The 133,943-nt window shown below is 37.6% G+C and overlaps 1 protein-coding gene across 4 annotated transcripts; it reads right to left on the reverse strand.

Annotated features, from left to right (window-relative positions):
• Window positions 1-15,479: 15,479 nt before the first annotated feature.
• LOC113092831 (glutamate receptor ionotropic, NMDA 2A) lies at window positions 15,480-101,895 on the reverse strand. Of its 4 annotated transcripts, XM_026258764.1 has the most exons (17): window positions 101,136-101,895; window positions 100,407-100,588; window positions 99,429-99,580; window positions 96,061-96,098; window positions 95,469-95,535; window positions 94,956-95,351; window positions 46,127-46,722; window positions 31,318-31,432; window positions 29,398-29,600; window positions 28,978-29,143; window positions 28,433-28,586; window positions 28,206-28,331; window positions 27,807-28,036; window positions 26,045-26,205; window positions 25,746-25,933; window positions 22,972-23,210; window positions 15,480-22,551 (listed from the first exon to the last, which is right to left on the reverse strand). In XM_026258764.1, exons 6-17 carry the CDS (start codon window positions 95,334-95,336, stop codon window positions 20,770-20,772), a joined length of 4,341 nt encoding a protein of 1,446 aa, XP_026114549.1. In that variant the 5' UTR covers window positions 95,337-95,351; window positions 95,469-95,535; window positions 96,061-96,098; window positions 99,429-99,580; window positions 100,407-100,588; window positions 101,136-101,895; the 3' UTR covers window positions 15,480-20,769. The 4 variants fall into 4 exon arrangements, with proteins under 4 accessions (XP_026114549.1, XP_026114471.1, XP_026114418.1 ...); XM_026258686.1 differs by lacking the exon at window positions 95,469-95,535; XM_026258633.1 differs by lacking the exons at window positions 95,469-95,535; window positions 99,429-99,580.
• Between the last annotated feature and the right edge of the window lie 32,048 nt (window positions 101,896-133,943).

A 133,943-nucleotide genomic window follows, 5' to 3' on the forward strand; every position in this document is an offset into this window, starting at 1 on the left:
CGGAGCCGTGACGCAGCAGGTTTTGCACGTCCTCACCGGGACACTGGTTGAAGTTTACCTTGTGCCGTGTCCTTATCGAAATCCCACCGGCTCTCCCTCCATGCTCATGTCTGCTCATTTTGGTTCCTGCACATTAAAGAAAATTATGGATCAGTAGCCTATGGGATTGTGATGATAAGGATTTAATGACAGAAACACACAAATCTCTAAAAGTCTCATTTAAAACATAGATGCTCAGAAATCTAAAAATAAAAAAATGCAATCTCAATCTTTATATAATTTGTTCTGTTTTCATGTTTTTAAAAAACCTGAGTAAATGCTATTTTCAAGACGTTTTGCTTTAATGACTGTGAAATTGCAAGCAGCGCACCTGCTAACAGCTAAACAGAAAATGAATAATATTTTACATTTCATAAACTAACCTCGCAAAAGGTCAAATGATTTGTCATTTCTTGTCACTTGACAACAAAATGTACATTCAATGTTTGTTTGATAGGTTTTGTCTTAAATTTTTTGTATAATACTTTAAAAAAAATCTATGCAGCAGTAAAACTATGCAACTAATGGCTAGTAAATGAACCAGAGTTAGTATGTAGGCTAATGGACAAGACACAAATGTTCATAACACTGCATATTGTCTGAAATCAGTGTATGAGAACTTACGTGTGTACCTTTCATAAATATATTCACGAAGCCTTAGATGGAAGCATGCATGTGTAGGAATTTTTGTGTCCTCCATAAATATATAATTATGTGTCAGAGCGTGCGTGTTCATGTATGTGCATCGGGAGCAGAGAGTCCATCATAAATATGTGAATATATGTCTAAAATGAGTGTGCTTGGCATGATAAATTATGTACTTAGTGCGTGTCAAATTGAATAAATTTCACTTTGTTAACAGTTCATGACCTGTGTATCAGTTTTATATGTGTGTGCGTGAGTTTGTTAATGGGATGTAAAATTAGACTGCAAGAAGTCAAAAGAGAATCTCACAAGATGTTTTATTGTAGTCCGTTAAGTAAATGTGTGTGAACATTTGGCAGCTAGCATGAGACCGAAAATGACATGAGCTGGTGCTCATTACAGAGAAAGAAAAGAGAGAGAGAGAAGAGAGAATGTTTTTTTTTTAATCAAATTTAATCAGCCACTATTCCCATTAAATTATTTTAACTTGTTGGAGATGTGGCCTGCCGGGTAGTAAATGCCTTATAATGTGTGGGTGATGTGACACTGAATCAATCTTAGTTCACGTCTTGACCCTCTGCAGTGTACAATCAAATTTACTGCAAATGTATATATATTTCACAGTTGTTCTGGCTTGTATCATAATGCCATAGCTTGGAGTCTAAGTGCTGTCACAACTGCAGCAAAGGCTCATTTTATTTATATATACTAACTAGGTGCACAGATGCTGATTTCTCAGAGTGGTAGGGATCCAAGCATGCACTGGAGCATGAATAAATAATACAGTTGCATTGTTTGACCATTTGCCAGTTTTATTTGCATAGTTGTTGTGTTCAGTAACTTGTTCTCTGTTGATGCCGTGCTGAGTTTGTTCCTCTATTAAACAGATCAGCCGATTGTTTACCATTTCATGTTACATCTACAGGTCTGTGTGTGGCAAGGGTTTCATGAGTGTTGTTTTGTTTCATGAATGCTCATGTGACATTGGCATTAAGTGCTTTCCTTTTATGGAAATGTAATGTTAAGTGAATATGTTTAATAAAAATTAGATTAACTTCCAGTAAAAAACAAAAAACAAATGACTGAAAGTCCAATTCTACAATGGTGGGTTGTTTTGAATTGGCAGTGTTCATTCTTCTGGTTAGCGACAGAAGAAGCCTGCTGGTCTCTACACCCTCTTCCAACTGCCATCAAGTTGCATATTACTCCCACAGATTCTCAGGCTCTTTGTTTTTTTCCATCTGAATGTCTCCAAAAAAGCCCAAAGTAATCCCAAACCCCTTAATATATGTTTAATGAGTTAGCAAGACAGAAAAATCTCTAACTATAGTACAGTAATTGCCCACTGCCAATTAAAGGAGGACAGGCTCCCCTCGGGTTTGAATCCTCACCAGGTTTCTGCTCGTTGCGCTTCTCTGTGGGAATCATTCCTCCCACAGGTCGCTTAAAGGTACCCTATGGCGTTCTCTGAGGGTTTCAGACCCAGCATTCTGTGAAGTTGCTCTCTGACAAGATCCATTTGATGATGCATCGCAGTAGGACGAAATTTAATAATGCATGCAGCTGAATTGTTTGAAACTGTCAGTGTAAGTTGTTGTATAGGACTAGACATCCAGCTGACAGGGTGAAAGATCTATGATGGAGATGGGAAGCTACTCATCAGCAAAATAGTACTGGAGAATAACTAACTTAAGGCGGCGTCCAACTGGCTGTCTTGGAACAACTCGATTTATGCAAGGGAATGTCAGACATCCAAAATGTTTTCCCTGAAATCTCACCCTGTTCTGTGGGAGATAACTAAACGAGTGCCTCTGACATTTATGTCCATTCCCCTGTCGTACAGAGCTTACCAAAATGTGAATGGGAGCATGGCATGAGCATAAACAACTGTAATTCATGCAGTAACTTTTCCCAGTAAATGTGTGTGATTATGTATTTCTCCCTTTGGGGCTGTTAAGTGTTTATGCACAGCTTCAGCGAGAATATGATTAACATTTAATCAACAGACTGTCCTGCCTCAACTTTCCTATTTTATTGGTAATTTAAATAAAGAAAATATCCCAGAAAAACACTCTGTGGATAACAAATTGGTGGTTGCGATTTTTGACTTTTTGTTCACTGAGGAAAATGTTTAAATGAGATTAGAGCGTGACACAGTAACACTGACTCATAGCAACCGTGGCTCAACCAATAATGTGAATTTGGGGCGGAGCCATCTGTTTTCTGACCAATAGCAGACAGGGAGAGTGTTCAAGAAACCTTTTGGAAACAATCATTATTTTTCCAATTTCATGTTGATGATTTGAAGTGAGGTCAACAATGTTTTTGTGCCCGATAAATATACATTTATAACATGATTTATATATAATTTATAAATAATTAAATATATATATACTTTAAAATGCATTTTATTCCTGTGATGGCAAAGCTGATTTTTTTTTTTAGCTGGCAATATGCTGATAACTACCAAAAACATAAAGCATTAAAATCCCAAGAGTATTCAGAAATGTCAGCAGGACACTTGTAAATATTCTGTTCCCATGTTTGCAGTTTCTACAACTGTACCACTGACATGTAAACTGTACAGTATGAGAACACATTTTCATTAGTTTATTAGTCTTGGGTCAATAATAAGTCAACGTATGATTGTATGATTTCCTCCTCTCCTACAACGAAACATTCACTCTGGCTGGATATACTTAAATATGCAATAAGGGCGTTTTTCTGTTACATAACACATGTGTACTTCAGTGTGCCAAATGAATGTAAGCTAAGGTGTTTATATGCGGGGTGAAATCGGGGTAATAGGCAAAAATCTATAGCTATGGTCATAAATAGCTTAAGATTAACCTTAAATTTTTGCCCACTACACTGTTTTGTGGTGTTGAAAACAGTTGTGCTGCTTATTAAAAAAAATGTGAACCATGATACATTTTTTTTTTTTTGGATTCTACTAGTTACAGAATTATTTTATTATTAATTGCACATGTGTTTATTTATTTATTTAGCCACTGACCTCTATTGGGGATCTGTCATTCAGATATCAACTATTCAGTTCTGGCTAGTATGTATTGCAATAGTAATTCTTATCTTTTTACATATTACTGGTAATTATTTAGTAGAGTACACATTTATTAGATACTAGGACTTATTCCAAATGTTACTAAGATTTTAACTGAAGACCACAGTGGCCATTCTGACTAGTCATAACATAAGACCAGTAAAAGATACTATAGTCTCTAAAAAAAAAAAGTACTAGTGCCTTGTCAATAAACTACTAGTATCTATTAAATAGGTACTAGTATCTAATAAATGTAATATTATTTAAAAAAATAAGTACTAATATCTGTTTAATAGGTACTACTGTAGTATTTGATGAATAAGTACAAGTAAATAAGAAGTAGTGTCTAATGAATAAGTACTAGTATGTTTAAAATGTTACTAGTAACTAAAGAATAAGGACTAGCAGCTAACGAATAAACACTTGTTTTTAATGGAAAGGATATTAGCAGCAAAGAGATAAAAACTTTATATTATGTTAATATGGCTTGCCATAAAGTACTACACTAAAGTAACAAATGCAGTCCTTAGAAGACAAAGCCATCATGAAACTGCTATTGAAAGCAAATTCTTGAAATTAGAGACCTGTGCCTGTTCAAATACACACAAACACACACAGACACAGACACACACACACACACACACACACACACACTCTCTCACTATAAGGTCAATACCTGCCAAACATACAATAAATGTGCTGCAAAACTAACAGAGGTTGGCCGCTTTTTGAGTTGCTAGTGTGTGTGTGTGTGTGTGTGTGTGTGTGTGTGTGTGTGTGTGTTCTCATTTTTTTGTTTCTGTTGTCAGGTTGGCCTACTTAAGTGTGTGTGTGTGAGTATGAGCATGTGTTTATGGGCTAATATTACAGACCAACTGGAAACTTGGTCCATCTGTTACTAAAATGTGTTCTAGTCACAATTAGGTCTAATGGAGACTCACGAGAAGTAGAGAAGTTCTAAGTGCTGACCTCGTCTCGAGCCAATTAAAGTCTGCTATAACACACACACACACACACACACACACACCAACAGAGGTTATTAACTGTGATCAGTGCATCACACTCTTCAAATTACTGATAGACCTTTATTCCATCCTCTGCCTAAGAAATGGATCCACTCGCAGTAGGTAAGTATAATACCGTAAGTGAATTAAAAGTAAAAATGATAAAAGGGTTAGATATCCACCCCCCTTGAGAGCAATTAGTGAGACTTATAGGGTATTTTAAGAAGAAATCACAGGGTGGGTGTTTAAGAAGGTTATAATCTGGATCAAAAATGAATTACTTGACTGGATATTTCCAATTTACAGTGACATTTGAGTTAGAAAGTTAGAAAGACTTTTCTGCTTCCCACACATGCAGTGCTTTGCAGCAGGGATGCATGTTCAACTTTGGCCTGTTTTTATGGGAATATAATCCAGTCTGTAATTTTTTTTTAAAGAAACATTAAAATAAATTTAACATAACATCTAACTTTAAAATAGAATGATAAAATAACCTACATTTATTATTTTTGCTAATAATAAGAAATGTTTATTGAGCACCAAAATAGCATATTAGACTATACTGAGATATTAAACAGTAGTAATATTAAAGAGTTAAACAGTTACAATATTACTTAAATAGCAGGGATATAAATTCCAAACTTCATGACAAGAATGAGAGATTAAATAATGCAATAAAAATAAATAATAATTGGTACTTTCCTGCAATCACTTATTTCATATTGTAGATAATGAAGGTTGCGTCATCATTTATTTAAGCCTTTATGACTTTATTTCTTCTGTGGAACATAAAAAAATATATATAAATGTTAAAATTGGACCCCACTGATTTTTTTTCGTGACTTAGAATCAATGGGGAAATCACGTGGCGGGCGGACATGCTTCTACACCAATGAAAGGTGGTGTATAGATGTAACAACAATGAAGAAGATCCTGTCCTGATCTAGTACTCTCTGTGGGAGTTTTTCCTCGTTCATTCTACTAAGTGTTTACATTCCACTGCAAACATGGTGCTACAACAGCAGGCTGTTCAGATCTCAGACACAGAGCAACAACACCCGGACTCTGTCATAATAAAGCAAACCACACTACATGTCCCACCAGAGACAGTAATTTGCTGGACCACTGTTACACCATGATAAAGGATGCATATCACTCTGTCCCACGGGCAGCTTTGGGGATCTCTGATCGCTGTCTGGTTCATCTTATTCTGACCTACAGGCAGAAACTGAAATTAGCTAAACCTCTAATAAGGACTGTTTAAAAATGGACTAATGAAGCAGAGTGGGATTTCCAAGCCTGTTTTGACAGCACTGGTTGAAGTGTTTTTTTGAAGCTGCTTCCACCGAGCTGGACCAATTTTTAAACTTACAATGACAAACCATGGTTTCGCAAAACTCAGACAGCTCCATCAGGCAAAAAAAGATGCCTGTAGGACAGTGGCGGCTCCTGCCAATTCTTTTGGGGGAGAGGAAATGTTTGCTCGATTAATGAGGATATGTTTTTACTTCGATTTCAGTTTAATAAGAAATAATTGAAGTCACATAAATCAGTGTTTACACAACTCATTTATATTACACTGCTCATTTATATCATATTCCTCACTTACATTACACTGCTTATTTAATTTACTCACTTATATTATACTGCTCCCTCATATCCATATGCATCTTTGCTCTTTCGTGTCTTTTCACCTTCTCCGAGAGATGATGCATTTCGGTGACACCTGTAGTTGTCCATGCGATGTCTGTCATTCTCTCGCGATGGAACAGCTACTTCGCAGCCTATTAGCCATTTTCTCCGCTCATACCACGTCCTCGAAAATCCTTGTTTATACAACTTCCCGACCTTTGTAGATACTTGTTTGATGTTTAAATTTGGTCTTGGTTGTCCTAATTCTTTAATTGCCAATTTATCGTCATTGCTACAATGAATGAATGGTATTTCATTCAATGACACCATAGAATTAATCTGCGCTGAGGTAACGTTCACCGTGATGACGATCAAGTTCAGCTGACAAAAGCATAATGTTAGCTGATCCCATCTCTCTGTTTTTTTTTTCACATTTGATAAAGATACTAAAGTAGTTTTTCATTTTTTCTTGTTGTTGAAATTCAAAATAGTTTTTACTGTTCCCACCAGTCGTTGACGAAATGCACGATGACGAAAGCACGTTAGGGCTAGCCCTCCCGGAACTCATTGAGTTTGCATTGCAGTGCCTGCAGTTCGAAAAAAATTAACTTTGAATGGAAGTCTATGAGAGCACTCGGGGCGATTCTCAGTCTGACAGAAATCGCCCAAAAAGGGGCGTTACTACACAAAACGCGACTCAACGCTGATTGGACAATTTAGAGGCAGCACAAACAGTCTAGAATGGTGAAAGCTAGCATAACACTGTGGTTGAATGTAAAAGAAGGAAAAAAATCCCTCCCTTTCCTTTGGTGGTGCATCACCCAATCGTCCTAATGGAGAAACCGCGACTGCTACAGGAATGGGGAAAGTCTTTTATAAACAGGCCAAAAAAGCACCAGACCCAGAATGTGTTACACAAGCCTGTCTGAAATCCTGTGCTGACCAGCTGGCCCCCGTCTTCACAGAGAATTTTAACAGATCACTGGAGCTATGCGAAGTCCCTTCCTACTTCAAATGCTCCACCATCATACCCATTCCAAAGAAACCCAAAATTACAGGAATAAAAGATTACAGACCTCTTCTCCCTCTACACTAAGAACTGCACCTCTTAATACCCCTCGGTCAAGGTCCTGAAGTTCGCAGATGACACCACACTTATCGACCTCATCCAGGATGAAGAGCTGGCTGTCTGGTGCAGTTATAACAACCTGGAGCTGAACGCGCTCGAAACAGTGAAGATAATAGTGGACTTCAGGAGAATCTCCCCCGCACTCCCCCACATCTCACCATCATGGACAGCACTTTTACAACAGTAGAGTCCTTCAAGATCCTGGGCACCACCATCTCTCAGGACCTGAAGTGGGAGTTCCACATAGACTCTATCATCAAGAAGGCCCAGCAGAGGCTGAACTTCCTTTGTCAGCTCAGGAAGTTCAAGCTGCCGATACAGTTCTACTAGAGGCTGACATTTTTCAGGAATCCCGCGGGCTTCAAATTCACTATTAATCACGTGATTAGGACAGGACAGGAAAAAACGTCAGAGGGAGCGGGCAGGGCCGGAAATCCGATTCATGAGTTATGCTCACTAACATTTCTGGGTGGTTTGAAGTAACCAAAACTTTTTTTACAATAAATTTTTATAATGTGTGTGCATACAAGTGTGTTTTTGCAGGGATGATTTATATGACATTTAATGTGTGTCAGCTCAAAATAGCATAAAAACTTCATTTTGGATTTTTATTCAGCTAAGGTGGGCATGCTGTGATCTGTACTGTATTTTTTTTACTGTAACATAATTCCTGCCAAAAAACAACAACACGGGAGTGGGAGGCATTCTTCTGGGATTGGGACTGGATGGGATTTTCCCCCAGTTTTTTCATGGGATCAGGATGAGATTTTTTTTATCTAATTTAATTTTTTGTGGGAGTGGGATGGGAGAGATTTGAAAATCCTGTCACCCTCTACTCTGCAGTCATCAAATCTGTCCTCTGCACTTCTATAACTGTCTGGTTCAACTCAGCTACTTAGAGTGAAGATTAAAAGATAGTCCAGACTGCTGAGCAACTCTCTCCCCTCTCCTAGAACTACACTCATTCAGAGGGAGTAAAAGAGCTGGCAAAATCATTTTGGACCCCTCACACCCAGGCCACTTCCTCTTTGAACTGTTGCCGTCTGGTTGGTGCCACAAAGCACTGAGCAGCAGGATGGTCAGACATAAGAACAGTTTCTTTCCTCATGCAATCCATCTCCTGAACAGTTAACTTGGCAATAAACACTATTTATTTATTTAACACACATACCTCTTTTTACATTTCCTTGTATTTGTACATAACACACATGTGCAGACACATACCATCAACTGTCTACTTTGTATGTTGTGTATATTGTTATTTCCTATCTACTTTTTTATTATTATTATTTATATCTCTCTTGTCTTGTCACGGTCATTCTGCTTGTGATGTGGAAGCTTCTGTCACTAAAACAGTTAAATAAAACAGTAAAACAGTTATTTCTTGTATGTGTAAACATACCAGTCAATTAAGCTCTCTCTGATTCCCCCAGTGTCTATGTATCAGTACTGGTGCTGGTACTTCAGGCTTGTGGTGCAAAAATACGATTTCTTGCAAATTCAGCAGTAACCTTTTCAAATGAAACTGAACTTCAGGCACAGAAGGCACAGTTTCCTGAGAACGACCCATTTTACAGTCTTGTGACTGATAGGTACTGTGCATGAAGTTGTCAGGACGTCATGTTTTGTTAGGTATGATTTTGAACCTGGAGGGTTAGAAGCAATCAAACAAAAGTTGTCATCCATCAAGCAGCAGCTTTTGTTCCAATGACCCAATATATATATGTATTTTTAATTTATAGATGTTCTTTTTATGTGTTGCTTTTGAAATTTGCTCCACGGGTAGTCAGGATGTCGGGATGACATCATCGCTGCAGCCCACACTCTGACAAGTCAACACTCAAGAGATGCATATTAAATGTTGAGATATCACATTAAAAAATAAATGTATAACACTTTTCATGAATTAAACATGTAGGGGGCCACCTGCGTAATGTTCCAGACTTTCCACTGTCTTGTCATCCCCATACACATTCTTCTCCCTCTCCCTCTTTCTCTCATATAAGATGGGAAACTAGGTCTTTGCATCTACAGGCAGCTACATGAAATGCCCAGCAAAACAGGAAATGATGTTTTTTATTCCCAAAATGCACAAGAGAGAAGCCAGAACAAGCAAGAGTAATGAAGTGTAAAAATTAATTATTTATATTTTAACAACTCTGCTCCTTATCCAATACACTCTAAAAACATAAACAGAGATTTGTGTGTTTCACAATTAAATTAATAGTTTAAACTAAAAATTTACCCTCAGACTATCCAAGATGTGGACTGAATTTGTTTCTTCTTTGGAGAAATTTGTCATTACATCACTTGTTCACCAGTGGATCCTCTGCAGTGTATGGGTGCCGTCAGAATGAGAGTCCAAAAAGCTGATAAAAACAACACAAAAATCCACAAGTAGTCCACATGACTCCAGTCCATCAACTAATGTCTTATAAAGTGAAAAATTGCATTTTTATACAAAACAAACCCATTAAGAAGTTGAACTTCAAACCAAGTCCTCTCCATGATATTGGCATCTCCAGTGAAAAGGTTGTCTCATCTGAATCAGGAGAGAAATATGCACAGAACAAACAGTTCTAAACAAATATGTTGTTCTGATTTGATGTAAAAAGGAAAACATGGTATATGGACTTTGAGCAAGTGTTATCATGGACTATTCTGGACTCGTGTTTTGGCCAGAAGGTATGGTTTAAAATGACTGTAAGTTCTTGTTAAAGAATATTGTTATGGAATAAGTAATAACATTCGTTTTAGTAGCTGATCAGTAGTTCTCCATTCTAAAATATTTTGACTGAAATTTTACAAAAATACATCTCATCTTAAAAAAATATCTCAAATATAATGTGTAAGTCAAAGATTAATCTTTATAAATAACTTATGCAAATGTTAGACAAAATTAACTGTTGGATTTTTTTGCCATTTATTTTGGTATTTCCAACACAATCATTCAAGTTATATTCAGATATATTTTTTAAGGTAGTTATTTATTTTTGTGATATATACAAAGCCATTGAATTATTTCTTAAAGTGCATGCCCTTCATGGCCAAAAATCTGTGAACATCTGAACACCTCAACCATATGCGCTTGCTGAACATTTAACAGGTTCAATTCTTCTGGGAAGACTTTCCACAAGATGTTGGAACATTGCTGCAGGGATTTGCTTCCATTCAGAGCATCAGAGAGGTCAGATACTGATGCTGGGAGATGGGGCCTGGCACACTGCCAAACTCATCCCAAAAGTGTTCAGCAGGATTCTGGTCTAGGTATTGTTCAAGTTCTTCCACACCAGACTCAGTAAAACGCTTAGTGCATTGTCATGCTGAAACAGAAAAGGGTTCCTTACTGCCGAAATGCAGACTGCTTGGCTGCACGCTTGATTTTATGCACCTGTTATGGTATTAATATGTGCATCTGAAATATCTAAACCTGTTAAACAAACAATAAGTGTCATCATATTCTAATGGCCATATATTTAATCCAAACATTTTGACTTCTGGCTCCAACTGGGAACTCACCTAAAATAACACTCATTTGCATTTGCATAAACAGTTCCCATTTGGAGTGTTTTTGAAAGCATAATTAGAGTCATAATTTTGCTATATGTGCGGCCTCTTTCCCAAGTGACTTTATGAATGAACATAGTCACACTGATTGGGTGTATAAGACCATTTGTAAGCCTACACACACACAAACTCATATTCATACACATTATTGGGGTCACATGCAATATACTGGATTTAATATTTTTCACTTGATTAGTTTTAAAATACTTCCAAATTTGAAATAACTAACACTGCACATGAAGACTATATGCAGGACACATTATGATGGGCTTTTTAATGCACTATAATTCACTCCTTATGCTTTAGTACACCTTATAATGATCTGCATGTTAAATAAATTTGCAATCATCTTTTGAATAATTGGGATCAGTCATATCAGTTATGGTAAATGCCTTCTTATTCACATGATATATTGTGCATCCCTAATTAATAAAATAATTATGCAAATATTATGTGTTTTTTACGTAGACCTGGTCTTAATTTTAAGATTGTAAAAATGAGTGATACATATCAAAATGACGCAAAAAAAAATGTTTGCTAAAACAGTGTCTATTTACAAAAACAAACATTACAAAGTTGAAAAGATGGAAATTTGATACCGACTAGAAAGACAAAATAACAATATGAATAACATGCACTGAAAAAAAATCACCCACAGTACAGCACAAAACGTAAATAGGGACAATTTTAATTTCATGTTGACTTCAAACATCCATCGGCTCCAATATCCTGTACTTTGATTTCCCACATAATGTGTGACCTGCGGCATTTTGGTCACACCACACATGGAGGCCTGGAAGGAAAGTCTCACACATCTATCTGAAACACGCACACACGATCATAAAAGATTGACTCTGAGAGTGTAATTTGAAAAGAGAAACCCTTGCATGGTGTGCCACGTGTACAACGCTCTCCTGCTCACCGAACGTCATCCTCTTCCTCCTATCTCTCTCTCACTCTCTCTCTTCCTCCCTCCCTCTCTTGCCTCCAACTATCTTCCTCTGTATTTTTAGTAATGGAGAGTAGGCGTCGCGCCCTTATGAATTTTCATGGGTTCTTCGATGTGTAGGCAGAGCGCGCTCTTCTGGCAAAAGCTCAGAAATACTCGCTCACAAACGCATGCACACAAACATACACTCATTCTTTCAAAACTGCAACCCAGAAGAAAACTCATCAACATCATCATCTCTGTTCCTCCTGTTTGGCACAAACACACACGTACACACCCACATGAGTGAAATACAGTACACACCTAACACTACATGAACATTCAATGTCTCACAGTAAATTAAGCCAATGAGAAAGGACTTATATATAAAAATGGATAGATCTGGGTCTCTTGCTTTCCTCGTGATCCCCCACACAGACCTTCAGAGGAAAAAAATCCCTCGACTTCTTCACAAGCTCATGTTAGTGACTTGATAATACAATGTTAATCGGGTTTTACTGCAGGCGCATTTCTGAGATTTATCTGGGGTCACTGACCTCTCCATTTAAGCTCACACTGTACTGTATGTGCACTCACACACACACACACACACACTCACACGCAGCAGGAACTTCTGCAGCACTGACTGACAGCAATCCAGCATGTGAAAGCCATGTGTGAGTGTAAATGCTAATCTGTGAGCACATTATAGGCATTATTTTGCTCAAGGGGACCGCGCATATGTCCACATTAGGGCCTTAGTTAAGCAAATTCTTCAAATTTGATTCATTTAGCAGCATTCTTTTATTTTTTTGACATGTGCTTGTATGTGTGTTAGTAATTAGTATCTCCAGCTCCTCTCTCTCTCTGTGATAGGAATCAATGTAAACATGTCAGGGCATGTTTGCAGTTTTACTGCAGGCTGTGAAGCGGTGAATATGGATTATGTCATGATTCATTAGATTAAGATGGTCTGACTGCAGATTATCGCCTGTGTATTTGAAGCTGTTTGTTTAAAGCTGTATAAATTATGGAAACTTGTTTGATAGGTTCTCATCTGCCCTTCACACTGACTCCTTTCAGCCTCATCGCAATACATCTGGACCTTTTACAGCCCATTGATGAGTAAAAGTAATGCTTTCACCCGTGTGCATCGCTAAACACACTATGACACATGCATACTACACGCTGTTAGAGACACAGACACCAGATTTCCGGAGTGGGAATGTATGGAGGCGTTTGGTCCTTGATATGCTTGAAACATAACAGATATTATAAATATAACTGTCATAAGTAATAAAAAAAAGAAAAGAAAGAGAGGAAGAAAGATTGAAAACAAGAAAATTACTGGACAAACAAAGAGAGAGAGAAAGGGAGAGAGTAAAACAAAAGAAAATAAAAAAAGGTTTATTTAAAATTTAAAAGTAAATTAAAATAGAAAAGGGTTTTAAGTATCCAGAAAGAAATGCTACAGTGTATCATTAACCAGCACTATTAAAAATCATTGTTGGTAATTAAAATAAGGCTGAAATTAAACAAAATATAAATATGGGATGAAAAAATAAGGATGGAAAATAAAACCTTAAATGTTCCTAATTGCAGCAACCTAAAATTACTTTAAACTGAAAAAATTAAATGAATTATTAAATGAATTAATTCAAATGTAATCAGAAATATTTCCAACAAAAACTAATCAAAACAAATAGCAAATAAACTAAATTGAAAACTATTTCAAAAAATTAATATATATTATAACAGTATATAAACAATACTAAAATAACACTGAATGGCTTTGATGAAAACAATCCAACTGTCACTATCACACGCTAAAAAAATCATAGTTTATAATTAGAAGATAATAATTCATTTTTGATTAATATAACTGTCTAAAGTAAAATACATAAAAACAAATCAAAATAAAATAGTACTTTTAAATGAAATTATATGAATATAATTTTTGCCCATTCCATTCACACAATAACTTGTTTTGTGTCATTAGTTATATGGACTGGAACCATTATGCTGCAGTATGGCCTAAAGTGTGTTAAATGACAACCCAAGTCATTATAAAATCATCTAAATTATAGTATTGAAAATCTAAAAGTTCTATAGTGCACTTACATCCTCCCATTGAGGATCTCTCATGAAGTGCATTCCCTGCCATTAAAGTGCTCTCAAGAAATAGTAGGTCACATCTGGTTGAAATCTGTAAAGCACACAAAGCAGTCTATTAAGGCTTCATGAAAAAACTGTGATGGAGAAATAAAAGTAGAAATTGTTGCTAATATTTATTTCAGACCAAAGGGTCTTAATGGATACATAAAACCATAATTAAACATGCATGAACATTATAAATAACCATTGTGTTTAAAATAATTAATAAATATGTCCGAGGATGTATTATCTTTCTTTATATGGTACAATTCAGCAAGTGAATGCTTGTTAAGACAAGTCTGATTGCCTTTTTACATTTTTTTTTTACAAGAAGCCAAGTATGGTGTACTGTCCTCTGTATTTGGGCTCTGTATTTAACCCATCCAAGTGCACACAAACAACAGATTATATATATATATATATATATATATATATATATATATATATATATATATATATATATATATATATATATATATATATATATATATATACATAAATTATTCATATTTAAATCCCCAAAAATATAAAACTGAAGTGTGTCATTGCTGTGCCACCAAAAGATTATTATAAAATGATTGTTGTCAAACATGTTTTCCGAACACTCCCACCATTTTACAGCCACTCGTTGGGCCAATGTTGTGGTGTTGGGCTGGTTGTGTGTTATTCAACCCAACAAAGCAAGGTTTTTACAGCAGTTTCTAACAACTAATAAACGTATACACTTCACCTATAACCAGGAGAATTGGATTGTTTTGTGACATTAACCTGAATGATTAATCAGATACATTGTCTTACTAAGAAGGACACAACACTTAGTACATAATACATACAAAAGTCATACACATACCAGTCTTGGACATCTGAAGTTTAGACACATACACAGTGAACATAAACCGCATTTGTATATTGCCAGTGTACACACACCCACACACACACACAAGTGTATTCTGTAGTGCATCAGCCTACTTGTACTAGACTGAAGACTGAAGAGGAAATGACTGAAAATGTAGCTTAGCCCTTATTTTAAACTACAAAATGTTCTTTATATTGTAATAATATTTAAAAGTATTACAGTTTTAATCAAAAGAATCAAAAGAATAAAACAATTAAAAAAATTAATTGTCCATACAGATAAAAAATGTCTCTAGACTTTTGTTCAAAAATCCAATGACTTCCACAGTATGGAGAGAAAAAAAAACTATGGAAGTCAATGGCTACCATAAACTGTTTGGTTGCCAACATTATTGGGTGAACTGTTCAGAGCATTTGAATTCAGAGCATTTCTTCCTTTTCTGAGCCAACTGCTGTGCCTCGAGATGCCAGGTTTGTCAGGGTCTTTTGGCAACTGTAAATTACAGGGGGAAAAAGAAAACCAATGCAAAGTTGTTTTGAAAGATCTGCCAGAAGCCCGTCATGTAGCTGTTATCAACATCATTATGTTTCATTTTTTTTTTAAATGGGATACTTCATATGTTTCTCTGTAGCAACATGACCAGTCTTACAACAGAGGCAAACAGTGTTGATACAGAAAAGAAAAAAAAAATGCTGCAGGTTGTCAGCTTTAAATTTAAATTATATACCTTACCGATACTACCTATACATTAGTCTTTGTTATACAGAATCACTGTCAGAGGTTCCCTACAATTGCACTATGGGCATGAATTATATACCACAGACAGTTTGACTGCTTGTTAAGAAGAGCTGGATTTTTTTTTCTTTCAAACTGGTCAGACTTTTCATCTGCTAGAAGTTAAATTTGGTAAAAGCATCCCTTTGACTTTTATTCAATCAGGGACCTGAGTTATATTTACGAACAAGAATAATATAGAGACTTTGGTCAGCAATTAACTAATCTGAACACCCAAGCAACCACACAGCAATGAACTTACCATTAACCAGAACACCTTTGAAACTGCATAGCAACACCCTGGCAACCATTTTAGAATAGCATAACATTGTGTTTTTTGTTTTTTTTTTGCTTTGATATGCACAACACAAGATTTCATGTGTTTACTAGAAGACTTTCAGTTGTTATTTGACAACTGGTTATGTAATTAGCAAGCAGTTCTGCCGGAAGAAAACCCATGGACCTCTCATTGCTCTAACCACAAATGTTCTCCAGTAAGTGTTTCTAGGTGAGTTTGAGTACAAGCCTTCATGTGGGTCGGACCTCTCATTCTGGGCTCGTGATGAGGATAAGTTGTCTATCGCAGAATTGACACTGAGATGGCAGCCGTGCTTACCTGGGCAACAGGGAGCATCAGAAACTCACCTGAGCTGTTCCCTTTCTTCCCAGAAGTCCATGAGGAGCTGATAAAATCATTGAACGCACCTTTCTGTCATAACACGATTCACATTTCCACCATTCTCACCACCCTTGACAGCGGTCCAGTGAGGGAATATATGGAGGTTCCCCTGGTGGTCCAAGACTCCCATATAGGACATGTTAGTTTCTTCCTTTATGGCGAAAGCTTATAATGCTTCTGGACAAGCTGTGTCTGCTCTGCACACCATGGCTGTACTGCAGGTATTTAGGCCAGGGTCTGCACAAGGGTGATCCCAACACGGAGCATACAGGAACTGCATTCAGCAACTGACTATGCCGTCTGGGTAATGAAGGTCACAATGCAGGATGTGGGGAGGGCAATGTCCACATTAGTGGTCCAGGAGCACCACCTGTGGCTATGTCTGGAGATTGTAGGATGCTGAGAAAGTGCACTTTCTCGCCGGCCCCATTTTTTTTGGCAAAACCTTTGAAGAATCTGCGCTGCAATTCTCCATGGTTAAAAACAAATGCAATCCATTAAACACTTCCAGGAGGAAATCAGAGGTCTTTCATCCACAGTGGTGAATACTATCATGTAAGCTAAGGCCCCCTCTATGAGGCAGCTATATGCCTGAAATTGTGCATTTTTGTGAATTGGAGTTTTTCCCATGGGAAGGATCCTCGGAGATGTGGCAACGAATCTGTGCTATCTTTCCTCCAAGAGTGACTGGAGAGGCACCTGTCTCTGTCTACACTCAAGATATACATGGCCACTATTCCACAACATAACCACAATCTGGTTATCAGGTTCCTAGGAGGTGCCCTGAGGGTTGAATCCTCCAAGGCAGTGCCTCATCCCCTCTTGGAATATCTCAGTTGTCCTTCAGGTCTTAAAGAGAGATCTGTGGAGCCCTGTCAGTCAGTTGGCCTCTCTATAAAGACACAGGGTGGGGGATCTCCAAGCCCTCTCCATTAAAGAATCATGCCTACAATTCAGACCAGCAGAATCTAAAAAATTTTCTGAGACCCTGGCCTGGATATGTGCCCAAATTCCCACCACTCCTTTTAGAGATCAGGTGGTAACATTGCAAGCTATTCCACCATAGTAGGGGGACCCTGACCTGTCTCTGTTTTGCCCGGTGCAAGCCCTACACATCTACAGTATTTGGAATACACACAGAGTTTCAGACAACAGCTCTGTCTGCTTTGAAGGTCAGCAGAAGGGGAATACTGTCTCCAAACAAAGGATCTCCCACTGTATTGTGGATGCGATCCTTACTGCCTATCAGGCCAGAGGCTTACCATGGCCGCTTGAAGTAAGAGCACACTCAACAGGGACATTTCTGCTTCATCAGCTTTAGCAAATGGTGCCTCATTAGCGGATGTTTCTAGAGCTGTGGGTCGTGCTTCATCTAATACAATTGCCAGATTCTACGTTATGCGAATGGAACCAGTTTCACCCAGAGGTTTGAGCACTACCTCTTGAACTCAGGTGGCTGGTAGGGTGTAGAGCTTGCATTTCGCACCTTCTCCTCTCTGAGCTGATAATGTGGGCTTACTGAGTCCAGTTCAGTTCCTTCTTATGAACCCTAGACTACCCATCCATCACTCAAGCACTCCCTTACATAACATAGTCTAGTGGAAGAACTTGCTGTAAGAATCCATTACGAGCAAGTATCCCTCGAGTGAATCATAATGGATTAGTGCTCCATATGTTGTGACTCCCTTTGACTCCCCCTGCTTTTTTCCGAATTGGATTCAGTGTTTCTCATAGACAGAGAGTCCATATGTCAGTTTAGCAGCTGTGACGTTTGGTATAGGGACCCCTAGAATCTGAACTTTGACGCAACGTTGAAGTGACCGACTGAAAGTGATTGTTCGGTTACATATCGTAACCCTCATTTCCTGATGGAGGGAACAGAGACATTGTGTCCCTTACGCCACGACTCTGAACTGCTTCTGAGTGGGATGAGATGCTTCTCAACTCCTCAGAACAAAACAAGTGAGTAAATGCCATTGATGTCAATGTCAAATGATGCATTATTACAGTATTTTATTACACTATTTTAATATAATGAATTCTAGCAGTGGATCAAGCAAGTGTAAATTGGTCTAAATTTGCATAATGGACGGGATCTGAATGATGTAAAACATATCAATGTGCAAATAGATTTATTCAAAATCTACCTGTAAATACAAATGCATACTGGTTGTGTAAACCACTACAACATAATCACAACCCATCTACTCTTGACATTAAAATCCTACGTTGTCTGGATGTTGTTGTCTACATTCAAGTGAGATGTTTATGCACATAGACGTGGACTTTTCCATAGAGGCTTATATGAAATATGAATATGCTAGTATTCCGTAGACATTAATGAGGTTAAAAACAAACAGCTGATTTGAATATTCTTGAGAGTGTAAACACAAGAACGCCTATCCAGATGCAGAATGGAAATGGTTAGAGGCAGACGTGTAGCATATGTCAGACTGACCTTATGAAAAATGCTTCTCTTCACAATATATTCTTTATTATTGTCAAACCATGTTCGTGTGGTGAGCCTAAAACCTGGTATATACCCTGAAATGTTAATGTCACTTCGTTTCAGACACAGCACTGAAATCACAGTAAAGAACGGTGATCCAGTTAACATTTGGTCATACAACAGTTTTATGTTTGTATTCAAATGAGAATCAAAATCACATCTGAGATGAATCCATATTTTCACCTTCACTGTAAACATATACTCCCATTCACATCAAAATCAAAAAGAACAATTCTAAATGTTTGACCATAGAGAAGATTAACATGCTGTTATCTTTTAAATATATACGCAATTAAATCACATTAATAAATTAATTCCACATGTATAACAATTCATAAAATGAAAGGAACTAATAATTAAACATATTAAAACTAGGAAATTTCATACATAAATATAATATTGCAACCTGATATTGTGCATATCGCTGGAACGACCATTATATTCAAAACAACCAAACACTTTTGTGAAGTATGAGTGTGTGGTTGGATTCTACAGGAAGTGATGTGTTTGTGTGTTCGAGGCAATCAGGAATATTTTGTATTTCGGTGGTTCTGTATCGACATCATTAGTTGTTGTGGGCTTTTACATTTTCTCTGCCTTCTCTGAGTCCCTTATGACCACGAAAAATACAGTATACCTATTTTTCTATCACTTCCCTTCATTTCTTTTCCTGCTGTCTTCTTTTCTATAACACAATAAACATATTTGCACACCTTTTCCAAATATTTGGTAGTGTATAAAACTGTGTATAAATTGACTATCACTTTTTTCAATATTCTAGACAACTATAGAAATATGCTCAAGAATTTAGATTAATAATGAATGAACACTGACACTTACTACACTGTTGTGCTGTTAGCAGAGGAGTGTCTTCCTGCATTTGACACATTCAAGGGTGGGAGGGTCAAAGACTTTTTCCACTTGGTGTCGTCAGAGACATGAATGAGTCGTGGGTCTTGTGAGCATCGAGTTCACCTTCTCTGAAATTCCCCAACATACTTGATTTCAGAGATTCCACCCGAGACTAATCATACAGGTAGTGCATTTTGTCACAGTTCAGACTGGAATGGAAATCTTATCTTTGAACTCTGAACAGTCTTTGAGGACCATGCCTCATTGCAGCTTTTACATCGAAAATGCATTCATACATGCATTTATAAGCCGTTTAAACAGTGTAACAGATGTTCTGCTGCCTTTCCAAAAACTCAAATCAGGTTTGGATCTGCTAAACAATTATTTATTTCAGAGCATGAGATTCATAGCCTGTCATTTATGCTATTACATTGTATATGGTTTTCCTTTTTTTTGGTCAAGTCATACCTAACGTCGTCCTTTCAGTAGTTTGAGATCATGTTTTGTTTGTGCCTCTTGCATGTGCATGTGTATTTTTGTGTGTAAAAGTGCAGAATGTGGTTCTTCACGTATGTTTACATATATTCAATTTTTTGGTTGCTTGTGTTGTGTTAAAAAGGAAACTCTTTGGAGCTGCCCCTGTACTTCCTTCGTTCAAAGGCGCAAGAGCGTCCTGCCCACTATTTTTTATGTTTTCTGGAAGACACAGAGCTGCCGCTCGACTAGAGGGGGGGACCTGATGTAAAGTTGAACTCTGATTTCTGTTCAGACAGATAAGTCCAAGAAGGGAAACAAAATATATTCCAGACTTGCTTGCCTTATATTTAAAAAGCTTTACAATCCATCCAAGAGTTCCACGATTAAGCCATATCCTGGTGGAAATATCCATGCATGTCTTTTTATAGTCTTCTTGATCTCTCTATCAGACCTCCGATCTCTATCAGACATCAGATTCAATGCTTGGCATCCTCTTGTAGACACGCCGAGCTCCCCCAGCGCTCAATGCCCTGGGAGCGGCGTATGTGGCGACAGGGGGAGGGGCTACATAAGGCATGACATGCTCGGTATAATAGAGTTCAGGGGTCGGCATCCTCACTCCGAGCACATTGCCATCAGCCTGCCCTAATGTGAGTGGCACAAGCTGCTTATAAATGTCTGTGGAGCTGCGCCCGTGAGCTAGACGCTGGTCGTCACGAAGCGTCTGGAGAAATGGGTTGTCCGTTGGACGTGCCGGATACATTGACTTGCTGCGACGACCAATTCCGAGTCCGCTGACACCCACCCCCGCAAGCGTGTTGTTTAGGTGGACAGACTGATTTTTGGGGGGCTTGTCCGGGATCAGAGTCGCCGAGGGAACATTGGCGTATGGTGTGTTGTCCTGCAGACTGACCCGCCGTGACGAACTCTTCTGGGGCAGATTCTCATATGAGTGCTGACGGATGATTACACCCTCATTCTGGTAGTGACTAATAAGACCATCGCCTTCTTGGTCACTCTGGGGAAGATAGGCTGTGAAGGAAGCATCAGGCTGAGGGAGAAAAGGAGAGAAGGCCCTGTCAACACTTCCGCCTCCAGTGCCCCGTCCATTTGGATGAAGGAATTGATCTTCGCTTATGTCATACAGGTTTCCAGAGTGCAGGCAGGCATCACAGCGATACTGAGGAGACCGTACAGTGTAAAGCCCAGAGTAACTGGACAATTTCGACAGGCAGCTACGGCAGTGTGTCTGTCGTGGATCCTGAGTAGAACCTGACCCACCGGTGATGCTCCCTGCCCCGCCGGGCTTTCCGCATGTGTTGTATTTCTTATCCTTTGCAATGGTGGTTTGCATCACTTCTGGTTCATGGGCCTGGGACAGCAGACTGCTGTTGAGCTGCAGGATTGGCTGCTGCTCGGAGGAAGAGGATGGCCGGTGCTTATTGTCATTGTGATCATTGAAAATATCTGGGTAGTGCAGCCCATAATCCTGATCAATGGAATCAATGGTATAAATCTGACTTCCCTGGCTGCTCTGAGAGTAGATCTGAGCACTGTGGTTACTTTGCTGACTGGGCTGGCTCCGGAGAGTTGAAATCTCCACATCGCTCAGATCCCGCGGTAGGCGGTTCCGTTTCCGAAGTGTTTCTTTTAACTTGTGCTGCTTTTGCAACTCCACCCGACTGGAACAATCTGATATATCTGAGCGGGCAGGTGCATCTTCAGGCAGGTAGCGCTGGCTCTTCATAGGTAGGGTCTCGGTAGGCTGCTGGACAGATGGTGGGGAATTATCCCCAGGTCCTTGGTTCTTCTGTAGAGTTTCCACAGACTTCTTCCAGAGAGCACGTGGCTTGGAGGCTGGTGGTCGAGTGGTCTCACCTCCACCTACTGAGCCACCATTTCCAGCAACACCTGGCTGAGCATCCGTCAAGCTTAGGGCACGTTGCCCTGGCAACAGAGTGTTGTTAAGTGGCTCTTTGTGACGGTTGCTGAGCATTGTGCTGGTATTGCTGTACGGTGTGTTTTTCTGGGCAAGGTTGTTGCCTTTTGCTCCATCCATAAGTTCCATCAAGCCCGTGGTAGGACGCAGAATGCTACTCACGGGACGTTTGGGAGAGGTAACTCCAAGGGTGGTGATCTCTTTAGCTGTTTTCAGAAGGTGTAACATGTTGGCCTGAGGACTGAAGCCCAACTCTGGGGCTTTCTTCATCTCAATATGGACACCGTGAATACAGCTCCAAATCCCCTATAGGTGAAATGGAGACAGAAATGTTAATGGAGAGAAGTTCTTAAGTGGAGGCTAACACCAAAAAGTATATATTAACAACATTTTTCTCTGTATAGTCCAGCTATATGTTTTTGGGGTCTCTATAAACCAATGAAATTAAGTAATATATCCTGCTGTGACAAACAACTGCACCCTGCAACTTTATTCTAGAGATGGTGGCTGGTGCTATTACATTCTGTTATATAAGCTCTTTCTTATTTTGCAGCAAAAAATGTGTTTGTCAGCACATAAGCAGCAATTCCAACACTGATGAAGCTTTAAGTTGACTGTGGTAAACAGCCACCATAACATGTTAATATATCAAGACTGAACAGATAATGGTTGCCTTCAGCAACGGAACCTCTCTAGTTAATTTACCATGGTGTTTCTGTGACATACCCTGCTGATAGTGAAGAGCATTCCTGGCCGACCAGAACAGAGACCAGTGAAACAGTAACGTAGCCTCCAGTAGAAGAGGTGCTCCCAGACAAAAGTAATTAGCGACAGAGTCATGGCAGCCGCAAGCATATAGAACACACCAGCCATATTATCCACATCCAGCTGACTGCTCATCACTTCATTCTTCTCATTATGACAGATACCAGTCAGCCACTGGGCCTCCAGCTCTTCCATCTCACCTAATACACAACACAACATCACAGTTTTAATGCTTATGCACAGACTCAAAACAGGCTCACATTCTGGCTCTGTTCCAAACACAAGCGAGCTGTTTACTGGGGAGCATTTACAAACGATACAAAGGCTGTTAAATAGTCGGCAAAATAATTTTGCTTTGTGAGATATCTTGTTAAATAAACCAAATAGAAAATAATTTTTGTAATATATTTTTTTAATCTAAAATAGTATAGTTAAATCAAAAAAATTACACTGAAAAAAAAAAAAATACCCCAAAAAATATATACTCAGAATTTACTAGTGAATTTCACAATTAATAAGAAATAGCAAGTAACATTTTGTAAAAAGTATAAACACTGAAATAAAATTTTCTTGAATTGAAAACATTCCAATAATCTTTATTTATAATTTTGAAATTATAAATATAAATATAAATATAATTTATTTACCCATGATTTCACTCCCTGGAATATCTCATTCTGATTGTTTGCTTGCAGCATTCTGCAGTCAATTTGTTAAATAATTAACGTTAAATTGCATATTTATCCTCTGTCCCTGGCTATCAATCACCTACAATGCTGTAGTTTTGCTCACTTCCTTCTACCATTCAAACGTTTGGGGTCAATAAGATTTTTCAGAATGTTTTGAAAGAAGTCTCATGTTCATCGAGGCTGCATTTACTTTATCAAAAATACAGATTTGTTTTATTTTTTATTTTGAAATATCATTTTAAAATGAGTATCAGTATTTCATGTTCAATGTCAAATCTATTCTAATCAAGTGAGTCACTTGCAATTCATGATATTTATGCTGCACATCTGGGTGAGTGTTTAACAGGTTTTATCCTGTATTAAAACAACCATTTATTAAAGGGATAGTTCACCCCAAAATCTAAATTATGTCATTAATGACTCACCCTCATGTCGTTTCCAAACCCGTGAGACCTCAGTTTATCTTCGAAACACAGTTTAAGAGATTTTAGATTCAGTCTGAGAGCTGTCTGTCCCTCCATTGAAAGTGTGTGTACGGTATACTATCCATGTCTAGAAAGGTAAGAAAAACATAATCAAAGTAGTCCATGTGACATCAGAGGGTAGGTAGAATTTGTTGAAGCATCGAAAATACATTTTGGTCCAAAATTAGCAAAAGCTACGACTTTATTCAGCATTCTCTTCTCTTCCGGTTCTGTTGTTAGACCGTTCAAAACACTGCAGTTTAGTGACAACCAGTTTGCGAATGAATTTGATGTAATCGGATATTCTTGAACCAGTTCTCAGAATCGAACTGAATCGTTTGAATCGGTTCGCGTCTCCAATAAGCATTAATCCACAAATTACTTAAGTTGTTAACTTTTTTAATGTGGCTGACACTCCCTCTGAGTCAGAATAAACCAATATCCCAGAGTAATTAATTTACTCAAACAGTACACTGACTGAACTGCTGTGAAGAGAGAACTGAAGATGAACACCGAGCCGAGCCAGATAACGAACGAAAGATTGACTCGTCACAAGTCAAGAACCGGTTGCATCGGTTTTCGGATCACCAGTAGTGATGGGAAGTTCGGTTCTTTTCCGTGAACCAGTTCCTTCGGACAGTTCAATTCAATAAACCGGTTGAAGAAAACGGTTCAACGGTCCTTTTGCGCTCGACGTAATGACGTAATTTGCGATGATTGCCCTTGATTCAGGCCATCAGTTTACCCGCGCTCATAACATTAGCACAGAATCAGTTCAGAATCAATCACCAAAAATCAAATGCGTCTGACAGAAGCGGTTCTTGACTCGTGAACGAGTCATTATCTGGCTCGGCTCGGTGTTCATCTTCAGTTCTCTCTTCACAGCAGTTCAGTCAGTGTACTGTTTGAGTAAATGAGTGATCAGTGGGAGTGTCAGCCACCTTAAAAAAGTTAACAGCTTAAGTCATTTGTGGATTAATGCGTATTGGAGATGCAAACCGTTTAAAACGATTCAGTTCGATTTGGTGAACTGGTTCAAGAAGATCCAGTTACACCAAATGATTCGTTTGCGAATATCACATATCCGGATATCACAAAGTGCTTTGTTTTGAACTCTCCCTCACAACAGACACGGAAGAGAAGACAATGCTGAATAAAGTCTTAGTTTTGGCTATTTTTGGACCAAAATGTATTTTCGATGCTTCAAAAAATTCTAACTGACCCTCTGATGTCACATGGACTACTTTGATGATGTTTTTCTTACCTTTCTGGACATGGATAGTATACCGTACACACAGCTTCAGTGGAGGGACTGAGAGCTCTCGGACTAAATCAAAAATATCTTAAACTGTGTTTCGAAGATGAACGGAGGTCTTACGGGTTTGGAACAACATGAGGGTGAGTTATTAATGACATAATTTTGATTTTTGGGTGAACTAACCCTTTAAGGTCATTTAATTTAGGATGCTGCCTATGCAGAGAACAAGGAATCTCAATAAGGTTAGGAACAGAGATAGTGTTTAATACAGAGGTCATGAAATAAGTGAAATAATAGGAAAGAAAAACAGGAGAAGACTGATACCATCTCCAATGATCCCAAGGATAGCAAGGTCAACCAGACGTTTCCAGTAGGATCCTTTCTGCAGGGCAATGCCATATCCTGTTGTGGCAAAGACGTAGCCACTGCCAATAGTTACTAGCTTACAGCCATCATCACGCCCCGCCATATAGTTGAGCACAGCAGCATCATATATGAAAGCATCCAGTTTACTATACAAAGCACAAAAGCACAAGTAGTGGCTTAAATATATATTATATAACATTATGTCTACCAGAAAAATCTTGTTGGCAGTACAGAACATTTGGATATCCCAGCCTTACCCTGTCTTGAGGCTGACAAGTGCATCCTGAACTCCAGTCTGATGGTATTTCACCATGTATTGGTGCATATCTGGGTAGTTTTTCCTGATGTTTCGCTCTGTGCTCCCATTAGGCACGGTCCCGAAGCGAAACGGTGGTGAATAAGAATAGGGACTCTGAAACTATAAAACAGAAAAAAAATAAAATAAAATCATCAATTACATGAAGAACAGTGAGGGCAGCTTTAAGAGATACATGGAGGGAATCAATACAAGCTCAAATAATGAAATATATACAGGGAGATAAACCAAGTAACTGGTGTAGTTCAGACACTCCATCTTGTAAATTTAGAAATTTAAGCTGCCAACTAGATAGCACACTCTAAAATATGTTTTGTCAGGTAGCCTAGAAAATGTGCCTCTAAATTAATGGTTTTTATTTGAGTCACAAAAATTCTTTTTTATGACTAAATCAACTGGAATACATTAGGTTACACACATAAAAAGTCATTTCTAATGTAAAAATAGCTTCTTTTTACAGGGCATTTTAAGCATGCACCAGTGTGTGTGTCGTCCATAGATAAGGTAATTTCACAATGGATTTGTGCTGACATCAGCAACAAATGATAGCCAAGATGGCTGACAGAGCCAAAGTTAGATGCTGTCTATAAATGTAGGTATTATTAAGTTAGAACTTCAGTGTCAACAAGACACAACTGCTGCCAGGGATGTCAAGCACCTATTTTTTTGAGGAGTGCCAACCCTGCTTCACTCAGAGTCCTAGGTAAGATAAGACATAATTAAAAGAAAAACACACATTAACTACTTAAAAAGTTCTCTACATACACTCCCATTCAAAAGTTTGAGGTCATTAATTATTATCATTTATATATATTTTTAAACACAATCATACTTGTATTCAGCAAAAACACATGAAATTTATAAATGTAAATAATTCACTTGTTAAGTCTGACGTCACGCAGCAGCGCTTCCGTGTCCAAACGCTCTATCAGTTACCACGAGAAAACAACAAAAGGTGCTAATATAAACTCACAATGTGATAGAATACTAGCGAAAAAGTTATAATCTTAACCTTTAACTCCATACTGAAGTCCCAGATAGCCAGACAATGAAAATATAAATATAAAATATATATATAAAAATTTTTTGTGTTTGGGACGCTGTGAGCACGGAGACTGTAGTGTATACCGTAAGTTTGAAAGCGTTTATCTTAAATGATTAATATGAATAAACAGTGCTCATAAACGGCTGCTGGGGTAGTATTCTCAAGTGAAGTGAGTTGAGGCTTGGACCCGGAAGTAGCGCTTCTTACGTCATCACTTAACAACCGAATAATTATTATTTTTTAAATATATTTAAGCACAACTGCTTCCAACATTGATAACAGTGAGAAATGATCCTTGAGCCGTAAAGCAGCATATTAGAATGATTTCTGAAAGATCACGCTACCCTGAACATTGGAGTAATGGCTGCTGAAAATTCTGGTTTGCCATCACGGAAATATATCCCATTTTAAAATATATTAAAATAGAAAAAAATAACAACATTTCACATTATTACTGTGTTTACTGTATTAATATTTTACTGATCAAATAAATGCAACCTTTTAAATGGTATTATGAATATCAGACAGAATATTCTAGTCACATATTTTATTTCCATCCTAACACAGAGTTACAGGTATAGATATAAATACAGGTTAGAGTTAGAGAGGCAGTAGACAGTAAGACAGCTCAGTATATTTCTACATTCACAAAAAATACCTTTCTGTCACTGAGGCCTGTGACTTGATCCACAAACTCCTCTTGGATCATAAAGGCAGCCAAGTTGGCAGTGTAGCTGGCCAGGAATATCACAGCGAAAAAGGCCCATACGGACACAATAAATTTACTGGTAGTGCCCCTGGGGTTCTGTACCGGAACGGAATTGTTGAACACCAGACCCCACAGCAGCCAGACAGCCTTACCAATGGTGAAGGAGGGTCCATGAGGGTCTATAGAAATGCATAACAAGAGAGAAGGAAAGTCAGTGAGTAGGAAGTCATAAAAGTTTTGTGGATCTCAAGGTGCTTATTGTTTAAATTTTTAATGTTGAGATTTTACAATTCTTTCAGTTTCAAATCAGACGCTGGTTGACTGTGTGGCTGAGGTTGTGTATCATACCTTTGCCCTGTGCAAGGTTTCTATTGAAACCGAGTGGACTGATGAATTCAAAGAGGAAAACAGCGATTGCTGTGACGATGAGTAACATGACAAACATCATAACCCACACTGAAGCACTGAAGGGTTCTGAGGGAGGAGAGAGAAGAGAGATGCATGGGGTGAAGGCAGAGATTACAAAAACAAAACTGGTTCCAGAGGGATTTCAAACATATTATTTCATCTATTACCTAGAAACGCAGAGGGCGACACCGTTCCATTGCTCCGTGACACCATTACGCTGATGCCTGTCTCGACAAATGGGACAGAAAAGTCTATGGCCTCTGACCGCTCTTCATTTATGGTCAATGAGCCCACAGCCATTACAGCCTTTTTATAGACTACCTATACAGAAGAGAAGAGAAAACAACTCAAGAAACAGGTGTGTGACAGGCTGAATGAAAGACTGATAGACCAACAGACAAACAGAAAGCCAACATATAGAAAGACAGACATGCACAGAGGCAGAATAATCCTTTGATAGAAAAGTAAAAAGAACGATGGAATGACAGAGAGATGATAGAACAACTGATAGACAGACAGAATGAAAGACTGATACAGCGACTGATATACAGACATTATAGATGATTGACAGAGAGACAAAACAACATAAAGACAGACTTGATGATATACAGATAAACAGATAGATAACAAACAGACAGACAGACAGACAGACGAACAGACAGGGAAAACTGACATCCATGTGACTGAAATCAGGTTATTTAAAGTGACTAACCTCCCCCACCATGCCGTTCCACATGTTATTGATCTTCTTGCCATGTTTGCCATTTGTGACCAGGTAAAGATCATAGGTGAACTTTACATTTCTGGCAATCTTCTTTAGGATGTCTATGCAAAAGCCCTTGCAGCACTGCTTGATATAGGAACCCTCCGTGGTATTACTGCAGCATACACAGGCAAAGCAATACAGAAAACAGCTGATACTGAGAAAGATTGACGATAACTCAGTCTAATAGGTTCTAAATATAAAACACAAAAGTTCATAAACACATTAGAGACTGTACAATTATTTCTGTATTCCCCAGGAAAAGATTAGGATTAAGATAGGATGCCTGCGGAACCTACTAGTTTCTTCCAAACTGGTATTAGCTGCAATAGTTTTTCTATAAAGTTAAACAACTAAAGCAAAACTTACTTTTTAATGTGTTTCCTGCAAGGTACAGAGTTCCGCATGCATGTGCCAGTAAGAATGTCCACATCATCCACTATTACAAAGGGTCTTTCCTCTAGAGTCACAATGCTCAAGTGGTTCTCATCAGCGTCTATGTCCCCGAATGAGTTATAACGTGGCCAAACTGGAAACTTCAACTTCAAGGTGTGGTTTTCCCATCGCCCCATCTGTAGACATACACACGTAACATTTGGCTCACAAATAAACAAGGTCTGAAGGTTCTACTAAAGCGGCTTCCATTTTTATAAGTTTGAGGATGAAAATATGATTTTCTGCTCTTTAAGACAAACATAAGAAATGTTACACTGTTACACTTGTATATTATATCCAGCAAGCAACAAAGTCACATTCAAGGACTGGGACACAAGTCTGTCTTTACTTCAGCTTTCTTTATCATATTTCATCTCATTTGCTCTCTCTGTTTGCCATGTAGGTGGTTGACATAAACAACATAAATGTCTAGATTTTAGGGATTTACACTTTATGGTATTTTGGTGCAATTTCATCTGTCACTTGGTAATATGACTAATACCAATATCATATTTGGCCCAGTATTTGTTCCATGTGTTAGGCTGGAAATCACACTTGTGCTGTTGTGTATGCATAAGCAAAATTCTCAGTTTTACCATTCAGCCTTTGTCATGTAAATAATTATGCACATTGTTTTGCCTGTGCAGTTCATGCTAATATTAATAAATGTTAATTTTGGATTTAAAGGACATTTTTGTTACTTTTGTACATTAACGAATTTTAGTTGCAACTTGAAGTCCAAGATAATATCGGTTTTAAATAATCCTGTGTATAAATGTGTATATGTATATATAATCCAGTCTTAAAACTGCATGTGTACTAATATTACAAAAGAAAAAAAGCTGTTTAATGTAGTTTCAGATAGCATGGCAGACTGCAAGATAATGCTGTTTCTGCTTGAAATGCCATGTCAACTCATGCAACAACGTGCAAATTTATCCCATTTATGTGCAACAGTTATGCATTCCATCAAGTGTGATTGTTTCTTTGTTGATGTTTGATAAGCAATGTCAACTATCCATGTATTGACATAATGTGTCAAGTTTACCCCATGTATGTTCACTGTGCACTCTTTATTCAATAGTTATGTATTCCGTCAAGTGCACATGTTCGTCTATAAGCTCGATTCCACGATCGGCTCACACCCTTTTCTAGCCCCTCTGCAGTGAGAAATGATTAGTGTCACACTTGACTTTTCACACAATCACTGCAGGGTTTTAATTTGAGTGTGTGTGTCTTCACACACACTGCAGGGCACTGTCAAAATACACAGCATCCAACACACCTCAGATGAAAAAACAATTCATTAAAAGAATGCATGAGTGAGCAAACGATTACGAAAATGAGTGTGTGAAGCACCAAGATAGAACAGGAGAAGATGTAAAACTAATTAGAGAAAGGGCACAAAGACAGAGAATGGATTAATGTACAAAAAAAAAACAACAACAAAAAACAAGCAAATTATTTATGCTAATAGCCAAAATAGAGAGAGAGATGAAAAAGGGCATAACCAGCACAATCAAATTGGATGGAGACACGTGCACTCTTCCTCAATTTAAAGCTAGAAGTAATTTCAAAATAAATCAGTTATGAAACCAATGACTTAATAAAGGCTATTTTCACTCTTTATGACTAAGTAAACAGTATTTTAAGTCATGTGCATGAAAAACCCTAGGCTGTGAAATGGGAAGTACAAATGAAATGTTCTTTTTCTTTGCTAGCAAAGTCCAGTGCATTTTCAGTCACAGTCACATAAAGGCTTTGAGCTAGTAAACAGAATATTGATTGCTAATGCTTCCAGAATCCCCTTACAGGCAAAGCTAATAGAAGGATATAAAGATTAGAGGCTCTTACCTTCTCCCATTCCCTCTTTGTGTTCAGAACAATGACAACCAGTTTGGGATTGACTTGGTAGCCATCATCCATGAACGAATGATCTCTACCCCCTAGATTGACTCCCATCATATATCTGCAACACACACAGACACAATAGCCCCAAACAGTTAAATATCAGCAGACTTACAAGATGCTTTAAGGTTTCAGGGCTCGTTAATAAGGACTGCCCGATGGCCCAGGGCCAGTGTGAAAGACGCTTGGGACAGCTGACAGATTTGTCAATGGCCCACTTGGGCAACTGCTGCATTGTTATGAAAGTTTATAAGTTGCATGTGCTTTCAAGACTTGCTAATTAAAAAAAATCATCACAATTAAAATAACCTAATACTTAAACTACTTCAGTCTGTGTGCATGTAATTTATTTAATACATGAGTTTCATAATTTGAGTTGAATTACTGAAATAAATCATCTTTTCCACAACATTCTAATTTATTGAGATACACCTTTATATTTTCACAAAGCTAAAATTGGACCATTCTGTTTTTTGCTTCAGATTTTCAAATAATACAAATTAATTTGAATAAAAAAACAGCATTTTACATGTGTGTAGCATTTGACTCAAATGCAGTAGTTGTTTCTAATTTCAAATGGCTGCAGACATTTTAATTCTTTCTCGTTTCTGACTTAAATAAAAACAAAAAACGTAAATATTTAAAAAACAATAATGAGAAAATCAAGATTGGTGCGATGTGATTATTCAGTTTCTGTACACCTACAAACCTAAAAACCTAAAGCTCTGTTTAATTTGAATCTCTGTGCTATTGATTGTTATTTGTTCTTATTTACTGACTTTTCAGTTGTCTTTAGTAATGATTAAACTTTATATTTGTCAGGCTAGTAGTTTTTGCTGTGGTATCGAAATTGGAATTGTAAAATTTAATTGGTGTCTAAAATCTAGGTGTCATATAAATAGGCCTATCGCGATAGTCGATAAATCAATTAATCGCACGATTAAATAAAACGAGTTCGTTAATTTTTTCGGCCGCGATAATTTATTTTTTCAATTTTTATTTAAGAAATGTAAAATGTCATGATGTGTGGTTAGTCTGGAGCGCAGCGCGTGGACATATCGCGGTAGAAAACACCCTCTCTAATGGCACAAATGTCCCGGGAATAAAGAGATAACGTCTCGCTAGAGTGACCAGCTTTGGGAAGCGCCTTTCATTTGCTTGTGGATGTTTGTGTCACAAGTGATACAGCATTGTACTTGCACTACTGCTTTATTTAGATACCGCGTAGCATATTTTCCAAACAACTTTGTTGCCCTTTCTCTCGAAATGTGCTTACTTTTGTATTATGAGCAGCGCATACAGCATTTGAAATAAAGAACTTGAGCACAAATAAAGACGTGATATGTGAACGGCCCTTTCATCAATCAAAATGTTTACTTACGGTTTAACATTTAAACGGTCAATATGAGCATCCCAAACTGGCATATAAACATAATATAACATACAAAATTAATAAATTTTAAGCCAAATAAAGTCAACATTTCTTGCTCTGAATCTGCCATAAAAAAAACCTGCCTTATTATGCCATTATCATTATATTAGTTGAAACTGGCTTAGAATGACGATATTTCTTGGACAATTTATCGTTCAGCAAAATTTGTTATCATGACAGCCCTACATACACATTTATTTATTAGAATAAAAGACAACATCAAATCAATCTATCGCAGTTTCGTGTTTTTGTAGCAAAAACCCAAAATTCAATGAGCCAGCAAACACATAAACACATGAACTCTTGCAAATGCATTTAGACCCACACCTAATTCATTTTAAATGGACAAGTTATCCATTGTTTTTCATCTTTCAATACATTAAAACTCTAAATTATTTTAATGTGGAATGTATTAAGTATTCTGAACAACAATAGCAACATCAATTTAAAGTATAACATTTTCACAATTTAATCATTTGTAGATTCACCTTTTGCTGTAAAGACAAACACTTTATGTGGTGTGTATATAAAGGCTTTACACGCTCTACAAGTGTTATGTTTTTTCCTTTTACTGAATTCTGGTAGATTTGCTTCATGTTGTTCTGGTTAATAGGATTACACTTATGCTGTTCACAAACTTAATTTCACAAACTGATGTTGTAGGACATTCAACTTTAAGTTCTTAAATCTGACACCAAGTTATTTTTGTTTCAGTAACAGGTTCTCTTGTATCTTTCAGTATTTGTTTTTCATTCAATTTCTTTGTACTGTATAGGAAAGAAAAATGTATAGCAAATTGTTATTCACTCATAAATCTTCTCATCTGCATGGACTTTCATGGTTTTTCTTGACAGGAGCTTGGAAGACCCAGTCTCGTTTCAAAGCCTAATTTTTTGCATCTTTTGTGTTCGATGGAAGAAAGATGGTTACAGGTTGGGAACCACATGAAGGTGAGTATATAATACCAGAATTGGGCAAACTGGGAACATTAAAGGGGGGGTGAAATGCTCGTTTTCACTCAATATCCTGTTAATCTTGAGTACTTATAGAGTAGTACTGCATCCTTCATAACTCCAAAAAGTCTTTAGTTTTATTATATTCATAAGAGAAAGATAGTATGTACCGATTTTTCCCGGAAAAACACGACCGGCTGGAGGCGTGACGTGTGGGCGGAGCAAAAGAATCACGAGTGCCAGTTGGCTTTTGCGTTAAGAGCGTTTGGAAGCTGTGACAATACCTTGAGGAAAAAACCATCATCCAAAACAAACCATGGCTTACAGTCAGATTCAGCCGTTTATTTAGGATCCAGAATCAGATCCCGAGGCTGAAACTGAACGAGAGCAGCAGCAGCAACGACTCGCTCCGAGCGGGGCTCGAACCCGGGTCTCGGCATGGGAGGCGGACGCACTAACAAGGAGGCAGAGATATTTGAAGCAGTTTTACTCACCGCCTGCGGTTCCAACACACGATCGTGACCCTTTTTCGTTGGGACTGCATTATCCTTAAAAAATAAACGATAAACAAATCCGGCGTCAAACTGGGCCTTGTTTGTAAAACAAGCATCTTCGAAATGCAGGGAACAAACACAAACACTTGTACAACTCCGTTGATGCTCTGTAAAAATAAACTCCATCCACTGGTCCCTTAATGCTGTTTTTTCTTTGGTAATCTGTGCAGGGTTGTCTTGCCCTGGCAACCAAAAACACACTCCTTTTGTGACATTTCGCGACGCTCTCGCTCTGATCAGTTATTGTCTGTGCTCAGCCTCTCATTGCTCTGCTATACAGGAGCGCGCACTCTTCCAGCAGACGTGCCCTTAAGACCCATATAAGGAAATTCCGCTCCATCTAACGTCACACAGACCCATACTCGAAAAAATCTTTCCGAAATTTGTGACAAACCGGAAGGAGTATTTTTGGAACAGAAATACTCCTTCAAACGTACAACTTAATTTTTGAAACTTTGTCCATGTTTAGCATGGGAATCCAACTCTTTAACAGTGTAAAAAACTCAGTATGCATGAAATAGCATTTCACCCCCCCCTTTAAAAACACCTTATTCTAGTTACATCTGACAAATTAGTTTCTAAGTTTTTTTCCCATGTGGCGCTATGATAATGCTTGACTGCTCATTCCATCTTTTATTTTGATCTCAACTGCTGAACTCAGTAACACTTTCAAAGTGATCTCTGGCCTCTCTTACAAATCTGCTTGTTTGTGCAGTAAGTTTTAAGGGATGACCTTTTCTAGATGGCGTCTGGGGGGCTTGTGGTAGTTTCACTTCCTCATAATTGAACCAACACCATTGGGATATCCAAAGATTTGGACATTGTTTTGTAACCTTTTCCTAAAGCATTTGTCTAACATTTTCGCTGACATATTTAAAATGCTCTTAAGACTTCATTTTCACAGATGTCCTTTAGATTAACAACCTGAATAATTATTCCCCAATGTGACATTTTTGCTTATTTAGGAAAGGTTATAATCACTCAAAGGTATAATCCAATTGCACCTGTTCATATCCACCACCAGGAATTTTTTTTGTTGTTGAAGTTTTCAACCAATTAAAAATTATCAAAAAATCGAATTAATATTGTGCTGTTTACTTAATCAAATGGAATGCAACTAACTGTATATTCACGGAGAATGATTTTTAAATGCTAAAAATAAAATAAAATATTAAATAAAACTAACTAGAAATACTTTTAAAAACGAAAAATGGCAAAAGCGTATAAGGAAATTAGTTAAAATTAAAATGAAAGCTAATTGAATATTGATAATATAAAAGTATATAAATAATACTAAAATAAATAAATTTATTTAAAAACAACATAAAACATAAGCCAGGTATAATGCTCGGAGTACATGATTAAATGTGATTCCTTTTCTTTTTTTTTTAAACAATAGTGTTGTTACTTTTTTTTTAAACAATTAACTACTAAATTGTACTAAATGAACAACCATACAATGTTTGTGAACTTAAAACTTCTGTGACCTGTAGACACTGAATACACATACATCATATTTCATTTTTTTCAAGGAACAATATTACATTAAACTTATTAATTTACTGTTTCAGTGCTTAAAAGTAAAAATTGTACAGATATTTAAACAATGAATTGTAATTAACTAAAAATATGGTTTGGTAAAGAATTTGTTCTCTCTCTCTCAAAAAAAGAAAAAAGAAAAAAAGAAATAAAAGATAAGTCTGTTATTTACTCACCCACATGTTGTTTCAAACCCATATAATGTTCTTTCTTCAGTTGAAAACAAAATAAAATTTACATTTTGACATCTGCCCTAAATCTTCTGGAAAAAGAAGCAGCATCTTTTCAATTAAATGTTGATCCAGTTCACAGAAAGAGTCTGACTCAACAGTTCACAGGAGGGGAAGATTACTTTTATACACAAAGCTAAATGGCTCCAGAAGACTTGGAATAGAGTACATATGTGGAGTACACTACCTTCATACTTCTACAGTGCTTTGACACTTAGCTTGAGTCCCCTTTCACCGTAATGGCATGGTAATGAGTGACCAGTCCAGTTATTCAAGATGTCTTAATCTGAATCACGTGGAAGATGGTCACATGTGGTCTGGCTCGACATGAGGGTGAGGAAATAAAGACAGAATACAAATTTTTGGGTGATCTAATCCTAGATGGGCCTGAATACTTTTGCAAGGCCCTCACACAGAATCCTCTGAATAACAGAAGTGCAATACTGTATCTCTGCCTTCTCCATGTAGCGCACAATGAAGATTAGCTCAGCTGTGCACTACTCAGATGGCACAAACACACACAAACGTAATTTAATTAAGAAACAGGAACATAACTAGGAAATGGGGTTTAGCTTCAGGCAGAAATGAAAAGAACAGGGTCAGAGCTGCATCTGCTCCTCAAATACAGCTTCTCTTGTGCGTGTTTGTTTGTTAGTGTGTCTTATTCATATATTAGAGATTTCCACAGTCTAAACATGAAAAATGTTTTTTGTAATAGCCGTCACAGAGTTTTCTCTTAAACAAACACATCATTCTGTGCATCTAATCTCACACAAAGAGAGACGGAGAGAGTATAATATACTAGACACTATCCAGGGTGACCTTTATTTTCCATAGTCTTCTGGAAATTAACAAAAGCTTATGACTAATTATGTCAGTAAGAGTTGTGATTTATAAAATGTCATTTCAAATGGCTTTCTGTACACAGAGCCTCTTTATGCGTGATCTCAATTAACAGTGAAATGTAAGTCAGAGATCAGATGTAGTTAAAATGCATATTAGGTGATGATAGTTCAACATGAAGCCATGAATGCTATTACTGTAATCTCTCTCTAGCCAGATCTTTGTTAGTGCTGTGATAAAGCGTATGATCACTAACAGGGCTGTCACGATTCTGACAAATTATTACAATCGACCGTTTTGTTCATATAAAGTAGAGGTCATTTCATATTTACACAGAAACTGGAATCCTTGAATAATATATAAGGCTTTGTAATACAAATATTGCACCTGGGTATAAACTAATAAGAAGTAGTGTACGCACACACACACACACACACACATACACACACACACACACACACGCACACACACACACACACACACGCACACACACAATAAAAATAAAATAAAAATGACATAAAAATAAATACAGCAAAATTCTGTGTCAATTATATTCCATTCACAGTTGTTTTGTGGAAACAAGCCAACCTGAAGTAATATTATTTATTATGTAATAGTAATAAATATATATTTTCTTAAGGCAGGCCAATCAAACACATTAGCCTTTATTTTGACATGAAAAACAAAGACCGTTAAAAGATATTTAAGATCTTCTGTGTGTATTTCATGATAGCCTTTTTAACATTCTTCATTCTCTAATTCCCACAGAAATAGTGCAAGTGGTTCATCTCTTTCGTTTCATGCCATTTCATTGAATGTGCATGATAACACACACACACACAAATATATATATATATATATATATATATATATATATATATATATATATATATATATATATATATATAAAATGAATATGCTATTACAAAAAATTAGAAATACCGGAGCATTCTATGTATGCAATTCATGTTAAGCCTTTGAAATTTAAAGCACGCAACATCTGTGGTTATCACAAATAATTGTGATCTTGCATTTATGTAATAATTGTGACTGGCCAATCACAAACTAGGATTAAAAATCACGTAGAGAACACCATGCATACCCTAGCAACTACATGTGCTAAAACCCATTCAGAAAACCGTAGCATATCTAGCTTAGCAAAAAAAATCTCAAAAAGTGAGTATTTGAACATCAACAGACAAAAGATGGAAAAGGATTTACATAAGAGTTAAGCAATTTCATGCATTATTAAAGTGAAATCTTCCATTAATTGACTATAAAGTAAAACTGAGAATTTGTCAGACCATAAACAAAAAAGGCAAATTATTACCAGAATATCAGAGACCTTAAAATGTCATTTCAATAAGATAGACTATGTAAGTAAACACCGGTTTGTCAGTAATAATAACAAGGCTGACATATCCATGCAGCCAATAAGAACTGGCTCAGCACTTATTATGTGGTTTTATGAGCTGAAAGACAATAAATAGGAGGTCAACAATGAGGGAAAGCTACAACATAATGCTTCAGAATCGATTTTCAGAGATCTTGCCTTGCCTACAAGCGAGGCAAGTAAACAAGGCCAGAATCAAAGGACAGTAAGCGTGGAGGAAAATGTCTGATAGAAAGCAGATTCATGTTCCCATAACACAAGGCTCGCACAGCTAAGGTGTTTAATGCTTAAAAAGTGTATCAAGCGAGGAGAATACCCCCTTAAAATCTGTACAGTGAGAAATACAGTACGTGTGACTACATTAAACCTGATTGAGCAGGGGAAAAAAGAAAGAAAACAGCAGCGCTATAGATGAGCAGATGATAATTGATGCCATTAACAGTTAATGTGTCAGACTGTGAATAATTTGGAGTAAAGGAGTTGCCAGAACTCAAAACGCAAAACAAAAGGCAGACACTTTCGCCTTAGGCTGTGAAATCACTCAAGCGCTTAAAACATGAGACTTGTCAGCCTCATGTCTTCTGTGTAAAGGTGATAATGTTGCAGCAGGTGCTTATGAAAGGAGCTGTTGTGTTTGCGCTTGAGCAGATACAGCAGGTCTGTGTTAGGCTCACAACACACGAATACAGAAAGAACTTACAGAACTCTCCAACTTACTAAAGTTAACCTAAGGATGCATAAATAGTGGTGAACATATCACCATTTTGACTAATGATGTACAAAACTATTCAAAAATCTGTGTATGAGCCGATATCTTAGTAATAACTTTTTCCCCACCACCTGCCGAAGACGAGTTTTTCATGTTTTTCATGTTTTCACTGTTATACACTCTGGGGCACTATTACACATCTTCTGAACGATTACAAAACCTCCCGAACAAAATCACATTTGAACAGGACAGAGAAATGAGCAATCTCTTATGTAAACTGATGCATCTTTAAAAATAATGCTATCATCAGCAATAGACCGCGTTTACAAGAAAACTGCATAATTTTATGGAGTAAAATGTTGATCAAGGAAGTGGTATATGTCTGTGCAAGCTTTGGAGGTGTTGATGGAAGAGATCTACTGGATTTATGCTTTGATAATTGTAACTCCAGATGTAGTTTTTGATACAATTTACATTGTCTTACATTTTGCTCAAAACTAAACATTTTTATGAAATCTTCCTATATTCAGGTGTTGATAAAAAAAGAATGCTTTAAGCTAGAATAAAACAGATTTTTTTGTTTAAAAATAGAGGCTCTGATCTGATTTATTTTGGTGCATTGCATATTCAAATATTCATATGGCAAGATATACTGGAGGCCATCAAACTTTAGTGAAAATCATCAAAATCACTGACAGTGGCTGGCAACTCTTTTCAAGATGTTGGTGGGGAAAGAGTTAAGAACAACATATGGCAATACCAAAAAGACTTGTGACTTCCACCTGTATACATACATGGACGTAGTAAAGACTTCACAACCCTTAGGCTAAATGTCAGATATTAAAAAAGTAGACGATTGCTACAGCCTTCACTGGATTAAAATTCAAATTGAAATCTAATTCATCACGTTCAAAAATCATTGCCCTTACAAAAACGGGGAACTAAAGATTATGTAATAATAATAATAATAATGAGTAGAGTTTGACCAATTTTGGATTTTGCTGATATGATTGCTAAAATTGGAAAACATGGCCAATCATGATTATGGAGGAATTAAAATCTATCACTGCTGATTTTTACCGATATCCAGTCTATCTGTGATGATTATCTGTCTTTATCAATAGTACTTGGATCATTGATTGTATTAAGGTGATCCATATATGAAACAAGTTACCTTAAGAGTCACCTTCATACAAACTTGTTAGGCCATTAGGTCTCATTCACTAATAATTTTTATGTGCAATAAAAAAATGCATAAATAAGTTAGGTTTTGCCTTCTTATGCTGAAATTGAGGTATCATCACTACCGTAGTCCAAGCAACACAGTAGAGGTGCTTCACAACTTACTGAAAAAATCCAAAGTATTTTTTATTTAATTTTTTTATGATTTAGTTAAATATTTAATGATTCACTCATTAAAAACAGCCACCTGCTTCATACCTGAATAAATCAATGTATTTGAACAAATGATTCACTCATAAAGACAGTTACTTGTTTCATTTCATTGTTTAATTTAATTGAAAATCACTTAGGCTACTGAAAACTCCTCACCACTAATGCATAGACAGTCTGTCTGGAAAGTACAAACACAGGCGTGATACAAATAGTGAAATGGTTGGAAAGGTGCTTCACCAATCAAATTCAACAACTGAAAGTAACTGTTTTATAGTATATGATTTGATATTCAGAACAAAAGCACTTATTTACTCATAATTTCAATCTAATCGGTATTGGCCAAAGCTTCTATATCGATGTATTTCAATACACCATATGACAGTCTGTAATATAGGGACTAATTGCTGGCATTACTTTTCATAGGGTAGCTGTTTGTATACATATGTGTGTGTGAAGGAGGGGAGTTAATTAATTAAGACAACACATACACTACATTTGTCAGAAATGGGGTTTAACCTCTGGGAAGACAGAAAGACAAAGGCCAGAACTACACCTGCTTCTCAGATATAGTATTTTTGGTTTGGTTTTATCTACTTATTTGTATTTATCTACTTATTTGTATTTTTTATTCTTTTATTATGTGTTTTATGTTCTGTCGCTGTCATTCTGTTGTACTGCGGAGCTTCTGTCACGAAAACAAATTCCTCGTATGTGTAAACATACCTGGCAATAAAGCTCATTCTGATTCTGATTCTGATTGTGTGTATATGTATATGTACATGTATATGTATGACAGCCAACTGTTTTATACTTTCCAAATTTTATTGACATCTTGGCGAACATTACACTAGCGTTTTTGATTGCAACACCATTTTTAACCTGTTAGCCAGCACCCCCCATTATGAGACTCACAGCTGAAAGTGCCCAACCTAACTTAAAATTGTTTCTTACTTCAGTGTTTTTTTCAGGGCTTTACTTTTTATCAACCAGATTTGATCATGCTCAAAAATATTAAAAGTTATAGACACTGAAGTGCCTTGATTTTTTTTTTTTTACCACACTGATTTTTTTGTATATATATATATATATATATATATATATATATATATATATATATATATATATATATATATATATATATATATATATATATATAAATACTTGAAATCAGTCCTGGAGCAATCTAGGAAAGTAATGGGTTGAAAGTCAAATGTCTCATGAGTTTCTATTTCAAATCTGAAGAAGATATCATGAAAAATGAGATTCCTGCAAATATTTTTATGAGACTATGTCTAGAGCCATATGAGACTATGTCTAGATTTTTTTTTAAATTCTTAAACACTAGACAGAAACTTAGACATCATATAAGTGATTAATTTGAGCACTAGAAAAATACAATAAGAATAATTTGATTAAGAAAAATAATTAAATAAAAAAAAATATATTTTGCTATGTATGCCAATAAAAGAACATCCTGAGATTGCTAGAAATGCAGCATTTACAATGAATTACAATGTGTGCTTCATGAGCCGTCACGAGAGAGCGCCAGAATTCAAATATACTATTTTTCACTTTTCTTTCTTTTTTTTCTTTGTGGATCGTCTTATTCTGTTTGTGACGCTGTATGCTGCAAAACTATGCCGTTTTTTTAGCGTGAGTTATTCCATAACTGACACAAACAGTTCTGTCCCTGAAAAACTGAAATATAAACAAAGGAATTATCATCCATATTACAATGTTATTGCTTCATTGGACTAAACATGCTACACGAGGTGTCGTTCAGTAGACCCTTACCTTTCTAACTAAACCGGGATTTACAGCTTTGGATGTGTTTATGACTCATTATTACGACGAATCTGGTATGTACTGCATTTTCATTCTTCATGTTTTGATGTGTACTGCTTACACAAATCAAGCAAATAGTCTTCATAAGCTTTCAATTGAAAAACAGCGATCTGTCGTCGATGCTTGAGGCTTAGATCTTTATAATGATATATAGTTTGTCAAGATTAAATTTGTCCAGTTCCATTTAATCTATTCGTAAACATTGACATGTGCGAGTTGATGGCTGTTGAGGATGCGGGCGTCGGGGGACAGGTTTACAGGTTAAAGTCTAATTCTTTTTTATGATCATTCTGTGTTGTAAAAAATACCACTGCTCACACTATACTATATTTATGTACATTGATATAACCGATATCACAATGCATCTATACATCTTTCTTGGAGGCATTTCAAAGGTTAATTCTAGCTCTGTGAATGGTGGCGTCATACAAAATGTTCCCACACCGAAGAGTCTGCAGTGTCCCAGATACAGACAGCCTTAGCAACGAGGGAGAGATCAAAAGGAACACCTACTCGGAGCAGACGGATACCAACGCTGCAAACAGCTACTGATGGTAACCCATGGCAACTCCTGATAACTGTGCATTCTAAAAAAACAGCCACAGCAAGTGCTTTCGAAATCTGAACTAAGAGCAGATTTTGTTTCCGACTAATGTGTGTGATATGGACGTCTTCCTGGCTGATGTAGACATCACAAGTTTGACCTGGGTGTTTGCAAGTTTAAAATACTCAAAACACATTTAATATATGCTGATGTATTGAAATTGGTTTATGTATCAGTATATCAAGACATATGAATTAGAGGTCAACCGATATTGAAGTTTGCTGATAATGATAATAATGAATGTTAATGTTCTTAGTCCTTTCTTCCCTTTTAATTATAAACAAGGCTGAAATAAACAAGGACTCTTATTTTGAATTCTAAATGATTTGCTACTGCCAGCCGCTCATTCAAAAAAGACACAAAAAATACACATTCTCACACTGTCATATTTCATCAAAAGTAGATCATAAAAAAAAAAAATCACATGGTATAAATGCACGATTTTCATTGATTGTGAACTGCTCTGGAAACATAAGCCTGCAGAATCTGCATCCACAGTGCTGTTTTTATATTCAGCATTCACATTCAATTAACTCATGCAGCCACAGCCTGTTTTTCCATCCCCGAATTTTAAGACCTCTAAAATTACAATTAAGACTACTGTTAAGCAATTTAAGATATTTAGGAACCTTGTTGGAATAATTGTTTATGTTTATGTTATACAATTTACACAATATCTACAACATCTAGAGCAGTGGTTATCAACCTTTTTGATCATAAGGCTCCCCCCAGCATCCAACACAGTATTCAAAGGTCCCCCAAACAGGCTAAAATATTTCCATTATTTCTGCTGTAATTTATTACAAAGCAGGTTGTTTTCAACCTTTTTATTAACAGAAACTGATATATTGCATTAATGACCCATGATTTTGTGAATCCAGAAGCTGCAAGAACTGTATGTTCTTAAATAGATGTTTAGTTATCAATATAATGGTTATTGACTGTTTATGTTTTTTTTTCTTTACATTTAAATTTAGATAAGTACGGAAGTTCTAAGAGACCATGCATTATTATGTTTTTTCCTTCTTGTTTTCTCATTATCACAGCTTAATTTTCTCCTGATCTTGACATAACCAGTTGTTTTCTCGTTATAACGACTTCATTTTCTCGTGATCTCGGCATAGCCAGTTGTTTTCTCATTATAACGACTTAATATTTCTCGCGATCTAGACATAACCAGAATTTTCTCATTATAACAACTTAATTTTCTCATGATCTCCACATATCAAAAGTAGTTTTCTTGTTATCACGACTTAATTTTCTCGTGATCTCGACATAATGAAAGTTTTTTTTTTTACAATGATTGTTTAATCTACTGTTGCTATATTAACGAACTCAACTTTGACACGCATGATGGCCAGATAAACCATGCGCTCTTATACTTTAGCCTATGCAGTGGATATTTCAGCAAATTTTGCTTCATATAGAAATAACGTCTACAATACATAAATAAAGGCTAATCAACCACTGTTGATATTTCCAGAGAGATTACACTAAACATTTTGTGTAAAGCCTCCATTATACTTTCCACATGAGCAATCTGGATGCGTACACAGCGCGGATGTGGACTACTTGTACTTATAGTACCAAAAGGTCTATAGTGTCACCTGTTGACGGAGCTTTGTAACTTAAAGAAAAACGAATTTAGTTATGTCGAGATCACAAAAAAAAATAAGTTGTGATAACGAGAAAATAACTTTCATTATGCCGAGATAAGAACTTAGAACTTCCTTAGATAAAATATTATTTCAATATATTAGCAATAATTTTTTACACTGAAATACTTTTAAAGCTTTCTGAGGCCCCCTAGTGGGACCCAGTCCACAGGTTGGGAACCAGACCTACTACAAATTAAAGTGAACTATATAATAAATGCTGTTGGCTCTTTCTTTTTTTTGTTGACCTTTACATTTTCCTAGCTCTTATGTCTAACATAAACCACAAGACTTGCTTATCACCCTTTCATGCTTTAAACCCCAGATCGTCATGGATGCTCACAGTGCATGCACTTTTGACACAGTTGCAAACTTTTTTAAATCTGAAAGCTGAACAGTGAGATGTGTGCATTTGTGCATCTCCAAGCAGCGATGACAAGCAGCCAATACGATTTCCGGGGGGAAAAGCGTGGATGCCAAAAACAACATAAAATCATCAAAGTGGCAGCTAGTTACTGCCCACGTCTGCTCAACTACTGTCTCATCCATATTGTTTGGATCTTTTTCCCCATTCTGTGCAAAATGCAAGACCTTCCTCCACATTGTTTGTTGAAATGCTGTCAAGAATGGACTTACTATGAGTTAGCATGTGCATGAATTTGTGCCTACCGAAGGGTGCTGAGTTTGTGTCTTGTAGAGCATGGAGGTCTGTAATGCCTGGAGAAATCTGTCTGTTAGCATTCATTTCAATGCCAGTTCCTTGGTCTTCTTGGAAGTATATGCAATTTGAATTCTGCCATTTTTGCTTGTAGCCACTCAGTTCCGGACACAATTGTTTTCAAGTCAATCAGGGGCTAATTGGACCATGCTAACCAGCCAAACCTTGAACCCTTGGTGTTTGCCTGTCCAAATTTGTCTTCTGAAACCACCAATATGATGGCATTGGCCTTTCTTATGCCCTTGAAATCTATCAAAAGCATCCAGATGACAAACTGACAGATGCATAACATAAGTTGAAAAAATTGTTTTCTGGAAGTTTCTTTACTTAACTCATTCAAAGTTATTTCAACATGATGGCTACAATAAAAGGGTCACTTATGTACAATAAAACTGCTTTTTTAAGACTCTCATAGAGTGAACACCATTTTGACACATTTGTCAAAAGTACTACTCATTTCTTTAATTACTATTCTCATTTCAAAGTGCACCTATTGTAGAGCGGAATAATATATTCTGGAAACTCATGTTAGCCACTTTGCTGGATTGAGTAACAAAAAAAAGAGTACTGTTTGCCAGTAAGTTTGAGCCTTGTAAAAGGAACTGCTTGCCCAAAGAAGTAGGTGGCCAAGCTGTAGTACAGAAAGGCGAGCCAAAAGAAACAGCATGAAGCATCTACATAAGTATGTCGAGATTACAGAGTTTGAAAAATATTGAGCTTTATCATGTTAATGTTGAATTAATCTGTCTTTCTCAAAGTATAACTACCATTACACAGTACATATGATAGGATTTACCTCAGGTTAGTTCAATATTTGTGTATGATTGTCCATTTCATTATGCAAACAAATTCTCATGCAAGCAACCATAACCAATCTGTGCTTACCTTCGCAGAGCACTTGGCGGCACCTCCAGCTTCTCTGACTGGCCGTAGCAGCTTGCCGTTCCGTCAGGTATCCGACCTTCCTCTCTGAACATGGCAGCGGCTGCAGAACTGATAATTCCTACAGCGTCCTGCACACGCGTCTCCAGGGGATAATCCCATTCATCATATGCCACCGATATCATCCCCATCGGAAAGGCTTCTGGGGTTCGTTCAAGATTTCCTGTCGGCAGACTAGGAACAATCCACACAAAGCCAGCCCCAGTGAGCCCTAGTGAACGAGCTTCCTCCATAACCAGCGCTGCTTCGTTTTTGGAGCAGTAGAGGAGGATGACGGGTGACTGGATGCGTTTAAGCTGCACGTGGGCACGGTCCTCAGGTTCGCCAACACCGTCCAGCGTCACTACGCTCTGAAGGTCCCAACGAATGAAGCTTTGGTCCACCGTGGCACGAATGGTGGCTATGAACTCCTGGAAACCTGGGAACTTGGTGGTGACCACCGAGAAGATGTGCCAGTCATACTCCTCCATTATAGAAAGCATCAACAACGCCTCCTGCTGGAGGGAGGCCCCAAACTGGAAAAACGAAGAACTGACATCCTGGAAAAAAGAGATAGAGGGACAGCCAGAAAGAACAGGTGGTGGAAGAGAAAAGGAGAAAAGGAAAAATGAGTAGGAGTGAAGACAGAAAAGGAAATATAGATAAAGAAATGTGGGGAAATACAAATCTTGTGCTGTCACATCCGACTCTGATAGTTCGATAATTTTCCTTCCACCTGCATTCTTGAAAATGGACAGTCGTCTGTTCTGATTAACCAACTAAACTACCTTAGCTGAACTGAAACAATAAAACTTTAACATTTTAAACTGTTTACTTCGCTTGTCATGGTTCACTTTCTGCTAGTGCTAGCTTCCATTACAACAGTATCTGAGTTAGAGGTGAAGATCTTTGCCCGAACCCGACGGGACCCGATGGTTTGGGCTTAATTTATATCATCTTACCGGGCTCGGGCTTGCGCTCCGGTTTGCGAGGTAAATGAGCGGTCAAGTGATGTGTTTCGATTAGCGTGAGAAAGATGCGAAAATGGATGCTCAAAAGGTGTAACGGAGGCTTGCCTCTGGCGATTACATGTTGGTTGCACCAGCAACTAAAGCAAAGTCTGAGGTGTGGAAAAGTTTTGACCATGTTTATAATGAGAATAATGAGTGAATAATGACGCACCATCAGTGAGTGCAGGAGCGCGCTGAAGACATCTACAGTGGATTAAATAATTTTCCTCCACAAAAACATGTAGGCTTAGCCTAATCTCTGTGAGTCAAGGTTTTTCAAATAACTAAATATTAATTTAGTCTTAAAAGCATAATGTGGACAGAGTATTTACGCTAATGTTGGCATTATTCTTTTATTAAATGTCAGCTGCTGTTGCGAAAAAAATCCTGCAGATCCTTTATCTTAATTTCGTTATTGCCAAATACCCATCTTAATTTAAAATGTATCTTAATTTGTTAAAAAAGACTCGTTTTTATTGGTGCGTTGGTCTTATTTATAGGCTAAATGAGCCTATGTCTATTTAGAGTGCTGAGATGTTAAGATGTCACAGAGGACTTATTTTATTTCTTTATTCCAACTTCCAAGTGGTCTAGTCTACGTTAGTTATTAACAAATTATGTAAAAACACGTTTACATGACTCATTCCTGACAAAAGGCAAAAGAGCTTTGTGTGTGCGCACATTTGAATAATGTCGGGCTGTAAACGGGTTCGGGCTTTTAAAAAGCTGTCAATCATAATGTACTCGTCGGGCTCGGGCCGAAACCTGTCAGGCTCGGGTCCTGTCGGGCCTAACTTTTATGGCCCGATTACAGCTCTTATCTTTTCATCTCTAATATTCAGGTGATTCTCAGAGGATTTCATGTGGCCAAGTGAATGTTATAAATGTTATAAATGAAACATTATAAATGAATGTTACTTCTAATGTTTCCCTGATGTTGTTGCAGCATATTATTTTTCCTTTTTACTTCAAACATAATGTAGTTGCAGACACAGCAATGTTTCCATCTATTCCACTATTATGTACACTGCATCAAAATCCAAACTCACTTCTGTAATTTATCTTGTTTTGTGTACATTTGGTCATTATACATTCAAGCTCAATTGGCTGGAGTTAGAAATATGCCTTTCTGAGCAATTTAAAAAGGGTTTTAAAACATCCATGGAAAATATATGTAATAAAAAGTTATTGAAAGTAATGTGAACATCATTGTTCTCTCTGTGCAATTTTATTGTTTATGCTGTCCAATTTTTACTCATAAATGTATTCTTTTTTATGCATGTTTTTTTATTTGCTATATGTAGTCCTGTTTATATTGCTTTTTTTGCATATATTTAATAAAACTACTTTTTGAACTGCTGTTTACATGTGTACATTGGTCTCAAAAAGCATTTGGACACTTACTGTAAGCCACATTTAAAATGTACTAATATCATTGCACTGGATAACAAAAGTGGCATTTATTTTAAAGATAAATTACACAATCACACTTTGAAGGAGATACCTACAAATGTTAGGTTTTAAGTGATAAAACAACAAATACACAACTGTTCAAAAGATTGGGGTCAGCAAGATTTTTTGTTGTTGTTGAAAGTAATTAATACTTTAAAGAAGAATTAAACTGATTAAAAAACATGAATAATCTCACATTTCTATTTCAAATAAATGTTGTTTTTAGCTTACTATTCCAAATAGAAATAGTAATCCAAAATGTATCACAATTTCCACAAAAATAAGCTGATAATACTAATGTGACACTAAATGGAGTAATGGCTGAAGATAATTCAGCATTGCTATCTCAAGAATAGGCCTAAATAAACATTTTAAATCTTTTTTAAAAATCCAAAGTTTGGTATTTCAAAATGTATTTTCACAATGTTTTTATACTGTATCTTTTTTAAATAAATCCAGCCGGCCAAAAAAAACAACAAAAAAAAAAACTAAAGAATAAAACAGACGGCAGTGTACTTTGATACTTTATATCCAATGCAATGATGTTCACAGACTTTTAAGTGGGTGTTTTTGGGGCCACTTTATGTACTTCTGCTTTAAACCATAAAATATCTGCTTTCATCCAGTTGTATAACATGAAATCATTTTGCTTCGTTTCATCACCCCTGAGAAATATTTAAAAACTGTGTAAGGGCTGTTTCTCACTGCCGCTGATAAAGCAGAAGTTTCTGTACCTTACTACTGAAGCCTTGAGCTTTACGAATGTGGAAGTGTGAAAAGGTCTATAGAGGGAACAGGAACGAGTAAGAGAAGGGCACGCAACAGGAGCAGAGAGTGAGCACTGAATACAGGAGAGGGAAGAAAGAAAGATATTGCTGTACACTGTCACACTGGAGTCACTGACTGAGTTAAGAATAATGCATCCTTGTGCAGTGACAGCTTGATATCTCGGAATACACAAACACATAAACGAGCAACAATAGAGCTTATGAATATCATGGTTCATGCGCTGTGCATACACACAGACACTGATCTGTCCACCACAGTGCTGTGACAGATTTAAAATACTGAGCTTAAACAAACAGGGACACACAAATAAATAGGTAAGGAGGAGTTATATTTGCCAAGGATTAGTACTATACTTTGTGCAGAGTGAAAAAATAATAGTCCAAAGGCAACTGAATTTACAAGGGGTAAATGTATGTTATTCAAATTGTACTTCACTGTACCTGAACCTACTGAGAAAATTTAATCTTCAGCTCGTAACTGAGTCACAAAGCAATACATCTCCACTGATCCAAAACTGATCCAAACTTCACATAAACCAGTTATGTCACGTTCTAACAGTATATCACACAAACAATTCAGGACATAATAAAGCTATGCCCCAGATACACTGAGTTAATAAATCAATGCAAATATAGTGGCTGCACTCAATGTTTTTGGATGGTCCCTTTTGTACTGTGAATGCAGCACTTTAAGAGATTCTAGAATGAAACTGGATTAGAGGTATGCACTAGGGCTGTGCGATATGGACAAATAAAATCTATCACTATTTTTTTATTTTGCGATTTCAATTTTAATCAAACATGCTTTACAGTCATAAATGCATTCAGTATAAATTTGAAATATCTTTCCAAAAGAAAACCAATGAAAGCTTTATCAAAAAGTTGTAACATGTCTCTAGAGCAGACATAAGGCAAAATAATCACTAAGTAAAGATGTCAAACAAAATGTCTAGACATATAGCAAAAAAAAAAAATTAAAATAAAATAAAACCATGTCCAGTCATAGAGCTCACTGTAGTGGTGCGTTGAAATATATTTACTGCCCAAGGTTCCCACGTAGTCCGTTTGCAGTGAGTATACAGTATGTGTATGGGGTGCAGAAGCAGCAGCGAAAATGCGTTAAATAATGTGTTAAATAATAAAAACATTAAAATAATGCTCGAGTGCATATCTCTCCGCTCACACACAGATATAATTTGCTCTGTTACAAAACCGTGCACACTTTAAACATGTCTCCTCACGCTCAAACAGTGCAATCACAACTCTCTCTATGCTCATGTGCTAGATATTTATTCTTTTCGCACGTTTCTATTTCTAAACTTTTCTGTTCACATCTTTTACCGCGTGCAGTGTGAACGCTCTGATCCATTAACATGGGCTCGGAAAAAATACGTATCACACACAGAGTGTGTGCACCTGGAGTTAGCATATGCCCAGTCTGTTCTGTTCTCACGCTCCACTTAGGCGCACTGCATTCTGATTGGATCGGATAGCATACTGTGGGAGGTCGGGGCCACGGAAAATCGTGCTATAAAGCGATTTAGAAATCGCGCATGGTCAAATCGTGATTTTATACCAATTTCGATTAATCGCACAGCCCTAGTCTGCACACCGTTTAGGCGCGCTCACGAAGCTCACGTGCATGGGCGCGCACACACACACACACTTGAAGGCCCACACAAATCTCAGGTGTAAAAGGATATATGCATATATGGGGCGCCTTTGTAAAGCGGCTCACGCTGAAAATAACAGCAACATTTTGTCACATTTAGCTTCAAACAATGTTTAAAAAACTGGTATGAATTTTTGACAGTCACTTTTTAGCACATTTACAACAATATTTGTCAACTTAGAGATATTTTAAATAGTTAAATCTAAAAGTGACCGTCAAAAATTCATAGTTTTTTAAACATTGTTTGAAGCTAAATGTGACAAAATGTTATTTTCAGCGTGACCCGCTTTACAAATGGCACCCCATTCGAATACATGTAGCACATCTAATCAAAAATACCCACTCTCAGACCAGGTTTCGAAAATAAATAATACAGACTCACACATAAGAACCGTTTTTTTTTTTTTTTTTTTTTTTGCTACTTGAGGTGCTGAGGGGTTTTTCAGTTTGGCAGGAGGTTGATAAGCATGTGAAGAGGGTTAGGATTTAGCTGTAGAGCTGGAGGTTTGCAGGTAGATGCACACACACACAAACAAACACACAAAAACATGTGTGCGCTTAGAAATTGCTTTAATCAGAGAGGGTATAAGGGTCAGAGCACGGAAATACATTTCCATTAAAGCACTTCTTTAATCTTGTCACCCATTTGTCCACACATCCTGACCTTGGAGCTGCCATTTTCTTGATAATGTTGCATATGAGTGTTGCTTAATGAAAACACTCATTGATTGCCACTATGAAGATGGCTATGATTCCTATGATTACTTTTTGTTTTCTAGCTTTGGGATATCATGCAAATTTAAAAACGGAAGAAATGGAGAAATCATATCAATAATTTAACATCCACATGGATCTTTTGAAGTAATCACAAATGATATAGACAGAGCCCAGAGATTATACAGATGATCCACACATACTGATTAGCCCTAAAAAAATGATAAAATGCTTATTCATATTTGCATTTCCAAAATACAGTTTATCAAAGATTATTTGATTTGTTTATGATGGTTGTTAGCATTATGATTCAGAATATGACAATTGGGAGTTTGCTGTCCTACGGTCATATTTCTTTCTTTTTAAATACAGAAGCTTAAACACATTAGAGAGTAATGAGCTACTATGGCACTAAAGACATTTGGAATAAATCTTTCTGAATGTATGCTACAGTATATGTCCCAAAGCAATCCCATTTTTTGGTGGAAAATGCCTGCTGTTCTCACTTCATCAAAGTGGGAGAAGTACTGAAAAAGCTCCCTTTTCTTTTATTACTCAGCAGAGACTGTCCAGGGTTTGGACTGACACTCCAGGAGAAAACAAAACTTACACACTTACACAATCATTCAAAAGTTTAGAGATAGTATTGTTTTCCTAAGAAATCAATACGTTTGATTAATTAAAAACATCTTTGCAGAATAAATGTAACTTAAAGACATTTAATAATATTACAAAAGATCTCTACTTTAAATACATTTAGTTGTTTTTCTTGTTTCTATTCACTAAAGACTCCTGAAAATACAGTATGTTTCCATAACAGCATAACTGCTTAAATATATTTAAAAGAACAACATTGATAAGAAAAAGAAATGTTTCTTGAGCATCAACCCAGCATATTAGAATGATTTATAAAGGATCAAATGACACAGAAGACTGGAGTAATAGCTGCTGGAAATTCATTAATAATTTTAGAAAGCATGATTTTAGAGAGGGTAAAAGACATATTCCATGATGTTTATTAATAAAGACAGTACTCAGCCAATTATCTCCTCCAGTCTAAGTTAGAGCCAATGACAAAACTTGCCTTTTTTGGTTGATCATGTTCAACCCTTTAGCATCCCCTGCTCTGAAGAGCTCTGATGATCACAGAAGAGCACAGTCATGAAGGCCGGGAATGATTTGGAACATACTTCCTCCTTGGCACGAAAGTGACCTCAGGCATTTTGCTAGATGACCTATCTCTGCCATCGCCACTGGATGTTGTTCCACCATTGACTTCTTAGATCAGATCAAGAAAGGACACTCAGAAAAGATCACCTTTTGTAAGCTGACAGCCCACACCATTAAGCCAGTTCCTGTGAGCCCTGGGCTTCAACCTACATTTATAAAGATATATTAGAGCCAAGGGATCAATCAGTTAGAAACAGACCCTTGCAAAGTCCAGGTACACAGAGGTACATGAAGTCTTTGTAATCAAGTGTACTGTCCTGTTGATAATATCTGTTATAGTAATAGAAAACCAGACTCACCTGAACATGATTTCTTGTGCATGGGGCTGCCCGACAACCCATAACCTTGCCACTTGTGCTACAGCCACCGATTCAAAAGCTTGGTAACAAATATTTAATCTTTACCTCTACCACTTCACTGCAAAAAATGCCTATCCTCACCGAAATCATGTGTATACTTGTTTTGGCAGTACACAGAAAAACAAGGCCGGCCTATACATGCAAATTGGTAATTTGATAGTCTTGCTGCATTCAAGATAAAACTACAACAGTTAGATTACAGTGCATTGCACAAATGCACAAAAAGACATTTCAAAAGAAACATTTTTCCATGTGCATTGTATCATGACGTAACTATAGTGATAATATTGTATATTGGGATTCTTTCTGATTCCTGCCTCTATAAAGACTCGCTGAAGGCAGCGGAGAAAAATATAGTATCATAAAATTACTCTGAGAGGCTATAACAAATGATGGAATCTCAGGAGTAGGAGATAATGAGCCAGTTAAGATAGCAAAACAGAGATAAATTAGATAAAGGCAGATCTGGACAGACTGAAAGAAAGGAATAATGTGCTGCAAGAAAGAACTTGACAGTATCCAAAGCACACGATTTCATCTGTGAATAATGTCCCAAGGATCAATGGTATATGGGTACTACTGGTTCTCTCCAATTTGTCATTGTTGGTGATTAAACTGTTGGCTCTTATCCACTCGAATGCCTTAAAAATCATTGGATGGGACTTTATTTGGCAGCTTGATTAAAACTCTGCTTAGGCTCCCTATGAGCATTCAGGCACAATAAATAAATAAATAAATAAATAAAACAATTGTTTAATCTGAATCCAACTGTGTGTTTTTGATACCAGAATTACAGCAAACGAGGAGGCCCCAAAGGTGGCAACAGTACAAGCTTGGCAGGGTATCACAAAGGAACATGTCCAATGTCTACAGTTTGAGTTGTTAGCTTCAGGTAATGAATAACTGCTTAACTATAGTAAGACTGCTGCTTTCTACATGGTTGTGCAAAATTCAGCTTTGAAGAATTAGCTCACTTTCAGTTTGTGATTTTCTTTCTTTCTTTCTCTCTCTTTTTTTTTTTGAATTGTCTGTCTCATAGGAATTTTCTGCACTGTAATTCAAAGAAATTCAACATGCAACGCATAATGCATTCTGGAAAATCAAGTGTTCAAGCACACTTTCTGTCTGTCTGTTCTTTTGTGTCTAGCCAGCCAGCCAACCATCCATGCATCTATCCATCCTTTTTTTGGTTCCAATGTAGGCCTACATCCAAAAGGCATCTAAATGTCTTTACTCATGCCATAAATGCATTATTCCAGTTATCGTTCCTTTAACTATAGCTATCACAGGAGCTTCTTTGATTGCGCTTTCTTTAGTTTATTAATCAGTATTCGTCAAAGTGTTCTCTGAAAGTTGTCTTAATAAAGAGCTTCACTGTCTCACGTCACGTTTAAAAGAATTGCATTTCCCTGTCCTCAAATCTATTCTCTTTTTTCATTTAGCAATCAGAATGTTCTTTCATTTCTAACATCTTTCCATCTTAACATGCCACCATTAAACAGGTCTTGCATTCCTTCCACTGCTCTTCCAAAACATCCTTTCATCAGAACACTGTACTTGTTTATTCTAACCATCCATCATCCACCTAAACATACTCTCAGCCATCAAAATGTAACGTTTCTCACTTCACACACACCTCCACACTGACATCTCTCCATTCCTAAAGCCCTTTATCACAGCAACCACTCATCCATCAAATACCACACACACACACACACACACACACAGACAAAATATATAGGCAGGGTTTATATTTTGCCACATGTGTCACCTATCACTTATGTGTTCTCTCTTTTGGAAAAAAAAAGTAGAATATATTTTATAATTTAGTATTCAGTATGCATTGCATACAGAAATACATGCGTGAGCCTGTACATTAGTATTCGGTGCTGAGTCTCTCTTTTTGAGCGGAAACACATTATTGTTTCTGGTTGCAGAAACAATGCCTTTTTAATGTTGTTATTATTCTCCCCGAAGGACATTCAAACCCCCAAATACTCAAACTCCCAGAGTTCATTAGAACTTCATTACTGTGGAAAACTCAAAGTCCAATAAAATCACAAAAGCAGAAGCATCATGCTACTTAAGGAAGACTGAGTTCAATTCCGTGTGATGCCATTCAACCAAAGTAAGCATTTCTTCCAATGTCTTCCCTTATTAGATCAGAAGTAATGAGAGCTATATAAAAAAACAATCATATTCAAATCCCATATTAACCACTACCTATTACTGGGCCCACAAAGAATTGTCATGCCTTTGCACATTTTCTGATTGATTGTGATGAAAAATCTGTGGAATGGATTTAAAGTAGGGCTGTCAGTTGATTCATATTTGTAATCTAATTGATTACATTATGTGGCGATTAATTAATCTAATGAATCGCAAATTAAATTTGGCAGTGAAAATACCCACAAATTATCACTTAAAGCCATTATTGTGTTAAATGAGAAAAGTATCAAGTAGACATTACAAAAAGTAGTTTTAGAAAGAAAGTTAATTTGATTCAACAAAATCTGTTGCACAAATGTTTAGGCTATAACAGCTTTACATAAACTATGGAACACAGAAAGAAGATAATTTGAGAAACATCTAAGTATTTTTTGTTCATACAACAAAAGTCAAAACAGCTTGGTTACCAACATTCTTCAAAATACTTTCTATGTTCCGCGAAAGAAAGTTAAGTTATACATTTTTGAAATAATATGAGGGTGAGTAAATGATTACAGAATTTTCATTTTTGGGTGAACTATCCATTTAATGGGTTTTCTTTTTTAATGTTATTGTTATTTATTAATATGGACTTTTTTTTTAATGAAATTATATTCTAAATAAGAAACTAAAAGTTGGCGGCAAATGTTTTTAAGTCATTGAGTCTTTAGTTCACCACTATATTAACACTTTATGCTTGTACATAATTATAAATCCCAAACTGGTTTGCATTTTATTTGTATTTTCACCTCATGTAATTGAACGCATCAAATAACACTCCTTGGTCTGCCTTCACCCTTTTGTAAAAAATAAATAAATTCCACAGATGATGTGATGCGCGTGCAAGTGTTTAAAAAGAGCTCGCAGGCTCCCGTTTCCTCACGAGTGGATCTATTATCTTCTCACAGAAGCAATTTACTGAGCGTGTAAACATAACTGGTGCATTCGGTTCTTTTTGGCATAGACTTGCCGACATAGAAATTATGCAAATTATGTGGAAATATGTCCAAGTTTCTGTTAGTCTTGTGTAAGCCTACCAATAACCATTGCAGTTATGCCCTTAACCCTCATCCATGCCAAGAACACCATTTATGGCTGGCTGCACCTGTTATTGCTCTTTCTTCTGTTTCTGTCAGTAGAGCATTGGCATGTCAAGCAGCGTTCCCAGAATTCCCAGGTAAGTCAGCTACATCAAATTCATGCAGCAGACCCAGAACATCGTTCAAAATAAAGCAACTCTGGGAACATAAGTCTTCCTGTTTAATTCCAGGAATAAAATAGACATAAAATGGTTTGGGGGGGGGGGGGGGGGTTGGGGGGGATTATCTGGGTTCGTGATGTAACAGACCTGGGAGGAAGCTTGTTGTAGTCCCTTACCAGCCATTATTGTAGGCATTAATCTGCCAGAAACTGCAAACTCTATTTGCATTGAACTTTCAGCTTCGCAACTTTGCAACAAGCTGACATCATTCCCCCGGAACTGCTTTGTTTACAATAGTGAGATTAAAGTGGTTATTACATATTGAATATGGATATTCATTTTACAAAAAAACGCATCGATTCATTACAGGAGGTCTAACATAACTCCAACTGGATTTGTCTGGAAGAAAGTCATATACACCTAGGACGAATTCAGAGTGAGTAATTTATGGCTTAATTTTCAATTTGGGTGAACTAACCCTTTAACTCAATATTTTTCTGAACAGAAACAAAAGGGGATAAAAAAAATGTGCACAAATCTTTTCATATTGATGGGAAAAAAAAGTCTCATTGCCTTACACGAAATCTACATTGCAAGGAAGTGGTGCAACATAATATAAATGGTCTCAATTAAAATCAATGATGATTTCTACAATGCAAACTGTTTTGTTGATTATAATCTGAATTGAATATGATATTACTATGTGAAATGATTAAAAAAAAAAAAAACGTGAGTAACAGCTATTAAAATTCAAAGAAATAGGTGATTACATGTTTTTGACTACATAATTTTTAAGGGAACTGGATCTGCATTTATTACTAATAAAAAATATTATGTTTATTGTCTGGATGTGGACAATACAGATGAGCATGTGACATACCTACAGACATCGTCACTCTATTAATCCTCTATAGGCTATAGCTTAACCAAACGCATTCTATAAAATAAACAACGTACAATTGCACAAAAGACTTTAAATGCACAAGCAAACTTAACTGTGCTAGTCATGTGGATCCATTGTGGATGCGCTCTTCCCTTAACAACGCGATAAAACACGGGTGAACAAAGATTCCGCTACATTATTTTACAGTAGCTAATAATCTCATCATAATATGACAGACTTGCCCTGCACGTTGGAGTTCACCGTATTTTCCTTTTTGAAGTGTTTCCAATGATATTTCAAGCAATTAAAAACCAACATGGTGAACAGTGCACATCTGAAGTGTCTCTGCAGGAAATAATGCATTATTTAGCTGCCTTTAACTGTCATTTTGCATTATTGACACACTGTTTTCCTAATGAATGTTGTTCAGTTGCTTTGACGCAATGTATTTTGTTTAAAGCGCTATATAAATAAAGGTGACTTGACTCCTCTAAGATACCGGCTAAATTCTTTTATCAGTTCGATAATGATAACAGAAAAATTTACATTTATCGGCCGATATCGATATGATGGCCGATATATCGTGCATCCCTAATAATTAGGGAAGATAATTTAAGTAAGAATAATACCTAATGCTGCTATAGTGGTCATTCTAAGCAGTTTATGGGCCTGCACTCTCTTTATTGATTTAAAACCACCAACGTTACCCAGAAAGTTGAATATACAAAGTCCAAATTCATAATAAAGGTGCATGAGTAAGTGCAACAACTTTAGTTTTCAGCTTTAGTTACACTATACGCTTTTGATAAAGGTCAAAATAAATTAGGAGAAACTCTGTGGAAAAAAATATTTGACTGCAATACATACATTCTATCCCAACAGGATTAAACTGCTCAGAGGACCAGAGCAAGCTGAAGAACAGTAGATAATTTGCCACGGTTATGTGAGAAAAACACAAATGCGCTTACTTCAGATGGAATTAAAACCATGTCTGTGAAAAAATGTCTATGAAAAACAGTCCTAAACAGGGATTAAGATAAAAAAAAAAAAAAAAAAAAGTGTCTATGAAATAAACACAGAAACGAACAAAAACTGAATTAAAATTTAGTAAACCTTAAAACCATGGTGAAGAAATGTGTGCTTATGTGTATTATGTAGAAAGTATGTAATAATCTAATCTCATTAGTTAGATCCAAGTTTCATGTATATTTAACCTTGCATAGAGTAATGTTCTGTCGACATTCTGTCTAGAGACGCATATGACAACAACAGACACATTAACAAGGTGGCTCACAGACTAAAGAAAAGATTTCAAATCACTCTGATCTAATCAAATCATTCACAACCCCACACATTTTGTTGTGAGACACTTCCCAAACCCTTCATCACATCGCAATCACACACAAAGCAAGCACATGACATGCTAATTAATTAATTAGACTGCTAAACAATTATTAAAACATACACTATGTTAAAAGAGGTGAAATTAACATCTTTCTGTATTCTTAAACGAGTATCTGCTGTATTAAGCATGTCTGCGCATGGTAATGACATGTTTCTAGTGTCTGAAATTTAAAACACATTCACCGAATCTTTGAAAGTGCTGCTGGTGATATTGCTGAGGGCAAAATAGTGTGTGCCAACAGCTTGCTTCAGCAATGTAAGCAAAATGTATATTAAGCTTGATTAAAAAAGCCCATTAGGAACCACTTCCACTAAACATCCAAGTCAAATACCTGAAGCCCTTATGAGGAAGCATTTCTTTTTCAATGAACAATTCCTGTAATTTAGCTGACATATATGCAAATGATTATTGAACTGTTACATATAATTTGCATATTCCAATGCCAAGCTATTTAGCCATGAGGCAGAAGACATCAAACTACATTATGTTAAATAAAATTACACTGCAACAAGAGGTCAGTATTTTTATTTCTGTTTTTGCGGCAAAATTCAAGTAGTTTTACAAATGCAAACTGTTATTAATGTACTGATGATTAAAATTATGGCCAACAGGTTAAGCTGAAAATTATATTAATGTTATGGCCAATTAGCAATAAACGGCCATTATTAAAATTATATAGTACTTTGTCAAGATTTTTTTTTTATTAAAAATAAAGAAATTTGAAATGCTACAAGTGAATTTAGGCATCACAGAATTATGATTCAGAGTATGAAAAATGTATTATTCATTTTGAGATTACTTTTGCTCATCAACTCAATCTAAATGTAAAAAGAGGGGAAATATTTAAAAAACAATAAATTAAACAATATATTTATTACTGGGCTACTTAATAGTAAAAATTGACAAAATATTAATTCGAGCTGAAATTCTTTGATTATTTTTAAAATTTTGATGGCCATTATACAAAAATATTAGACCTCAGAATGCCACACTTGACCAATCAGAATATATCATTCCAAAGGGCCGTGTACACGTGGCCTTTGCCAGATATGGACCTCTGAAAATATTCAGATATGGACCTTTCATATTCAAAAATAAAATTTTCTCTAAATGACTAATATGCCATTTAAAATGTGCCTCCTATGAGTGTCTGAATGTATAATTTACTTCAGACAGTTTGCTAAAATGTTTAGTATCACAGTGTAAAAAATTATGGAGAGTGATTCATGTTGCTGTGAGACACTGCTGGAGTGAACGAGGCTCGAGTCTCTGTTCAGGTTAAGCTATTATAAGCATCTTTGGACTTGTCTTTTCTACTTACTTTATTTGACACTTTAGGAAGTTAATAAAGTGGGAAGCTGCAGTTTATGATTAGCGATAACTTATTATAGAATCTTATTTACAAAACAAATGATAAAACATTGTTTATTTTATTTGTTTTTAGCTTTTATCTGTTTTTGTAGCAATATCGGGCATCACTGCATCACAAGAAAATAAACTATCGTAATCAAAAAAGCCCATAGACGTGTTGAAAGGATACAACATTCAGTGAGGCAAACGCAATGATCATCAGGATACTGATCTGTAAGAAAACTTTGTCAGCGTAATCAAAACCAGTAGCACATGACACCCTGGACTTTTTTCAGGCAAGTGTGTTCACATAGTTTTTAAAGGGCCAGTGTGAATAAACCTAGATTTAATGCAAAGAGACAAGATAGTCTATTAGTGACCAGACATTTTAACAAATTTACATTAATACTATACAAGATATTATTTTGAAATACTTCATCAATAGCATTAATTACCAAAAACATTTATAGATGAATAAATCATTTTCATACAGTTGCACTTTAAAAGAGTACAATTATCAATATATTATTTTGTTTTCCACTGAGGTAAGAAAATGATACAGGTTTAAAGCTAAATGAAAGGGAGTGCATTTGAATAATTTTAGTAACATTTTCTGTATTACATACATTTAAAGGGAAAGGGGACGTGCCTTTTGTTTTGCAGAAATCTGAAGAGCTTAAATTCCTGCTGGAGCAGATTCCAAGCAGGATTACAGATGACTTCAAGTATCAAGTTGTACTCCCTGAAGTTTTAAATGAAAGCCATTATCATGAGCCTTGATGTTTACTTTGTTAAAAAATCTGTCAGTGTCATATTGAAAGAAGTGATGGAAATAAAGACTAACTCTGCTGTAACAAGTTAATCTTCTTGCTAGAATATTGTCAAATTGTAATCTCGAGTTACAGCCAGCAAGCCTCATCCAAGCAATATAAGAAGATTCGCTCAACACTGCAATGGGATAATTGATGATAAAGATTATTACGAATAATGCTTCACACTAAGTGGGATAAAAGGCTGGTAACAAAAACTGAGCAAGGGTGCAGATGATTACAGCCACGGAGAACCAGCTGGCTCAGTTCAGCTTGAATAAACACATTGGAGAAGCAGGTGCATGAAATATATCACAGGGTAAAACTGAAAGGAGAAAGAATGCACAGTTTGTCTGAGACAATGAAGATGAATATTTTGTAATAGTCTAGTTGTCAAGATTGGATTGAGAAATTTTCACAACTGAGAATCAGATTTTGGATGGGTCAATTACAATACTTGTGTTACTGTATTTAGAAGTTCCACTAAATCCACAGTGTAAAACATTAGGGGTGGGAATATTTTGATACCTCAATTCAATTCAAACGGATTCTTAGAGTCACAAATCGATTCAAAATTAATTCTAACATAAGACATACTTCAGGAATTGAATAATCAAATATAAAACTAAAACACTGCATAGATTTCACTGCATGAATAAAATATATATTGATTCTTATATATTTAAAGATAAACACAAAATGTTTTATGGAGTTTGGGGACCTCAAATTGTTCTTAAAATGTGGTGGAGTTGTAAATGTGTTGATAGATTAAAGCTGCAGTAGGTAAATTTTGTAAAAATATATTTTTTACATATTTATGAAACCTGTCATTATGTCCTGACAGTAGAATAAGAGACAGATAATCTGTGAAATAATCAAGCTCCCAGTGGTCCTATTGCCATTTGCAGAAACTCCATCGCTCCCGGTAAAAAATGACCAATCAGAGCTGCGGTCCGTAACTTTGTTTGGGTTCAAAATGTAGAAAAATGTATATAATAAACGAGTACACCATGAATCAATTTTCCGAACCGTGTTTTTAGCCTGTCCTGAATCACTAGGGTACACCTATAATAGGTGTTTATATTTGGATTATTTTAGATTGCTTTGGGGATACCGCAGCGGAGTAACCCAGTACCTTTGTGATTCTTCATAGACATAAACAGAGAGAAGTAGTTCCGGCTACGATGTTCTTCCGCAAGACACAAGCAATTCTGTTTATTAACCGCTAGAGCGTCAAAAGTTACCAACTACAGCTTTAAGAGGTGATACCTTTGAAAGGTGAACACTTTGAAAGTGTTACTGAGTTCAGCAGTTGAGATCAAAATAAAAGATGGAATGAGCAGTCAAGCATTATCATAGCGCCACATGGGAAAAAAACTTAGAAACTAAAGGCGGTCGCACACCGGACGAGACGCGCCGCGTCGCGTCGCGCCACATGTAGGACAACTCGAGGTATCGCACACTGGACGCGCACATTCTATATGCGTGAGCTCAATTTCGCAGCAAGATGGGAGAGTTTTAACTTCATCTATTATTTTAATTTTAAATATATGATTTTAATTGATAAAAGCTGAGTTTTTAACGTTAATTAATGAAAAGAATCTGTGTTATTATAATAAGTCTGTTATTGTTTTGTTGTATCTGTTGTCTAGGCAACTGTGCTGCTGAAAACGTAACCAAAAACTTTGTAATGTTTTATTTGAATGAAACAAGTGTGCTGTACTTTAATTTCAGTTTCAGTTTATAACATCTGGGTTTTTTAATATAAAACTATGCGGATGGCGCTCTGTGGCGCGGCAGAAATTCGAGTCGTAGCTGGGCGCCGCGGACAGACGCCGAATGGCACCGCCGGTGTGTGTACTCACATAGAGAATAATGTGTTCGAATTTTAAAGACGTGGCGCGACGCGACGCGGCGCTGCGCTTCTCGTCCGGTGTGCAACCCCCTTAATTTGTCAGATGTAACTAGAATAAGGTGTTTTTAAAGGGGGGGTGAAATGCTATTTCATGCATACTGAGTTTTTTACACTGTTAAAGAGTTGGATTCCCATGCTAAACATGGACAAAGTTTCAAAAATTAAGTTGTACGTTTGAAGGAGTATTTCTGTTCCAAAAATACTCCTTCTGGTTTGTCACAAGTTGCGGAAAGTTTTTTTCGAGTATGGCTCTGTGTGACATTAGATGGAGCGGAATTTCCTTATATGGGTCTTAAGGGCACTTCTGCCGGAAGAGCGCGCGCTCCCGTATAGCAGAGCAATGAGAGGCTGAGCATAGACAATCACTGATCAGAGCGAGAGCGTCGCGAAATGTCACAAAAGGAGTGTGTTTTTGGTTGCCAGGGCAAGACAACCCTGCACAGATTACCAAAAGAAAAACAGCATTAAAGGACCAGTGGATGGAGTTTATTTTTACAGAGCATCAACGGAGTTGTGCAAGTGTTTGTGTTTGTTCCCTGCATTTCGAAGATGCTTGTTTTACAAACAAGGCCCAGTTTGACGACGGATTTGCACATCGTTTACTTCTTAAGGATGATGCAATCCCAACGAAAAAGGGTCACGATCGTGTGTTGGATCGGTGAGTAAAACTGCTTCAAATATCTCTGTGTTGTTAACTTAGCTATCGGCGCGTAAGCACATCAAGTAAAAAAAAAAAAAAAAGACGACAAAGTGGAACTTAGTCATTTTCCAAAACCGCTAAGCAAATATATACAGTTTCAGTACATACTACATAGAGACGTCGTTGCTGATGCTGCTCTTGTTAAATTTCAGCCTCTGGATCTGATTCTGGATCATAAATAAACGGCTGAATCTGACTGTTAGCCATGGTTTGTTTTGGATGTTTTTTCCTCACGGTAATGTCACAGTTTCCACATGCTCTCATCTCAAAAGCCTACTGGCGCTCGTGATTCTTTAGCTCCGCCCACGTGTCACGCCTCCAGCCGGTCGTGTTTTTCCAGGAAAAATCGGTACAGACTATCTTTCTCTTATGAATATAATAAAACTAAAGACTTTTTGGAGTTATGAAGGATGCAGTACTACTCTATAGGTACTCAAGATTAACAGGATATTGAGTGAAAACGAGCATTTCACCCCCCCTTTAATGTAAAATACTGAGTAGCTTTTTTTTCCACTTGGAGTTTTTTTTTGTTCTTGTTCTCTCCATTACATGAAAATGTATATATTTCAATTGCAATAAAAAGATGAAACAGATGGTAACAAGTGCCTGCAGTCCCTTTAAGACCGAATGCATGAATCCAATATAACGATACACAGTCAGTTATAACCTACGTGAACTTAAACCGTAAGGAGAAAACTGTATTGTCAATACTCCAGACAATGGTTATTTTGACATAATTTTGTGTGTATTTAACAATTGAAGTGCAATAAGTCACATAGTGTCTGAGAGGCAGGTTTCTGTGCACACTCCGGGTGTGTGTGTGTTCCTATCAGCATCAGCAATGTAAAACATTAGATTACCATTATAAAATAGTTTTGTGACATTTGTGAATCTATGTGAATCAGCAGAAGATACAATCACGATTCATATGTAAATCAATTTTTTCCCCACCCCTACAAAACATACAATGCGACCAGTGTACCCCAAGCCGAACAACTGGCTATTCAATGAATAAAATCATGTATTAAGTGTTAACAGAACCCCAAATCACAGAATCCCAAGTCAAAGAAATTATGACTGAATTAACCTGACTACATTAGGTTTCTCTGTGAAGGTAGACAGATAAGGTAGAAATAGATTAAAGCAGCAACAGTACATTTTCACTTCTTATAGTTTAGAATCAAGCCTTTGAAAAACTCAACCAATAAAATAAACAGAAAAGGTTTGTGGCTTTCCTGGGTCAAAGTGATTCTGAGGCATATGGTGAGAACTGAACAATCCAAAGGTTATATGAGCAATCAGAGGCAGACACAGGCCCTAGTGGCTGTTCGCACTAAAACTTACATTTACACTGCATTTAAAGGGAGAGATATGCAATAAATGACAAATCTGACTACTCAGATTCATGATTTTCTTCTCTCTTAACAAGGCTTATAGTAGGTTGTCTTAATTCAGAAGCTAAATTAAATAAATAAATTGAAAAATACACAGAAAGAAAAACAGAGTGAATTAATAAACCAAAATAAGAAAAGCATCATTAAATTATCAAAATCAATTACATGGTTGATCTATTTAGATTTATGTGCCAAATCATTATTTTCTTACATAAAATCACCAAATCAAAACATTTTATTTATCATTCAGGTTTAGAAGAATACTTTGAATACAGTATTCAGTCATATATAATTGTTGGAATTTGACAGCTGCAGTCTATGGACAAATCTATGGACATTGTGCTCAATCTAAACCTCCATTTGCGCTCTATGAGAAAAATGATCATACATGTTGAGCAACACGAGGGTGAGTAGATGACAGTCCATTAGACTATATTAAATTTTTGGATGGATATTCCAACCAGGGGTGTAGATTACGAGGGGGACATGTCCCCCCCACTTTTGATATCATGGAAATTCGTCCCCCGCACTTTTTCAGTCAAATGTGTTCCCATAGATGTTTTCAAGAGCTTGTGTGAATAAATATAGATTTAAACTCAAAGAGACAGAAAAGTCTGCGCATGACCTGATATTTTATTCGGACCCAGATGCGCTAAACTCTCCCGCACTGTGTGTTTCATTCATCCTCTAAGCTGGAGCGCGCTCTCGCGCAGAAAGTCATATCAGGAAACTGCTAATATGGGCAACAGCGTCAAGCTATCGCTGTATGAAAACAGTTGTTTTGACAGAAGAACTAAAACTTTTACCTTTGGAAACACGAAGACATTAATATACGATTGCGACAATATACGGTTTTTCAAGTCATCTCCAGCAGGTGATAAATACAGTATATCAACAAAACAGTGCTAATTGACATATATTTATTACAGTATTGAAACTATTCTGCCTTCTTATGTCATAAATAAATGTTTGTAGTATATTTAAAAAATATATATTTGTTATTGTCAACCAGTTATATATTTCTAAGCAAATTAAAGCTAGAAATTAAAGAATAATTAAAGTTGCCTATAGTATCCACTACCTACTAAAATATTTTTACTAGACTATTCAAAATATTTGCATTCTATTTGAATATACTTCAAAATGTTATTTATTGAGATTTTAAAGCTTGCTAAATAAAAATATTCATATCTATAATTTATTTTCCAAAAAAATATATATTTTTGAATGATATACTATATAATGTTGCAAAGGCTTTTTATTTTACATAAATGCTGATCTTTGGATCCTTCTATTCATCAAAGAATGCTGAAAAAAATGTACTCGTGTTTTAAATATTGATAATCAGCAAATCAGCATATTAGAATGATTTGATTTCTTAAAGGGACAATAAGTAACTTTTTAGGTATTTTATTATCTAAAATCAATATTTTTATTCATAAATATGCCCTCAATGGTGTACAAATACCTATGCCAATGTTTAAACTAATCCTTGTAAATGAAGAATTTATTATCTTTATATACATGGGACGGGTAGGTCGACGGAGGCTTCCATGTAGTTCCGCCATCTTGCAAAACTATAATAGCAGAGAGGGACAAAAAGTACTAAGCCAACGCGTTTTCGGTCAGAGCCAGAAACGCAGGTGCAGAGCAGTGAGAGGCGCTTGAAACTGCACCGGCAAGTTTAAAAGTCTGGATTGCATTCTTATTATGGACCATACATATGCCGCGCCACAGGAGAAGAAAACATCGTCGCCAAAACAGTCAAAAATAGAACGTAAAAGGAAACGTGACCGTAGATTACAGAAAACAAGAGTTAATGTCGGGGAAGCTTTTTCTAGGTGGAAAAAGCTAATGCTTGATAAAGATTTCAAAAGAGACGCTGAAGTGGCCAGTTTTCTTCTCGACAGGTAAGTCAGTGTTACAATCTATATTACAATATTTTTTTATATCTAACAATGCACATTATTCAGAAAATATAATGAATAAAGAAGACATAACTACTAATTACAATATTTCATGTTTTCCACAGTCAGTAATTCATACTGTAACATTCGTTTGTTTATGGTCATGTTGCAGTTTGTTTGAAATAACACACCTGTTCACCTGAAGGAAAACTCGACGAAGTGCTATTAGAAGACATCCTGTCAAAGCTTTTTGGTACATATCGCCTACCGTAGATGCAACGTGCATTTGAAAAAGCGAGGCGCTGGAGAGCAAAATTAGTTTGAATGCAAAATACAATTTCACCACTAGATGGGAGTAATTCCTACTTAGTGTCCCTTTAAGGATGTGACACTAGACTGGAGTAATGATGCTGAACATTCACCTTTGATCACAGGAATAAATTGCAAAATATTTTCAAATAGAAAATAGTTATTTTAAATAGTAAAAACTTCTAAAAAATGTGCTGTACTTTGGATCAAATAAATGCAGGCTTGGTGAGCAGAAGAGACTTCTTTAAAAACATTAAAAAGCTTACTGTTCAAAAACTGTTGACTGGTAGGCTATATATTACAGAAATGTTCTATTGTAATGTTTTATATTATATTGCAATGTGTGTGTGTGTGTGTGTGTATGTATATATATATATATATATATATATATATATATATATATGTCACAGTGTCTGGGTTGTTGTTCCCCGGGGTTCCACTAGATGTCCTCCTTCTCACGGTGCCTGTCCCAGATCACTTCCTGTTCCCTTTTATGGTCACCTTCCTCCTTGTTACCTGATTGATTGTTCACCCCACCTGTCTCCTGTTTCCCAATTATCCTTCTGTGTATAAATACCCAGTCTGTCTTAGTCTATGTCACGGAGTCCTTGTCTGATGTCATTGTGTTTCAGGTCCATCAGTCTCGCTTTGTCTTACCCTATGTGTCTCGTTCTCTCGTTCCACCAGACTTCCTCTACCTTTCCGTTCTTCCGAGTTCCCCGTTTCATCCGGTTCCCTTTTTGTTTGATTTGTCTCTCATGACTGTTTATTTTGTATTTACCCCTCTGTTTAAATAAAACCCTTACCTGCATTTGGATCTACCCTCTCTTTGTGTTTTTCCCCAATACCTATCGTGACAGAAGGACTCCGTGCTGCCTAGATCCAGCGGTGTGGGATTTCGAATCGGTTCCCCAGCCACCATGGAGGAACGGAGGGGGAGATACCAGAACTTAATCACCCTTCATCAAGAGGGAAGTGAGGTGGGTGGCCTGGCGCAATTGTTTTGGACTATGGCAGTCGGGCTAGGTTACAATGATGCAGCACTAAAGGATTTATTTAATAATTGCCTGGATGATCCTTTACCTTCATGGGAGATGAAGGGGTTAGAGATACTGGACTTTTGGGGGTTTACCAATTACCTGCACCATCGTGCCCAGTGGGATGCAACAACCACACCAGAGTGTCCAGACAAGGCTGCCAGCTCAGCCCCACAGCACAAGATGGGCGCCAGCCCAACCCCACAGCACAGGATGGCCGCCAACCCAGCCCCACAACCCAAGATGGCCACCAGCCCAGCCCCACAGCCCAAGATGGCCGCCAACCTAGCGTCACAGCCCAAGATGGCCGCCAGCCCAGCACCACAGCACAAGATGGCCGACTCAACGCCACCGACTCCCCATCGTAGAGGGCGGAGGAGGAGACAGGCAGCTGCTGTTCCCGAGGCGGAGCCCGAGGCAGTTCCCGAGGCGGTGCCCGAGGCGGTGCCCGAGGCGGTGCCCGATGCAGTTCCCGAGGCGGAGCCCGATGCAGTTCCCGAGGCGGTGCCCGATGCAGTTCCCGAGGCGGTGCCCGATGCTGTTTCCGAGGCGGTGCCCGATGCAGTTCCCGAGGCGGTGCCCGAGGCGGTGCCCGATGCTGTTTCCGAGGCGGTGCCCGATGCAGTTCCCGAGGCGGAGCCCGATGCAGTTCCCGAGGCGGTGCCCGATGCAGTTCCCGAGGCGGTGCCCGATGCTGTTTCCGAGGCGGTGCCCGATGCAGTTCCCGAGGCGGTGCCCGATGCAGTTCCCGAGGCGAAGCCCGATGCAGTTCCCGATGCAGTTCCCGAGGCGGTGCCCGATGCTGTTTCCGAGGCGGTGCCCTATGCAGTTCCCGAGGCGGAGCCCGATGCAGTTCCCGAGGCGGAGCCCGATGCAGTTCCCGAGGCGGTGCTCGATGCAGTTCCCGAGGCGGTGCCCGATGCTGTTCCCGAGGCCGAGGTCGTTCCCGAGGTGGTGCCCGATGCTGTTCCCGAGGCGAAGCCCGATGCAGTTCCCGAGGCGGTGCCCGATGCAGTTCCCGAGGCGGTGCCCGATGCTGTTTCCGAGGCGGTGCCCGATGCAGTTCCCGAGGCGGAGCCCGATGCAGTTCCCGAGGCGGTGCCCGATGCAGTTCCCGAGGCGAAGCCCGATGCAGTTCCCGATGCAGTTCCCGAGGCGGTGCCCGATGCTGTTTCCGAGGCGGTGCCCTATGCAGTTCCCGAGGCGGAGCCCGATGCAGTTCCCGAGGCGGAGCTCGATGCAGTTCCCGAGGCGGTGCTCGATGCAGTTCCCGAGGCGGAGCCCGATGCAGTTCCCGAGGCGGAGCCCGATGCAGTTCCCGAGGCGGAGCCCGATGCAGTTCCCGAGGCGGTGCCCGATGCTGTTCCCGAGGCCGAGGCCGAGGCAGTTCCCGAGGCGGAGCCCGATGCTGTTTCCGAGGCGGTGCCCTATGCAGTTCCCGAGGCGGAGCCCGATGCAGTTCCCGAGGCGGTGCTCGATGCAGTTCCCGAGGCGGTGCCCGATGCAGTTCCCGAGGCGGTGCCCGATGCAGTTCCCGAGGCGGTGCCCGAGGCGGAGCCCGAGGCGGAGCCCGATGCTGTTCCCGAGGCGGAGCCCGATGCTGTTCCCGAGGCGGAGCCCGATGCTGTTCCCGAGGCGGTGCCCGATGCTGTTTCCGAGGCGGAGCCCGATGCAGTTCCCGAGGCGGAGCCCGATGCAGTTCCCGAGGCGGAGCCCGATGCAGTTCCCGAGGCGGAGCCCGATGCAGTTCCCGAGGCGGAGCCCGATGCAGTTCCCGAGGCGGTGCCCGATGCAGTTCCCGAGGCGGTGCCCGATGCAGTTCCCGAGGCGGTGCCCGATGCAGTTCCCGAGGCGGTGCCCGATGCAGTTCCCGATGCGGTGCCCGATGCAGTTCCCGATGCAGTTCCCGAGGCGGTGCCCGATGCTGTTTCCGAGGCGGTGCCCGATGCTGTTTCCGAGGCGGTGCTCGATGCAGTTCCCGAGGCGGTGCTCGATGCAGTTCCCGAGGCGGAGCCCGATGCTGTTCCCGAGGCGGAGCCCGATGCTGTTCCCGAGGCCGAGGTCGTTCCCGAGGCGGTGCCCGATGCAGTTCCCGAGGCGGAGCCCGATGCAGTTCCCGAGGCGGAGCCCGATGCTGTTCCCGAGGCGGAGCCCGATGCTGTTCCCGAGGCGGTGCCCGATGCTGTTCCCGAGGCGGTGCCCGATGCTGTTCCCGAGGCGGTGCCCGATGCTGTTCCCGAGGCGGTGCCCGATGTTGTTCCCGAGGCGGTGTCCGTTACAGTTCCCGAGGCGGTGACCACAAGGCCGTGGTGGTCTTCGGCTCCGCCCTGGGAGACTCTGGCGGTGACCACGAGGACGTGGTGGTCATCCGCTCCGCCCTGGGGGACTCTGGCGGTGACCACGAGGACGTGGTGGTCGTCCGCTCCACCCTGGGGGACTCTGGTGATGACCATGAGGACGTGGTGGTCTTCCGCTCCGCCCTGGAGGGCTCTGGCCTTGACCACACGGCTGTGGTGGTCATCTGCTCCGTCCTAGTGGACGCCTCAACATGTCCTTCATGGACTTATGTTTTGTGTTTTTTGAGTTCTGTTTCTGTCTGTTCTCTTTAGTTTAGTCTGGCCCTCCGTCCCTCCCCCTGTACCTCCTCCGGTCCTCCTCCCTCCTGATCTCCCGGTTTTATGTATCATTTCTGGTGTTTGTCCCCCATGTGTTCCTTTTCTGGCCCTCCGTCCCTCCCCCTGAGCCTCCACCTGTCCGCCTCCCTCCTGGTCTCTGTGTCATGTTTTGTCTTTAAGCGTCTGGTAGCCGCTCCGTAGAGGGGGGGTACTGTCACAGTGTCTGGGTTGTTGTTCCCCGGGGTTCCACTAGATGTCCTCCTTCTCACGGTGCCTGTCCCAGATCACTTCCTGTTCCCTTTTATGGTCACCTTCCTCCTTGTTACCTGATTGATTGTTCACCCCACCTGTCTCCTGTTTCCCAATTATCCTTCTGTGTATAAATACCCAGTCTGTCTTAGTCTATGTCACGGAGTCCTTGTCTGATGTCATTGTGTTTCAGGTCCATCAGTCTCGCTTTGTCTTACCCTATGTGTCTCGTTCTCTCGTTCCACCAGACTTCCTCTACCTTTCCGTTCTTCCGAGTTCCCCGTTTCATCCGGTTCCCTTTTTGTTTGATTTGTCTCTCATGACTGTTTATTTTGTATTTACCCCTCTGTTTAAATAAAACCCTTACCTGCATTTGGATCTACCCTCTCTTTGTGTTTTTCCCCAATACCTATCGTGACATATATATATATATATATATATATATACAATTTCTGTGCCCCTCACTTCTGAAAAGATGGCTACGCCCCTGATTCCAACACTATATTTTATATAAGTATGTGTCCACATGTGAACAAAAAGCCAGCTAATATGGAATAGCTGAAACACCTGCATAATTCTGCAGATTAAGCATCTGTGTAGTAAAAACTCACTACACAGGTTTATAGCTAATATAATTATATAATATTGGGACCTACAGGGTGGAGAATGAATATGCTCCAGTATATGTTTGCTTGACCAAAATTAAAAAAATGTAAATGTATTAATATTTCATAGTAGTTTTTAAAGAATACACAATTTTCACTCAAAATTTGCTAATAAATTACACAAATAACTGCAAAGAAATGGCAAGTAACACAATTACGGTAATTAAAATGTACACCAATAACCTTTATTTATGACTTTTGATTTTTACTTATTTATTTTCAGTACAGAATTTGTCTGTGCATTGTACTACTACACTTTTCTTTTCTTTTATAGGGAGAAAAAAAACGTCAGCAGAGATAAGTATGACATGTTCTCAAAGAAGGGAGGTTACACTAAGCCTCCTTCTCTCTCTCTCTCTCTCTCTCTCTCTCTCTCTCTCTGTAAGTCTCCTGTCATTACTTTGTGTCTTGCTTTCACCAAGGGGTCGTTTAAAGTCCTGCTAACCAAAATATATGAAAGGCGCTCCACTCATGCAGCCTAATTTTATTCCTTCTACAGGGTAAAACAGAACAAGTTTTTTTTTTTCAGCTGCCATGGCACTCTCCCTGCAAACATTTCTACCCGCGCCATCATAAAAAAAAAATCAAACTCTGCATATTTAGCATGCATTTTTATATTTAACAAATACAATTTTTAGACTTAGGATATGTTAAGAAAAGAAAAATATAGCGAGGCTTAGAACAAATGTACATCATCAGACATGGGATGTAGTGACAGCGCAGAGACAGTTGTGACAGTTGTGTCAACTGACCTCAAACACTCTCAAACTGCCCCCGGACCAGCACATAATCATTATTGTTGAGCTCTCTTCTGTGATTCTATCTTGCTCTCACACAGAAACACATGGTCAGAGCCATAATTTACAAATACTGGGTTTTTCTATTCATCGAAAAGGCAATGCTGTCACTAACCTACAGAAATCCATATTTAACACTTTTGTAGTGTTTATTTTCCCTGAAGTTCACTAATAATGTTAATCAAGGCTTCTTGTATCACAAAGTCTAGATTTAAGTCATTCTGATATGCCTATTAGGTGCTCAAGAAACATTTTATTCTATTTTATTCAAAATAGAAATTGTTTGTAACATTTAATTAGAGCTATGAAATTAATTGAAATACTGTTTCGATTTCGGCCTCAAACGATAATGAAAATACAATAATTGAGATAAATGATTATTGTGCCCCATTCTGCCCTCTTTCCAACAGTGTTATTTTATTCTTCCATAAAAACCCAATTTCACAAGCAAATCAGTTAAATCATGTAACATGGTTTTGCAAAATGGGACCTGCATGATTTATCAAAGTTCCTTAGATTTATTCATGTTTTGCTCAGAGATGGAACAGAACAAGCATGTAAAGTCAACTTCTAGCTTAAGATGTGCCCCTAAATGATCGAAATAAATGTGTCAAAATGTGACACTTGGAGATTACTCACATTAACCTTCATCGGTTTTGTTATATATGAACGTTGAGAAATAAAATACATGTGTAACAGTAAACTGGATCCATGTGGCTCTTAAAGTGGCAGCAGGCTATATTCCTGCTGCTGACTGTGTGCTTAATATTAATCCAAAAACAAAGGACAAAGACTAAATCACTCACTGCTCTTGACTGAAGGAATTTTGTAGCTTTAATAAGAAACAAAGGAACTTTAATTCTTACAGTGAAGACTATGTGGTTTTATTTTACATTCAATTATTCAATTTCTTTAGTAGCCCTAAATTATACATGTATACATGTCAGTGCATGCTGATTACAATTTGATGCATTTTTGATTAATAGATTAATTTAAATTAAAATTATATTAAAATGTTTATATCATTATAACCTTAATTACTGTTAACTACTGGCATGGATTTAGAAAGCCTGCATTACCTATAATAACTTATTTCATAAGTGATAAAACTTGTTTTATTATTGATGAACTTTGGACAGTTAACAATGCTGAACTGACTGGAGCTGAATGATGACGCTATTGTCTTGTTAGATCAGCTTTACAGCAGAATTTGGATTGGCCTCATATTTGAAGTTTGCATGACTGATTCTGTTATTTTGCTCTTTAATACTGTGAAGCTTTGACACAATCTCTATTGTATAAAGCACTATAAAAATAAAGGTAACTTGACTATACTAAAACAGTACCTAAAAAGCTAATTGGCTAGTGATTCATATTTCTTTCCCACTCACATTTGATGACATCAAAAAAATAAATAAAATAAAATAAAAAATTCAGAGGCAAAGGAAGTTTTCTGATTCTAATGAAAGATTATGAAAGCTTTTTTTTTTAGATTAAAGGTACAGTCACATTTACTGTCGCTTGGCGAAATTTTGCAAACAAAATTCCAAATATTCTGTTAAATTGATGATGCCATCAACAGAAAGCTTTGAAAGTGACTTCTGTGTGAGCTGTGCTTTATGCATTACTACACTTTTACAATAGAAAATTGACCTAAATTGACCAAAATACGACCAAAATGTGTTTTAAGAAAGTAAACACGGTCAATTTTGAATGCATGTTGACTAATGCAGCCCCCATTCAAACTTGGAAATGATCATACAGTGAGATTACACAGTATACTATTACAGTGGAGAAATGGCATGTAATACACATCCTAATAATTACAGTATATCCTTCCTTTAGTGCAAGCCCATCAGTGGAGTAAAACTCAGTAATGATCCATCAGGATTGTACAATCTTTGAAATATACATAATTTTTCCATTCTTGTGAAGTACAAAATCTATGGTTTGTGTGTGAACATGAGTGTGTTATTCTTAGAGCATCAAGACTCCACTGATGAAGAGAAATAGCTGTAGCAGGGTACTCATGAATAAAACACCAAAGTTACTCAAGAATAGATTTATTCACACATGCACAGATACTCAATCTAATGGGAGCTACATGACTTGATGGTTTACACACTTTTAACATACATGCACCCACACGAGGGGGCAAAAGTAAAATAAAATTGACAAAGAACTACAATGAGCTTGCAAAACTCCTACAACAAAAAGTGCCACTTGTATACATTGACTAAGCAGTTATTTAGTTGAATTCTATCATGAAATTTGCTCTTGAATGAATTCTGTGGCAATTAATTTTGTATTTACTCTAGCTCTAGTAGTGCAACATCATGATGTCTGGATGTCGCTCCGCACTAAATGACCTCAAACTCACTAAATGATTCACTGGGCTCTGCAATGCATTGGAATGTTTTTGCAACTTGGCAAATGTTGCCACTTCTGCTTCAAAGACAAAATGACACACTTCATAATGGAGTGGACTGAAACCAAGATTTGCGGGCACTCATTTCCTTTGACCAACACAATCATAGCAACTGGAAGGATCCAAAGAAATAGGTCTCTGCAAAGCAAATAATTTGGTTTGTTCAGATTATCCAGAGCCCTTCAAAGTGCTCCAGAAATCCCTTCCCCTGGGTAAACTCCAAATGGATTAGACATTAAATCCATTATTTTCCTGCCATAACATCATACAGCACTGGAAAATTTAATCAGTGTCAAGTATAAAATTACAGACTGTCAAACACTGTTCATTTAAAACATTCTGTACGATTATAAAAACGCATATGGGGCAAATAAAACAAAAAGGCTTTCAAATGGGTCACATGATTATTTGGTGCACTTACCCAGTTTATCTCACTGTTTTTGCATTATGAATTATGAATTTAATTTTATGCATTCTGACCCCTGAAAACGCCTACACTAGAACCGTACATGAGATTTAGAAGCAGGACTGATGAATAATGAACAATCCTCTTCCGACAACTACAGTTTCCTGTCTTAACCAAATGGGGATAAACTTCTCTCATTAAAGTACAAGTTCAGTTCACTTTATCAAAGTTAAGAGTCATCCATGCCCTCCTAAAACGACTCATTTAAACACACCCCCACATATCTACCTCACGATGTGGGAAGATTTGAATAAAACCACCCAAATGTTCACGCAAAGAAAGAAGGCTAACTTTGATTCACACTGTTGTCGCTGGTGCCATGTTGTGGAGATGCTATTTCATTGTTAAAGCGAAACTACTTTGTTTGGCCTTCAAAAGAGGACACAACTAGAAATCAGGGGTAAGGTTATATTAACAACACAGGAACCTGACAAAGTTGGGAATTATGACTTCTTTTAGACCAACTTTAAAAGTATCCTATTGTGCAGAGGATTTTGAAATGTATCATTATCTTTATTTCTGGGAGATTATATGCTCAAAAACTTTTTTTTAACACGGCTCTCTTTATCTGGATAATTTTGAATAGTTTCAAAAACTATTTAAGGTGAACTGGAGAACACATTTACACTCTAAGAAAAGTCTGAGGACACAATGTTAACATGAATTGATTTTACACATTGTTTTTCTCACAGATGTTTTACCCATATTTTTAATTACACATACAATTGCATTGTTTTAAGGTTAAAGGAAGTTTTCAAAACAATTTAAACATATTTACAGGATTTATTTTACAGCGTTTAGGAATCTAGGTAAATTTAAACTCATATGCCATTGTTCGCTGTTTATTAATGGCATTAAAAAGCTAATGCTAAATTAAAATGTTAAAAGTGTAGAAATGAACATAAACCTATATTAATAAATTATACCAAAGAACTGTTAATTGTAAGTATATATTATCTATTGCATTGGCTATTGTTAACCTAGTAAATCTTATATTTAGCACATAATACCTATATGGAACCCTATTTTATGACATTTAGCATTAACTAGAAATGAGCTTACTCTACCAATATGAAGTACAGACAGTGTCTTTCACTTGACCTTTAAAATGTCTCTTGCTTTCAAAATGTCAATTTTTTTTATGTTAACCTTGTAACATCTTACAATAATATTGATACTGAATCACTTTATATTATACTGATTTATACTATACTGATATATTAGAAAACAGTTCGCACAGTGTAATAAACACATTTATCCATCAAATATATTCAGAAAAGTATAACAATGTCAGAGTCATAGGGCTGGGTATGTGACCTGAACTGGAACGTGATCAATATTTCATTGGATTTTTGCAATGACCGTAAGCATATTGCTCTGGCACATGCTGCTGCCTTTCAATGTATTTTGTACGTCATTGATAAGCACAGTGTGAGACCAGCCATTAGAACAAAGCCCTACTGCTGCTAAAACACACACTCCATTCTCTTTTGCTCTCTGTCATACAAACACACACACAATGCCATGCCCTCAAAGCACTGCTGTTTGCTGTATTATGCCTAAACACACCCAGCAGTGAGCCAAAGACTTATGCAAACACTGTTAGCATGTTAAAAGAATGATTCATGTTCATTTGCCATGGCATATTTATTAGTGTGCAAGAATAATTTGGTGAATAACAGTTTTCATGAGCTCTCTGCATATGAAATACCCTTTTTAAATTCATGCTACTCTGCAGTAAAAAATAAGGTTAGCTGGTGATACCATAGACTGCTTGATGCAGAGACATCGCTGCTGGCTGAACAACTGACAAACGTCAATCAAAAAAGGTTCTGTTACCCTTCAGTGATTTGGATGGTTTGGAATCTGAATCTGAATGAATGTGAGCAGCGAAATCACAAAATGGTCTGCAGCAGTGATTCCCAAGAAGGGGGTACTTAAGCAGTTTCCAGGGGGCCCTTGAAGATTTTAATTTTACTTTGTTAAACCTATGAAACAGAAAAGATTAAAATAACCATTCATGATTTATTCAGTTACTTAGGAAAAGAGAAGAAAGAAAAAGTGCAGAGGCTCTTTTTCACTAATAGGGCTGCGGGGTGCAAAAGACAAAAAAGGTTGAAAAAAAAAAAACAGTCTACAGCATATAAATCCTTTATAATAGAACAGAAAACACTAAAATAATAACAATAATAATAATAATAATAATAATAATAATAATAAATCAATGATTTTTTTTTTTTTCTACAGAAAAAAAGTACTGCTACAGTAAAAACTGTTAATTGGTCCGTTGTTAGTTATCTTTCCATATGTTTCAAACGGAAAATTGTAAAAAGGTTTAACATTGCACTTTATGCAATTTTACTGTAAAATATTGCAACGAAAAGTGAGAAGTAGGATTAACCTAAAACAAGCTAATAAGCAATTTTCACTCAGAAACTGTTAATAAATTTCTCATATACAGTAATTACAAAGAAACAGAAATTAACACCCTGAATTAAATGAGAAATTTTGAAGTAGAAAGAGTGAAATGTATTTTCTTGTAAACCAAACTTCAATAAACTTTACCTCATTTACAACTTTGAACAGTTAAATTTGATTTTGCATGAAAGAATATTAATTACTATATGACGTACAAAGAAAAACATTAAAATGGGACATTTCCAGAAGTCCCTATACAGTATGTGACATCAATTCCAATTTTAATTGATATTTTTGTTTACCATTTTTTTTTCTGTTATTCAGTTAATATTTATTGCATTATTTAAATGTGTGTTAGCGTGATAGTGTTTTGTATGATTCTGTGCTCCGTCTATACACATGAACAGGCCAAGTTTTAATGCACAGGCCACTTAAGCCTCGAAATGCAAGCTGGATCAGGGTGTATCATCCCAAATCGCACTGTTCTGTACTGTACCATACTCGGTGGAAACAAGACTTTACATCTGCATTATTGTGGTGGTTATTGGTACATGTTGAGGTAAAAAGCTGATTTAAAGGGTTAGTTCACCCAAAAATCAAAATTATGTCATTAATAACTCTAACTCATGTCGTTCCAAACCCATAAGACACAAGTTTGTTTTAACTCAGAGGGAGTGGCAGCCACGTTAAAACTTAACAGCTTAAGTCATTTGTGGATTAATGCTTATTGGAGACGCGAACCGTTTCAAACGATTCAGTTCGATTTAGTGAACTGGTTCAAAAAGATCTGGTTACAACGAATGATTCATTCGCGAACGGGATATCACAACATGCCGTTTTGAACTCTCTCACAACAGACCCAGAAGAGAAGACAATGCTGAATAAAGTTGTAGTTTTTGCTATTTTTGGACCAAAATGTATTTGATGCTTAAAAAAATTCTAACTTGACCCTCTGATGTCACACGGACTACTTTTTACATTTTTACTTTTGGATTTTATCTATGTTCCATTGTTTTACTGTGTCATCTGTTTTGTTTATTTTATGTTTATCTTTGACTTTGTTCAGCGCTTTGGTCAGCTTTGCTGTGATAAATGTGCTATATAAATAAACTTTACTTACTTAGATGATGTTTTTCTTACCTTTCTGGACATGGACAGTATACCATACACAAAGTTTCAATGGAGGGACTGAGAGCTCTCGGACTAAATCTAAAATATTTTAAACTGTGTTCCGAAGATAAACGGAGGTCTCTCGGGTTTGGAACGACATTAGGGTGAGTCATTAATGACATAATTTAGATTTTTGGGTGAACTAACCCTTTAAGTAATTGGGTACCTTAATATTACATCACTTAATGAAATATATAGCTATAAGTTGTAAAATATACAGCAACAAATCCTATGCCATCCTATGATATCAGAAACACTCTCACGGTATTTTTTTGCATGAATTTCTGTCTGTCAGTCTTTTCCCCCGAATATAACAGGACATTGAATAAAATGAGAAAACAGCACAGCAGAAGAGAAAAACAAATCACAACCAAATCTTTGCAATCTAGTGACGAATCACAAAGGATTCCTGACAGAAAAATGAAACGGCTTTGACAATTTACTCAAATAAGATTTTCCTCAAGCGCTCTACATGAAGATCTACGTGGTACAGGTTTCACTGTCTTTGAAGATCGTCCAATACATCACTCAAAAGATGATTCTAATGTGAAGAATATATGGTGCACTGCGCTATAAAAGGATGAATGATACGGCTGAAAAAGTTCCCATGATGCCATGCGTGTTTGCCTCGACCCCATTGGGGACTTCATTAAAGATCAAACTATCAAAACCAACAAATTTCTCCCTGACTCAACCCTTCTTCTTCTACACATCTCTCACCGTGTCTCTCCCAGGAGCGTGCATTTAACAGCTTTGAAACAGAGAAGGTCCCAGAGGTTTCTTTTCCTTTACTGATATAATAACTCTAATAAAGCAGGAAGGAACATGCAAGGAGCTGCATACATCCTTTCTCGCATATACTGCACTGTAACGATTTTGATCTTTCAAAATCCACTGCTCTGAGAGCCCTTTGAGAGCAAGCGTGTGATTGTGAGTGCACGCGTGTTAGGATGTGGGTGCACATGTTGCATATAATCCCTTTCCTGGGGAAAATTCCTCCACAATCTTCACAGTAACAGCTGGAGTTACCGTGACAACACCCCATTACTGTTGTGCTAACCTCCGGTAACCTTGGCAACACCGTGGTGACACCATGGCAACGGAGCCATTTGACAAAGATAAGAAAAGTAGCTAACGCCGCAGACACAGAGCATTTAAATTCATCACCCTCTTCTCGCATCTGTCCTCTCGTGTGCCACTCTCAGCACATTACGTTTATATGAACTGGATTCAATTCATTTGAGGCTTTAGTGTTGAAAAATGTGATCAACAGTAAATGTGGCCTTTGAGAATCGATGGGAACATGGAGTGATGATATAAAGATGACGATCCTGGCCGTGTTCAGAGATCCTCTAATGTTTATCATCTGGCCCTCGATCTATACGTCTTCATCTGTGTCCCTCCCTCACTGGTGCGGAGGAGAGTTGAGCAGTCAAGCTTTATTCTGTCAGGCTGTTAACTAGTTTTCAGATTCTGTGACACTTCTTTTGTGTCTTTTTCCTCACCAAAGAGTGGCTTGGAGGAGTAACATCCTTTACATCAGATGAGAAATAAAACATGTTTCATATCCTCAGACCGCTCCCTCACTTCTTTCTGAATTCTCCCTTCTCCCTCATGCTATTCTTCTCAAAGACTTTAACTTTAACAACGCAGTCATGTTTTCATTTCTTTTTTTCCCCATCACACTCTCCCTGTTGTCTTGTTCTGTAATTCCCCTCCTCTCTCCTTCCGTCCATATGTTTGTTCTGCTTTTCCTCTAAACTCTTGTTCAGATCTTTCTCTCTCTCTCATGGCCTCTCTTTGCTGATACTAATGTCTGTTTTCTGTTTTTGTAACTTCCTGTAACTGAAGCCAATCTCCACCAGATATAGGGCACTCAAGGAAATAAAGTCAGCAATTTAAGTTGTCACTCTGAACTCTGGGGAGACGGTCAACTCGCTAATGCTATATGCTGTGCTGCAATCAGACAATTGCTAATGCATTCGACGTTTGTTCTGTCTGACTCTGCATGCATAATACCAGTAGTAACATCAATCTGAAACTCTTAAAAATAGTAGAAGAAAAAAGAACAAATAATGACAGTGTGATCAAAGGGAATAAAATATACTTGATTTGAGAAGTGACTAAAACAATAGCTAATTATTATTATTAGTGAAGATAATAATTATTATTATTATTATAATTATTATTAATATTAATTACTTCTCCAAGCCACGTTTAATAATAATTATAATAATAATCATAATTTAATCATCATCGTCATCATCGTACAATTACATTAATTGTCATATTTAATATTATTAATTACATTATTTTACAGCTCAGAAAACTTTATTAAGTTTCCTTACTATAAATAATAAAATCAAATAAAAGCATTTCCATTTGTTCTCAGTTTAACCTCTTCCCTTTGCTTTCTAGGAGAAACAGTTGAGATTTTAATCTCATTTGTGATTTTTCTTTCCTAAGGGTTGTTTTTCTGCACCATTTAACACAATTTAGTCACATCCTCATCACATCTTCATGAACTTAAAGAGTTTAAAGCTGTCTCTTCGCACAACTGAGACTCCAGAAACATCCATCACCGCTAATGATAAAATCAAAGTCTAGCTTGTTTTTCCAAACACTTTGTTCAATAGTTTTCTCACTCTTTTACTAAACAGAAAAGCCATGGCAGATGTGATGTCTTGTAACACCTACTGTAGCATCCATTTTCAAGAGCTGAACATCCTGTCTGAACCAGTCATGACAAGTTACATCTCTCATTGCATTGCATGGCATAGCACAAATCACAGCCAATAAGAACATTTTCCATGTTTAATATAGAATTATGTGGACGGTGATTTTGAAACAGTAAGATTTTACTGTGAGCAGTGCTACTCAAAACAGTAACTGTTACCCCTCTGCTTGACATTGCTAGACAGGAGAGGTAAAATACATCAATATAGTATTAAATATGTTATATAAATGTATATATTATTGGTTCCTGCAGTTAAAATGATACTAACAACAAAAACTAAAAGCACATAGGTTTCTTATAACTGCCTGCACTAAAAAGCGTTTAACAGCAATATAATTTTGGGTGGGTGTTAGGATCCCACGCATGAGGAGACAAGCGATTGAGCAAGCCAACGGTCAACCATTAAAAGTCCTTAAATGGCTGCTGTTTCTGGCGTAAAAATCTACAACAAGTGTTGTAAATGGATCAGGGATCAGTCACCAATGAACTGTGTAATATCGTTTATTCACTCATCTATAAAGGGAGCTACATTTTACTTACAGTTATTTGGTCTGAACATTTTTTTTCTCTGTATTGCCTGGAGGAGTTGGTTAATTAATTTAAGGAAGATTTATTATTTCTGCGGCACAGCTGGTAATTAAAAAACATCTGACAGAACCATTTGACATTGTTCAAAGAAAATAGTTCTTCTGTTGTTTTTTACACCACCTTGGATTTAGAAGAGAACTCTTTTAAAGATACTTTCTGGTCTAAATGATTTGTGGTATGTTCTGGTTCTTAAGTCACTGAAGGAAGTTATACAGGTTTGGAATTGCATGAATACAGGATGACATTGGTTTTGATTGGCTACAGAAATGGTTGGTACACAAACCTAATTTGAACCAAATGAAGAAGTTACAATGCAATTTTATTTATTTTCCAAATTGTCTTTGTGTGGGGGTTCATAATGTTTAAAAGACTTGCTTTTATTTTGTATATTACTCGCACTCTGTAACTGTTTGGTAGAGGTCAAACCAACTGTGTGGTTGTAGGAGTGAAGACTGCAGAACTGAGTCTTTTCATGAGTCACACACTCTTAAATACAAGAAATAAACTGAATACTGATTCATGACATTATACACATTTACCTATTTATTATTATACATTCATGATGCTGTAGAAGTCAAAACTAGATAAACGATTGTATTATTCAAATGACACACATTCGCATTCAGAAATAAATTAAAATACCTACAAAAAAGCACCACTACTAGTGTTATCCATACTTTCAGTAAAGGTTTTCTTAAAGTATTAAAATCCAGTACATAATGTGTCGGTGCTAAAGAAGTAAATGACACAAATCATGTTGCTTGCTGAGGAGAGGTGTGCTATTACATTTCTAAGTGATCCGATTTATGATTTTTGCCTAGAGCATGTTAAAACTGGTGGAAAAGTACCACAAAGTTTCATTGAGGGAAAGAACCCTAGCCATTAACATCAGAGACTTGGCTTTTTAGATTAGCAAACACCAGAAGACCATAGCAACTGCACAGCAACACACTAAAAACATCTCAGGACACATTAGCAACCACACAGCGATGGCCTGGCACTCATCCCAAACACCCAAACAGACATTAAGATCTGTGATATCTAAACCATGTTGGTTTGCACATTTCATTTTATAAGGACAGTTCACCCCAAAATTATAATCTTGTCATCATTTGCTTATCATTTATGGAGAGAGGAAAAAAAGACACTAATTCTAACAGCACTCGGAATTTCTTGTTTTATGTTCCATACATGTAGAAGAACAGGTTTACATATTAGAACTATCCGTCTAATTTTCTCCCAGACATTTCACATTCAGCAAATGCATCCTGCCCTTAATGCACTAGTGATTTTTGAAAGACCCTGAGATAATGCAAATATCTCTCAATTAGTCTTTCATTGTTCTGCCTAATGTTCATCAGTGCCATATTAATCATAAGGGTAACTGGGATTAAATCCTTTGGGGACATTAAAATAAGATAAGATATGCACATTATCTTGTACATTATAACCCAGAACCTTGATGTTTATTAAAAAAACTCCATGGACATGTTATGAATCAACTACTCGCACCTTTCTTGGCAGACTTTCTTTAATAGCTGAGCATTAAAGAAAATACAGTGTTTACCTTCAACAGAGTAAACTCAGCAGGAATGCTGGCAATATGGCACCTCTAAAGCTAATAAATGAAGAATTTTCTTGTTCTGAAAAGGAACAGAGGTACTGTATCTCCCTTTCGCCGATCCCTGATTTTTTGTTAGTGTGTGAGTGTTTATGCTGCGCACTTCCCACGCTTAGTGAGCCTATGACTTGCATAAGAGAACCTAACCTCTTTAACTCTCTCCCTCACACACGCAAACAAATACACTCACAAACACAAATCACGCTCTTCACTTACTAGTCAGACTGATATTTTTTTAAAACCAATAAAATACTATTCAAAATGTTGAAAGATGCTAGAAAGCTAAATATCACACTGTATTGTCAAAACTAAATCAACGGCAAAGGATGATAAGCAAACCGTAATAAGCAATAAGCTTTAAGTTCACGGCTCAGTTCACTAATAGCATACGTTGGGAACACTTCGGGTTCCCAATTACAAATATTTTCGGTCTTTACAAAATATATGGCAATTCTTGTGAAAATTGGCAAATTCGTGACCCTTTTTCCTTGGAATTGCATCATCCTTAAGAAATAAACGATACGCAAATCCGTCGTCAAACTGGGGCTTGTGAACAAGCATCTTCGAAATGCAGGGAACAAACAAAAACACTTGCACAACTCCGTTGATGCTCTGTAAAAATAAACTCCATCCACTGGTCCCTTAATGCTGTTTTTTTTTTGGTAATCTGTGCAGGGTTGTCTTGCCCTGGCAACCAAAAACACACTTCTTTTGTGACTTTTCGCAACGCTCTCGCTCTGATCAGTGAATCGCTCTGATCAGTGAAATGTCTGTGCTGCTCAGCCTCGCTATACGGGAGCGCGCGCTCTTCCGGCAGAAGTGCCTCAGGACCCATATAAGGAAATTCCGCTCCATCTAACGTCACACAGAGCCATACTCGAAAAAAACTTTCCGAAACTTGTGACAAACCGGAAGGAGTATTTTGGGAACAAAAATACTCCTTCAAATGTACAACTTAATTTTTGAAACTTTTTCCATGTTTAGCATGGGAATCCAACTCTTTAACAGTGTAAAAAACTCGAAATAGCATTTCACCCCCCCTTTAAACAGTACTGTACATAACATTACCTTTTCTAAGATTAAATCTATTGTTATTACTATTATTTAGAGGACACTCCAATGAAAAAAATAAAAGTAAAAATTGTAAATCCTGTAGCTAGAGAGTCTCTTAACTATATCTAAGTTATTTACATTTTGTTTAAATTGATTAATTAAAAAAAATAATATACTTTAAGTCACAACTAAAATGGAACTCATTTTAAAAGGTGTGACTCTCAGGCTGTCCTTTAAATATAACAGCAGACCGGATTAGAAACTGTTTGTATGGATGCTCTCAATCCCCTTCACTAACCTGCAATAGCCTCAAGTAAACATGTAACCAAGGTGACAGTACACAGAAGTAAACACTGAGACCCCTTATGCTATCTATAAAAATAACTTGCATTCTAAACAGTTTGGAATTTCAAGCACCCCAAAATTCGAACAAAATTTCATTCGTAAAGATGTGTGCAAAATTCTGTGTTCTGATTTTGTGCAATTCAAGCTTTTGTACGAGCACATATTCCCACCACATGATTGGTTTCATCTCACTCTTAGACACAATACCCCATTCTCTGACATTTTTCATAACCGGAGAGATACTGACAGCCTTAATGTTGGTGACTGACAGCAAAACAAAACCTACAACCTGTGTGCTAATGTCAAATGCATATCAATGACTAGCTTACAGCAGTTCATGTAGCATTTTATCAACCAAATTTTTTTCTTCGAATTGTGCATGAATAGCAATCCAAACAGTTCTGACAACGATGTTCTGCTTGTATGTGAACACTCTCACTGTTCAATAACAAATATGTCATTGGTATGTATGCTGTATACCTTCTGTAAATCTAATATGTTTTCTTTGCCCTTCTTGAAGGACTCTAATACCATCTGGACTGAGAAAGTCATCTGACATTTTCGTAAATTCAAAAGAACATTTTACCTTTCGAAGCCAGTTGGTAAAATGTCCACTTGTCAATAAAAAACTGATTTCTGCCTGAGGCATTGCAGGAAGGCTCCATCTTTCCCTTGCTTTGTCTCTCTTTCTCCTGTACTCCTGAAGGGATTTAGAGGACACTCCAATGGACAAAAAATAAATACGGTAAATAAATCATCATATCATGTAGCTAGAGAGTCTTTTAACTACATCAGTTAAGTTACAGTACAAGATGATTTAATGCAATTACCTCATGAGCATTCTTAAATCATTATTCAATTTCATGAAGATAATTTTTTGTCATGTCCAGTCAATGCTTTAACTCGCCACTTAATTGTAAAGAATTTTAATCCTCTTCATTTGGGGACTTTTCTCTGCAAATACTGATACACATGATACATTTGATTAGTTAATTGCCATATCATATTATTAATTTGATTACAATCTTTAATTGATTAACAACATATGGTGTGATGCACTAAACTCATCAATAAACATCCTGTGGAGCAACAACCGTGCAATTAATTAGTGCAATTAAAACATGTTGCTGCCATAAATACATATATTTATGTATGTATCCTTTGATGTGCTACAGAACAGGGATGTGATGCACTGATACTGATTACAGAATCATATATTGAAACTTGTTGACTGTAGCACACTGCTCATGAACTGAGCAAACACTCGATAAGATGACGAGGCAAAGGGCGATAAAGACACGTCATAATGTGCATGAAATCTTCTATTTCTGTAAATCTCTGGCAGACACATAGACACATGCACACAAAGACTGAGGAAGGGGATGAGGCACAAGGTCAGCCAAACAGCAGCCTGCCCAGAGCAGACAAGGCTCAAGTGCCTTGCTCAAGGGCACAATGGTGGATGGTTGTACGGCGCAGTCTTTCAGATACACTCTTCAAAATGAAGGTTGTTAAATTATTCTTAGATTAAGTGAAGAACCCTCATATCAAGAATCCTTTTTCAGTTTATAGGGGGTTCTTGAGGCAAGATTGTTCTTTTTTATTGGTTTTTGAGCCAATGAAAACATTTATTGCTCAGAGGTTGAGAGACTTAATGGAATTCACAGATGTTTTTACTGTATCAGATGTTTCTCTGAAGGCACTGCTTAAGGTATACAAAAGGACTTTAAAAAAGTCAATACTTGACATATAGTGAAATTGCAGAGCTAAATTTGATAACTGCAGTTTTTGACTTGATGGGGAATGTTTGAAATCATACGGTCGATCAAGTGGTCGATATTAAGCCGATATTACAGAATTTAGTTTAAATATCATGAAAACACATGTATAACAGTTTCTAAAATTAAATTTAGATTTACTTTACATAATATTTACAAAATTATATAATTTGAAAATTAATAAATGTGAAAAGAATAATCATTTGAACTTGATAAATTATCTGTAAAATAAAGAGATCTATTTAAATGTAACCTCCTTGATTCTGTAATTATATTATTGTATTTTCAGTAAAAAAAAAAAAAAACCTGTTGAAAATATTATTAAAAAGGAAGTAAACACTGTAACCAAGAGTGTTTCTGGTCAAGTTGTGTGCAGTGGGATTTATATATTTTTCCAATTAAAGAAAAAGTAGCAATAATTTTACATACAGCACACAGTATAAATATGACAATAATATGGCAACAGCAAATGGTATATTATGCAGCGTAGTTTGAAATCAAGGGTTTAAAATTTGTCAATCAAGTACAGACATTTTATGCAGTCTACAAATGCAATCCTCAGAGGATCTCAGCTGAATTCAACAAAGTTTGCAAGGTAAGTGAAATTAGTTTATTAGACATTCAAAGACTTGAAATAAAATGCATTTTTGCTAAAGGCCGACAGTAAGTATTATCGCATTTGTCTTTCTTTTAGTAATAATAGAAAAGCAAACGCTATAATATGTTTTCAAATATACCTTGTTCAAAAGTTCTTTGTAATATTTTTTTGCCAGAACTGTTAAACAAAGACAGGAAACTAATGAAGAACGATAACAAAAGCTTTGTGCGCTCAGGCGCTGGCATGTTCAGCACTGTCATAATAAAAGTCCCAGGCGCCATTAAAATATTAAGCAGCACAGCCATTTTCATCTGTGACATTCTAAGAAATCTTTCTTGAGCCCCAAATCAGCATAATAAAACTATTTCTGAAGGATCATGTGACACTGACAACTGGAGTAATGATGATGAAAATTCAGCTTTTACTACTTTATCGTGACAGGAATAAATTAAATTAGAAAATACATAGAAATAGAAAAGTGCTATTTAAAATGGCATCAATACTTCTCAATATTGCAGTTTTTACTATATTTCTAAGCAAACAAATGCAGCCGTGGTGAGCTTAAGAGAAGGATTTCAAAAACATTAAACGGTAAATGGATTTATTTGGAACTGTTCAATTTTAAGGGTTTAGGATCTGACCATTTCCTTTGTTTCTCAACCTGATTATTTAAAATGAACTAAAGAAAGAAATATGAAACATGTACATGTATTGACATTCAGTTTGGTAACAGTAAAGTGAGAAATGCAATCCTGCCTGAACAGACAGAGTATGGAAGTGAATCATAAGGGGTGATCAGTCCCACACACAGCTACTGTGGCCCAGCGCTTTGAACAGCTACACATTTATGAATCCAATCCTACGCCAGGCAGTCTTTGATCAGGAGATGACTGCTAGACCATTATGACCAAACATGGACATGCTCGAAAATCTATAAACCACCACCTGAAACAAATAAAGATACAGCATGTACATTAGTATTTTTAAATGTTATAATTAATTAATTTCTAATAAATGTGATCTTACAGCAATCCTGCCTTAATATTGTGCATTAAAATTGTTTAAAGCAGTGTATTCGCTCTTTAGCAGCAGTTTTTAAGGCAATATTTAAATGTCATTCTTGATGTACCCAAAATAGTCCAACACTATCGACAGTCATTTCTCTGGTGGGAATAAAGGATCACTGTTTGGTTCCTCTGTCATAGTTAATCTAGTGTGTGTAGTAGACTCCATGTCTCTGATAAGCATGACATTTTAAGTTGGCGCACCGCTAGTATAACTTCGTATTTGTTCCTTATGAACCCCATGCTTTTGATTCGTAGTTTTTATAGTAGCGACTTGTTTTGAAAGGCAACTCAAGCTGATGCATATAAAAAAAATCAGATTTAACATATTAACATAATCTCTCAAACTCTTCATAATTCATTCTCTCACCCTCTCGCACAAAGAAAAGCCTCTGGCCCAAGTCAAATCCAGAAAACAGTAGGAATTATGAGGTTAACATTTCACTCTAAATGAATTAGCCTGTGTGTCTACTTCACTATAAAATATTCATAAAGTTAGTGTCGCACAAAATGCAGTAGGCTGCTGAACAGGGAATCTAAACTTAGCCTTTAAAAGCTGCTTTCAAAGGTTTTTTCGAGTTGTTTCACTCGTTCTTCTCCCAAATAGACTGTCATTTCCCATGAAGGCAGCGCCAAGTGTGAAAATGACCTCATTCGGTCCTGAATGCAGCCACCAATCTCCATGCTAGCTGATTGTCCTTTACAACCCGCAGGAAAGAAGCGACGAGAGGAATAGGAAGAAAGAAAATAAGTGACGACGAGAGACATGTTGGTGGTCTGCCAGAGAGAGGGATCCTTTGTGTAGACCCTCTCTTCTGATAAATCCTGAAGGAAAAAAGATTGGGTAAGAGAGAGATGAGGGGAAAGGAAGATTCATATATAGAGGTATTGCGGAGATTAAAAGATTAGGGGACAGACTGAAACTTGACAGAGGTTTGAAAGCATTATCTTCTAAGAAAAGACCTGTAAAGCTTCATCTGATCCTATAGTTCAAAGTACCACATACAATATGGAAGCTTCCCCGTAACTTGAATTGAAGCGACATTGACTTGGCTAGAGATTTGTTATCCAGTCTCCCAACGACAGTAACCGAATGTAAATTAATTTCTTATTTCATATATCTGTAAGCCAAGTCCATCTATAATAGCATCTAAGAACTGCAATGAGTCACTGTGGTACAGACCAAAATAGGTAGGTGGCCATCAAGGCACTACTGTTAGGAGAGAGAAGGATTTATCAAACAGTATTGAGTGATGGCAGATCGTTTGTCCACTGTGTACCATTCCGGGGTCTTTTAAAGCATCTGAAATTACATTTTAGCTGAGGTCCGCCATTGTAACTTTATTTTGGTGTCTACTTGAAGTGCAGTAATACATGACAAAATAACGAAGGACGATTTTATTTTGGCTTATATAGGACTATCAACTTAACCTGTAATGATCCCTCCGTGGGGGAATTTGGGAATGGAGGAACACAGGGAAAGTATAAACAAGAGCTGGAACAGTATTTCAAAATTACACCAAATGCTGTTCTAAGCTAAATAAAAATGGCCATCTTAATTACACAAAAACATCTTAACTCTATTTTCATGCTATACATATTTTAGTAATATATAATATATATTACCATTCAAAAGTTTGGGGTCAGTAAGATTTGTTTTACTGATGCTTTTATTCAGCATGGATGTGTTCAAAAGTGACCGAAAAAGACTCAAAAATATTACCTACATAATGTTTTCGATAAAATTACACAAATTACATCAAACAAAAAGCAGCTGCTTTGTTGTTGTTTTTGACGTTTTTTAAACATATATTTTTGTCAATTTTACCTTATATATTTTATTTTATATACCTTTATATATTTTGTTTCTTCTTTTATGCTACAACACAAAAAAACTATATGACATGAACCGATCCAGTGCAGAGAGTTTTATTGTGGCTGACATCATCAAAAAGTGACATCGGCAAAGTGTCTTGTAAGCTTAGAGATAGAGATGAGTTGACTTTTACCCTTCAAGTGGGTTTTTCTGTGCGTTACTGTGTTTTTTATAGCTACTTATTTGGCACAGCTGATGACATCATATGATCTAATGTGCCAGTGCAACCTTAATCTATTGTTAAATAAATAACAAGAAAATTTGAGAGTGTGTGGGAGATGGATAAGCGAAAAAGAAAGGACTGTGTGTCTGTACACGTCCGCCTGTAAGTGAATGCTACATATTTAATTTATGCCAGCCCCTCTGTTTTGTTCTTTTCTCCCATAATGCACCTCTCTAATACAGATGGGATAAAAACAGCTTCAATGGGGCAGAAAACAGCTTTAGTGTTTAACTCTTCAGGCCTGGCTCTTTTTTTCCTCCAGTTTTCTTTCTCTATCCTTCTCTCCACCCCCTCATATAGACCCTAAATGCATATGCCCAGACCTCATTCTAGAAACTGAACATGTGAACCACATAAAGCAGCACATCGAATATTCAGTCCTGCCCCCTCAGTGTGCATTAGGGCCTGTGTGTTAGTGCTCCCTGTCCCTTTCTTTCCCATATGAGAGGCGGAAGCATGGTTAAAAAGATGCATCCCGGTGCCTTCATTTTTAATAACATGAGAATAAAAATCTGGGTTCACAGTGAAGCGATGCATCCACTAGGATCCTCACTTACACACTCTCAAAACACACTCATGCACCCCCCAGAGTACACCGCAAAAAGACATGCAGTTGAACTTGATCAAAGCAGGCCAAGAAACACAGCGGTACAAGAGAGAAATTATGTATAATACAACAGAGATAAAGGCCATTCTGAAACATTTTAAAGAGATAGTTCACCCAAATATAAAAATTCTGGAATGATTTTTAAATCGCTCCAAACCTAAAAGTACATAAAAGCTGGCTTTTTTTCATGGATCACAAAAGGACACATTATGAAGAATCTTTACACGATTCTATAAAATCTCTCCTTTTGTGTTTTATGAAAAAAAAAAGATGACTAATATAATAGGTGCTGCAGTTACCGATAATCAGAATGGTTTTACCTACAAAGAGTGCTAAATAATAATTAATAATATTACTGTACATTTACTTGTGGTAAACTCCTGACAGTGTAGTAAAATATACTATTTAGTTAATTTTCATACAATTTATGATTTAGCAAGCCACTCATGTTGTGTAGAAATCAGTCCTGCGGTAACAGCACTTGTATGCAAAATGTACAATTTAGGATGCCAAATGTTAACATGTTCTATGGTACATTGAAATCAATTAAATATTTCTAACACTAAATTGTAACATTACATTTAACACAGTTAACACATTTACCTAATTTGACACCGAAGCAGTTTAATTCTGTTGAGTCTAATCAGAAAGGCTGAAACTAAACACATCACAACAGAGGTTATTTTTATAAATAAATTAAAAAGTGCTGAGAAAAGACTTAATTTGTTTGCAAAAACCATTTGAATTTAATTGAACTGAACTGTAACCCTTTATTATCATTATATGTAGCAGATTTGGATCAGTATTAGATATCATAATGGTTATGACTCTGGGAAAGAAAGTGTCCTTGAATCTCAGTGTCGCCTACCCAAGGGCAGCAGACCAAAATGTTTTATTAAAAGCAAGAATATGCAAGGATGTACAATTGTACACTTTTTTTTTTAAGAAATGTAAACTTATATACAGCAAAGATGCATTGAACTCATCAAAAGTTACAATAAAACATTTATAATGTTACAAAAGTCGACCATTTCAAATTAATACTAAAAGCTGTTCTTTTGAGCTTTCTATTACTAAAATAATCCTGGAAAAATTCTAAGCACACTAACCATTTTCAACTGTGATAGAAAAAAAAAAAAAATTCTTGAGCACCAAATTAACATTTCATAATGTTACACTGAAGGCTGAAAATGTAGCTTTGCCATCACAATCTTACTGACTCCTTATTAAATGTGAAAAGGATCAGACAGTAATTGTGATATTTTCCATCTTTCTATTTCAGACTTGGAAATGCATTGTGCTTTATGTGTTATTGAACAGCCAATACAGCACAGGCTGTTTAAGCTTGAGTATCAAAAGAAACTCTGGGTGATGATTTAAAAAAGGGATGAGTAGTGTTATGGGAAACAGCAAGCAGGGGTCTTCTTAATGTATGAGTTTCATTCACATCAGCCCCAGCATTTGACTCCCTAAGCCCCACTTCATCCTGAAGAATCTCTTCAATTATTACCCTTCAAGCTCTACAGCAGAACCAGGGCCTAATGTGTCAAAAAACGAAGTCGGGGGATGTGGCCCTAGTTCGGAGGAAATTAGATAATGATGAATCTGAACCTTATGAATTCTTAAGCACCTTTCAGTATATACTTGCCATCAAACATAACTTGTCATACATAGAATGACAGTATAAGAAGACAGTAAAAAAAAAACTAAAAATAATAATAAACCAGCACATAAAAATGATATACTAATCATAGAAAACTAAATGACATTGCATAAGAATTAAAACTTTAAAAACACTGTCTGGTTTAAGTGAGAAATAGTTCCAAACCATGAGTTTTGACAAAGTAGCACAATCCACTTACTTTGTAGTTGTATTTCATCACTGTTAAAAGAGATTGTGCATTCATCTAAAATTATTAAATCACTATTTGGAAGGATAGTTTGAAGTGAACTCAGCCAGATGATGCAACAGGAAGACATGGTCGCCCACAAGAAGTTTCTACAGCTCATGTGGATGAACATTGTGCATTAATAGCCAAACAGTCAAATTTATCAATTTGATAGTATTAAAAGATCATCAGATTTAAAGGAACACTCCACTTCTTTAAAAAATAGGCTCATTTTCCAACTCCCCTAGAGTTAAACAATTGAGTTTTACAGTTTTTTAATCTATTCAGCTGATCTCTGGGTCTGGATGTAGCACTTTTAGCTTAGCATTGATCATTGAATCTGATGGTTGAATCTGAAAATAGTCCCCGGCAACTCTGCTATTGCTGCAACTACACAAACTAGTTAGGGACTATTTTTAGGCACTGCATAATATCACTGCACCTGCTGCACCCATGGTATGGCAGCAACGTTCCTTCATTATTACGCCAGAATGAGAGTATAGTTCCTAGCCATATCAGCCTAGAAAATCACAACTTTTCATTTACTGTCATTCTTAGTACAACATGTAACTACAGAAGAGTCAAGTTTTAAATAGGAAAAATATAGAAACTCTTTGGTCATTTTTGAGTGAGATGCTAAACGTTCTAATCAGATTTAATGATTTTTGCTAGATCTTTGCTAAGCTAAGCTAAAAGTGCAACCACCAGACCCGGAGATCAGCTGAATAGATTCGAAAATGGTAAGACTCAACTGCTTAACTCTAGAGGAGTTGGAAAATGAGCCTATTTAAAAAAAAAGAAGTATTTTCATAAAAATGAAAACAGCATCAATGAATAGATTTGCAATCATACACTTTCTTCAATGCTAAACTGTCAGCTTTGTCACTAACCTGGCAGCAGGTATCTGTCACACACACACAAATGCAACTGATTTTGCTATAAACACAACTCATTGCCAACTTTGCAGAAACAAACAGACAGACAGAGGGACAGTGACAGGAAGACTGGCAATCCGTCAGGCTATATCTGATGCAGATGGCATGCTGATAAAGAAAATCTGTCAGGTATCTGAATTGCGTCTCGTTTAATGCCACACAGCTAGACAATCCAAAACATGACATTGAATATTTGAAATCAAGCTTTCTGTTTAGGCTTTGATGCCAGATATGATGAAATATTCCAAGGTGGGTTGCTGCAAATGTCTAGCCAAAGTATACAACAAATAAAGCGCATACAGCCAGCAAGAAAGGAATGCATGCTTACCTTTTCAGCCATTGTCATAGCAGAGCCACCATGGATTCCAAGAATGGGCATGGAAGTCTGAGAGGAAACAAAGTCCAGCATCTGTGCCACAGCTTCCTGGTCCGTGCCATCTCCATAGACCAGCCCGTGCAGTCTCTGTCGGGACATGAGCTCACACAGGTGTGTAAGCATGCTTCCTGGGTCCGTCTGGTTCACCTGGATACTGAGAACTGTCACATCCAGAGGCGCACCTATCCCACGAGCCGGACGCAGGGCTGATTCAGATACGGTGGGGGTCTGGCCCAATATCACAGCTACACTCAGGGAAGGAGGCTTCTCTGCAGCCTCCGACCAACCCAGCAAACCCCATAAGACCATCAACCAGACTACAGCTCCCATCATTCCTGGCTTCAGCCCCTGTCAAGATGAGAAATTTTTAAAGAATGCATAACACAGTCAGTCTTAACAAATCATGTTTACTAGTTCCAAACTAGACCAAAATCAGACAACGCAAAGACATAAATTCCATCTGACCTATTACTTTCCAGGTTGCACGCAATGATTCAGTGGAGGGGAATTTGAAAGTGAATAGGATGCGAATCTGCAAGACAAGCTTTTAAACGTTAAGATTAAGATGGTATGGTACTCTGTCCAAATACTCAATCATTTCAAGTCAATACTTTTCAATTAGTCTAAACAGTTAAATGGAACAGTGGTTCACTTATTAGCAATTAACTCTGATGTACTGTCTTGCAATATATCAGTGTGGCTGCATTTAAACGGCCCATCTAATTGATAGGACTCTTCAATATTTATTACGATTCTAGGTGGAATTTGATGCCTGAATGATTCCAGATGGCTAGTGTGTCTGTCTCTTAAATTATAGTAATAATGGATGAAACCATGCACTAACTGGAGTTCATTATAACTTCATGAGTGAAGAACAGCTTATACATGGTTAAGCTTATACATGGTTAAATTTAAGTGCGCTGATGTCAGCGGTTCAAAAATGGTTCAATCTCAAGAGATTGAACGTAAAAGTCAACCTCAGTATGGAAGAAACTGTACTCATTGCTTAAAGGAATAGTTTACTCAACAAATAAATAAATTGGTCAACATTACTCACCCCCATATCATTGCAATTCCACCTGACTTTCTTGTGTTCTGTGGAACACAAAAAGAGATGTAGTCTACTACAGGAGCTTTATTCCATACAACATAGTGTATTCAACAACCCAATTGGCACCTTTTCATTTTTGCTGTATGGAAAACAGCAGTGTGAACATACTTCAAAACATCTCCTTTTATGTTACTCAGATGAAAAATCATACAGATTTGGAACAACTAAAGGGTGGGTGAATGACTGACAATATTCCTTTAAGTAAAAAAAACAAAACATACGTATATAGATTTTTTTCCTGTTCATTTGGCTCCTTTTATCAAGGTAGAGATACTTTGCTATCAAACATGCTTTACAAGACTGATCAAATTCACTCTGAACTTTTCAGTTTCAGAAAGGTCATTGGAAACACCTGCTTCATCCCTGGAGTTTAACCATCAGTCATATTCGCACCTCGATTTCATTCACAGACTACCCTGGGCCATAGCCAATAACCACAGAAAGGTACTCAGATAATGTTGAGAATTATGTTATAACAAAAATGTATGCACCAGTACAGTATAATTTTCTGTTTCTTGTTCAATTCAGGTTGAAAATTTCATTGGTAACACACAAACAGGACATACGGGTGCATCTCAATAAATTATATGTTGTGGAAAAGTTCATTTCAGTAATTAAACTCAAATTGTGAAACTCATGTATTAAATAAATTCAGCCCACAATTCTCAACAAATTAGAATATGGTGGTATGCCAATCAGCTAATCAACTCAAAATGCCTGCAAAGGTTTCCTGAGACTTCAATATGGTCTCTCAGTTTGGTTCCCTAGGCTACACAATCATGAGGAAGACAATCATTGACCCCCTTCACAAGGAGGGTAAGTCACAAACACTCATTGCCAAAGAAGCTGGCTTCTCAGAGTGCTGTATCCAATCATGTTAACAGAAGTTGAGTGGAAGGAAAACCTATTGAAGAAAAAGATGCACAACCAACCGAGAGAACCGCAGCCTTATGAGTCAAGCAAAATCGATTCAAGAATTTGAGTGAACTTCATAAGGAATGGACTCAGGCTGGGGTCAAGGCATACAGACATGTTAAGGATTTTGGCTACAGTTGTCTTTTTCCTCTTGTTAAGCAACTCCTGAACCACAGACAACATCAGAAGCGTCTTACCTGGGCTAAGGAGAAGAAGAACTGGACTGTTGCCCACTGGTCCAAAGTCCTCTTTTCAGATGAGAGCAAGTTTTGTATTTCATTTGGAAACCAAGGTCCTAGAGTCTGGAGGAAGGGTGGAGAAGCTCATAGCCCAAGTTGCTTGAAGTCCAATGTTAAGTTTCCACAGTCTGTGATAATTTGGGGTGCAATGTCATCTGCTGGTGTTGGTCCATTGTGTTTTTTGAAAACCATAGTCACTGCACCCATTTACCAAGAAATTTTGGAGCACTTCATGCTTCCTTTTGCTGACCAGCTTTTTGAAGATACTGATTTCATTTTCCTGCAGGATTTGGCACCTGCCCACACTGCCAAAAGCACCAAAAGTTGGTTAAATGACCATGGTGTTGGTGTGCTTGACTGGCCAGCAAACTCACCAGACCAGATTCCCGTAAAGAATATATGGGGTGTTGTCAAGAGGAAAATGATAAACAAGAGACCAAAAAATGCAGATGAGCTGAAGGTCACTGTCAAAAAAACCTGGGCTTCCATACCACCTCAGCAGCGCCACAAACTGATCACGTCCATGACATGCCGAATTGAGGCAGTAATTAAAGCAAAAGGAGCCCCTACCAAGTATAGAGTACATGTACAGTAAATTAACATACTTTCCAGAAGACCAACAATTCACTAAAAATGTTTTATTTTTTTTTGTTCTTATGATTTATTCTAATTGGTTGAGATAGTGAATTGATGGGTTTTTGTTAAATGTGAGCCAAAATCATCACAATTAAAAGAAACAAAAAGTCTGAATTTATTTAATACACGAGTTTCACAATTAGAGTTGAAATACTGAAATAAATCAACTTTTCCATGCCATTCTAATTTATTGAGATGCACCTGTATATACAACAGCATCATAAAATTGTGCCAGTTTATGTGTCAGCTTAATATACTGTATGTGCCAGGGCATGTCATTTGAAATCAATACTAATCATGACATCAAAATCAATAACAAATTTTCACAGCTTGAATTTTGGGAATTTGTTTGGAGTGCTCAGCAATGAACGCTGTGATAAGAATGTGCTGCCATACTGCATGCTGCAGATACTACCATTTTATATCACCAGTCCTCAACAAAGGACGAAGCTTAATGCAAAACTCATAAATGCACAGCTTAACAGAAAAAGTCCTACACTGAAATATTACACTGAATATATTGCAAATACTCCTATATGGGAAGTTGAAAAATAATATGGGCATGAATGTTTTCAACAACGGCACTTTTGGACAAAACTTATTTAAATAGGATCCATTTATCTAAAACAACACATTTAATAATATAAAGAAAAATTGTTACAATTAGACATTTGACGTGTGTGTGTGTACACAAACACACACACAATAGATTATATTGATATTTAAAAATAGTTTTAATAACAACATTGATATAGCAATGCATGAACAGAAGAAAAGTGGATGACTACCACCTGATGTATTATAGAATTCCTCCTACAATGTCATTTTTTAATAAAAGAAGCAAAGACTTGTTTAACACCTGACAAATTAAAAATGTATTGATGCATTTTGAATTGTTTGAAAACACTTATAGGAGATAGTAAGAGGGTTTCGCTTTTGACAGCTAAAACATTCAGGTGTATTGTGAAGCATACTAATTAGTGCCAATCACATAATTGCATAATTGCTTTCTTGATGGTTGCATTGGTAGTTTGTGAGGGTATAAAATTGGTACATGCCTCAATGACCACATTAGCGATTCCAGAGACAGGCAGTTATGCTCTGTTGCCCCTGTACCTTTCTCATTTAGAATACTTGCTAACGTCCATAATTGGCATACTCACCGAGCTACCCCAGCAAAGCAACCATGCCCTTAAAGCTAACCTGGAGTAGCACTCAGCATTTGCAAATGTAGAGCATCACTCTATCTCGTTCTGCATGTGCATCTGTCAGATTTGTTGGACACTTTACGTAAAACGTGTGTAATGTTTTCAGTCACATTAGACATCACCTCCATCCTGAGCTTGCAGGATACAACAGAAGAGAAGCCAAGGTTCAAAATAAAGACAGTTTGTTTCACCCACATACAAAAATAGGCCCATTACTTTTTATGCATCAAAATTTAAGCAACGCTACCAGAAACGTCATGCAAATAGGAATGTTTTTTTACGAGTGAGCTTTGAACATATGTCTGAAAGTACTAACCACAGTTCTGATGGTCTGTCACAGCCCATATTTCATAATTCAGAACCAAAACATAAAGTGCAGATTGGCTCCTCTGTTTGCAGAATATCACCGCTGAGATCAATTCTCTTCACAGGCGAATGGGGAGGTAGTGGGTGGATTTCTGAGTTTTACTGTGTGGAAAGGTGGAGGTGTCATTAGTTACGAGCACTCTCAAAATCAGCACCTGCACTAGGTCCTCTTCCCCCATCCATCTCTTTTTCTGACCAGCATGTACCCTCATATATTCTTCTCTTTAAGGTCCAAAACATAATCAACTTAAGTAAATTAATGCAGAGACCTCTAGCTTTGCAAGCTTATGAAATGTGTGGAAAACTGTGGTATTATAGCCTATAAAGTCTCTAAGGTCAACTAACTGTTGTGGTGAAGCAACAGTTTGAAAAAAATCTTGCTATGGAGATTTAAAGTCAATATTCTTTATTGCAACTTACATTTTATTTGCCAATAATTCTGAAGGTAATTCCACTGCCCCTTGAGCACATTAGTATGTTCAACAGGGCAGTGCATTAGCCAGACACTCATGTCTGTGTTTGCATATTTTGATTCAATTATGCTTCTGAACCTAAGGCATCACACTGGCCCAATAAAACAAATGTAAGAATGCATTGCTGTATATCTGTGTGTTCAGTTAAGGTCATTTTGTCAATATATGTATAGTATCTCTATGCATGAATGTATGGGTAGGGAGAGGGTGGTTTTAAAATATTTCAGCTTCTAAAATTGTATCCTCCATTGCAGGAAAGACTATTTCAGACCTGGTCCTGTAAGCAAGAGGAAAACATCAAAAATGTGCTTGGACAACGTGACTGCACCCAAATCTGCAAGTCCCTCATTCCCCTTTAATACTGAACCCGCGAAACAACGGCGCCCCCTGTCGGATCTCACAGTCAGCCGCTTCACACATATTACTAAACGTTCAATTTTTATATCATATCTTACCTTGCGTGTCACGAGGTGTCAGTGAAGAAGCCTCTCCGTGATTGAAATGTGCCATCTGTGAAACTGACCGATGTCTTGTGAATGTTATCCACGAAGATTTCCTCACAGAGAAGGCGCGTTTGTCGGCGCATTTTTCAGACCTTCGGCGAACCACCTTGACAGGAGCTTAAGTATTCAATGTTCTGGAATAAAGTCAACCAAAATCCTTACACCAGGTCAGCAGAAATGACAAAACTCATCATTTAGTGTATTTTTGTAACTTCTCGCGCATTTTCAGTAGTCTATTAGAGAAAAAAGAAACATCAATAGGATCCGAGAGTGGGCTCGCGGGCAAACTGATCTGCGTGGAAGCGTAACGGTTCCCCCGCACGGAACCAAGTAACCTCAGAGGCTGACTACAACACCACATAACCGTGTTTTAAAGAAGTGAGCTTCGAGAGTGTAGTCAGTGCTTAAAAGGTGTGTGTTTAAATAACGGTGTGGTATTCCCCTCACGCGCGCTCGGGGGTTGTCTCTATGTAGGGCGCTCGCTCGCGCAGCAGGTGTTGCGCATCAAGGCGGTTGAAATATTTTCTCCCGTCATAAAAATAAGCCGACGATTTCATCAACGGGAAGCTCCAACGACTCCTGTTTGGCTTTGAGAGAGCGAACCCACGTTCGGTAGGGAAAATAATACGTGAATAACACGTTCTTTGATGTATTATTGAAAGTAAAAAGAGAGCAACTCACCTAATATCCTCATTATACATTTCCAAAGTACCAGTCAGGAAATTAAACCGTGTCCTCAGTCTTCATCGCATAACCTTGATCTTTCTTTATAAACAAATCCGTCAAGTTCAGCGCTCTTAACGGCGTAATTCCACCAGTGTCCTTGTGTTTACCGTGTCCATTCCTTACAGAGATTAACCAGGAAAAAAAAACGTTCAGGGATTCAGTTGAAATACAAAAACCACATGGATTTTTCACCTTAATATTTCTGTTATTTTTTATTTTCTAAGTCTCGAGCGCTTTCCGCAGTGGAGCTTTGTGGAACAGGTACGCGTGCCGCCACCGAGGGGGATTCCGTCAATATCGCATCCTTTTGGAGAAAACAACAGCAACACGCCGTATTCAGTCGTCAAAACGTCGGTAACGGGGATGAGATCTATTCTGGATCGAGATTCCTCTGCGACTCCATCGACTGAACTCGAGACATCATGGCAAACTGTCGAGCGCATGCACGCTCCTTATCATCTCCGCTCAGATCTGATACTGTGTTTGCCAGTGCCTCCCACGCGCTCCGCGCCAAATTCAACTCGATTCTCTTACCTTGCCACCTATAATTAAACACAAACGTACGTTCCAAAAGGGTATGTATGCGGATTTGATCTCTGTCTATGCAAACAGACTAGTATTTTTGAGGAAAACATTTGGTTATGAGGTGTGTTCATATTTCCATCCAACTTTACAAACCATTGCTCTCAGACGCACGCTCAATGATTCGAGTAACGTTAGATGTTATTGAGTCTCTCTCTCTCTCTCTCTCTCTCTCTCTCTCTCTCTCTCTCTCTCTCTCTCTCTCTCTCTCTCTCTCTCTCTCTCTCTCTCTCTCTACACCAAACACATGAAAACAGTCAAATGCAAATGAGCGCCATTAACAGTCCCTGCGCACGGTGGGCGCGTCAAATCTGTGGAAAATCCACAATCACGCGACGCCCAGTAAACAAGTCATTTTCCTGCTCGATGTTTCACAATCATGTCCCATCTACTATCGCCTCCACGTGTTAAAGAGATCAAAACAGTTAAACGAACCGACTCCTGTCTGTCTCAATAGAATGGTGATTTTGCGTTTGCTCCGTTGGAGCCAAAATTGGTTGTTCGTTATGAATCAGACGCTCCCAGCTGTGCATTTTCCCTGTAAGAAATCCACTGGAGCAGTTATGATCCTCAACTCATGCAATTAAATCAAAAGATTTGATGCTTTAAGATCAATCACCCAGTCAAAGGAAAAACTGCCTGACAAGTCTATTTAAAGTCTTTTAAACTTCGAATTATGACAGCGTGTTTAAGTATAGAATGTACAGAACACACGTGTCCCCTCATGTTTTTTAACCAAATGCAGATTTTCGTATCTTTAAAATAAATAAATAAATAAACTGCACCATTACTGTGGGTTACAAAATCATTTTTATTAAAGATTCTCCCCAAAAATATCGCCTAGTGAGTCAGAATTGCCACTGGTGTATAGATATATTTAAAATAATGATTCATATCTACTCCAATAGAGATGATCAAAGCTTATTTTAAACATTAAGGTCAATGTAACAGATTTTTACAGCTATGCATAACACAAACTAACCACTCACTATTTTATGGTTGTAGGAAACTACACTTTTTTAGCGTAACACTACAAAACAATTTAACAGACAAACCATTCAACCATTTAACAAAAACAAACAGACATTTTTATGCAAGCTCAGCAACATTCTTAGTTTTCCTATTTGTCCTTACAAGCATTATAGTTACTTACAGGACCACCTTTAAATACTAATATATTCATATATTTAGAAATTACCCATTTCAGTAACCTACATTTCAAGCCTATAGAATTTGAAGAAAAAAAATCATAAAACCTCATACCTTATTGTAATGTACTGCTGCTTTTTGTTACCCCCAGCGATTTTGTCTAGCCTCAGCCAACAAATCATGTTCCAGTATAGGCTGGAAAAGGACATTTTACAGTTCAGTGAACAAATTTCAAGAATATAAACTTTACCATTTGTAACAGCAGGTCCATTGTGATCCATGTCTGTGTATCTAAGTTCGGAAACCTATGCCAATTATCTGCTTGCTTGAGCAAATAATGCAAATTCATGGCTCAAAGGGAACTCTGATTTGCTTTGGCAGGAAAGATTTTCCTTTTCTTTTTCAGATCATAAATGATCTTATATAAAAGACACATCACAACAATTACATTTTTTCAGAACATTTACAGCAGAATCTAAAATCAGAAAATTAAACTTCCAGAGGCTCAAACAGTAGCCTACAGAATTGTGCTACACTCTAAAAAACGCTGGGTTGTTTTTTCAACCCAACTGCTGGGTTGAGGCCGTTGGATAGGACTTTGGGATGTTTTAACCCAAGTTTGGGTTGAAAATAACCATCTTTTTTAACCCAGCGGGGGTGGGTTGAGGACGCGGACGTGAAGGAGAGCACGCACGTCACGTCAAAATCGTACGTCTCTCCAGTGCGAGCAGCCGCCATTTTCTCAGCGTGATAGAAGCGAGAAGCGAGTGAAAGACTATGGTAAGTAACGTTAAATATTCAAAATGTAAAGTTATCTTTTATTGTTTACCCGGTTGTATGAAAGGCGGAAGGTTTTATGAAAGGCGGAAACAAAGGAGCTTAACGTTATAAATAACGTTATATAAAAAAAACGGACGCGGTTTTCGCCTCGGACACGGAGGTCTTAATTGCCTCATGTAACGTTACTGAACGGAGGATGTACTTTTAATATAACGTCTGTGAATGTATTTTGTCATATTTACATAAGATTTTACATTATCTGTTCTCTTTGAGGCGTTAACAGACGGTTATGGTCACGGTTACGCTCATGTGAATTTGCCTTTTTTTTCCGCGGTTAAACTGAATGTATGTTTGTCTCCTAAAGGAAACGGCATTGTGTAGTAAAGACTAGCATAATTATTTTGAGGCTGTTGAAGTGTTAACTGTTAAAAGTATGTTTTACATGTAATATTTCAGACTTGTCAAGCTTGTGTCTTCATTGTCCTCGCGCTGAGAGTTAAAGACACTGAAGCTGTTTGTGTGAGGAGTCACAGACCTGTGTGAGGATGAGGAGGAGGTGTTCTTCTGAAGAGAGGGACAGACGGTTTAAGGAGAGTAAACTTCAGAATAACATCAAGTTATCTTTATTTTTACTAAGACTAAAATAATGTGTGTGTTTTTTTTAGATGTTGAAATCCAGAGACAAGATAACTTCATTCTTTTCAGAATCAGAATCAGAATCAGAATCAGAATTGATTCTGACTGATGTAAGTTAAATTATTATTACTTATTATTACTTTTTTTTTTATTTTTTTTAGAAAATTTATGTTTCTGTTGTGTCCTGCCTGTTAACTTCACATTTTGATGCAAAAACAGTGTGATTTTATATATGCATGTATGTATATGTTAATATTTTATTGAAACCATTGATGCCCCTCTTTGCAGAACTCAAACTAACTGGAGTTAAGGACACACAAGTCTGCTTGTGTGAGGAGGTGGTTTTCTCAGCTTCTTCTGAAGAGAGGGAAAGATCGTTTAAGGCAAGTAAACTTCATAATTTCATGTTATCAGTTGTTGTTTTTTTACTAAGAGTAAAATAATGTTTGTTTTTTGTTTTAGTAGATGTTAAAAGCAAGAGACATGGGAGAGCATCATTCCCTTGAGATTTTATGTAAGTTATTTTTAGAAAATACATTTTTCTGTTGTCTCCTGCCAGTTTACTTCACATTTTGATGCAACAACAGTGTGATTACGTGCTCATTTCATTAAGACCATTGATGTCTGTGTTTTTCATTGCAGAACTCAAACCAACTTTGGAGTTGTCTGATTTGGAGAGTCATTATTCTTGGTCTTCGCTCTTAGAGGTAAAGTTCACACAAAAAATCATTTACTTGCCCTCAAGTCATTCCAAACCTATAAGACTTTTGTCTGTCTTTACAACATAAATTAATATATTTTTAGTTTTCTCATAATATTTGTTAATCTATTTATAGTTTAGATAATCAGTATTTTCAAGCTTCATAAATATAGAGTTATTGTAGAAGTAAATTCTGATATTTATATATGAATACATCTTAAATTATATGATAGCAAACATGTATGTTCAAAATAAAATATTGGTCTCCCAGACCAGCAATGGAGGACACAAAAAGAGAATATTAAATATATTCATATGTTTTCCAAAAAATGAACAGAGTTTGTATGAGTCTGGAAAAACATGGGGAGAGTAAATTATGAACATTTTAATTATTTGGTGAACTAACGGTTTGAAGAGCAGCCCTCCATGTACGTGAATATTGTGAGGTATGTGAATGTCATGTCTGTTTTAATGTTTCAGTAAAGAAGCTTTCTGAAAGCAATATTTATTCAAACAATATCGCATGTCCTCACACTAGTGCTGCCATTATAGACTTCATGAGAGCTGTGGTGGACTGAGACATTAAACAACCGCACAAAGTGTTGAAACTTTAAAACCGATTATTTACCTATCCTTACGGATGTGAATACACCTCTACCTGAAAATGGATAGTTTAATTAAATGTTTAATTTTTTCAAATTTGTTTCTCTTAGGCCACTGATGAAGAGCAGGCGGTGACTGGGATGAATGCTGGTCAGAGAGGAGAATCTTCTTTCCCCTAAACAGCGGTGGTTTTAAAGGAGGACGCTGCCCTGGATGATGTAGAAGATGTCACATGCTGTGCTGATGGGGTTTCTTCATGATTACATCAGTTATGCTAAAGAGATCATGAAAATTGACCGTGATGCATGATCTGTATTCATGGACAATGAAACAAACTGTAAGTGTATAATTTGTTAAAAAAAAAAAAAAAGTTAAATGCTTTTTCTGTGTTGTTTAGTAGAAAAGTTTACACTCTGTCATTCATACACCTGCTCACATTCTTTCACACACACACACACACACACACACACACACACACACACACACACACATGCGTCTGTTAAAGGTTATAATATCAAAGTTAATGTTGTGATTTATTTGTGTACTGTCATGCCAGAATATTTGGAAAAAAAACTAACTAATTGTAAATTTATTGTATGTGTTTTCGTATATTTTTATACAATATATATACAATTGAACAAAGTCCAATTTGATCTTAAGTTATATTCATCAAATGTTCAATGCTTTGTTTATGAACTCTGTAGCTGTTAATGCCATCCTTTTCTGCATTTCTTCTAACATGTTACTTTTTGACTTTTCTCTTGTTTTTAATAAATATTTTCCTTTTGGTAATTATTGTTTGTGTGTAAAAGTGATATTTAAAATGAACAACATTTGTAGGTTTAATGCCTAGCTCAATTTGGGTTAATTTTAACGTAGAAATGCATTGTTTCCCCACATGGCTGCACTCTGCGAGTTCATTTTCTGCCAGCAGGAGGCGCTAAGAGCGGGAGAGGTAAGGGTTTCTCCGGTAACGGCTGCAGAGCAGCGCTGAGCTCACAAACGCTGCCTTATCAAGCACATGCGAAATGATATCGAACATTTTCTAAATACAGTAGTTTTCCTTCTGAAATACAGTGATAAAAAAAAAACACCCGCTCTGTTTTTTTAAACCCTGCAATATAGTCATTTTAAACCATAAAAAAGGCAACCCAGCAGGCTGGGTTAAATATGATAACCCAACTGGTTGGGTTAAAACAACCCAGCGCTGGGTTCGTCCCTTTTTGACCCAGCGCTGGGTTGTCAAAATAACCCAAATTGGGTTGTTTTCAACCCAGCAGTTTTTAGAGTGTATGCCAAAGTTATGCCTTCTGATAAATTGGAAATCTCAATTCGAAAGTAATTTACTTTGGATAAAAGCATCTAAAAAAAGCATGTTTTCTGGAATGGATTTCTACTAGCTAACCATTCTATTCATTAATTCATTGTCAAATTAAAAACACAGGTTTATATTTATGTGTGGACACTGGAGCAGTACTGAAGCCCCAGAATATCTGTAACAATTATTAACAAATCTTTTATTTTTTATTCACTCAAAGACACAAGCTCTAATGTGGAGTTAAACTGGGTCAAATTAGGAGTTGTTTACTTATTAAATGAAAGCCCAGAATTGACTTGAAAGAATTTGGCAGGTAATTATCCAGAAAGCTCTTAATAAAGCAATTTACGATTGAGATAATGCAGATAATGCATTTTAGACATGATCTTTTAAGGAGAGAGCTATAAACAATTGACATGCATTGGCAACAGACACAAGTTCATGTGAGATCCCATTTCCTTGGGCTGTTCAGATTTACAATAAACATTTAATTCCCCACATCTTACATCCACTAACAAACAGGGCCGTGCACAGACCTTTTGAGGGGCATGTGCTGAAACCAAAAAAGGGCACCCCCCTCCCTTTTTATTATATCAAGATTATTTAGTAAGCCTGCATAAAAGGAAGAAATGGTCACATCTTCATGACAAATTCAATAACACAAAATAATAGTCTCAAAAGCTTTAGATTTATTCAAGATAATAACAACCATAATAATAATATAAGATAATTAGATAATATATATTATCTATAGATAATATAGACTCCCTCTTTTTTTAAATTGCATTTATATAGAAAAAAAATACTTGACTCATACATAAACATGTTAACCAAATAATACAAATTAGCTTATAAAACCAAACAGAAACCAAAATCTTTTTTTATTGAACTTTATCCACTTTTTTATGAACTTTGCAAAGAAAAAAAATTACACTCTAAAAACTGCTGGGTTGAAAACAACCCAATTTGGGTTATTTTGACAACCCAGCGCTGGGTCAAAAAGGGACGAACCCAGCGCTGGGTTATTTTAACCCAACCAGTTGGGTTATCATATTTAACCCAGCCTGCTGGGTTGCCTTTTTTATGGTTTAAAATGACTATATTGCAGGGTTTCAAAAACCAGAGCGGGTGTTTTTTATCACTGTATTTCAGAAGGAAAACTACTGTATTTAGAAAATGTTCGATATCATTTCGCATGTGCTTGATAAGGCAGCGTTTGTGAGCTCATCACCGCTCTGCAGCCGTTACCGGAGAAACCTACCTCTCCCGCTCTTAGCGCCTCCTGCTGGCAGAAAATAAACTCGTGCAGCCATGTGGGGAAACAATGCATTTCTACGTTAAAATTAACCCAAATTGAGCTAGACATTAAACCTACAAATGTTGTTCATTTTAAATATCACTTTTACACACAAATAATAATTATCAAAAGGAAAATATTTATTAAAAACAAGAGAAAAGTCAAAAAGTAACATGTTAGAAGAAATGCAGAAATGGATGGCATTAACAGCTACAGAGTTCATAAACAAAGCACTGAACATTTGATGACTATAACTTAAGATCAAATTGGACTTTGTTCAATTGTATATATATTGTATAAAAATACGAAAACACATACAATAAATTTACAATTAGTTAGGTTTTTTTCCAACTATTCTGGCATGACAGTACACAAATAAATCACAACATTAACTTTGATATTTTAACATTTAACAGAAGCATGTGTGTGTGTGTGAAAGAATGTGAGCAGGTGTATGAATGACAGAGTGTAAACTCTTCTACTAAACAGCACAGAAAAAGCATTTAACTTTTTTTTTTTAAACAAATGATACACTTACAGTTTGTTTCATAGTCCATGAATACAGATCATGCATCACGGTCAATTTTCATGATCTCTTTAGCATAACTGATGTAGTCATGAAGAAGCACCATCAGCACAGCATGTGACATCTTCTACATCATCCAGGGCAGCGTCCTCCTTTAAAACCACCGCTGCATCAGTTTAGGGGAAAGAAGATTCTCCTCTCTGACCAGCATTCATCCCAGTCACTGCCTGTTCTTCATCAGTGGCCTAAGAGAAACACCTTTGAAAAAATTAAACATTTAATTAAACTATCGATTTTCAGGTAGAGGTGTATTCACATCCGTAAGGATAGGTAAATAATCTGTTTTAAAGTTTCAACACTTTGTGTGGTTGTTTAATGTCTGTCTATCACAGCTCTCATGAAGGCTATAATGGCAGCACTAGTCTGAGGGCAGGTGATATTGTTTGAATAAATATCGCTTTCAGAAAGCTTCTTTACTGAAACATTAAAACAGACATGACATTCACATACTTCACAATATTCATGTACATGGAGGGCTGCTCTTCAAACCGTTAGTTCACCAAATAATTAAAATGTTCATAATTTACTCTCCCCATGTTTTTCCAGACTCATACAAACTCTGTTCATTTTTTGGAAAACATATGAATATATTTAATATTCTCTTTTTGTGTCCTCCATTGCTGGTCTGGGAGACCAGTATTTTATTTTGAACATACATGTTTGCTATCATATAATTTAAGATGTATTCATATATAAATATCAGAATTTACATCTACAATAACTCTATATTTATGAAGCTTAAAAATACTGATTATCTAAACTATAAATGGATTAACAAATATTATGAGAAAACTAAAAATATATTAATTTATGTTGTAAAGACAGACAAAAGTCTTATAGGTTTGGAATGACTTGAGGGCAAGTAAATGATTTTTTGTGTGAACTTTACCTCTAAGAGCGAAGACCAAGAATGATGACTCTCCAAATCAGACAAGACAACTCCAAACTTGGTTTGATTTCTGCAATAAAAAACACAGACATCAATGGTCTTAATGAAATGAGCAGGTAATCATGCTGTTGTTGCATCAAAATGTGAAGTAAACCGGCAGGAGACAACAGAAAAATTTATTTTCTAAAAATAACTTACATAAAATCTCAAAGGAATGATGCTCTCCCATGTCTCTTGCTTTTAACATCTACAAAAAACAAACGTTATTCTACTCTTAGTAAAACACAACAACAACTGATAACATGAAATTATGAAGTTTACTTGCCTTAAACGATCTTTCCCTCTCTTCAGAAGAAGCTGAGAAAACCACCTCCTCACACAAGCAGACTTGTGTGTCCTTAACTCCAGTTAGTTTGAGTTCTGCAAAGAGGGACATCAATGGTTTCAATACAATATTAACATATACATACATATATATATACACACATACAGACATATATATATATATATATATATATATATATATATAAATCACACTGTTTTGCATCAAAATGTGAAGTTAACAGGCAGGACACAACATAAACATTAATTTTCTATAAAAAAAAAAGTAATAATAACTTAACTTACATCAGTCTCAAAAGAATGAAGTTATCTTGTCTCTGGATTGCAACATCTAAAACAACAACAACATCATTTTAGTCTTAGTAAAAATAAAGATAACTTTGTTATTCTGAAGTTTACTCTCCTTAAACCGTCTGTCCCTCTCTTCAGAAGAACACCTCCTCCTCATCCTCACACAGGTCTGTGACTCCTCACACAAACAGCTTCAGTGTCTTTAACTCTCAGCGCGAGGACAATGAAGACACAAGCTTGACAAGTCTGAAATATTACATGTAAAACATACTTTTAACAGTTACCACTTCAACAGCCTCAAAATAATTATGCTAGTCTTTACTACACAATGCCGTTTCCTTTAGGAGACAAACATACATTCAGTTTAACCGCGAAAAAAAAGACAAATTCACATGAGCGTAACCGTGACCATAACCGTCTGTTAACGCCTCAAAAAGTACAGATAATGTAAAATCTTATGTAAATATGACAAAATACATTCACAGACGTTATATTAAAAGTACATCCTCCGTTCAGTGACGTTACATGAGGCAGTTAAGACCTCCGTGTCTGAGACGAAAACCGCGTCCGTTTTTTTAAAATATATATATATATAACGTTAAGCTCCTTTGTTTCCGCCTTTCATAAAACCTTCCGCCTTTCATACAACCGGGTAAACAATAAAAGATAACTTTACATTTTGAATATTTACTTACCATAGTCTTTCACTCGCTTCTCGCTTCTATCACGCTGAGAAAATGGCGGCTGCTCGCACTGGAGACGTACGATCTTGACGTGACGTGCGTGCTCTCCTTCACGTCCGCGTCCTCAACCCAGACCCGCTGGGTTAATTTAAAAAAAAAAAAAAAACTTATTTTCAACCCAAACTTGGGTTAAAACATCCCAAAGTCCTATCCAACGGCCTCAACCCAGCAGTTGGGTTGAAAAAACAACCCAGCGTTTTTTAGAGTGTATATATTCTCTTTTTTAGCTATTCTGTTTGGTTTTATAAGCTAATTTGTATTATTTGGTTAACATGATTATGAATGACATTGAGAAGAGGGGAAGGTGAGCAATGAATTAAGTATTTTTGACAAACTTTTTTGAAATATAATTTAAGTAATTATGTCCAACTCAATTCCAGATTACAAGAAACTATAGCCATATCGTTACTATAACATATCCAATATGTATCCGCCTAACTGGCAAAAATTTGATACTGTGGTGGACCAGGGATGTTGGTCTCTTGAAGGTCTCTTATTCACTACACTTTCCCTAAAATAAGCCAGCAATTAAAAAATAAATAAAAATAGTGTGAGAAGTACAGTTGCAGTGAAAAGCATTTCTGAAGGATCACGTGACACTGAAGAGTACTGAACTGGAGTAATGATGCTGAAAATTCAGCTTTGATCACAAAAATAAATTACATTTTAAAATATATTCAAATAGAAAATAGTTATTTAAAATTTTAAAAATATTAAACAATATAACTGTTTTTGCTGTATTTTGGATCAAATAAATGAAGCCTTGGAATGAATCATGAATTACATTCTGCATGATAAACTATAAAGATTTCACAGTGATCTTCTGTCATTTTTTTTTTAGTTACTACTACATTACTGTAGTAAAAACATGTTTTACTACATTTTATACATGTGAGGACGAGCGGAGAGTATACCATAACATGATTAGCCTAAATGTTAATAAATTAAGTGTATCAGCAATCATAAATCAAAGAAGAAATTTCTTAGAAATATGTTATCTAGGTGACGAGGATCACTCATCGATTTGTGTAAGTTCCAGTTCGAAACAGCGCAGGGGCGCACCTGCTATGATTTTCCGATGGTAAAAACAAATTATATGTTGTTGTATTACTTATCAATATATGGTTTTTGACCAGCGAATGTGTGCAAATGTGAATTTTTTTTTTTCGTCATTAAAACGGCGATGGCACCTGCCGCTGCCGGTGTCCTGACATTTTATCCTACCCTGTCAGATTTTCCTACCCTGGTTTACTGCGCACGCGCACATCAATATCGCGTCCTTTGTCAAATCACATTTTCATCTACATGTTACAAACTAGTTTTTGTAGCTATATAGACGGAGCGCTCGGTTTTTCCTGTGGTAAAATGCATTTGGCCAAAATCGCATTTTATAAAAGATGAAATGCTACTGTATGCACAGGCTATTTAAGTGTTGGCTATGTATTGGCTATGACTAGATGGCAAATGTTAGCCCTCTTTCTCAGGCGATGTCCCACATGTCTCAGTCAGTCAGACAGACATCCAATAAATAAAATATGAGCCTTTATAGACAAGTGTTTAGTAGTACTTATTCAAACAACAAGATATTTATTTACCCTTCGCAAAACTTTGTTTAGCTCAGCTGTTGTCTACTGTGCGGCTGCTGTGGAACCTCAGTTGATTCAATGAATATAGAGGGGGCGGAGTTATCAGCTTACTGACAGCTTGAGAATCGAAAAAGATTTACACAAGCTCGTTTTAAGAACTTTCATTTGCGAAATATTTGTAAAACAGAAAGACAGACGTAAAAGGTTACCAATAGCATTGATTTAAAAAAATAAATCAATAATTAAAAAAAAATAAAATTAAAATAAAGGGCACTTCGGAGTGTAAGGGCAAAAAGGGCATGTGCTCTGCACAGGTTGAGCCCTACCTGTGCACGTGCCTGCTAACAAATATCAATAAATTGTCATTCTGACACAGACAAAATAAACCAAGTGCAAAATACAGTAAAGCAGCAACATCATCACAAAATATGCACAACTTCATGAATAAATAAAGAAGCAATTTAGGAAAAAAAGGAGTAAAAAAGAAATGGAAGAGAGGTTTGTATGAGTCTGTCATGAGCACAAAAAAAGTGGGAAAATTCTGTCTCCATGGTAACCCAATTTTCAGTGTCACCACTTTTGTTACCAAACATACCATGTTACATTACATAAAATGCACTCACACCCCCCTTAACACACAGACGAATGTGCGCGCACGCAAACATAAATTCACTCAATAGAACAGCAGTCTCACTCTTACAATAGCATTTGCATGCATTTTAGCTTTGACGGACCATATACTTTTTAACACACTATCCCACAAACTTCTAAAGTATAGTGATTAAGAATGAAACACCAAGACAATGTTTATTATAATGTTAATTATGCAATTATGAGAATTTGCATTTGTAATTAATATGAATTAGTCATAATCCCTAATGCATCAATCTTAATACACAACAACAACAAAAACTGAATGCACAACGTATAACCAAACGTATAACATGCATGCTTTCACACATACTGTACAGTAGTAAACATCGCAGTTTATTACATACAGTCCTGTTTTATATTCTCAGTGCATAATGATACAGTTTATAGTGTAAAATAATATTATATAATGGATGCAGTACTATCACAATGCAACGTGGAGGCAGTGAGAGGTCATTTTAGCCAACGCTGATACTAATTCAATAACAAAAGCAATCACAAACACATACTGTACATTAAAGATTAAAGGCAGAAGGCAGAAAGAGCTTTATTGCCAAGAACGTTTTCATATACAAGCTATTTGTTTTGGTGACAGATGCTTCCAGTACACAGAGACAAAAATGACAACACACAGGTAATAAAGAAATGTGGATAAAATACATGTGTATATGTATAAATAAACAAAAATTGTATGTATATGGAATAAGATGTAGGGATGGACTTAGTGAGTGGTATCAAAATGAATATAAGTGGTATTGCACATATATTTATTGCACAATGGGGAGAGCATTTAAATGTTCATGAGGTATATTGCTTGAGGGAATAAACTTTTTTGTGCCTGGCTGCCCTGGTGTTCGTTGCTCTGTAGCGTCGGCAAGACAGCAAAAGTTACAAAAGGAGATGGCTTGGATGTGAGGGTTCCACAGTGATTTTCTGAGCCTTTTTCCTCACTCTAGGTATATACAGATCTTGAAGGGTGGGCAGGGGAACACCAATAATCCTTTCAGCTGTCCAAACCATCCTCCGTAGTCTTCTGATATCTGTTATCTGAGCCAAACCAGACAGTTATTGAAGTGCACAGACTCAATGAAAGCTGAGTAGAGCTGTGTGAGCAGCTCCTGTGCTGGCAGGTTGACATATACACTATAAAGGTTTTCAGAACTTCCACTGTATGTATTCAGTATCCAACACACGGTCATTACATGAATCTGAATCCACATTTTTTATTCAAAATAATTAACTTTGCTGTTTTGACTATAAAGCTGAAATGAGTGGAAAAATTTCCAGATTCAAACAGAATGGATATGTATAGCCGGATCAGATGTCCTGTGTTTTTCCAGGTCACTGACATATTTGAGACCCATGTCACGCTTCTGGATTTGTCTATAAAATTTGTCCCATATACAAAATAACTACTTCATTAGGCCTAGTGTTCTGGCAAAAACATCTGGTCAACATACTGGCAGGATAATTTCCTTTTTGATGATGGTAATTTCAGTCAGATGATAAAATTAATGAGATGAATGGGGAGAGAATTAAACATTTCTTCTAAATACTAATGAGCAAGGTGTACAATATTGGAAGATGCTGGACAATGATATGCTGATGTTTCCACCACAGAAAAACTATCCAGCATGGCATTTTACATTATTATTTTTGTTCTTAAATATTGATGTTTTCAATAAATACTCATGAATTAGGACAGGTTTGTCCAGTCCTGTTCCTAGAGGCCCACTTCCACTGCCAATACTTTAACCAGCAAATTAAAATGATGTATTGGTGTATTGAAGAGACTTAAACCTGCATATCAACAGTAGCAAGACTTGCCGATGACTGTCGATTCAGGCATCTTTAAACATACTAGCAAGCAGTAAACAAAAGCACAGGTCCATTCAATTATATTGAAGTATATACAGTAGTAGGGTGAGACCTCTGGTGACTGGGGAAAGAAACTGCAGGAACTGACTTAGACTCACCTGTATGGAGTTAGTAAGTCATGTAAAGCGAGGCAAAATGACGCATGCAAAGTTTTCTAATTGTAATAATTCACGTGCAATTTTTACATTTGTTAAGAATATCAGGACAAGTTTGGATTCTTTGTTTTGCATTTTCCCGTGTTTAATCAAAACCATAATCAGCAGTTAAACATTGTTTAGCCTAGAGATAGTTATGCCATGCAGTAATGTGCGCTGAAAAAGTGAGTTAAATGAAGAAAACCTATAAATGCATGAACTGTACACCTCTGTTTAATTTTTTTTTATTTTATTTATTAATTTATTCGGCAAGGATGCATCCAATTGATCAACAAAGAAAAGTGACAGCACATACTTTTACTTTGTTACAAAATATATATTTATTCTTTGTTTTAAAAATTCTATTAATGATAGAATCCTGGACATAAAAGTTAATATTAAGCATAATATTATTATTTCTTTCGACATTGACAATGAAATGATTCCTTAGCTCTAAATCAGCATATCGGAATGTTTTTGAATGATCACGTGACAAAGAAGAAGGAGTAATGGCTGCTGAAAATTCAGATGTCATCACAGAAGTAAAGTACATTTTTATTAAATTATTTTATTAAATTATGACATGTCCACAATTTTTCCAAAGAATATATATATACTTGAATGTAATTCATGTAGTTTTTATTCTGCTTGCTATGCATTTGGGTGATGATGATAATAATAATTATTATTACTATTTTATAAAAAATAATGATACATTTCACCTGTGTCAGGTGGAAGTTATTTAAAACTTTAACTTTAATCTAAAACTCTTTCTTTCTTTCTTTCTTTCTTTCTTTCTTTTTGTGTGTGTGGTGCTTTCAGCAGTACTCTATTTGTTCGAGCCTATACCTGACTGACAGAAGGGAGAGTTTGGGAAAACTGTCTGAAAACAATTGTGTATTTTTTCAATTCTGTTTGTGCTAGAAAAATACACAAAATTGTAAACAAAATTATATGGCATTATAGCATATTGCAGAAATGTACTTTCTTTCTCCTAGTTGCAGAGAGATACTTCCTTTTCAACTAATGGTCTGTAAATAACTGATAACTATAATCAAGGTAAATGGAAGAAAGTACATATTTTAGCTCATGACATGCAACACAAATATCAGTTTGTTAAAGCTTAAACAGACTCCCTCTATGGGTGTAAATCACTGAAGTGTGTGACACTAACTTGAATGATTTCGTTCCCGCAACCCCAGTGTCACTGCACTTTAGCCATTAGGAGAGAGGATGTGCAGAAGGACATTTGTAAAAGTCAGCTGGTCATTAAGCTGAGGTAGGAGACGCACTGTCCTCTCTGATAATGATTTATTAAGAAACGTTCAGATCTAATGGGGGTTTGTGTGATGGCTTATGTGTTAGGGTTGCATGGCTTCATCAAGCTGAATGGCTCACTGTAGTGAGCATGTGCTTTGCTCCACAGTTTCTGCACTGACAGTTGTACTCCGAGCCAATATCTGGAGCAAGCGTGGGCCCAACACATACTCTGACGCAACACACACATGGTGTCCTGGATACACCACAGATCCGACAACAGCCAGGAACCACTCACATTCAGAAACACAGGCTAGTATCCCACTATTTAAATTCATTTGTATCTACACACAAATACATCTGTTGAAATGTACATGACAAGAACACTTCTTGCTTGACTTGTGTCTACGTGTGTGTGCATGTGTTATAACTTATTGCTGTATTTTACTGATGTTGTTTTATTTTATGATTTAATACATTTTTTACCTTACAAATGATTTACCACAGCACCTTAAATTGACTCAGCACCTTAAAAAGAATCCAGCAGCACTTTTGTTGAAGGGAACTTAACTTTATGTCAAAACAACCTGTTTTGGCTTAGAAGTCTTCATCAGGGAATACCATCCATCAACCATGCACTGTTAGAAAACAATAAAGGAAATTAGTATAAGATGGCATGCTACACTCACAATCAATTTTGACAAGTATTACATTGAAGTAATTAACTCATTTAAACGATCAACAAATCAAACTTATCTCCAATTTCCAATTAGTGTAAAACTGGGTGCACACTGTATAATTTTTGGCCATGATTTGACTTCCTGAATCAAATTTTGTGAATTCTACAAGGTTCCTCTGATTCAAGGCCAAAATAGTCTTTCATTACTACTTTGACATTCACCAAAAGAGGATTAATGACTATTAAATTTTAGTGCTGAAATTATGCCAGTTTCAGCAGTTTTGATGCACAAAACTGCAGTCAAGAACTATTAAAATCACAGAACCTGATGACCTAATTAGTGTGGCAACAACAACCACCACTTTCTCCACACACATTGTCTTTTTATTATGTTTTTATTATCAAGACAAGCCATGATCAGAATTAATGCTAGATTTTTTTAAGATTTTTGTTTTAATATAATACCATTACTGAACATGTCACAGATTATTGATAATGTATTACTCTGGAAAAGTCTTTGTAAGTAAGTCTTGACTGTCGTATAATCTAATAACAACCCAGTGTGACATGGCATATAGCAATGATGTTCATACAGTCTGAGTCTGAAGCAACTATTTGTAAATGACTATTATAAATCATACAGTGAATAATGAGAATGACCCAGTGAGCATTTTGTGCTTCACGATATTCAAGACTTGATCAATAATTCTAAATAAAAAAATAAGTTTACTTCCAAGTTTAAATGACAAAAACATTCCAGGTTTTCAATATGTTCTTAGATGGTTGGACCTAACTGTATAGAGTATATCAGTGAAACTTCTGAGTGGGATGGTTTTTCCCCAAAGTCCTGGGCCTTCTCTAGCTCAGATATCTGCAACAAAGTCCACATTTATTGTGTTACACATCCACTTCTGACATGGAATACAAATTGCATTGAACATACCAAAATACACCAGAGGTATAGAATAAAATTCAGACTTCATAACATAACTACGCGACACTAGTAATTAAGTTATGTACTGATAGCAGAAAAGGGAATTTTCCAACTTCCCTTTTTCATTTTATTTCTACAAAAAAGAAAACAGCAGTTTTGTCACAAATTAACTGAATTGAATGAATTGATTGGAAACATTGAAAATAATGTGATGACTTTATTATACTTTTTAAATGCTGGTTTAAATGTAGTATTTTCTATATTTCAGTTCCTTAACAGGATGAGTTTGCTAAGTATTTTTGCAATTGCAATCTTTTAGCCCTGATGAAGGCCTGTATGCCAAAATATGATGGCAGAATGAGACATTTTATTCTTTTCAGTTCCACTTTCTGATTATTTTGACTTCTCCATTCCACAAAATGAATCCACATTTAAGTTAAACTGTCTGGGTTTTGGTTTGGATCTGGACATCCTGACAGTTCTGGTCTGTCTTTGAATCAGTAGCTGTGGTTGCCAGAAATTGTGAAACTGTGACTGTGTTTCAGGTTTTACAAATGTCATATTGTTGCTTAGATATTTCATAACCTGTATTTCAGGGACTAAGATAAATGAAATAAAACTAACTAAATAACATAAAATTTAACTATTTTCAACAGAAATAATATGGTAATTCATTGTTTTTACTTAAAAAAACAAACATATTTTACAGTAAAATTTGCAGGTTCTTATTGTAGCATTTTTACAGTATTCTATCTGTAAAAAATTAAAACGAATTTCAGTCAACACTACCTTTCTTAATCAGAGCCAAGTTGCTGCTGATTATTTTCGCTGCACAGTTTTTGTGTTTAGTCTGTTAAGTTATGATTCACCTCAAGTCTGAGTTGCAGGTATTCTAATATTTACCAAGATATTGCATATACTTGCAGGCCTTCAAAACTGTTATTGGAGTCTACTGTAAGTCACATGTCTTGAGTCCACATAATGATAATCACTTAATGCAGATGTGGATACCACGTTGAGTCATAAGGTTACACTCACACAGTCAGTGGGACTGTCAACCATATTTTCCATATTTCTCCATAGATGCATACCTTAGCAAAGTGTCAGTTGTTTTTAATAGATGTGGGTAGGGAGAAGAATGTTTTTCTGACAGCGTAAAGACCACATTTCTAATGCTGCCATCTCTTTACACACATCACCTGGACAATCTCTCTCTGTGGAGAATGGCTAAGATCATTATCCACATACAGTATAGACTCCATGACTGCAAAACTGACAAGTTAAGGAGAGAGAGAGAGTGAGAATGGGATAGAGACTATATATATATATATATATATATATATATATATATATATATGTGTGTGTGTGTGTGTGTGTGTGTGTGTGTGTGTGTGTGTGTGTGTGTGTGTGTATAAAGATTATTTCAGATGGACCGATCAGATTGACAAAGATGCTAAGGCATGGAATCATAAGAGCAATAATAACTTATAGAGAACATTTGGAAATAGGACAAACTCAAAAACAATATTTTAGGTTTAAAATGCATGTATTTTAATTGCGTAAAAAATACAATAATTTGGATAAAATACATCCATTTGGATAACAGTTTTAACAAACGTCTTGATTCATATGTTTATTAGAAACACACTGCTGGAGTTGTGTAGATTATTGTGGTGTTTTTATCTGCCGTTTTTTTTTTTTTTTTTTTTTTTTTTTTTTTTTTACTTAAATAGTGAGAAATGTTTACTCAATGCGTCCAGGTTTCAATAAAGATTATCTCTCATGAACGAAAAAAAAAAAAAAAAAACCTTCAAGTATATTGCGTACATCCATTATCCGCCAGAGGGCATCAGGTAACCTTATCAAAATAGGGCATCTTATTGGGTTTTAAAGAATGGATATTTGTTCTCATCATGACTCATCTGGATCAAATCAAACAAAGAGACATTCTCAGTGTTCATCTCCTACATAAAAAAATCCTTTTGTGTTGTTAGTCATTTATTTGGTTATATTTTCAGAGTTCTACAGAACATTAGCAATCAGAACGGAGCTAAAATTAGAGAAATAAATTGAGACTTTGTCATTTAGGAAAAACAGACTTTTAATCCTAGAAACCATTTGCATGTGTCTGAGAAAGGTGCATGAAAACCAAGCACAATCATCAGGATATACTGAAGTTTCGCATTGGCAATTTAAATGTGAAAGCTGCAGGCCCAAGATATGTCTGAACCCTTTTGATGGGTTTAAAATGCTAAGGGTTGGACTGATTTGAAATGTTTTTTTTTTAAGTTAAGTTAATCACATTGTCTGTAAACATACAGAAGTTTATTTATATAGACAAATATTGTGTGATGTTTATGCAAATGATGTGATGCAACATTCTGAGCTCTGGAAGAAAGCCAGCCTTTCCAGCCATTGACAAGATGCTATCAATGCAACAGATACACACAGCCTAAAGCAATCCAACTTGTCAAATGTAAATGCTAACAATGTACCAGATAGTCTTTCAGTTTAATCCGAGTGTATGTTGCACATTCGATTCTTTGGAGACCGCAAAAAGAAACTACTCAGGTCTAGTTAAATTTAATTGCTGTTGTTTGAAAACCTGCCTAGTTAAATTAGCACGTTTTAAGTACAGGAATCCAAAATAGTCATCACTGAGTTGTTGAATAAAAGTTTAGGTGCTGATTGGTTTCCTTGATGCAAATACCATCATATGATTTCTGGGAAATCACAGGTTTCTAGTGGAACCAGTCTTACAGAGTTATTTGACAAAGCGCCATAGTTGTTTCTTTTTATTACAATAGCTTGCAGTTATTTTGTTTGAAGAAGTCATGCAAGACGACAATCATTTCAGAACTTGTACAGACAACACACAGCCCACATTTGGTCAACAGCAGTTGTACCAGTAAATATTCAAATTACAATGTTTTGTTTTTGGTTTGATTTATATTTTTTTTCAGTCAGTTTTTGTTAGATTATCATCACATGTACAGTAAATGTGCCATAGTGACCAAACATATGAATTCATGTACAAAAACTCATTACACTTGATTAAGATGTACAAACTCTTCCTAATCAGAACTGCAAATGTCTGTATCACACTTCGTTTAAATCTGCCACACTACACCATTTTTCTTGCATTTTCCAGTTTTTGCTGCTATAGGAGCTGTTTTTTTTTTTTTCATTGTGCCGCTATATATGGTTTTTATGTTTTCAGAATCAAGTGCTTTGGCTAAATAAGCTCCCATTTAATACTTTGATTTGTTAAGCTGATCCCAAGGTAATAAAGAATGATACATTTAAACAAATAAATAAATAAATAACTAAAATATAAATATAGCAACTACAAATAATTCCATTATAGCATTTAAAGGGGTCATATGATATGATATAAATTTTTTCTTTCTCTTTGGAGTGTTACAAGCTCTTGGTGCATAATGGAGATCTGAAATGTTGCAAAGATTAAAGTCCCAAATCCAAAGAGATATTCTTTATCATAGTTAAGAAAACTCTGTCACACCCCCTAAAATGTCTCATTCAAACATGCCCCCACATGCCTACATCACTATGTGTGTTACATTAATGAACTTTCTGTTTCCTTATTTGGTCTTCTTCCTGTTCTTGTTTTGTTAATTGATTATTCCCCACCTGTCTCCAGTTCCCTCATTACCTTCTGTGTGCTTAAATACCCTGTCTGTTCAGTTCTTCCTCATCCGTGATTATTGTGTGATAACCTAATGCTGTATTGTGAAGTAATATTGAAACCTAACCTAATGTGATTAAACTCCTCATTTGATCAAGATCCTCCTCGAGCTATTTATTCTTACGTTAGCATACACTCTAACTGTAACAATGTGGAAATATTTGCGTAATACTGCCCAAATATTCACACAAAGAAAGAAGTCATGGTTTCAGTAAACGCAGTTAGTGTTGAAGCAGCCATGTCAGGAAGATGCTGTGTGTATCACTTCTAGGCGAAGGCAAAAGCACTTTATTTGGCCTTCCGGCTGTAGATGCATTTAAGAATCTTTAAGATTACTTACAACAGAACAGCAACACATTTTATGGACAACCATTTCGTGAACCTTGGAGAGGAGGTCATTCTGACTTTGTTATGTCTGTCTGGCGCTTCTGAATCAGTTACTGTATGTATGTTCAAATGCAGTGTGTGTGTGTGTGTGTGTGTGTGTGTGCACGTGAGAGAGATGGTCACATATTGAAGTCAGCAGTCTTTACTGTCTGTGGCTTGTTTACTACAAACACATAAGAGCTTCATCACTGTGTCTGTCACCCAGCTCTGTTCCCATTTCAGATTGAACTGATGGTAAAACGAAGGACATTATTAACTATCTTTACATTTATTTTGAAAGATGAAGCTCGCGATTATGGAAAGGGGCATTACATTTCTGATGAGTGCTTGCTATGTTCGGCCAGTCATAATGCACTGGGTCAGTTGGCCAATCAGAGCAGACTGCATTTGTCAGAAGCAAGGTCTTTGTAGAAAATGACTTTTGAGAGAGGCAGTGCCTAGAAGACCTACAATAATGTACAGTATTTGAAAAAAAAATGTTTTTAATTGAAGCATGTCAACATATTCTGTTACACCAAATACACAAAATAATGATCTTTAAAAAACCATCATATGACCCCTTTAAACTATTTGTACATTATGTTTCTCAGTCACTACCAAGAAGAAGAAAAAAAAATTCTAGGAGGTAAATCAGAAGGCACTAAACTCGGTCCTGGAGGGCCACTGTCTTGCAGAGTTTAGCTCACTTGCCTCAACACACCTGCCTTGAAGTTTGTTTGGTGACCCCTGAGGTAAATGTAAACGTAACATTGGGAATCAATGCCCTCTTGTGGTCAATGTACATGAAAACGTAATTCTAAGATTATGTAAAATACATTATAACAAATGTGGTTCTACTGTACATATATATATATATATATATATATATATATATATATATATATATATATATATATATATATATATATATATATATATATATATATATATATATATATTGTGGCGGGGTGAGGAACTACACGACAACCGATGGACAGAAAAGGTCCCCGAAGGGTGGATTTATTAAATAGAATGGTGCTCTTGGTGAAGGCGGTGCTCTCCTGTGGCGCTTCAAGTCCCTCGTGCTCGCTGTGTCCTGAGTGGTGGATCCCGTGCTGTGCTCTCCTTAGTGGGGCTGACGGTCACACGCTGCTCTCTGTAACAGAGGAGGAAAGGGTTAGCGTCCTTGTTGGGAGACATTCCTCACCACTCTGTCTTCCTCCTCTGCCTAAGTAGGCACTGCTTGATGAGCTGCAGGTGCGACCGCTCAGCCCGTGATGAGCTCGTGCCGGTGATTCCCGTGTGTTGCCAGGGCGACGCTGACGAGCGCTCGGGACGCATGTCACACTCCCCCCCCCTAAGCGTCGACCTGCGCCTGCGGTACAATGGGGAGATATGGGGAGGGTGGGGAGTGGAGCCTGACAGACCTGCGAAAGCTGCCCCTATCCTGGAGAGACCGTCCGCGTTGGCGTTGGCCGTCCCCGCCCGATGTTGTATGGTGAAGTGGAAGTCCTGGAGCGCAAGGAACCAGCGGGTTACCCTGGGGTTGGTGTCCTTTGCGCGGGCCATCCACTGCAGTGGCGCATGGTCTGTCAGCAGGGTGAACCGGCGTCCGAGGAGGTAGTAGCGGAGCTCCAGGACTGCCCACTTGACGGCCAGCGCTTCCTTCTCCACGGCGGCATACCGTTGTTCGGTCGGGGTCAGCTTCCGGCTAATAAAGATCACCGGGTGTTCCTCGCCGTCCTGGACCTGGGAGAGAACGGCTCCCAACCCGGTGTCCGAGGCGTCGGTTTGCACCAGGAAGGGGCAGTTGAAGTCGGGGGCTCGCAGGACTGGCTCCGTGGTGAGGGCTGACTTCACTTGCTGGAACGCCTCTTCCGCTTCTTGACTCCAGGTTATCTTCTCCGGTTGCCCCTTCCTGGTCAGATCTGTCAGGGGAGAGGCTAAGGAGGAGAAGTTAGGGATAAAACACCGGTAGTATCCTGCCAACCCCAAAAAGGCTCGTACCTGGGTCTTGGTAGAGGGCCGCGGTGCCGAGAGGATAGCTGTCACCTTCTTTTCCTGGGGGCGGATGAGGCCACGTCCCACGCAGAAGCCCAGGTACTTGGCTTCGGAGAGAGCCAGGTGACATTTCCGGGGGTTGGCGGTGAGCCCCGCCCGGCGGAGGTCCAGCAGCACCCTCCGGAGCCGCTCTAAATGTTCCCCCCAGGTCTCTGAATGGATGACCACGTCGTCGATGTAGGCCGCGGCGTAGGCCATATGGGGCCTCAGCAGGACATCCATGAGCCTCTGGAATGTGGCGGGGGCCCCGTGCAGGCCGAAGGGAAGGACCCGGTACTGCCAGTGGCCACTGGGGGTCGAGAAGGCTGTCTTCGGCTTGGCATCCTTAGACAGGGGGACTTGCCAATACCCCTTGGTGAGGTCGAGAGTTGAGATGAACCGGGCCCTTCCTAGTCGATCCAGGAGCTCATCGACGCGGGGCATGGGATAGCCATCGAATTCAGAGACCTCATTTAGGCGGCGGAAGTCGTTACAGAACCTTAGGGTGCCGTCGGGCTTCGGGACCATGACGATGGGGCTGGACCATGGACTCCGCGAGGGCTCAATTACCCCTAGCTTCAACATCTCCTGTACCTCTGTCTCGATTGCGTGTCGCCGAGCCTCCGGGACACGATAGGGCCGCTGCCGGACGATGACTCCTGGTGGTGTTCGGATTTCGTGCTGGATGACGGCCGTCCGCCCTGGCAGAGGGGAGAACACATCCGAGAACTGACCGACCAGGTGCTGCAGTTCCGTCTTCTGGGCTGCGGAGAGGTGGGGGTCCATGTCCACAACCACGGGAGAGGTGGCGGCGAGGGCCGAGAGCTGGGGCCCGGTCCCCACCCAGCGCTTCAACAGGTTTATATGATAGAGCTGCTCTTCCCTTCGACGACCAGGTTGGCGCACTTTGTAGGTGACGGGTCCCACCCGTTCGGTGACCGTATACGGGCCCTGCCAGCGGGCCAGGAACTTACAGGCTGAGGTGGGGACCAGTACCATGACGTGATCTCTCGGCTGGAACTCCCGGGGTTGGGCAGCCCGATTGAAGAGGCGCTGCTGGTCTTGCTGGGCCTTGGTCAGATGCTCCCGGACCAATGGCATGACCCTGTCGATCCGCTCCCTCATGGCCTTGACGTGCTCGACGGTGGTCCGACATACCGCAGGCTGTTGTTCCCAGGCTTCCCGGGCGACATCTAGGAGCCCTCGGGGTTGGCGGCCGAAGAGGAGCTCGAAGGGCGTGAAGCCGGTGGATGCCTGGGGCACCTCCCGGATCCCGAACAGCACATACGGGATCATCTGGTCCCAGTCGCGTCGGTCCTCGGCCACGACACGCCGCAGCATCTGTTTCAGGGTCTGGTTAAAGCGTTCCACGAGCCCATCGGTTTGTGGGTGGTATACGCTGGTCCGGATCTGTCGGACTTTGAGGAGTTTACAGAGGTCAGCCATGATCCGGGACATGAAAGGGGTGCCCTGGTCGGTCAGGATCTCCGCTGGCAGGCCAACCCGACTACTCAGTAGGAAGAGCTCCTGTGCGATGTTTTTGGCGGTGGCCTTGCGGAGGGGAATGGCCTCTGGGTAGCGGGTGGCATAATCCACGATCACCAGGATGTGTTCATGCCCCCGGGCGGACTTCGGCAGCGGCCCCACCAGGTCCATCCCGATGCGCTCGAAGGGCACCTCAATGATCGGCAGCGGGATCAGCGGGCTAGGGGGAGGAGTATGTGGCGAGGTCCGTTGGCACGTCGGGCACGCTTGGCAGTACCGCTTGACATCCGCCTCCAGTCCTGGCCAGTGGAAGCGGTCCCGGATCCGTTGCACAGTGTTTTGGGCGCCGAGGTGGCCAGCCATCGGGTGGGCGTGGGCAAGTTCCAAGACCGCTGGGACTTTGCTCCGCGGTACCACCAACAGCGTCTTTTCCTCCCCCCTCCGCTGGCCGACATAATAGAGCAGGCCGTTTTGGATGATGAAGTGGGGTGTGGGGTGGGGAGCTGGTTGTAGATCCTCCCCTTCCGCCACCCGCACTTGAGACCAGCAATGCTTGAGGCGCTCGTCCCCACGCTGCTCTTTGGCGAGCGTCCCCCCTCCCGCTATCTGCTGGAAGACATCGAAGAACAGGTTAGAGTTTTGGGAGGGGGACTCACCTCCTCGAGGGCTGTCTGACGTTAGCAGCGCGGGGCCTCGTCGAGGGCGCCTTGCTGGACTCCGGCGTCGGCGGTTCCCGGCCGGGCTAGCAGGCTGTGTGCTGGAGGTGAGGAGCTGATCGAACCCCGGCCAATCCCGGCCGAGGAGAACGGGTACCGGTAGGTTCCTTAAGATTCCCACTTCGACGGGCCAGGAACCAGGTGTCGCGGTGATGGTCACTCTCCGGGCCGGCACATGCCTGGTATCCCCGTGCACGCACGTTATCGCCAGCCGGGCCCTGGAACCTGTTCGGGGTGGAAGGACAGTCGGTTGTATCAGGCTTACCCCGCTGCCCGAGTCGAGGACGGCGACGAATGGCCGGCCGTTGATGCGCACCCGGGCCCGTGGTGCCTTCGGCGCTGGACCGTGGACTGAACAGCCTGCTAGCCATGTCCGTCCTGGGGAACGCGGCGGCTCGGTGGGCATTGGCTCGTCCTGGGGGCCGGGAACCGCAGGCCTGCTCACGGGTCGCTGGGTGCCCTCCGGCGAGCGTCGCTCCTGGACCACCCTTCGGGGAAAAGGCGGCGCTCGCTCCCCTATCTCCCGGTGTTGGGCGGCCTCCGCCAGCTCAATGGCCTCCACGAGCCCGTCGAGATCGGTGGGATTCCTCATGCCAGCCGCCTGCCTCAACGCGCGGGGAAGGGCGCGGAGGAGTCGGTCGATCACCACACGCTCAGCTACCTGGTGTACGGAGGGACCCCCGGCCAACAGCCAATGTTGGGCCAACCGGGATAGTTCGGCCGCCTGGGCGCGAGCGGGCTGTCGAGCTCGATATTCCCAGTCATGGAACTGCTGCGCCGCACAGATTGGGGAAAGGCCTACTCGGCCTAGGATCTCCTTCTTCACCTCTCCATAGTTCCGGCTTCTCTCGGCCGTCATGGTGAAATACGCCCGCTGCGCTTCCCCGGTCAGCAGCGGCGCGAGGAGACGGGCCCACTCGTCCTCTGGCCACGCCTCCCGGACTGCGGTGGCCTCAAACATCCGAAGATACATCTCCACGTCGTCATGTGACGTCATTCTTGGCATCAGCTGGACGGCTTGGACACGGGGGTCAGGCAGCGGCGTGCGGTGGGCGGCGGCGCGGAGGGCGGCGAGCTCACGTTCGGCGTCTCCTTGACGTGAGGCCATGTGCTCCACTATTTGTTGCTGGCGGATGCTCACCTCGGTGAGGTGCTTCAGCAGTTCTTCCATGCCGGGGGAGGAGCGGCCGCCTGTGAAAACAGAGCAGAACAAATGACAGGGGGAATGAAAAGGAAACAGGGAAAAAAAAAACAAACGGGTGGCTTTAAGGGTCTCCTCAGGGGTCGGTTGTCGGTGTCCAGCTCACACTCTTGCCCGCATTCTCCACCAGTGTGGCGGGGTGAGGAACTACACGACAACCGATGGACAGAAAAGGTCCCCGAAGGGTGGATTTATTAAATAGAATGGTGCTCTTGGTGAAGGCGGTGCTCTCCTGTGGCGCTTCAAGTCCCTCGTGCTCGCTGTGTCCTGAGTGGTGGATCCCGTGCTGTGCTCTCCTTAGTGGGGCTGACGGTCACACGCTGCTCTCTGTAACAGAGGAGGAAAGGGTTAGCGTCCTTGTTGGGAGACATTCCTCACCACTCTGTCTTCCTCCTCTGCCTAAGTAGGCACTGCTTGATGAGCTGCAGGTGCGACCGCTCAGCCCGTGATGAGCTCGTGCCGGTGATTCCCGTGTGTTGCCAGGGCGACGCTGACGAGCGCTCGGGACGCATGTCACAATATATATATATATACTGTATATTATACTTTCTAAACCCCAGGTAAGCAATAGGATTGAAGCCTGGTTCCAAGTAGTTTCACTGTTAGAATGAGGTCAACAGTTCTTGTTTTACCATAGGTATTATAGGCTTTAAAGGGTGGATAATAAACAGAGATATAACAAGTTTGATCAGCTTTATGTCTTTAAGAAACCATTGTGAGATGTATGAATCATGTATCATAAATCATTGCTAAAAGTGCTGAAGAAATTAAAGTAACTCCCTTTAATTTAAACTGTATTATCCATAAGTGGAGGTATAACATGTTTGTACATCCCACCCACTAAACACACTATATCATGTTTGTGTCTGACATTTATGTATTTGAATGACACTTAGAAGACTAACATTAATACACTAATTGCATTTCTGCAATGCAGTTAGCAGCATTTAGCAATGCAGTTAGCAAAGAATAAAGGATTTATGTGAAAATGTAATGCTTATCAAATCAACAGGAAATCAAAATGCAATGCATTTCTCAATGCACCACTTTCCTCATCTTACTGTGCGTGATTCATGTTATTTCTATTAAAATGAAATGTGGCCTTCATGTTTTATGTAACCTTTATAGTAACCCCTCCCCCCACACTTCCTTTTTCACAAAACACTTTTACTTTTCCTCAATCTTTTCCCTGAAATCACCTGACTCCATTCACGTGGGTAATGCTCTCATTGCGGTCTCATCATCAGTCGATGGATAAAAATGTACTTCTAAATGTTATTCTCCCTGGATGTCTTTCTCCAGGTTACAGAAGTAAATTTGGTTGTGTAGAGCATTTCATGTTGACTAGTTATGCTGCTTTTCAGCCACAAAGAAATCAGATACTAAAACGAACAGACAGACCATATCGAGAATTAAAGTTTAAATTTACTCTATCAGTCACTTTTGAAATATAAAGTACGCCTTATGCAAGAAGGAAATGTTGCTTCAAACACTGAAGAGCTATTAATCTTGCTCTCTTTCAGTTTTATAAGTGCAATAACCCCACACAACACAAAGGCAGTTTTGTTTAAGGACTTACTGATCAATGGACCTGAACTAGTTGATGCCAAGGAATGCAGAAAGAATACTTTGACAGTGACATTTCCAGTCACTGCAATGGTAAAGCTTATTACTGAAATGCCTAGTTGATCCTTGTATATCGTTTCCACTCAAAAATTAGATTCTGATGAGAGACTGGCTTCTGATGGTTGGATGCTGAATGAATCTCAAGAAGCTTTGATTAAGGAGGAGAGAATATTGTGGCCTAGCTGTCGACCTGTACATCTTGTTCAGATATTCCTGACCCTTACCGTGTGTCATGTAGTCATAGTTCAAGGTGCACACAGAAACAAATGGAAAAAAAGGAGCAAACGAGATGATTAATACACACAGGTGAACTGAATAAACGATGATTAACAGTCAACTAAACACAAAATAGTAAGTTTAACTAAAAGTTGGCTTAACTTAATATATTATGCTTATTAAACATGCACAAAAGTTTGTACAACTTATTGACCTTTAAGTTGGGTAAACTCAAAAATCTGCTGAAGCTGGTTGCCTTGAAATTTTAAGTTGGTCCAACTTATGATTTTTTTACAGTGTAAATGAGAACAGGAGCTGAACCAAATAAGGGCAGACAGGAACTAAACAGAAACAAACACATGACACTCTGTATATAAATACAGATATCATTTCTCATTATTTCTATGTTAGGATTAAGCTCAATTGTTGTGGTATTCCTCATTTGTAAGTCACTTCATAATTGTTGTTGTAAACGTAAACTATTAAAATCATTGCAGTTAATGAAAAAAAACTTTACAGCACCTTACTCAAATAAGTTTGACGGCTTAAATTACTAAAACTAAAAAAAAAAAAAAAAAAAAAAAAACTAAATAGAAAAAACAATTAACAAAATGCATTACAAAATCACTAAAGCTTGAATTAAAACAAAAAACAATACAAAAATAAAAGCTAAATTAAGCATTGCTTAGTAATTGTTCGACAAAGTATTGATAGTAGTGTAAATATTGACATACAGATATCTGAAGTTTTGGTTGATTGTAATACATACCTTTCTATCAAAGTTATCTGACATTATCAAGATGAATTTGTTCTGACAGTTTAACTCATATTCTTCTTGTCATATTTTATTACCAATTTCTAAACTATAGCAAATAAACTGTGATAATGTAAGACATGTTAATGGTGTCTGAATAAATTTTGGTTTGACTGTGTATTTTATTGTACATTGAAGACTATGCAGTGCTATTTTACATTTGATTATTCGGTTTCTGTACCTGGATACCTACAATCTGAAAATAATGTAAACATTGTGTAAATAGCACAAATATATAAATAGAACGAAAATACAAGTTAAACAATTTCAAACAGGGCCCGCTGGGGTCCCGCTAACCCCAGCTAGGCCCTGGCTGAAACCACACTCACCAGAACACCGAGCTGTGATTTTTGCCCAGCGCGTGCGTATTAGCGTTTTCTTTGATCGTGGAAAATTTTAAAGGTGTGCATCTTCTCCGAAGTATGGTGCCCCTAAGATGACATGGTCGGTTCACTAGTTTTGTTGTGGCCACGACATACTAACTCATGAGAATGGGATAATATATTGTGGCCATGAGAAATGTTGATTTGAGGGAACATCATATTCACACGTGGGAAAGTGATATTATGTGATATTATCATTTTGTCGAGGTAAGGACATCCTTATGTCATTCTTATGTCGAGGGAACGACATGTTTTTCTCATGGCCACGAGTTTAATGTGTAAACAATCCTGTGTGAACATAGCAACCCTGGGATTATCAGAGATTTATTCATTATTTTTTATTCTGAATCAAGAAAACATTATATTATTTTTTATATAAATTATTACATTATTAAATTATTATATTAAACATAGGCCTGGGCTACCAGGCTGTATTACATGCGATCATCAGCATTAAATATTATGTTTATCATAAATAAATGTTACATAAAATGCATAATATAAAATCTAAAAACATTTTTATCCTTGTTTTTCCTTTCATTTCAATCTCTTCACTTCACGTTCTGAATATTCACGTAGTTTCATTTGTAAATTAAACAATTTTGCTCATTTATCATCACACATGGGGATACAGTAAATACAATCATAAAGTTAAAACTTTATCGGTATATTTTTCAGATAAATGATAAATGAGCATGTTGTGTTTACATTTACCCTACAAAATTAATGATTAATTCCTCAATGAAATACTATAGTATTTATAATTATGGTCTATTAATTACTAAAAATTCTATTTAGCATGATCAAAGCTTTACTGGCATGTCCAGCATTTACAATAGCCTATCATTTACAAAAGTATTCAGAACATAAAGTAAAGAGATTAAAATGAAAGGAATAAATTAATATAAATGAATACAAGACTGTAGGATGGATAAAAAAAATGTATGTAACATTTTGCACTTTATGTGACTTCATGTAACATTTATTTATGATAAACTTCATTTGAATAATATCACGTTCCCAAGAGTTAATATGATGTTCACTCAAATTAATATTTCTCATGGTCTCAACATATTATCATGCTCCCTTGAGTGATTATGTCGTGGCCATGACAAAACGAAGTGAGCCGACCATGTTATCTTAGGGGCACCATACTGAAGATATCAGCAAAGACAGCAGTTTTTTTGTTGTTGTTGTTATTATATGAGATTTTCATTTCATCATGTCCCTTCCACAATGAATAGCTTATTATTCTTTTATGATTGTTAAACTAAACATTTATAATTGCAAACATTACATTGTGTTCTAAAAATAGACATATTTTGTGACATTGTGCCATGCACGCTCTTTTTTATTATCTGGATAAACGTGCGAGTATGTCAGTTGGGTACGGTTGAGACACAGTATATCAACTGTATCCAGATTGGTGTCCTATTGCTTCACATGCTGTTTAGTTATAGTGTTATGATAATAGGATAAAAGTCACATGTACACATATGTAAATGATGATATTTTTAATATTTCAGCTGTTTATTATTAATGACAAAGTTATTATTAACAGAAAGTTTCGAGTTTTCGTAGGGGTATACAGATGTATATTGTTATTTTTATCTGTTATGTTTTTATTTGTACTGTTTGCTATATCTTGTATATATTGTAAAATATGTGTTCCTATTTTGTTTAACTGAATCTGAATTAAAGCAAATACGTACGTCATTTTTAAAACTGTAATTTTGTCATGTATTACATTTGCTATAAATGGTTAGCCAGCTTAAGAGCATTAAGAACGAGTGTCTCAACTGTACCATGGTACGGATTCTGTAATAAACAAAAATGCACCTTATGTTTATGAGCTAACTGAGGAAAATATAAACTACCTATGGCTATTATCAATTTATGATATGTTAGGACACAAGCCAAAATGATATCATGTGAAAAATAACTTCATTTCAGGATATATTTTTTGTGTAGTGATGAAAAGCAGAAAGTGTATCTACTGTACTCAGTCTAACCTTATACGAACAGGCGTTGATGAATTATCTAATATTCTAAAGTATATAATATACATTTACCGTAATTAAATCAACACACTAGCTTTGATTACTGATAAAAAAAAGAAGTTTAAAATATTGTTTGGGTTATTTTGTTCCTTCCGTCGACCTATTCACTGAAAGGTTTCTGAACAGACTGTGGAATATCAGTCAGCGAAGCAGAACACAGGCATAGCAACATCTTAGATTGACAGATATGTAAAAAATAAACAGGAATTTTCCAACTTTTGAGCAATTAGTTACTGTTTTGTACACATTGTCATGTCAATTGTAATTCAAATACATTTTGTTTTATTGACCACAATATCATTGCTATTTGTCTGAGAGGGGCACTTCTCTTGAATAATTTTAAAAAGGGGCAGGGACCAATCCAACCCCCCCCCCAACACACACACACTTCTGTACGTGCCTGCCACAGACCACTGAGCTTATAGAAATCACATCCTTTTAGACAAAAACAGGAAAACATTATATTTCCTCCATTTCTACTTCTTTGTCAATTCTTTGCAGAGTTAGACAGGAAGGGGTGTTTTGTTCTTGCATACTGTATCTAGCCCTTTAAGTATACAAAAAGAAACACAATAAAAATGATCTCAGTACATTCATGATTTTTGAATATTGAATACCTCACTTACCTTACACAGGAGAGGATTCATTAAATTTACATTTATTCAATCAACATATTTTAATTTTGTTTAGTCTGTGGTGTAAAAAGGTTGCATTAGCAATTAATGAAAAAAAATCATGTAACATGTTTTTATCAATTTCAATGGTAGTATACAGTATGAAGAATTTGTAGCTATAATATGTCATAGTTCGCTTTATTTTGCTATTCTCACTTAACGTAAATAAACTATAGTGTCCTGGGGCCTGTACCATGAAGCTGGATTAGCTGGATAGCCAGGTAAGTTTCAGTTTAGTTTGCACCAATCCTGGTTTTTAGGTACAATGAAAGTGGCTTGACTTTTAGCGCCATTCATTGCCATAGTACTGTAACTTACACTCCATGGCTAACCTGCTCCGGGGCAGGTTATTTTCTGAGTTAGAGATCTCAAACTGATGTTGGACCAATCAGATGTGAGAAAAGTGACACATGTCTGACACAAAGTCATTCCCCCAGTTTA

Source organism: Carassius auratus, chromosome 1 (genome assembly GCF_003368295.1).
Source record: "Carassius auratus strain Wakin chromosome 1, ASM336829v1, whole genome shotgun sequence".
Taxonomy (NCBI): Eukaryota; Metazoa; Chordata; class Actinopteri; order Cypriniformes; family Cyprinidae; genus Carassius; species Carassius auratus.

Coding starts and splice junctions, on each gene's coding strand:
- LOC113092831 (XM_026258633.1), bottom strand. CDS start 100,461: ATGGCACATTTCAATCACGGAGAGGCTTCTTCACTGACACCTCGTGAC. Junction 31,433..46,126: donor CCGCCAAGTGCTCTGCGAAG/GTAAGCACAGAT, acceptor TGTGTGTTGCAG/ATATATGATGGGAGTCAATC. Junction 29,601..31,317: donor CAAAGAGGGAATGGGAGAAG/GTAAGAGCCTCT, acceptor GTATGTCTACAG/ATGGGGCGATGGGAAAACCA.